The sequence below is a fragment of the Anastrepha ludens genome, chromosome 3 (assembly GCF_028408465.1).
Source record: "Anastrepha ludens isolate Willacy chromosome 3, idAnaLude1.1, whole genome shotgun sequence".
Lineage (NCBI taxonomy): Eukaryota > Metazoa > Arthropoda > Insecta > Diptera > Tephritidae > Anastrepha > Anastrepha ludens.
This window is the reverse complement of record NC_071499.1, coordinates 45,467,568-45,611,746: the sequence shown is the minus strand read 5'-3', so window position 1 is coordinate 45,611,746 and position 144,179 is coordinate 45,467,568. Positions and strand designations below refer to the sequence as shown.

The following is a 144,179-nucleotide window of genomic DNA, read 5'->3' as shown; positions in this document are numbered from 1 at the left end:
ACACAAAATTCCAGAAACAAAATACAATGTTGGGTTATTCTATGTTGGGTTATTCTATTCCATAAGGGTTAGCTTTTGATTGGCATCCTCTACATGAGAAGAAATATGTATGGAATTGTGCAAAAATGGGCATTCTAGAATTTTTTGACTTTTAATATAAAAGAAAAACTTATCTGGTTGCGGTTGCAGTAAACGTGGGATAAGATAGAAGTATTAGGGTTAAAATGCCGCGTTAAATTTTTGGCAATTTTGATGAAATTATCCACACGTACAATTCAATTCTTAGCTGAGATCAAAATTTTGAGCCCTCTCAAATTTGAGTTTTCCATTGCAATATTGTATCGTGATTATATGAATGAAAAACTCTCTCAGGAAAAAATCTTGTAAGCTTTCACACATCGAGGTGAAAGTTGATCACCAAAAGAAAAAAATGTATGTGAAAGCAACAAGCAGTTCAGTGATGCTCAAGTAATTTTGTTCATAGTCGTCTAACTCACAAGCGACATGCTTAGGACAGTGCTTCTAAGTATATGTAGGTATGTATGTATAAGTCGGGTGAGTTTTCGTTTATATTTTTTACTAATCAAAAGGCCGATGCTACGACGGCATGAAACTAATTTGCATACGTTTTCCAAGATGTTTTGAAAAGCAATGGAATTACATGGCAGTTTGTCAAAACGAAAATATTTCGGTGCCGCCAAATCATATGCAACGTTGGATTCTTCTAAGTAATAGGTTTCTCATTGCCTTAAGCAAAAAAAAAAAAAAAATATATATATACCATGGTGAAAAGACTTGGGAGGGTGTGACCAATAACATACCGTTATCCGGCTCTTAGCGAATTTTACAGAATCAGCTGACGTAATTGGGGTCACGAAGCGATTTGTTAACGAAAAAACTCAGATTTGTTGTGATTGGATATCAAAAATCAAATAATGTTACTTCGTTACCATTTGAATAACGTTTGATTGGACGAGTGACGTGGCAGCCGAAGTTTCCTTCACAATTTTCTTTTTCATCATAGTTATTGGCGAAATCTTGTAAACTTATCATCCTTGTTTCCATAATAACTTAAATTTCCATACTTCATATCTCTGGAAATATTAGTGGTAGTCAACTGAAATTTAGTACGGAGATATACATCTGTTATCAAGCTCAATAAACTCGTAGGTGGAGGCTTTCACTCTGAGGAGAAGAGTGCCAGCACTTCCTTCCGTCTAACGGAACATTGTAGCATATTTCAACCTGAAATTCTGGCCATTAGCGACAGCCTGTTGGTCTTAAAAAAACAAGTGTTCTCATCACAAGAGAATTAAATATATACTCAGATAGCCAATCGGCTCTGAAATTACTGCAATCCCCTAATATTACCTCGAAGACAGTAAAAGAATGTGTCGACGTTTTGACAGAACTAACACAACACTTTGCAATAAATGTGCTCTGGCTAGCGGTTCACAGAGGCATAGAAGGTAACTGCAAAGCCACATTACCGATCCAACCAGATAAAGCGAACATACCGATACCTCTAGCTTGTAAGCTCCTAATAGAAAGACATACCATCAAGTCTGCTAAGGTGCTGACCTATGCAACAAGTAGGATGACTTGGCCCAAAATGGCCTAAAGAAAATAATCCATCAGATTCGCGTCTGGTGAATTTGAGAGCCATTGTGGGGACTTTATGAAGTTCGGAATGTTGTTTTTTAGCCATTCTTGGTTCGCTCGAGCTTTGTGAGACAGTGCCGATTCCGATTGAAACGTCCATGGTCTGCCACCGAAATGTTTGTCTGCCCACGGCTTCAAAGCAACTTCCAGAATACTTTCTCGATAATATTTCGCATTCATCTTGACGCCAGGCTCGATGAAAACGATTGGAGAGCGCCCATCGGCGATTACAGCGACTCAAATCATTACCTTTGGCAGGTGCTGCCTCCTGGTAGCCAATCGAAGTCTCAAATTCTTGTTTGAGAGTTTACGAATTGCTCAATTTGAAAAATTTTCCCGTCAGAAATGTTCGGAAATTGACCGCTTTCGGCCAAGCGAAGCAAATTCTTCGCTCTCTCAAGCCTGACTTGTTGCTGCTTTGCTGTAAGATCATGCGCCTTTTGAATCTTGAAAGGCTTGACTTTGAGATCAGATATTTTCAGTTCATTCGCCATTTGATTGGCATTCCGGCAGGGATTTCGCTACAGTCGTTTCTTCACTTTTTGAACCATTTCACCTGACGTTGCAGTTTTTTGATGATCACCTCCATGACGTTTCGCGATGCTACCAGTATCATTGTAACGAGTAATGGTGCGATAATCAAAAGCTTCAATCACAGTTTTAGATATGAAATCCATTACTGATTTTTTTCTCGCGTGTACTCTCGGAAAAATGCTTCCGGGTGCTTGTAAACAATACTCTGGAATGTCATTTAGCCAACTAACAGACAGCTGATACCTGTGCATCAGCTGCGCGAGCGCCACTTCGAGTGCCGGACCTGTAGATATATTAAAGCCACAGGCTGGTTCAATGCGGACAGTGTAGAGTGAGGAAGAGGAACAGCCCTGGTGGTATCACAATGGGCCTACAACAGGCCTATGTAGGTGCGTCAATTGGTGACCACTATACCCACCTACCTATATGTTGTCAATCCCATAACGATGGATAATGGGACATGCCCGTTTCAATACAAATTGGAATTTTCATACTGCACATTCCGCATCTGAGATGTGGAGTGAAGGAATATTTCATCAAAAACACGTTACTGAATCATGGTCGGCAATATGGGAGTGGCACCTTCTTTGATAAGAAATACAGAATATATTAAAATTTCAGCGTCATCATATACCCAAAACCGCATAACAAAAATACAACAACTGTCAACATTAGAGCTTTCGAATTTACTTGGTCATACCCAATTATGACAATTCTTACAAAAATCGTTATTTCGGTGATTTTTTTTTATTACATAGGAATATAAGGATAGTTAATCTAACCGGTGGCATGCACTGCCGCAATATCATGAATTTCGTCGATGGCTGTTACAGGCAGCCCTTATGTGAACGAAATTGTTATACCTACTCCAGCACCCGAGCAGGTATTGCGCCGGGTATAAAACCATTTGCTGCATTTTATATAGTAGATAATGCCGGTTTTTGCAAAGTCATGAATTCAGTATAAGGAGGCTAAGGTATTCATATAAAATCATTGCTTTGTTTATATTTTGAAAGAGTACCTCATTACCTCATTACAAATATAAGTACGTACCCTGTAGGGAAAATCACATGTACAGAATGGACTCTGGTGAATGTAGAACCACTTATCTTTCTTCTTCGATACAAAAAAGTGGGCAATTTTATGATATCCTGTGTATCCCTTTTTGAATAGTTGAATTAGTTGAGAATTCAACAGATGAGATCTGGTTGGTGCTGACACCGTTATTGCAATTGTCGAGAGGCAGGACTTTGGCATATCATCCATGAGATCCTGCTCTCGTTTTGAGAGATTGAAATGAATTTGTGATTTTTATTGAATCTATGTTTCATAATCTATGTGGATACAGTAGCTCATATTCAGTAACTAATGGCAATCAGAAACTAGTGGCCACTAAAACAATCTCTGCTCTCCTTCTGGGGAGACACACTTCCCGAGAATACTTTCTGCATTACTTCGGGAGGGACCAATTCTATTCACCCACATCAGTGTCCACCGTATTTCTAGTCCGCTTTCATGCTATAGGCTCGTCTTCTTGTGTCTCTGTCTGTAAGGCTTTGCTTTGTTGCACACTGCCGAGCGAGGTCCATCTTTTTTTGACGTAGTACGTCCTTGATGTATCTCTTTACCACGTTCAAGTTGTCCTTGCGTTAGAGCATTTTGCTGGCTCGTAGAAAGAGATGTTCTCAGGAAGCAATTTGCCCATGCGGTATAGGTGTCTCCGGAAGTATCGGTGGCCTGAGATGAACTTAGTTAAGCACTCATTTGCCTATTGATGTAATGAGTTTCGTCGTCCATCTGCCATTCGGCTCAGTGTCCCATCGACTTTGTTCCCGCAACAATCGAAGTCTCAAATTCTTGTTTGAGAGTTTACGAATTGCTCAATTTGAAAAATTTTCCCGTCAGAAATGTTCGGAAATTGACCGCTTTCGGCCAAGCGAAGCAAATTCTTCGCTCTCTCAAGCCTGACTTGTTGCTGCTTTGCTGTAAGATCATGCGCCTTTTGAATCTTGAAAGGCTTGACTTTGAGATCAGATATTTTCAGTTCATTCGCCATTTGATTGGCATTCCGGCAGGGATTTCGCTACAGTCGTTTCTTCACTTTTTGAACCATTTCACCTGACGTTGCAGTTTTTTGATGATCACCTCCATGACGTTTCGCGATGCTACCAGTATCATTGTAACGAGTAATGGTGCGATAATCACCATTACTGATTTTTTTCTCGCGTGTACTCTCGGAAAAATGCTTCCGGGTGCTTGTAAACAATACTCTGGAATGTCATTTAGCCAACTAACAGACAGCTGATACCTGTGCATCAGCTGCGCGAGCGCCACTTCGAGTGCCGGACCTGTAGATATATTAAAGCCACAGGCTGGTTCAATGCGGACAGTGTAGAGTGAGGAAGAGGAACAGCCCTGGTGGTATCACAATGGGCCTACAACAGGCCTATGTAGGTGCGTCAATTGGTGACCACTATACCCACCTACCTATATGTTGTCAATCCCATAACGATGGATAATGGGACATGCCCGTTTCAATACAAATTGGAATTTTCATACTGCACATTCCGCATCTGAGATGTGGAGTGAAGGAATATTTCATCAAAAACACGTTACTGAATCATGGTCGGCAATATGGGAGTGGCACCTTCTTTGATAAGAAATACAGAATATATTAAAATTTCAGCGTCATCATATACCCAAAACCGCATAACAAAAATACAACAACTGTCAACATTAGAGCTTTCGAATTTACTTGGTCATACCCAATTATGACAATTCTTACAAAAATCGTTATTTCGGTGATTTTTTTTTATTACATAGGAATATAAGGATAGTTAATCTAACCGGTGGCATGCACTGCCGCAATATCATGAATTTCGTCGATGGCTGTTACAGGCAGCCCTTATGTGAACGAAATTGTTATACCTACTCCAGCACCCGAGCAGGTATTGCGCCGGGTATAAAACCATTTGCTGCATTTTATATAGTAGATAATGCCGGTTTTTGCAAAGTCATGAATTCAGTATAAGGAGGCTAAGGTATTCATATAAAATCATTGCTTTGTTTATATTTTGAAAGAGTACCTCATTACCTCATTACAAATATAAGTACGTACCCTGTAGGGAAAATCACATGTACAGAATGGACTCTGGTGAATGTAGAACCACTTATCTTTCTTCTTCGATACAAAAAAGTGGGCAATTTTATGATATCCTGTGTATCCCTTTTTGAATAGTTGAATTAGTTGAGAATTCAACAGATGAGATCTGGTTGGTGCTGACACCGTTATTGCAATTGTCGAGAGGCAGGACTTTGGCATATCATCCATGAGATCCTGCTCTCGTTTTGAGAGATTGAAATGAATTTGTGATTTTTATTGAATCTATGTTTCATAATCTATGTGGATACAGTAGCTCATATTCAGTAACTAATGGCAATCAGAAACTAGTGGCCACTAAAACAATCTCTGCTCTCCTTCTGGGGAGACACACTTCCCGAGAATACTTTCTGCATTACTTCGGGAGGGACCAATTCTATTCACCCACATCAGTGTCCACCGTATTTCTAGTCCGCTTTCATGCTATAGGCTCGTCTTCTTGTGTCTCTGTCTGTAAGGCTTTGCTTTGTTGCACACTGCCGAGCGAGGTCCATCTTTTTTTGACGTAGTACGTCCTTGATGTATCTCTTTACCACGTTCAAGTTGTCCTTGCGTTAGAGCATTTTGCTGGCTCGTAGAAAGAGATGTTCTCAGGAAGCAATTTGCCCATGCGGTATAGGTGTCTCCGGAAGTATCGGTGGCCTGAGATGAACTTAGTTAAGCACTCATTTGCCTATTGATGTAATGAGTTTCGTCGTCCATCTGCCATTCGGCTCAGTGTCCCATCGACTTTGTTCCCGCAACATGGTTTGGCATCTTCGTTCGGCGACGCCAGTGATGTCTTGTTTCCTCTTAAAGTTCCACGCATCCATCCGCTTCCGGGCCATGAGGTCGACGGGTATCTCCCCGCTGATTGCAAAAGCTGCAGCGCCAGAGACAGCGCCGCAGGCTGAGGCAACCCTGAGTGCCGCTGTTCATTGCACGGCCTCTAGTGTTTTGCGTCTGGCTTTGCATTTTAGCGCCCTTAGCCCATATTTCCCAGGAGAATTGAGTTTGTGGCCGTCATGATTAGCCCCCTTTGAAATACCACGGGCTTAATTAAAATATATTTAAGATTTACTGAGCCATAAAATTAGCTCGGACTGCAACAAACTCTTTCTTTTACTTCTCATTTGCATTTGTGGCACGTTTTTTTCATCAACACCGGCCAAACAGGCAAATTTCTTCACAGCTCTCGCAGCGACGCTTTGTGGTAAAACTCCTACAGTTGATGACAGAGTTGCCGCAAGAGTAGCAAAATGGTTCGCAATTGGTGAAACATTACTTGTGCTGAACCGCAAACTTGTTTTATCAGCTTATGATTTCCCTGCAGGGTATGCGGGTATGAATAGGATTGCCTTTGAATTGCTGTCGGCACGTCTGCCGAATTGAAATTAAACGATTGCGTGACTTACTTCTTTGTATAAATTATTTTTTTTGCCGACTTTTTGGTAATTCAGAAAATAATATTAGAAAAAAATCACATTTGCAATTGACATAAATATATACTTACATGTAAGGCAATCAAATCAAAGTCACCTTGCTGTATAGCCACTTAAGACCGTACATAGTAGGCAATTTACATACTTGTTTGTGCGTGTGTGTGCAAATGAAGGGGTTAAATTGTGAATTGAGGCGGGGAGATGGAACGAAAGTGGCGTACGAATCCAAAAACTCCATCATTTGAGTGGATAAAGATTTTATTTGTATGAATAAATTCGGCTTATTTAGTTTACTTTTTCCATATTTCATTTTGGTATTTCAAAAAATCCCCATTTTGATTGTTAATGTGGGGAATGCTGAGGTAGCAGGCGTTAATTGTTTCTCTCCAAGCCACTTGGATGTGCACTACCGCAACCTTGACCGTTTGCTACTTCGTTTTTATTTGAAAATTTTGAAATATTCAAATAAGTCCCATGCATATCTACGTTCACATATGTATATGCATGTATGCACATACATAGGGACATATTTAGCTGTTTATTTTTATTCCCAATAGACACGCATTATATAGAAATTTAATTTTGCGTAGCGGTTTTATACTGACAAAATGAAAGTTTTAAAGCTTAGTTACAGTACGAGTACCCTGCCGGAAAGTACAAAATGTGGAACGGTAAATGGTTTTTTATGAGGAGCTTTTCCATGGCAGAAATATACTCAGAGGTTTGCCATTACCTGCCGAGAGGCGACCGCCATTAGAAAAAACTTTTTGACGTGATAACGTCTTATAATTCGATTTAACAGGCTGCACGCACGAAAAAATGTGTCGTTACCTTGCTCATTAGTGTTACCTTGCTCATTAGTGTTACCTTGCTCTTTAGTGTTACCTTGCTCATATGTAGTTACCTTGCTCAGTAGTGTTCTCTTTAGTGTTACCTTGCTCATTAGTGTTACCTTGCTCTTTAGTGTTACCTTGCTCATTAGTGTTACCTTGCTCATTAGTGTTACCTTGCTCATATGTAGTTACCTTGCTCATTGCATTGAATGAACTGCAAATTCTTTCACCATTCGAAAGCTACATCCTCCACGAGTAACATGGATTATATTTTATTTTGGAAATAGGGCTCGAGATATAGGTCAAAACGTGGACCCGGGTAACCTTCGGATGTGTATGTACAACATGGGTATCAAATGGAAGCTGTTGGTGAATGCTTTAGTCCAGAGTATTTTTCATGCCGCTCCGTGACTAGGGTCTCGAGATAGAGACCAAAACGTGGACCCTAGAATGTGTTTGTACAATATGGATATCAAATTGAAGCTGTTGGTGAATGCTTTAGTACAGAGTATTTTTGATGCCGCTCCGTGACTGGGGTCTCGAGATATAGGTCAAAACGTGGACCCGGGTAACCTTTGGCTGTGTATGTACAATATGGGTATCAAATGAAAGCTGTTGATAAGTGCTTTAATACGGGGTAATTTTCATACCTATTGATGACTAGGGTCTGGAAATATATGCCAAAACGTGGACCCGCCGTGTCTTTGCACCGAATTAAACCAAACTTCCACACATTGTTAAGGAGGTATTGAAGATGGTTTCCGTATAGTTTGGATACCTATTGGTAGACAGGGTCTCGAGATATAGGTCAAAACGTGGACCCGGGTAACCTTCGGATGTGTATGTACAATATGGGTATCAAATGGAAGCTGTTGGTGAATGCTTTAGTTCAGAGTATTTCCATCCGCTCCGTGACTAGGGTCTCGAGATATAGGTCAAAACGTGGACCCGGGTAACCTTTGGTTGTGTATGTACAATATGGGTATCAAATGAAAGCTGTTGATAAGTGCTTTAATACGGGGTAATTTGTTATGTTATGTTATGTTATGTCATGCTATGTTATGTTATGTTATGTTATGTTATGTTATGTTATGTTATGTTATGTTATGTTATGTTATGTTATGTTATGTTATGTTATGTTATGTTATGTTATGTTATGTTATGTTATGTTATGTTATGTTATGTTATGTTATGTTATGTTATGTTATGTTATGTTATGTTATGTTATGTTAATTATGTTATGTTATGTTATGTTATGTTATGTTATGTTATGTTATGTTATGTTATGTTATGTTATGTTATGTTATGTTATGTTATGTTTTGTTATGTTATGTTATGTTATGTTATGTTGTGTTATGTTGTGTTATGTTGTGTTATGTTATGTTATGTTATGTTATGTTATGTTATGTTAAAGTATATTATGTTATGTTAATGTTAACTCATTCTCTATATCCATACAAAATATCTATCAAACAAATAAAATTAAAATTTTCTTTTGAAAAATGCAACCATTCAATCAGTATTTTCTTATGACGTTATCACGTTAAACTATCGTCAGTAAACCGACTTTACAGACCACCTCTTTTTTTATTATTTTGCGCACTCCCGAATGGTAGTCACGCACCAACCTATTCGGCTACGGCGACCGCACAAATTATTTCCCACGTTTTGTAAGCTGTCGTGTGAGTTTAGAAGGTTGATTACCAACAAATACTAAATAAAAATGTGATTTGTACATCATAAACAGATTAGAGAGTAAAATCCCTGAGAGTTGGCCTGAATATATTTGACGTTAGCTGCCCTTGAAATAACTGCCTCCCACTGTCAATCATGTATTTGGACCGTTTTTTATTTTTGTCTTTATGAAGGTAAACAAAATTTAATTACTTAGTCGAATGGATTTACTTTCCATTTCTTTTTCTCGTGAATTTGCGCAAAGAGCAAAAAAATGATAAGGAAATATTATTTGTCATATTTTTAGGTGTGTAAGTACTGGGTTGGCCATATTCGACGGACCGGACGGATTTCGATGACTCTTTGGGCCCATTCCAATCGACGAGGCTTGTTCGCAGGCAATAATCTTTGCGTCAATTGAATCTTATACGGGAATAAATGCAAATCAATGCAGATAATTCGTTGTATAGTGGTCCGAGCAATGCCCAACTGCTAAGAACGGCGATTTTGGGATGTCCTTGGTGACGTCTCAACACTGGCCCGTACAAAAGCAATATTCTCAACCGATCGCCTTGGTAGGTTTTGATTTGGCCTCTTTAGATTAGAAAGAGTATCACCAGTCGAAAACCTTTCGTACAAACGTTTAATGGTGGTCTTAGAAATTTTCACATTATTTAATTTTTTATACGCACGTTGAGTTTTCACAATTGACTTCTTTTGTTGAATGTATATTAAATTTCAACAATTTGGGAGCGCTTGCGTGGCATGTACTGTTCCATGGTAAAAATCTGCTGGGACTGACGCTTCCAACGCGGTATGTCATTAAGCGATCTGACGTCTCTGCCAAAAGATACAGGGTTGCCAGATGGGTCCGTCGAATATGGGCAACCCTGTATGTATGTACGGAAGATGGTCCCGTGTGTAAAAGTCCACCCAAAGTGGAAAGTGAGTAAAGTACCTCATTGCCATTCACTTGGGAGTGGCCAGGACGATTCTTCTGCAGGATATCTGATTGTGCGTAAAAATCCTTTTTCAATGAGAAACACCAGAGAGGCTCGATGAGAACTGCTTACTTTGATGACGGCTCCTTCATCACGGCTGACTTCATCGCCAAGTACTGTCGTTCACTCCGGCGACATGGCGAGCGTCTCGCAATAATCCGCATCAAAGCGAGATTTTTGAACATCTCGCTCATTTGCGCCTACGCCGTGATAGACGAGAAGGACGATGCGACCACAGATTCCTTCTATGAGCGCCTGGAACGTTCCTATGAGCGCTGTCCCTGCCACGACATAAAAATCGAGTTTGGCGACTTTAATGTCAGGGTGAGGAATTTTTGATCCCACAATCGGACAATTTAGCCTGCACAAAGAAACATCCGGTAACGGACAGACGCTGATCGACTTCGCCGAGCCTGCTCGAAAAACGCGAAACCACATCGATCATGGAAGACACGCTTCTAGTGTTTTAGATGTACATACATACGTACGATCCGGGGACCCAACATCGACTCGGATCATTACCTTGTTGCAGCCAAACTACACACACGCCTCTTTGCAGCAAAATATGCACATCTACCTACGCAAATAATGTTCGACATCGGAAAGCTGCAATCACAACAGACAGCCAGAAGATTCGCCACTCGACTTTCACTCCTGTTTTCAGATAATTCTGCCCAATAAAGAATGCTGCCTATACAGTCACGCTGTGATTGGGTGCAACGCTACCTGGAAAAGAAAAAACAGAAGACATCCCTATAAAAAATTGTTTAAATTTCTCTTTTTAAATAAAGCATAGAGAATAGTTTTTTTTTTTTAATTAAAAGAGAAGACTAAGTAGTATCGGCTTATAAATATTTTATACAAAATTGATGGAGAAGTACATTTTTCCCATGAAAATTCAATGGTAATTTTCAAAGCCACGTGCTACTAAATATTAAATAAGAAAAAAGGTGGTGTCTAATTGTTTTGGTCACAGAATTAATTCTGGAGTTGAAATAAAAATTTGTTTATACCGCCCTAATATATATCAGCATCAGCATTCTTGCCGATTGAAATTTTGCTGTGTTCTGCCGAATTTACAAGAGGGGTGATCCTGCAATCTGTGCCAATTATTGCGGGATTAGTCTTTTAAATATCGCCTATAAGGTTCTAGCAAGCGTATTGTGTGAAAGACTGAAGCCCACCATCAACCAACTGATTGGACCTTATCAGAGTGGTTTCAGACATGGAAAGTCCACCATCGACTAGATATTTACAATACAACAATTCTTGGAAAAGACCCATGAAAGGCGAATCGACACACATCATCTTTTCGTCGATATCAAAGCTGCATTCGGCAGTACGAAAAGGAATTACCTATATGCCGCGATGTCTGAATTTGGTATCCCCACAAAACTAATACGGCTATTCAAGGTGACCTTGCGCTATCAGAATTGGGAAGTATCTCTCCGAGCCGTTTGATGCTAAACGAGGTTTCAGACAGGGTAACTCGCTGTCGTGTGACTTCTTTAACCTCCTTTAATAGTTTAGGCACAATATTTTATAAGAGCGTACAATTTTTGGATATTGACATCATCGGCCTTAACAACTGCGCTGTTAGTTCTGCTTTTTCCAAACTGGATAAAGAGGCAAATCGAATGGATCTGGTGGTGAACGAGAACAAAACAAAATGCCTCCTGTCATCCAACAAACAATCGGCGCACTCGCGTATTGGCACCCACGTCACTGATGGCAGTTATAATTTTGAAGTTGTAATAGACTTCGTTTATTTAGGAACCAGCATTAACACCGATAACAATGTCAGCCTGGAAATCCTACGTAGAATCTCTCTTGCCAACAAGTGCTACTTGGGACTAAGTAGACAACTGAGTAGTAAAGTCCTCTCTTGGAAAACAAAACTAACACTCTACAGGGCGCTCATCATGCTTGTCCTAACGTATGGCGCAGAAGCGTGGACGATAACAACATCCGATAGAGCGTCGCTTGGAGTCTTTGAGAGGAAGATTCTGCGGAAGATTTTTGGACCTTTGCTGGTTGGTGTCGGCGAATATCGCAGGCGATGGAACGATGAGCTGTATGAGCTTTACGACGACATAGACATAGCGAATAAAGATTCAGCGGCTACGTTGTCGGCGGCTGGGCCATGTCGTCCGAATGGATACAAACGCTCCAGCTCTTAAAGTATTAAATGCGGTACCAGCTGGTTGGAGAAGAGAAAGAACCCCTCTACATTGAAAAGATCAGGTGGAGAAGGACTTAGCTTCACTTGGTGTTTCCAACTGGCGCCGATTAGCACGAGAAAGAAACTACTGGCGCGCTTTGTTAAACTCGGCCAAAATTGCATAAGTGGTTATTTCGCCAATTAAGAAGAAGAAGAATATATATATACATACATATATATATATATATATATATATAAGTATATGTATATATATATATATATAGGTATATACAGGGTTGCCTATATTCGACGGACCCATCTGGCAACCCTGTATCTTTTGGCAGAGACGTCAGATCGCTTAATGACATACCGCGTTGGAAGCGTCAGTGCAAGCAGATTTTTACCATGGAACAGTACATGCCACGCGAGCGCTCCCAAATTGTTGAAATTTACATTCAACAAAAGAAATCAATTGTGAAAACTCAACGTGCGTATAAAAAATTAAATGGTGATGCGACCAAGGCGATGGGGCCAGTGTTTAGACGTCGATAAGGACATCCCAAAATCGCCATTCTCAGCAGTTGGGCATTGCTCGGACCACTATACAACGAATTATCTGCATTGATTTGCATTTATTCCCGTATAAGATTCAATTGACGCAAAGATTGTTGCCTGCGGACAAGCCTCGTCGATTGGAATGGGCCCAAAAAACACATGGGTCCGTCGAATATGGGCAACCGTGTATATAATTGGCATGCACATCTTTTTTGGGAGTTTGGTCGAGCTCCTTCTCTTATTTGTGGTGTGATTGATTTTGATTTTGTTCCACAAATGGATTGACTTACAGTTTCAAGCCGACTCCGAACGGCAGATATTATTTTTTTTTATGAGGAACTTTTTCATGGAAGAAATACAATTGGAGGTTTGCCATTGCCAAATGGTAGTCACGCACCAAGCCATTCGGCTACGGCGGACGAATACATACATACATATATTATTCTTATTCCAAGAATTATTGGATGTCCAACGTATGACTAGTCCCATTTTGTACGCAAATGAATCCCTCCTTATTATGCCTTTCAAACCTTCTTAAGTCCTAGGTGGATAAATTGTACCATTAGGCTTTAATATCTTACTGAGCCATAGTGCAATGCGGTCTCTGATGTGGTCTAAGGTGCTTAATGCATTAATCGACATCTATTAGTGGCTCAAACTACTGGTGACCTATTTTTGGAATATACTCGTGAAGAAATCAGTCCTCACTCTATTGCAGTCCGACGCTTTTGGCTTTCCATTGAACGAGCTCAACAACTAAGCAATGTTTTAGTTACTTTCACCAATTTTGATGGTGGTGTAGATATAACCCAAAGTCCAATTGGAAATATTTTTTTTACTTTCTTCATTAAAATGCTTCATTTTCAAAAAATGGTTGACGCTAATGCAAAATATTTCGTTAATTTTCGCGATTCATTTCATTGACAATAGCGAACGGGAAGTCGCTCATCAGATTAAACGTAATGATTTCCTTAAAATGCGACCCGTTGGATATGATTGGCGAATTAGTTAAGCAACGAAAGAGCGGCTCTTCAGAGCTGGTGCGCTAAAATGTAATCAAAAATAGCAGCATGCGAAATGATGTGTAAAAGAGAGTGATTGTGATAAAATAAAAATGAAAAAAGAAAGAAAAAAATTAAAACGAGATGTCTCAACTCAAGTGCAGCATAACTCTACCTGTGTTTATGGAGGAAGGAGTAGGGGCGTCAATGTGCGCGACTAGGAAATTCACGATTGAAACAATTCAATTCTTTAAAATTCAAACTACATTTCAAATGATTAAAAACTATTGCGAAAATGAGATGTGTAGCATAAACAGCTGCATAGAATTGCATGTGAGTTGTAAAATTTTTGACTGTGGTTCATCTGGCAAAGCTCGCAAATAATTACTTTTCCTACGGTTTAAATAGCTCCCCATATATAGCAATTCTGACCAAGTATTCTTATAAACCCTCTTTAGAAGTGGAAAATTCTCACATGGCAAATCCCGCTGGCTATTCCATCAACTCGTTTGGATAAATGCCAGGGCCAGGGTTTGCAACTTAGGCCGTAACAAGCGGGGGATTGTCTTGGAGCAAGCGACTCGCTACATACGTAGTCTTTAATAACAAAAATCTATGTAGGGCAAAGTGGGGCACCTGTGACACCTTTTTTGCGAAGCCATATTTCTCGCATATTTTTCGAGAAAAACGTAGATTTTAAAAATTAATCGTAACTATTACAAATTAACCTTAATATTTAACTGGCCAAGGAGTTCCAAAAAACAGCGACTAGGCTTCCACGCTCTGCTGAGGTGGCTTGAGACACTGTTCTCTGACCTTTTTGAGCAAGAATCTATTTAAAAAAAACAGGAAACCGATATATAATAAATTTTCTAGGTAGGTATGATACTATGTGTCTTGTCTCAGATGAACTAAAATACTTACCTTAGGAGGTTCTAAGACCGTAGTTACTCCAGTTTCATCTAAGTTATTGTATATATTATATATCCTTTGGCTAGAAGGAGTATTTTTCATAAATTGCCCTGAGGTTTGAGTAAAATTCTTCTACAGCTGATTTTGTAAAGCCCGAAAGACTGGCCAGGCTTACTTTCTCTGGTTTTCGCAATGAAATAGTTGGATTTCTTTTGAGAAAAGCATAAAGCCAGTCCTTACGTGCTTCCTTAGTAACATTCCATCCAACTGGAACGGTGATCTGATTTATTTTAGCATAATCATAAACAAACTTTCTGAATATCTGGTATGACAAGCCGTATGCGTAAAACGCAAATTTCATTATATAATATAGTCAGCAAGCTGCTCTTCGAGTTTCTTTGTGAAGAGTTGACGCGATGAATATGCAGTGTTGTACAATAATTCATCGTTAGAATGACTATTACTAGAGTCCACCGTAAGTTTAAGTAGGCCTTAACGTTTCATCCGCATTATTAACGTCGTTCTTTTGATGCCGTATTTTTTTGCTGCCGAAGTTTTCGTCTCATCTCCATTTTTTACATCATTCATGGCTTTTTTAATATTTTCTTCATTTATTTCTTTTCCAGATGAATTTTTCTTATAGTTTCGCACCATTGCTGTACAAAAGTCATATATGTATAAATAAGCCAAGTTACTTACAGTTACCAAACATATTAACATAATCATAACATGGGGCGCATTTGACATTCGTCAAAAGTACCCCACACTCAAAAGCCAAATGTGCCCCAAATTACTTTATCCACTTCATTGTTTTGATTATTTTATTCTTAAAAAATTATTGTTACTTACCGATTTTTTCTCAAAATTGAAATCTCGAAGCACCATTTAATAACTTTAGCCTTTGAAAACAATTGATTTTAAAATCAATCACCCAATCACCCAATCGAAAATCACTTTAACACGTGTTACTCCGCTAAGCATTTAAGGAGAACTTCCAAACTGCATATAATCACGTGTTATTATATTAGGCTGCGTACAGTTCGGTATTTGCGAAGTTTTTGAATCATTTTGACGCCGAAAACGTTAAATTCAATGCTGTTCCATAGCCACAGATACCACTTTACCCTATAGATAACGGTAGAAATCCCCATCATTTGCTGAAGATGAAGTGTGCGGGTAAAATACCCACCACTAACGAGATTAGTGGCTTTGCTTGACTTTGAAGCATCTGAGAGTGGTTGCGTCTATTAACTTTATATGAGGCTAACCTTCCCAAGAGCACATCACAGGTAACTGAAGGAATCCCTATCCTCTCTTTGTACGGGAATACTACCTCTCGGACTGCGTCCCTCGCCAGTTTATCGGACATGCACTTGATACACTCATAAGCCTTATAGCGATTAGGGAATGTCTGACACATTTCCTGGTAGTTTCTATGGCGTCTGGCTTCTAGAACAAATGTCTATCTCTTTAAATCTTTTGCTGAAGATAGTTTCAGTTTCTCACTAAAACAAAGCTGTAATCGCCATCTGCTCATAGATGCGACAGACCGGCTATTTTTTGTGCGTTGCTGATGTTCTAAAAATTGAGTGCCTCACGATTTAAAGCCACTTTCGAGAATTATATTCATGGCGGTAAAGCAATAGGTGGCTATTGACTGCCAAGTAGTGGCTGCTCCTCTAAGAAATAAAAACTTTTTCTATTGAATATTCGATGCCTCTTGTATATACACACTTTAAAAGCCCTTCTATCAACAACCATCACCTCTAAATTGGTAAACGATTGCCTAAACCTCCTAAACACGTTAGGAAACCTCAACACAGTAACACTATGTTGGATTCCGGGACATGAAGGACATGAGGGAAATGAAATGGCTGACGACCTTGCAAAACAAGGAGCAAATATGCAACTTACTGGTCCTGAGCCTTTCTGTGGACTGACAAAAGGCCACATTAATGAATTCCTTAGGAAATGGGAGGAAAGAAAACTTGCCGCACACTGGCTAAACTGTGCCGGTCAGCGTCAAGCCAAACTATTCCTAAGTCCCAACAAAGGAATATCTGACAAATTTCTCTCACTAAACAGAGTAGATCTGCGTCTTTTAACCGGATACCTTACAGGTCACTGCAGCCTGAGGTACCATCTAAACAATATTGGTCTATCCGAGACCAATGTCTGCCGCTTTTGCGAAATGGACATAGAAAGCTCAGAACATTTGCTTTGTGAATGTCCTGCGTTGGGCAGACAAAGACTTCACCACCTTGGTGGTATCGTAGTATCTCCATGCAATCTTTGGAACAACAAACCCAAAACTGTGCTAAAATTTCTAAAAAGCCTAAAACTCTAGGGTTACAAAATAGGCCTTTCACAATAGATCAGCTCTGGTCGCAGTGCGTAATGGCCTTCTAATAATAATAATAATATACACACTCGACATCCAGCTGGAGCCCAGTCACGCAAAGATCCCCGCCGCTGTCATCGTCTAGCTCATCTAACGGTAGGCCCAGGAAACGTGCTGTTTCGACAGGCTGGGTTCAGAAGGAGTGGATTTAAGAGGGCGTGTGAATAGGTAGTGCGTATCGTGCGGTGTACAATATTTTCATATCCCGGACATATATTGCGTATGTCGGGATCGATTCTGGCTAAGTAGGAGTATAACCTGCTACAATATCTAGTACACGATTGGGCCAAAGTTATGCTGGTCTCACGAGGCAGCTGAAGCTCTTCATCTATAATGGGTGGTAGTTGGACTTCGATAACGACATTCGGTGGTCAGAGTGTAGGAGGAAGTTTCTCGGCGAATGTCGTTAATGTCTGTCTATATACTGCCCAATCCAGTAGTTACAGTTGTGCTTGGTCCTAGATCTCGTCGGTGTAGTCGAATTGGTCTTATGCAGCGGTCTGCTAAACAGCGATATGTCTTATTTGAGGCTGGAGCAAACCGTGGTTGCCTAAGTTTGTATACTAGTTCCGGTAGACGAGGTGGAACAAAATTTCTCTAATAGCGGTCGCTCAACGGCAGATGATGACAAACTTCCGAGTGTATTTCTGCCATGAAAAAGCTTCTCATAAAAAGGTCTCTCGATTTGTGGGAAAAACATCAAGACGCCCGCCACAAATAGGAGGAGGAGCTCGGCCAATTACTCCAAAAAGGGTGTAAGTGCCAATTCTATATATATAAATATGTATACATTATTTGTGTTATGTTTTCTATCAGCTTTAAAAAGAAGAAGTTTATCCGGCTCCGTCATTCGTAATTCATGCGACTGCCCAGTTTTTTCTGGATGTTCAAAACATCACTACAAATCTATTTATTTTCTCTGTCATAGAAGGTATACATATTTATAGTATATCCAAGTTATCTGCGCATAACAGAAAATAAAATAAAAGCCAGACAATTTATTTTGGGTTAGAGGAAAAAAAGTCCAAGGGACGATAACCTGTCGATGGTGGATTTTTTATTTTACCTGATCGAAAGTGTTTGTGTTCACTGCTGCGGAATCACCAAAGATTTAGCGAACATAAATAAATTTGTGTGAATGTATATGTGCATAAATGTGTCTGTGATTGACCGAGTAACCGACTGATCAACTGATCGTTTTTTATACCCGCGCGTACCAGTTAACTGCGGTATTATATATTAGCTTTGCTTATGTTTAACGGTGGTTTGTAACAGACTAAAGAAATCGAGATTGGCATAGATTTACATACTCTTTATTAAAATGCTCAGCATTTTATAAATATTATAAAGATTCAGTAAAGTTGGTTTGAGTCTTGATTTTAAAAATAAAATATAAAATTTAAATATAAAATAAAAATATATATAAAATATAATATATCAAAAAACAAAAAATATGGACAATGCCACTTTGTATAAGTTAGATTAGAGTAGGCTAGATGGTTGTCCACGAGGAAGCAGGACTCACTTTGGGCGTGACTTCAATCCGTCGTTGGTTATACCACTTAAAATGCGGAGAGCAAGAGGGATGGGTATGCATTAGGTAACGCTGAGTGCTGATAAGTAAATTTTGATGGCTCATCAGCCGTCGTTAAAAGTGAAGAGTAAAGAGCTCAGCTTATTCTAAAGGCTCAGATTATTCAGATTATTCCAAAGGGAGGTGTTAATTTGATAAAATAATAATGGTTTTGTTGCTTGTGTGGCACGTAGTGCCGTCTTGTTGAAAATAAACGTTGTCCAGATCTATACCATCCAATTCCGACCATAACAAATCGTTAATAATCTCTCGATAGCGCAATCCATTCACCGTAACTGTTGCTTCAGCTTCATTTTCGAAAAAGTAAGGTCCAATGACTCTGCCGGACCATAAATCGCACCAAACAGTCACACGTTGAGGATAGATAGGCTTTTCAACAATAATTCTTGGATTTTCTGAGCCCCAGATCCGACAATTTTGCTTGTTGACGAAGCTACCGGCGGGGTAATGACGTACGTGGAACGTCGAGGAATGGACAAATCTGGGGTTTCTTCAACACTTTCGGCTACAACAGCAATATTTTCGGCTGTTCTTGAGTGACATGCACGGGTTTTATTCTTCACATCACTAACTTGTCCTAACAGCTCGAATTTTTTCACCAAATTTCTGTATTGCGGACCGACAAGGTGCTTCACGATGACCCAAAAATGTTCGAGTTTTACGAACTGCCACATCTTCACCATTTTTATAGGGAATTTTAATAAGTTCAATGCGTTGTTTAAGCGTGCATCGTTCCATTTTTATTAATGGCGTAGTTTCTGCTTGTCAAATATCATAAAATGACAGCTTCAACTTCCTCCAAAGAGCCACCACAAAAAGGGACTTGAAGGTAATGGTGAGTCCAATCAGACAGTGTGCGGTTAAGACACCCACCACTATCGAGATTAGCGGCTTTGTTTTACTTAGAAGCTTCGTGGAGTGGCTTTGACTCAAAAGACTTAAACAAATAAATAAATAATTGGCGCGTACACTTTTTTTAGGTGTTTGGCCGAGCTCCGCTTCCTACTTGTGGTGTGCGTCTTAATGTTGTTCCACAAATAGAGGATTTTTTTCTTCGCTTTAAGCCGACTCCGAACGGCAAATGGTTTTTTATGAGGAGCTTTTCATGGCAGTAATACCCTCGGAGGTTTGCCATTACCTGTCGGGAGGCGACCACTATTAGAAAAAAACTTTTTTCTCTCCCTTTGGTGTTTCATCCACGGAACGTTCGTTCTCTCTGAGTTCCGAATGGTAGTCAAACACCAACCCATTCGGCTACGACGGCCGCCGAAATAAATTGAACAATTTTCTACGTAAAGTCGTGTATTTTCATCTGGATAGAGCAGGCGAGTGGCACAGAAAATGTAGAATTGTCTCTTTCGCTCGTTTACCTATACAACTATTGCAGAATGAGCGGGCGATTCTGCAGGGAAGGTCACTACGCCATCTTTCTTTTGCTCTCTCTCTCTCTGGGTCAGGCTAGGTTATGAAGTGGTTGTCTTACGACGCACTTAGACCAAAGAGAGGCCCCTTGCGATACCACTGGAACTATCCTATCCTTACTCCTTAGTCTTCTTTAAACCATCCTGTGGGCTTTATAAATCTAGTTAGTCTAGCTGATTCTACATACTTATATATGCAACGTGGCGATGCTGTCAGAAAAGCGATTCCGAGTAAATTCAACCTTCTTCCATGCACAGTCTCTTCTACATCCTGATAGTCTCTGCAACATATGTGCCTCAATTCTACTGGCACGATTTTCTATAAGACAGTGCCCAGATAGGACTCCTATTAATAATATTCTTAAGCCTTTGCTCTTTCTATGAATTTCTCAATTGCCTTCTAAGAATTTCTTTCTTAAATTTTTCTTCCCAACAATTTCTTATAAGTAGCTTGCTCGACTGGAAAGGTACATAGGTTAGGTTAGGTTGAAGCGGTTGTCCTGTGGGACACACTCAGGCTCATAGCCCTTTGTGATGCCGCGTGGGGAGCTTGACCCTATCTCTCCTAAAACCAGTGTATGTTTTTCAAAAATTTTAAAATATCTCTGATTTCTATAGAACTGAGGTCTTCTAACTCATTAAAAAATTGTCTACCCAGAATAGTAAACCTGCGTCTGGATAGAGCAGAGCAGTGGCACAGTAGGTGCGAGATTGTCTCTTCCTCATCCTCATCTAGACAACTTCTACAGAAGTCATGTGTTTGCACACCCATCCTTTGGGCGTGTCTACCTATTAGGCAGTGCCCCGTTATGACTGAAATCAATGTGCTAAGACTGTATTTATTTTGGCTTGGCAGAGATTCTGCGCGCTTAGCACTAAGAGTCTGCCACAGTTGATGGGCGATTTTGCAGGTGGCTTCATTGCGCCATCTTTCGTTTGATTTTTTTTAAATTTCTTCAAGGATGAGTAGCTTACATGTTTGTAAGGGTATCCCTATGTCATTATCTATGTGCTCGTCAGACAATTAAGTGCCGAGTCTTGCTAGTTCATCGGCTCTACAGTTACCCTGAATGTCGCGATGGCCAGGAACCCATGTTACCTTTAGGTGAAATGACTCAACCATCTCGTTAAGAGATGTGCGGCATTTCATGGCTACCTTGGAGGTTGTCGACTGTTTTGTGAGGGATTTTATCGCCGCTTGGCTATCAGTGAAAATGTAGATATCATTTCCGGATATCGCATCACACTGTATCATTGTCGTGGCTTTTATTATTGCCATCAGTTCAGCCTGAAAGACACTATAGTAGTCGGGGAGCCGAAAACTGAAGGAGATCCCCAGATGTTCGGAATATACACCTCCGCCCACCCTGCCCTCGAGCTTTGATCCGTCTGTGTATACATGGATGGACTCGCCCTGTCTCACGTCGTCCCGTTCCCACTCTTCCCTTGAGGGTAAGAGGGTCGTAAACGATGTAATGGCAAGTATAGGCGGGAGTGCATAGCCCACCAGTCCGGGAAGCCCCAAAGTGCCAGCCAGGATTTTATCGTGACCATAATCCGTGTTTGACCACTTGTTTAGAGTGTTCAGCCTTATTGCCGCACTGGGTACATATAGTCGTTAGGCAGTTTGGCGTCCAGTCTCGCTAAATCAGCGGCCCAAGAATTCGCCTCGGTGCCGCATTGACCAGGAATCCATATCACATTTGGGCGAAATGACTCAGGTGTCTCGTTAACAGATGCACTGGGTATATTGTAATTTCGATTCCGGCTGTATTTAGACACTTCTTTACTTGATGAGAAAAAATCTACAAATAATCGTACAAATTGAGCCACAATAAAATTTAAAATGAAAACGAAATGAAATAAAATCTCCTCTATGCACTATTTATTACATCATCCGTATGTGTGTATGTATGTATGTATCTATGCACACAGATGGAACGATTTTATTGAACGTCGGCGGCATTGTTGAGCTTTATTGCCTTTTACATACATATTTAAATTAGCGCTGGATTTTTTTTATGTGGAATTCATGTAAATCTATGGGGTTTCGGTTTTATTAGTTCAGTCATATTGTAGTCCATAATCTGAATTTTATTTGCCCTATTTGGGGGAAAAACTATTGGCACACACGCCGCTGTGTTTGAGGTAGCGCCACAGCAGCAGACATGCGTACACATACATACATGCATACATATTTACTTGTGTACATATTTACTGGTGTGAAATTACCAGCAGCATCGCAAATGTTTGAAATGTTGTGTATTTAGACACGTACAGATGTAGAAAGATTTGTAGGTGCTCCATTAATTACAGTATTCTTATAATTAATTATATTTAATTTTTGTTGTGTGTGTTTGATGTTTTTTTTATTTAACTTGAAGTTTACTCAATATTTCTGAATTCTCCGTAAGGGCCTTAAACGCTTGTCTAATGAGAGATTTTATTTAATCTGCTAAAAATGCAAAGGTTATATTTATTAAAGCAAAATTTGTTGCAAAACTAAAAAAGCCCCACATACCTATTAACAAGTTTAGATAATTATTTTGTTTTTTAATTTCAATTTTTTTCTTATATAAAAATGTATTTCATTCTGTAACAAAGGCGAGAAGTTTCAAACTTTGTACAAGATTTATATAAATTCGACGAATTTTAAACATTTTATTAAAAATTTCTGGAAAAATTGGGGTATGCAATGTACAGGGTCCGGCACTCGAAGTGCAACTAATTAAAAAGGCCATTCAATTCAAAGAAAAAAATGTGTGAAAATAATACAAAATTAAAAATCAATTCACTTTTGTTCAATATAACCACCTTTTGCCTTGACTATGGCCTTGACACTGTTCAGAAACGAATTGCAAGGTGCCCGAATGTGACTTGCAGGTATTTTGGCCAATCGCGGAGAATCGCTTTTTTCAGCGCCTCGAACTGGTGAATCTTTTAGTTCGGACCTTAGTCTCCAAAATGGCCCAAAAGAATAATTCATCAGATTCGCGTCTGGTGAATGTGAAAGCCATTGTGTGGACGCTATGAAGTTCGGAAAGTTCTTTTTTAGCCATTCTTGGTTCTCGCGAGCTTTGTGAGACGGTGTCGAGTCCTGTTGAAACGTCCATGGACTGCCACCGAAATGTTTGTCTGCCCACGGTTCCAAAGCAACCTCCAGAATATCTTTTCCACTAATATTTCGCATTTACCTTGATGCCAGACTCGATGAAAACGATTGGAGAGCGCCCATCTGCGGTTACAGCGGCCCAAACCATTACCTGTGGCGGGTGTTGCCCCCTGGTGGCCATTCGATGACTCAAATTCTCGTATGAACGGTCGACCAAATAAACTCTATCGTTTTGGGAGTTTTCGAATTGCTAAATTTGAATAAAACACAATGTTCAGAAATTGACCGCTTTTGGCCAAGCGAAGCAATTCGTTCGCTCTCTCAAGTCTGACTTGTTGCTGCTTTGGTGTGAGATCATGCGCCTTTTGGGCCTTGTAAGAGTTGACTATGAGATAATTTATCAGTATGCGTCGGTCAGATATTTTCAGTTTTTTCGCCATTTGATTGGCACTTCGTGCGGGATTTCGCTCAAGTCGCTTCTACACTTTCTCAACCATTTCACGTGACGTTGCAGTCTTTTGATGACCACCTCCATGACGTTTCGCGATGCTACCAGTAGCATTGTAACGAGTAATGGTGCGATAAACAAAAACTTTATTTACTTCAAGGTGCTCGAGCCGACGAACAATCGGTGGTTGTGATTTTCCAGCCAAATATATTGCAATCAAATTATTACGTTTGAAATCCATTACTTTTTTTCACGTTTATTCTCGGCAAAATGCTTCCGCGCGCTTGTATACAATACTCTGGACTGGCATTTAGCCAACTAACAGACATCTGATTTCAGTGCATCAAGTGCGCGCGCGGTCTGACATTGGTTACACTTGGACTGCCGGGCATAGATGCTGCCGGGCCCTGTAGCACTGCATCCAGTTTTTCTTGTTTTTCTATTTAAAAGTTTCATTATATTATATTTCATTCACAATAGATATTAAATGTCATCATTCGGCAATGCTGCCATCGAAAATTCCACTAATCCGTTTAAAAGATGAGAATTAAGTTAAGTTGTCAATTCCGAATTAAAAAGTTAATCCCGATTAGCGCCAACGTCTGTCTTGGTTATTATAGACTGAGCTATATTTTTATAAGAAATAAAAAAAAATCTAATTAAATCAGTAGTCTAAAATTGTCAAGATGCTTACAATCCAGTGATTGGTACCGGCGCTAAGTTTTAGGTTCCGAAGATAGAACCATAAATAAGAAAAGGGGCTTGAACTAAACCGCGTTATTGGAGCAGACTCTGTAATTCACTTCCGAGTGAGATTCAGTGAAATTTTTCTGGCAACGACATTGAAATTCACACGGAAGTGAATTATATAAAACTGGGTCATGCCGGAATTCAGACTGGACTGTGTGGCAACGAATCAACTTACTCTGGGCTATTAAGATCCAGTAAATAAAATGTTCGCTACATAGAAGGCTTCTAAATGGCATCAGTTTGCCCGACAAATTAAGATAAATTTAAGTTGCACCTTTTAAGAAGGTAATACGAGGGCTGCCTTTTATACCTATTTTCTAGAATAAACTTGGTATTTTCTAGAATAAACTTACTCCCACCTTTTTCACTTATAAGCTCCATTTGCTCTTTTTTTAGTGAGTTGAAAAAATCATCTTGCCCAAAAGATGGAATTAACTGGTGAAAATTTGCGTGCAATGATTTATTACGATTTTCGACGTGGATTATCGAGACATGGGTGTATTGATCAACTTACTTCGACTTTTGGCGTGGAAGCACCTAACTTAGATTCCGTGAAATGCTGGTACAACGAGTTCCAAGTCAATCCTTGGACTATGAATTTTGTAAAGGCCGTCTTGTGAACGTTCTTGTTGTGCTAGAAACAATCGATGCTGTGCGTCAAGTGTTAACGCAAGATCGTCATGTGACATATCGCGAAATAAAGACGTCCTTCGGCATTAGAGGGATCACAGTACATTCAATATTCTATGAAGATTTGGTCGTCAAAAACATTTTTTCTCGTTGGATACCGCATAATTTGACAATGGCCCAAAAAAGAATTCGTGTCGATTTGTGTACCTGTAAGTAAATGTTGAATGAATTCACTCGGGGTGGTTCGAAACACGTCTATTTTATCGTTACAGTTAACGAATCTTGAATATATATATATCTATGAGCCGGAAAAACGGCAATCGACGGCATTGGTGTTCCAAGACGAGCTTAATCCAACAAAAGTTGTTCGCAGAAGAAGCACCTCAAAGCAGATGATCGGCTATATTTTCGGAAAATCGGGTCATGTCGAAACTGTGCCAGAAGAAAAACTCGAAACAATCAATTCTGAGTGGTACGCAACTATTTGTTTACCAAAAGTTTTCGGAGATTTGAGGAACACCAATCGCCGAAGACGAGTCAATCTTCACCAAGGCAATGCGCGCTTTCACGTATCGGCTCACACAAGAGACTTCTTGAGTACGCAAAAGATCGATTTAATTGGTCATCCGCTTTACAGCCCTCATTTGGTACTTAACGCTTTATTTTTGTTCCCGTACATCAAAAATAAAATGCGTGCGCGGTCATCGTTTTTCAACACCTGAATTAGCTATTGAAGCCTTTAAACAGCTCGCTTTGGAGGTATGCACTTCTGAGTGGCAAAAGTGCTTTGAAAATTTGTGCAAGCGAATGCAGAATTGTATTGACTTTCAAGTAGAATATTTTGAAAAACAATAAAACCATTTTTATTATTATATTACTGTGTTATTATATAGAAGGCAAAGGGCGCAAAATATAGAAGGCAAACCTCGTATTTCTGACTGGACTAGGAATGAATTTATGTCTTCAATCGAATAATCTTCTTCTGAGAGCTAAACTCGAAAGGTCGCTGAATATTATTCTTATAGATAAGTTCTATATTCTCTATAAATTCGTAAATTTCATGAATGTATGTTCACGCATATGCGAAATGTAAAAATTTGGCCTATATCTCTTTTCTGGTATTGCGGTGGGCAAGCTGGAGATGATCGACATATGAATATTCATTTAATTGCTTATTAAAAGCTGGAGCTATTACACAAGAGCACTCATTTAATCTATCACAAATTAGTTGCCACATTCATACATTATGATTGTATGCCCATTTATGATATGCAACATATTTCCTTTTGAATAGCGGCAAATATAAAGTACGACGATGAGACAATATGTGCTGTGATGGTTGCTTGCGTGTAGTTTTACGGAGTTTTTATTACTTAGATGTAGTCACAGTTCAAACTAGATTTTTGCATTATGCACTTATGCCCGTGTCTGTACATTGTAACGGGCCTTGTTTTGCAGACGTACAAGTTTTTCTTGAGAGCGAATACTGATGCACGTTCCATTAGAAATTAGTGAGGTCGGCGCACAAAATAGTTTAGAGAATAGAGAAAGTAGATTGTCCATAAAGAGGTACCACTACTCTATTCTCAATAAATTTGAAAGAATAGTTGTAGAGTTATGTTCATTTGTATTGGGTTGGGGTTCATAGCGTTTTTATACTTTCTTTTATTTTACAACGATTTGTTGGCTTTTTGACAAAGGGCCAGTATTCGATAGAACTCTTTCTGCTCCACAAAACTATGTTTATTGTATTTTTGAGCTGTGTAATTTTTATTAGTTTGGAGGCTTGTAAATTTTTGACACCTGCTCTTCTTTGCATTTCATCGACGTCAAAAAGCTGCCGAAGTAGCCTGGGACATTTGCGAGAAGGCACATGAAGAAGGTGTCATAGGCGAGTATACATCACGTCGATTACACGTCCTGCAGCGGAACGCCTTCTGAATTCGATGAAGAACATCTCAAATCACTTTTGAAGGAGAACCGTCGGCAAACTAGTCGTGTATTGACGGAAAAAATTAACTGCGAACTTAAAACGATTCTCAATCACCTTCACTCAATGGGATTTACGGAAAAATGGGGAGCCTGGGTGCCTCACGGGCTCAAAGAAAAAACAAAGAAAGCCGCCTTCAACTTGCTTCTCGGCATCTCACCCGCCATCGAGAAACACGCGGTCCTAAACAGCGCTTTTTGTACCGAATTGTCACGGGAGATGAGAAATGCTGCCTATACATCAATATAAAGCAAAGAAAGGAGTGGGTGGCTCCAGGAGATACGTCAAAGCTGAGAGTCAAGCCGGATCTTTATCCAATAAAAATCATGATATGTGTTTGGTGGGACTGGGAGGGCATGGTGCACTAGAAAATGCTCGAATAGAATGCCGCGGTCAACAAGGAGCTCTACATTGCTCAGCTACACCGCGTGAATGAGGACATTCGACTGAAAAGACCTGATCGACATGGTCAAACTATACCTCTTCACGACAACGCCACGTCCCATGTTGCACAAGTCGTCAAAGTCGCACTCCGAGAGCTCGAATGGGAGGTTCTTTAGCATCCGCCGTATTCTCTGGATCTTGCGCGGCCGATTACCATCTTGCCCGCTCCCTGTTAAACCAAATGAATGGCGTTACCTTCGATAACAAAGAGATCCTTAAGAACTGGCTCAACATCTTCATTGACACCTGACCAGGTGTTTGTGGATGCCGCGCCAAAAAAATTGGCCGTCTTTGGCCGCAAACCAATCATCGAGCCATTTTTTGGCTTCTTCATGACAATTGAAGCGCTGCTCGGAAAGTGCGTGGCGCATCGATGCAAACAAACGATAATCGGAAGGCGCCAAGTCTGGTGCGTAAGCCGCATGCACCAGCGGTTCCCAATTGTACGTCTCCACCAATTCCTGGGTCGCTCTTGATCGATGTGGCGGTGCATTGTCATCAAGAAAAATTACTTTGTGACACCGATCGGCATATTCTGGGCGTTTTCGGTGTATAGCGCTGTTCAAATCGGCCAATTGTCGTTGGTAGCGTGCACCGTCAACTGTTTCATCTGGTTTTAATAGCACGTATCAAATCATACCACGCTGATCCCAACACAGCATTGCCTTACGGCCGAAGCGATTTGGTTTGGCCGTTGTTTTTGGCTTGTGGCCGGGCGGACCATACGATCGTTTACGCTTGGGATTGGAGAAATACACCCATTTTTCATCACCCGTAACGATTCGATGCAAAAAAGACTTGCTTTTGAATCGCGAGAGCAGCATTTCACAAGTGATTTTTCGATGTCCGCAAATCGTAGTTTGAAGGCACGAAATTCGACTTTTTTAAGAGCGACAAAAATGCATTGTTGTATGAAACGTAACAAACAATGAACTGAATATTGTTGACAGATGACAGACGAAAAAACAAGACATTTGGGGAGGTTCAAAAATACGCCTAGGGACATCTATGGATTAATAGCTGAAAGTGTCATTTCATAGTCCTCTCAAGAGACTTTCAGCAGGGCATTTTGCTCTACCACTAATTTTTTTTTGCGCCACTACCAAAAAATTAGTGGTAGTCAAAATAAGGGTTTCATTAACACTAAATCTTCAGTTTTTCAGTGTTTTAACTATCCGCTTATTGCATTAATTATTTAATGCACTGTGCCCTACACTGATCTCCAGCCTCACTAACGAATGTTAACCAACATTTGGAGGTTTAAATCTTTGTCTGGTCAATGTCAAAAATTTACAAAACTTTTTTTTGAATCTCAGCGTCCTCCTTTATCTCAAAAGAGAAGCCTAACAGGTTCAAGTGAAAACGCAGTCGATTTTGATCAATTAAGTAAGAAGTGTGCAGTCTAACATTTGTCCTATCTAAGATCTAACGTCATTTTTACTGAACAGAAACCCAAAATGTTTCACCTGCCTGAGACTTGAGGCCTGTATTGTTTCTCTTTACCTTCCTCTGAGTTTTCATGTTTACCGATTGTTCTCTTGGCTATTCGTCGGCAAGTTCATTGCCTTCAACCACACAGCGACCAGGTACCCAGTACTGCAGTGCTTTTTTCCTGCCGCTAGAAGCTGAAGAGTATTATCTCACCCCTTAACTTTCTTGACTCTTATACATTTTTGAGCCATATTCACATATTTCGGCCTTCCATATCGATTTTAAGTTTTTGTTTCTAAGGGCTAGAATTTTTTGAAGCCTTGAAGGGGTTACATCTGACATACCATTACAAAGTTGGTGCGTTATTATCATTTAAAAGTACCCGGGTTCCAGTCTCCAAATGATAGAAACAATTATTTCTAACGTTGCAGGCCCTTCTTTGAAGTGCAGGACATTCACACGGACATTCTTGTACCGACTCAATTTCTTCTTCATCTCCACAACTCCTGCAGAGGTAGGGTGGCAATAATAAAAAGACGCTGGTAGTTGATCTGTTGAATACAAGCAGTCATTTTTTCCTTTTAAAATTCAGCTTTAGCCAGATCGCTTTAGAGACCCTGCAGTTAGTAATCAGATACTACCTCCTATTGGTTTCCGCGATTACGCTCACATAAATCGCAGTACACAGCTCGCAAAGGAATGCTGATGTCCTCTACCACTTTCTAAAGGTCAAGCTCAGAGCCTTTCCTTGCACACGCATTCGTTCTGTCATTTCCCTCTACTCTAGAGAGACCGGGGGCCCGCTGAGGCCAGTGCCTCAATATCAGCTTGATTATCGACAAAAATGGTAAGGTTTGCCGGGGGTAAGTCCATTAGTCTTATCATCTTTGCTGTTTTGTAAGTAGATGTCAGCTTGTAAGATGCTACACTGGTTTGGGAGTCTTAAAAAGCTATTTTAGATAAATGTTCCGAGCATACTCCCGTTCTAATGCCATTGTCTGCCTTTGAGCCGTCAATATAAATATGGTGAGCACTATCATCTGATTTGACTTTGGTGGGCCAATCCTTTCTGCGAATATTTCATAGTCAATGGGTGGAATATGTAGAATCACTTTCAGCGCCGGCTGAGGCGTATATCGGAATGCACCTGTTGTTCCTATACAACTAATCGTTGGACATTTATGAGATTCTTTAGGTAGGAGTGTGTCTGCACCGCGATGCACCACAAGAAAACTCCATAAGCTAAAATGGGTCTGGTGCGGTGGCTTATCCACCGTTTCAGAACCCATTTTTTTGCCAAATCTCTTCTTACACATAAAGGGAGCATTACATGCTTTCTTCATCCTTTACTCCGTGTTCCTTTTCAGCTTTGAGCCCAGATTGTATATTAATATCAAGACAAGTTTATTGAGACTGGACTCCTCGTAAGTTATGATTGATTCCGTGACCGGTAAACAACGGTTTCTTGTAAGGGTTTTGGCCGGCAAACTGCGGAAGTCGGATGAATGATCATAATGTGAAGCTACTCTATTATCTTTGAACACAGACACAACGCCAGATTAAATAATTTTGTACAGGTGCTATGAGTCTCTACTTGGAGCCTTATCAAGCTTTCCAACTAGGTCTTCTCTGGAACGCAATACCTGTGGTATTTGCCCTCATCAGAGGTAGTGTTCAAAATGCTTTCGCACTTACAGCGACAACCGTCTACTGAGTCGAGTGGTGTGGCTACTAAAACAATCCCTTCTCCTCTTCTGGGGAGACTCCCTCGAGTAACCGCACGAAGGTTCCGTTTATATCACCCGTTACTTTAGCTAAATCGTTTCTTTAAGTTTTGATTTGGATTAAAAGCCTCTACAGCTGTGACTTCGCATCTTCAAATTCAATTTCATCTCAAATGGTGTATTTCCTCTTGTAAAACAAGTATGTTATGAGGCTGTTGCAATTCGTTCGATGCTGCACCTTCACTACTGACATAATCTACCATAATTTGAACCAGTTTTGCTCCAAGTTAACTTCACAAAGTTCATCGAAAGATACACATCGAAAGACGCCAAAAACGCCCAAAGAGTCAAATGGGAATGAAAAAAGTCATAGAGTGTGGCTTTGCCGGCTGATTATATTTGACCATAGCTTGTATTTATTTTTTCTTTATTTTCTATTACACATAAGCTTTTGGTCACCTCTGCGTCTATGCATATCAAACGGTGTCTATTGCTGCGAATTTGTTGTTAACGATGGCGGGTCGATTGCAACAAACACTTTCGTTTTCTTTTTTCTTTTTACCGTCATTGGAGAGCGCAGCTACGGGCATCACTCCACATCACATCGTACGTTGATGGTATATAAAGTTGGTGGATGACACTGGAAAGCCATCAGTAACTCAGTTCTCTTCACTACTACTGGTGTTTGGTTAACTTCGTCTACCTACTTGCACGTAGCATATTTAAGCTTAGCCTACAACAAAATGAAGGTAGAAACATCAATACGCATCCTGCTTTGACGGCCTAAGTGCGGAGGATTATCGATTACTAAACGCTTTTTTCGTTTTCTCTTTTGTAGATTTTCGTTTGCGTTTTAGCTGTGGTGGCCACAGCCCAAGCAGGTTTGCTGGGAATTGGTGGCGGCGGCGGTGGCGGCGGCTATTCATATGGAGGTGGCGGTCATGGCGATCATGGCGGTCATGGCGGACACGGTGGCGGCGGCGGTGGTCACGGCGGTGAGGTCAAAATCATCAAGGTTATCAGTGACGGTGGAGATGGCGGTCATGGCGGTCATGGTGGTCATGGTGGTCATGGTGGCTTTGATGGTGGCTACGGCGGCGGCGGCCATGGCGGACACGGTGGCGGCGACGGTGAAGTCAAAATCATTAAGGTTATCAGTGACGGTGGAGATGGCGGTCATGGTGGTCATGGTGGCTTTGATGGTGGTTACGGCGGCGGCGGCCATGGCGGTTTTGATGGCGGGCTTGGCGCTTACGGCTCTAGCGGCGAATTGAAAATCGTCAAAGTCATCAACGGCGGCAGCGGCGGCGGCGGCGGTGGCGGTCATGGTGGTCACGGTGGATACAGCGGCGGTGGCGGTCATGGTGGACACGGTGGATATAGCGGCGGTGGCGGTCATGGCGGCCATGGCGGTGATGTCAAAATCATTAAAGTTGTTCACGAGGATGGCGGTTTTGGCGGTATCGGTGGCGGTTATGGCGGCGGTGGCTTTGATGGTGGATATGGCGGTGGTCATGGAGGTCATGGAGGTCATGGCGGTCATGGTCATGGCGATGGCGGTGCTGGTGGAGAAGTTAAAATTATCAAGGTCATCAGTGATGGCGGAGCGGGCGGCTTTGATGGCGGCTACGGCGGCGGCGGCTATGGCGGCGGCTATGGTGGCGGTGCAGGAGGTTGGGCCGCTGGCGGCGGTGGCTGGGATTAAGCGCTTTAATTGCCTTAAGGCATTTGTATATAATTAAGTGACAGCGCGCAGCCTTTTGCCAATGCCATAGACTGATACTGATAAACGCATATCTTGGTTGCGCTCTGCACAATTCTCCTATACCTCACCACTTCTACTACTTCTCCACATCTGTACGAGTATCAGCAGCTGATATGGACACTAATGCTGTTCTGTTAGTTGCGTGTGAGGTGCCATTCACTGCCTTTTCATAAGCACCTACATAACTACCAAAACTACTCAAAATGTGATATACAAACAAACATACAAACTCACATCTTTCTAGCCGTCTAAGTGTAAATGTTTAATCGAAGTTTTGTTGTAATGTACCTGTTGAGCAACATCGTGAGTTCGTAGACGTTGTTAATGTTGTTATTGTTTTTATTGTTACCAAGAATATAACAAGATGAAAATAAAAATTACAAAAAAAAATATATAAATCACTTTGCTATCGTTAATTTTTGATTATGCTTAGCCAAAAAAACCAAAAAACCTTAATAAAGCTTTCGTTTGCGGAAGTGCTTTCGTTCATAGATAAATACATTCAACGACCGCAAATCATTTTTAGGCACTCTTATCTTAAAATATACAAATCTCCAAATCTTCAGAAGATGCTGAACCTTTCACTTTTTACGAGAAATTTCACCAAAAACGAATTGAGACTGGCTGAGGTTGAACTCTTATTATGTCATAGAGCCATAAACCAAACAAAGGCCGTATACAGTTGCGTGCAAATAAATGGAAATGCGACATGGCAAGCTACTTTATTTTTAAATTTTAAATTTTTTTGGAAAAATTAGTGAGGTTTCTGTTTTGGAAGTGTAATTAAATGAAAAGTTAAGCCAACTATCCACACAATTTTTGAGTACATTCTGTCAAAAAAATATCGGGAACTGTTCATTTAAAAAGTGCGCGTTACATACTGTGGGCAAAAAGTAAGGTGAATTTATTTGTCAAACTTCGCGGGATTAAAATTTCGCTCTAGTTATTTTTTTCATGAGCACTGTTAATAACATCTGGGCCAACTTTCATGTGGATGCCATTATCAGTCATCTATTTACGCTTGTGTTTACCAAATGACCAAGAGCGCATTTTTCGATTTTTACAATGTCTGATTTGATTGAGCAGAGAAGTGCCATCAAATTTTGTTTGCGGAATGAAATTTCGGCTGCGGAAACGTTTAGAATGTTGCAGAAGGCATTTGGTGATTCGACGATGTCGCAGAAAAATGTTTATAAGTGGTACAAAGACTTCAAAGAGGGTCGAGAACGTGTTGATGACTTGGAGCGCTCCGGACGACCATCGACGTCAACAGATGACCAACACGTCAATAAAGTGCTCAAAAATCGTCGGTTGACTGTTAAAGACCTTACTGATATGATCGGAATATCAGAAGGATCTGTGAAAACCAATTTGAAAGACCATTTGGGCCTACGAAAAGTCAAATCTCGTTTGGTACCGAAAAAAAAGTCGTCGCGTTGATGCGTGTGAAACAATGCTTTCAGACTATCATGACAAACTCAAATCTATCATTACGGGAGATGAGACTTGGATTTATTCTTACTACCCTGAAACAACCGACCAATCAAGCGAATATCGTGCTAAAGGCGAGGCCAGACCGAAAAGATCACGTCAAAGTCCTTCAAAAATAAAGGTCATGATGACAGTTTTTTTTCGATTTTCGTGGTGTGGTGCACTATGAATTCCTTCCACCTGGCCAAACTGTTAATAAGGAATATTATTTGAGCGTTATGCGTCGTTTACGTGAAGCAATTCGTCTAAAAAGACCAGAATTATGGGCCAACAACTCTTGGTTTTTGCATCACGATAATGCACCGTCTCACACTGCACTCGTTCTTCGTAACCATTTCGCCAAAAATTCCACGCATATCGTTCTGCAACCACTGTATTCGCCTAATTTGGCTCCGTGTTACTTCTAGCTATTCCCAAAACTCAAGAGACCACCCCGGGGAACGCGTTTCGAGTCGATTGAGGAGATAAAAGCTGAATCGAAGAAGGTGCTGATGGTTATACCGGAAATGGACTATTTGGAATGTTTCGGGGATTGGAAAGTCGTTGGATAAGTTTTTTTCATCGAGAGGGGATTATTTTGAAGGGGATGAAATTGATTTACAAGAATAAATAAAGATTTTTCATTTTATAACCAAATTCACCTTACTTTTTGCCCACAGTATGTCTAAATTTTTTTTGCTGGAATGTAGGTACCACTGTTCTCTATAGTGCGTGTGTTTGAGCGTGATTTGTCAATTAGCTTGTTTTGGCATTTGATTATTCACTATGGATAAAAATATCAAGCAAAGAATTTGTCTTAAATTTTGGGTATTTGAAAAGGATTTCGCGTGCCGAATCGTTGAAAATTTTCCAGAAAGCCTATGGCGAGTGTGCTTTATCAAAAATACGGGTCTACGAGTGATATAAGGTTCTTGCAGACGGCCGAGAAGTCGTGAAAGATTTGCTCCGATATGGTCGCCCATCAACGTCTTCAACGGATGAAAACATCGACAAAGTTAAGGAATAGATGCTGGAAAACCATCATTTAAGTTCGAGGGAGGTAGCTCGTGAACTTAGCGTGTCTCACGAATCAATTCGCAACATTTTACACCATCAATTGGGCATGACATGCGTGAGAGATGAATTTCTTTAAAAAATTTCATCGGAAGAAGGTGGCTGAAGACATGCTTGAGCAAGTGAATTCGGACCCATGAATTTATTCAGCTCATCATCGCATCATAACAGGTGATGAGACGTGGGCATATGAGTTTGACATGCAAACCAGTCAACAGGCGGCTGAATGGCGCTATTCACATGAGTCGAGACCCAGAAAACCACGTCAAAGTCGGTCATAAGTGAAAGTCATGTGGCTCATTTTCTTTCTACGATAAATATAGAATATTATTTGAAAGTAATGCGACGTTTGAGAGAAGATGTGCGTATGAAATGGCCCAACTTGTGGAAAGAAAACTCATGGAACTTGCACCATGATAACGCACCGTGTCACAAGGCTCAAATTGTGAACAATTTTTTGACTAAAAACTCGACAAATATCATCGAACAACCACCGTATTCACCGGGCTCCCCGTGACTTTTTCCTTTTCCCAAAACATAAATTGCCACTCCGCAGGCGCCGCTTTGAGTCGGTAGAGGCCATTAAGGAGAATTTGCTAAAGTAGCTGAAGAAGATCTCTTCGCGTTTCAAAGGTGTTTTGGTGACTATTAGTCCAGTTGGCATACGTGTTTGCTTCCAATGGACTCTATTTTGAAGGCGACAAAATACATTTTTATGATGAAACGATTATTTTGCGTTTTATTCAACAATTCCCGTGACTGATTTCACAGCATGTGCATATGAGCATAATCGACTCCGGGACTGCTGAATCTATGGTATTTTGCTAAGATTTTTGTAAAATACGTATTGTGGATGTGCCCAGATTAGGTTAGCCAGGTTGTTTGTCCAAGACAAGACAGGCCCCTTGTGATACCTGCATTTGATTTCCATCCCCTAACTAAGTTGCATAAGCCACTTAGATCTTTTTAAGAAGGTAACGAGTAGCTCCACTGCGACATTTTTCAAATTTTCCAGGCCTTCAAAATAATCGCCAAGATATTTGGCTTGGCTTCTTTGAAGTGCAGAACATTCACAGAGGAGTTGTGGTTCCGACTCAATTTCTTCTTCATCTCCACAACTCTTGCAGAAGTCATTGTGAGATACATCCATTCTACTGGCTGGGGCGCCAATAGTGCTGTGAACTGTTATAACACTTATGAGGACGGTGACGGTTGATCCATTGAATCCAAGAAGTCTCATTTTCTTTTTAAAATTTAGTTTTGGCCAGAGCGTTTTGGAGAACCTACAGTTAGTAGTCAGAGATCACCTTCTATTAATTTCTGCGATTTGTTTTTTACCAAAATTTGTTATTATTATGTAATATTAGTGTAAAAAAATTATTATATTTCTCCTTTCCTTTCTTTTTAGTTTGTCTTTTTCGTACATGAAAACCACTAAGTTTATTATCTCAACTCTAATGATTGGCACGTCGGCGGCTGCTGTAGTCGAATGGGTAGGTGGGTGACTACTATCCGGTAGTTTTCGGCTGGGAGGCCTCGGGCATGACACACCAAATTATAGGAAATTTTTTTTCTGATAGAGGTTCTCTCAACCATGAAAAAGCCCCTTCATAAAAACCATCTGCCGTCTGGAGGCGGCTTAAAACATAGGGCCCTCCATTTTTCTAGAAAGCATCAAGATGCACATTGAGGAAAGAGTTCGGACGGCATCAAATAAAGGGAGATAAACGCCAATTATATAATATATGTAAATATAATGATTGAAATTTAATGACCGCGGCTCAAGATTAAGATAAATAACTAAAATAATAGTTTGTCTAGCTTAAACGGCCATATTTCTAATATTTTAGATTTTTTCGAAGATATAGTAGAAGTTTATGATGTTTATAATATTAAGCATAATGGTTTAATATTCTTCTTCTTGATTGGCGCGCCAGTAGTTTCTTAACGAAGCCAGTTGGAAACACCAAACTCTTCCTCTACTACCACCATCTGGTAGCACATCGAATGCTTTCAGAGCCGGAGCGTTTGTATCCATTCGGACGACATGAGCCAGCCAACATAGCCGCTGGATCTTCAATCGCTGCACTATGTCTATGTCCGTCGTAAGCTCATGTTCATATAGCTCATCGTTCCACCGCCTGCGATATTCGCCGACGCCAAACAGCAAAGGTCCAAAAATCGTCCGCAGAATTTTTCTCTCAAACACTGCAAGGGACGCCTCATCGGATGTTGTCATCGTCCAAGCTTCTGTGCCATATTGTTAGGACGAGCATGATGAGAGCATTGTAGAGTGTTAGTTTTGTTCATCGGCAGAGGTCTTTACTGGTGAACTGCTTACTTATTTCGAAGTAGCACTTGTTGGCAAGAGAGATTGTCCGTTGGATTTCAAGACTGGTATTATTATCGGTATTAATGCTAGTTCCTAGATAAACAAAGTCTCTTACTGCTGTAAACAGGAAGAATGCGTGCTGTGAAAATCCGTTTTACTTCGAGTCATTTTTGCATCAGCTGTGTAGAAGATGAAGTAGAATCATCTCAGCACCTTCTCCTTAGTTGCCTTGTATTCGCGGGGCTAAGATTTAAGCATCTTGGCTCTCATTTCTTTATTACGCCTACCGACCGAAGCAGACCTTGATATTAAAAACCTGATGACCTCGACCATGAAGTAGTTAATGCCAACGTAACTTAGTCATCGTTCGGTCGTCAACCACAAATACATAAACAACACCCCTCCATTCTCCTTCCGCCCTATTAGTTTCCTTTTCTCCATTATTTCTTTGGCAATGTCATCGCAAATCACGTATTTGCCCTCTCTCAGGGCAACCATTTCAACCTAACCCGTCGATAAACGAGTGCGCCCGGTGTTTGTTTGATGACAGGAGGTCTTGTCCTAGTTCACCACCAGATCCATTCATTTTGGTTCTTTATCCAGCTTAGCGCAGATAAATTAAAGTAAAGCTTTACACATTTTAATGCTGCTTATTGGATCTACATAAATTAAAAGTTTTGCTAAATTAAGCACTTAATATTTAGATTTTCCCTCCATATTTGCTTCACTTATTTATGTGCTATTATTATATAAAATTTAACTAAAGAAGATTTGCATTATATAAGACTTGTGGTTATCGCAGCAGCATCAGCAGTTGTTAATGTGTCCACGCATTCATTTGCATAAAAACAGGTTTTAATATTAAAGCTACTTATCACCGTGATTATACTAAAAATTATGGTATTAATTTTTTGACCAGCTTTTTTAGATTTCGAGCTACTGTGAGACGGAAGTTGATATTTGACCAACAGCAGTGAATTAGTCGGTTTTATGTTTTTACCAGCAGAAATCGTTAAAGATTAAACTACGAGTTTGAGGATAAGAAATACCAACCGTAATTTTTTGCCACTTTAATTTATGATAAATTTCTCCTGCACGTTTGGCGTGATTTAAAGTATTTATTTGTAGTTATAATCTCCAGGCCGTCTTTTCATCAATAATTGGCCGAGGTCCTCCTTTTATTTGTGGCGTGCGGTTTGATGTTGTTCCACAAATGGAGGGACCTACAGTTTCAAGCCGACTCTGAAAGGCAGACATTTTTTATGAGGAGCTTTTGAGGCGGCGACCGCTATTAGAAAAAACTTTTTTCATTTTGGCCTTTCACGTTCTCTCTGAATTCCGAATGGTAGTCACCCACCAACCCACTCGGCTACGACCGTAAAGAAAATACCAAAATAAAAAATATTAAATTATGTGCAACTTCTTTTATGAGAACTTTTCCTGCCGCCGCCTTAGCCGAAAGGGCATGTGAGTGGCTATGGTTCAAAATTCACTGTGGCTATGAAGCACCAAAAAGTGTGCCCGCTTTTGTTGTTCGCCAGGCAACAGCAAGACTTCGTGTATGTTTCTGGCACAGAGGAAGCTTCACATAAAATCGTCTGCTTTCGGGTTCGTAAATCCATCCATGTGCAGGATAATAGCAAGACGCATGGTGAAAAGATTTTTAGAGATATGATATCGGCTCTGAGCGAATTTGACAGAATCAGCTGAAAAAAATGAAATTGAATTGGTGGTATACGAAAAAATCAGCCAATGTCACTTCGTTGCCATCTGAACAACGACTGATTGGTCGAGTGTGTGAATACATGTGAAATGATAGTGCCGTATTCGGCTCTGGTTTTCTTTTCAGTTCAGTTTTCTTTTCCACCATAGTTAAAGAGTAAATCTATCATTCTTGTAAATCTATCACCTTTGACCAAGACGCATACAACAAATTGGAGAAGAAGTTCGGCCATTAACCTAAGAAATGATGAACAATTTCTAAAAAGTACCCACAATTTGTCTATAAAATGATAATTAATTATTCATTGATGTGTACCTCAATTCTGTCAAAGTTATCCCCAGGGTAACTAATACAAATATTAACAGGCAGATATTGAAACTTGTAGAAAAAGTACATATTAACGGGGAAGGCCACTAAGAAGGTGGGCAGATGATATGAAAGGCGATCTGCGTAGCATGAATGCACCAACCATAGCTAATGATGTAATGGAGAAGATTGATGGGATTAAGGTTAAAGCACTTCCCCAGGCTGCCGAAGAAGGAAACACCCAGTGACATTAATCGTCTAGCTGACAAATCCGGGCAGTTCCCTTCTCTGAAAGACCCCCCTAGTTTCTACAACGGGGTTAAATGGTGAACTCAGCTTTTCCGCGTATGTGCCGATCATCCAAAGCTCAGCACAAAGCACAGCTACGAACTTGGAAATGGAATGGCGAGGCGTCCAGGGATCTTTCTGCGTCCTACGTTTATTGTACTGGCGGCCAAAAGGTTTTCGAAATAGCACACGAAAGAATGGAGCTCCAACTATTGCGCCAATTTTAGAAATCAGTTGTGCAATTCCTCTTTAACAACAGTCGGAGGGATACCGATGACCGGGTAGAATAACTTTGAAAACATTCTGTTACTAATTCAGTCCCTCCTTGGCAAGTTCATTAGCAATGTCATTTCCCTATGCCTTTCTTTGTCCTGGAAATTAAAATAGAGAAATGTTACCTACACACCCAGGATATTTCATCTCTACCTTACAGAAGTAGCTTGAATATCGGAAAAAATGTTAATATCACCCTCGTTCCCGCGTTCCCTAAGCATTTTGCATGTCTGCAAGATCGCAAGCGCTTCTACCTCAAAAACACTAGCAGTATTCGGCTATTTTAAGGAAATAGATAAATTCGCTGATTTAGAGAAAACCCCTGCTCCGACTCCCGATTTCATTTAGGAACCGTCAGTGAACACAAAGATATCAGCTTCGGTAGATATGTTCCTCTAGCTGCAATTCTGCCTACTTGGAAAGATTATTCTGGCTTGACACTCAAACTCCTGTTTGCGGATAGGAAGAAATGTACGAGGTGCAGGTTTAACTGCCTAAAAATGCTACCATATCCCTTGATAGTGTTATAGCTCTTCTGAAGAGCTTCGCACCAAACCAGGCTTCCGTACTTTAAAACTGGCAGAACCACTAAGTTTTACATCCTAAGCATGACCTGTGGCTTGAGTCCCCATTTTTTGCCGAACATAGACTTGCAGGATAGAAAGCTATGCTGGACTTCTGTAAGGGTGACCATATAAAAAAATTCGAGCATTACTTTGTATGGAAGCAATTAGTTATTAAGCTGCACACTTGAAATTGAACGTAGTGTATGATATACTTGCAACACTTTTTCATGCTTGTCTCTAATTGCATAAGCGAACCTTCATCAGTCCCCCCGTATATACACCCAAGTACATATATAGCAGGTTAATATGATTCATATGCATGTGTGTGTAGATCCATATGCTCTTAGTTATTTTATTCTTTTTAGCCCAAAAGCGTTTACTGATTGTTTTGGTCTTCATCACACATCTGAAATCAAGTTCAATAGCGCTTCCTTCTAAGCTTCGAATTAAAATTCATATATGCATATACTTAAGTATATAATAAAATTATCAACTACATTTTATTTTTCTTTAGAGTTATTTTTTCTTTATAAAATAACAAAAAGAAAGAACCGGCGTGATGCCAAGAAGTCCATTCGCCAGTGTTCTTTTGTTGTTGCTTATTCAATGTTTAGTATGTTTTGCATTAAAGTTTGTTTTTATATAATAAAAATCTTCTGATTTCGGCAGAGTCTTGCTGGTTTATAAAACAGAGAGCTCTGACGCGTACGACCATTAGTGTGCTAAATTCGTTCTTAGCGGCGTGTTTTACCATTACCGAAATGAAAGTGAGTCTAATAGCGCGAAAGGATTACGTAACAGCACCTGCATACATTTATATTATTTAATTTTTTTCTCCATTTCAGTTATTCGTATGCTTATTGGCACTTAGTGCCTTAACGGCATCCGCCCATGCGGGATTACTTGGATTATTAGGTGGCATTAAAGGAGGCGGCGGCTACAGCGGTGGCGGCGGCTACAGTGGTGGTGGTGGCTACAGCGGTGGCGGCGGCTACAGTGGTGGTGGCGGCGGTGTCCAAGTCGTCAAAGTCATTTCAACCGGCGGCGGCGGTGGCGGCTACAGTGGAGGTGGTGGCTATGGTGGAGGCGGCTATGGTCATGGTGGTGGCGGCTACGGAGGTGGCGGCTATGGCGGTGGTGGCTATGGCGGTGGCAGCTATGGAGGCGGTCACTCCGGTGGCGGTGTTCAAGTCATCAAAGTCATCTCAAGCGGAGGTTATGGCGGCGGCGGTTATGGTCATGGTGGTGGTGGCTACGGAGACGGTGGCTACGGTCATGGTGGTGGTGGCTACGGAGGTGGCGGCTATGGCCATGGCGGTGGTAGCTACGGAGGCGGCAGTTACGGCGGTGGACACTCTGGTGGCCAAGTTCAAGTCTACAAGGTCATAACATCATCTGCTGGAGGCGGCAGCTATGGCGGCGGTAGCTACGGCGGCGGTAGCTACGGTGGCGGCTGGGGCGGTAGCGGCGGCAGCGGAGGCTGGGGCGGTTGGGATCGGAAGAAGTAAGTTATGGAGTCTCATTGCCGGACAATAACTACCATTTGCTTTTCCTGGATGCCATAAATTCGATTTGCATCTAAAGGATTTGAATCACTGCCACGTTTTTTTGTTCTTTGAATGTTCAAATCGAAACGCTAAGAACGTTTTTATGTACAATACAACCTTTTCTTAAATAAGCTGTTAACGATTAAGCATAGAATAATAATTCAAAATAGACAAAATTTATCTATAAAATGTATTTATTTTAAATGTCCTTGCAATAACTAGAACCAGATATGTGGGGTGTAACCAGTTTTGGAAAATTTAGACTGAGTAAGGCACATCAAGCAGGTGGCAGCAGTAGAGTTGCAATTTTGATTTTTTTCTATTTATTTGGACCTTAAATTTTCAAATTTTGTTTAGGCTCCTTTGAACTGTCAACCTTTGTTTATGGATTCTAACATTCTGGGAACCGAAAGCAAAAACAAAATGCATTGCTCCTGCTCCTTTTGCTGAGCTTCTTTGCTGATTTCTGGTTACATCACAATGATATCCAATGACCGTTGGCTTTTAAATTTCAGCCTTTGGAGATCATTGAGTGTTCATTTTTATTAGAAGAAAACTTCTCTCCAACATTTTTATGTTTCATGTTCGCATGCGATTTTTAATTCAATACCTCCAGCCATTATATCACCTATACGCGCACGCACACTCGCTTAAGGCGACCGGATTACGTCCGGGTGTGCACGAAACGCATGCATCTGCATTATTTATTAAATTTGAAGAAGCGCTAATTGATTGCAAGTTCTGGTTTCTTTTCCGAGGTCGTCTTCTTTTAGATGGAATAATTTAAAACGCCAGCCGGCTCTGCAAAACGAGTTCGAAATTATATTTTCGTTTTTAAAGAGAGATAGTTGTTGGAAATTTACTCAAAGTAGGTAAAAAACAGCGAAATGCTAATAAAGAGATTTGATTCCATCGCCCATCTGAGTCATATCATTATTGCTATATCGGGGTATCCTCAAAACTTAAGCAATAACTAGGCTTCGATATTTCGCCGCAACTTAATTGTGAATTCAAATCATAGCAACCAGTTGTTCAAGTGCAATATTATTAGCAAATTCATTTCGAAACTTGTCCGACCACTTAAAACTCCATCATTTTAGTTAAACAAATAAAATTAGCATTTTGAAAGGTAACCCACAAGAAAAGAAAAAGAGTCGCTAATAAAAGCTTAGTGGAATTTGCAAATAACGAAGCGGTTTAACCTATAATGGGGTGTTCCAATAAGTTCGAATTTTTTCGATTTAGCGCCAATTTTATACCTTCTGCTCAAATATGAACGAGACTTTATCAATAAAACGGTCCGCGGATGACATATGGCAAAAAAAATTTTTTTGTTGGATGGTAGGACTGTTATAAGCTTACATGCTAAATTTCAGCGTGATATGTCACATAGTTTGTTTTCTGTGTTACTGTAAATAAGTCAAGCTCGAGTGTGTTTTCCGAATTTAACGATGGAAATTCAAGTTGAACAAAGAATTTGTTTGAAATTTTGTTATTCCAACAAAATTTCGGCTTCAGACGCCTTAAAAATGTTGCAGACAACCTATGGGGACTCTGCTCTATCGCGTGCACGTGTTTTTCAGTGGCTCCCCGGAGGAGCCGAAACCCAAAAAACCACGCCAAAGTCGCTCAAAAATTACGAAGGTGTGGTGCACTCGGAGTTCCTTCCGCCAGGCCGATCGGTTAACGCTGAATATTATTTAGACGTTTTAAAGCGTTTGCGCGAGAACATTCGTCTTAAAAGGACGGAATTGTGTGTTATGTCGGTCATTTAGTTTTGCTGTATGATGGCTTTCACGTGCTTCCATCTACTGCTGACATATTGAGAGTTTTTCGGAGAGGACCTGAAAATGTTATAGATTTATTGAGACGCCATATTGCATCTACTTGTCGTACAATTGTCGGATTAATTGGAAAAATTTAGGCGATTTGAACCAAACATTTTGCCGATTAAGCCCTAAATTCGGCCGCCGTAGCCGAATGGATTTGTGCGTGACTACCGGAAGTACATAGGTTCGAATATCCGTGCATGAAATATCAAAATGAAGAAAAAGGTTTTCTCTAATAGCGGTCGCCTCTCGACAGGCTATAGCAAACCTCAGATGAAAAAGCTGCTCAGCAAAAAAATATCTGCCGTTCGGCTTAAAACTGTAGGCCCCTCCATTTGTGGAACAATATCAAGGTTCACGCCACAAATAGGAGGAAGAGCTCGGTCGAACACCCAATAACACAAAACATTCGTCGTAAATGTTTGGATAACGCTGCTGAAGTGTTAGTTTTTGGCTGGATATAAATCCGGGTCGTTCCGGTAACGTAGTCTCACTGTCTGTGTGAATGTGAAATCCACGAGCTCGTATTATTGTAAGGGTTCATTGCACGGCAATGATAAGAACGATCCCTTTCCACATAATAATGTGGCAAACACTAAGAAAATGTAAGAGATCCAGTGATTAGCTTTCATGCCAATAATATGAAGGATGGGAACTTCAGTCACTAAAGCACCAATTACGAAATATACTTCTTATAGACCTTTATGCAAAAAAGGATGCATGAAATACTGCCATAAGCTTGAACACAATAAAAAATAGACTACGACTGGGTTGATGGGACCAATTTACATCCCTATAGATACCGACTATTACCTTTCAAACTTCAACGAAAACCATGACTTGGCTATCCGCGTACTCAGAGGAGGGTATGTAAAACTTGCCCCAGTGCTGCCGTGAATGTCGTTTTGCACTTGCTTCCTATCGACTTTTACGTTATTTCCATTGCTGCTCTAAGTGCAATCAGGTTAAAAGTGGTTCGCCCCTGGAGGCAATCTCTCAAGGACATGGTAGCATTTTTAGGCAGTTAACACCGCATGTTTCTGAGCTTCGTATAGATCTTTCTATCCGCTAAGTGGAGTTGGAGGGGCAAGCTGGGGCAATCTTTTCAAGTAGGCAGGATTGGAACGAGGGGAAAATATTTACCAGTGCTGGTACATCTGTCTTCAGTGACGGTACCATGATGGAATCGGGAGTCGGAGCAGGAGTATTCTCTAAATCAGTCAATTTATTTATTTCTTTAAAACTGCCAAATACTGCTAGTGTTTTTGCGGTAGAAGTGCTTGCGATCCTGCAGACATGCAAAATGCTTAGGGAATGTGGTAGCGAGGGATCAAAGCTCTGACGACGCCATGGTGAAGATTCAAACAAGTCAATTCCTGTTTCTGATTCCAGGTTAGAGGAACATAGAGGGAAATAAAATTGCTGATGAGCCTACCAGGAAGAGGACTGAATTGGTCTCAGATCATCGGCATCCTCCTGACTGTTGTTGAAGGGGAATTGCCGAACTTGTTTCTCAGGAAAGCGCAGAGGAGGTGGGGCTCAATTTCTGAGCTGATGTAATTCCGAGCAATGACATCTGCAGAAACTGCCGTTATGTGGTGGAGCAGGAGGCTACATAAAATATTTTATGCCATTGGTGAAAAGTTAAAATTCTCGGTAGTTACATCTTGGAGAAACTCGAAGATATCAGTTCCATGAATATCAAATAACAGACGAAATTTATTTTGATTACAATAAAGTTGTGAATGCTATGCGGTGCCCCCAAGGGTCAGCTATGTATGTTCTTCGAACTTAATGACTGTGTTAATAAGCGGAATTGTCTCATTTGGGAAACTGAGAATCAATACGTGATTATTCAACGTCTTTTCCATTCCAAAAAAGCCATTGTTGGGCACGAAAAATGCGTTGCTTGTATCACTCAAATTTCGGGAAAATAGCTTGTAATACAGTTACTTCTAACGGAGTTCAATATAGGAGGATGATCAAAAACCATTTCTAGCTTAAAATTACAGTACATAAATTACATAGTAAATGAAACAATGACACAGTTTAAGGTAAGAGTTTGAAGAAATACTTATCTCACGCTAGGCGACGTAGATTCATCTCGAGCACACGTGATTTGACGTCACTGAATTTATTTATTTGAAGTCTTGTGAAAGGGAAAGTTCTTATATATTTTAATAGGTTAGGCCAGGTTTTTGCTGTTGTCCAACACTCGCAGCCTCATAGCCAATTAGAACACCGCATGGAGAACTTGCGCCGATCGCCCGTAAAACTAATTTGTACTGAACAAAAACTTTAGAAGATCTCTGATTTCCACAGTGCTGATATTATTAAATAATTGTCTACCTGAAGTGGTGAATCTTTTTCTGGATAGATCAGAACAATGGCACAGTAGGTGACTCGTTTTTTCCTCTTTTTCATCCAGACAACCTTTAACCTTAATATCCGAATTTTCAAAATAGATAGTCTCATTGGAACATCCCATACTTTGCATATCCATATTTATGAGATGTAATTTTTATGCTGGGGGATTTACCCTGAAGAATACATATTTTGGCAGATTTGTCAAAAACAAAAAAATATTAAAAAGTTTCCGTTGAGCGTTTAGTTATGCTAATCTGGTTCCTAGTAAATATTTATAAAATCTGAAATTATTGTACTATTAGTGCTTACATAACGTGATGAATATTTAATTAAAAAAAAAAAGAGAAAACTCTAAACGGTAACCTTTCACTGTATTCAAGATGCTCTGATGACGCCTGGGGGGTCAACCAGGGAAACCTCACCAGAGTCAGGGGGAAAGATGAAACAAAACAAATCGATATGAAAAACCAGCGAAATAGTATTGGATCGATGACATGATCACATTTTTATTGTAATGTGGGCTGCAAAACTTATCTAAGTAAATGTTCGTGTTGTGCGTTATTAAATAAGGGAAATAATAATGAAAATAAATTTCATATTTAGACAAATATTACCTGCTCCTCTTGTTTCGCGGACAAAGGAAGAACTGAGATATTCACGAATTGTCGCATCGAAGTCTCGGTGAGGTCACCCATCTCTGACCACTATTATATGAAATTTTTAATTGCTAATGAACTATTTCCACTTTTAAGCCAATAAAACGTTAAAATGACTGATGAGTTCGTTAAAGAATGGCGGCATGCCATCTAACCGCAGTTGTATAATAGTTTTTTTTTGTAAATTTATAAATCAACGTGCGTGTAGATGTTGACCATGTAACTAATTGACACGATTATTTTCCATAACTGTTAACTGTTTATTATTTAATAATTTATGGCTACTTAGCAAGCGAAAGTACAACGACCTCCTCTGACGTAAGGGCTAAATTAAGGGAATATCAACTTGAAGAAAAAGGGGGCAACAAACTGAACACACCCTTAAGATAAATAAAGATAAACAAGCTAAAGATAAAAAACTATTAATTGCTCGAAATAAATTTGAATAATGAAACCTGAGAATTCATTTGAAAAAACAAAAAAATAATAAAACTTAACAAAATTGTCCTACAGCGTCATCTGGCGTAGAGCTAGTAAACACAAACCTCCGAAATAAATTCTTCGTACCAAACACCGTGTACAAGGTGGCGCAAAATTAATCAGACTATCGAAATTTTGAAGTATTGGGTATGAGAATAAATTTTCGTCCTTTCTTAGCCACAGTTACGCATTATTTAAACAAATAAATAATACATGATATTATATTATGTGAAGTATGTGCCATTGGAAGCTACTAGCCTGAAAGATCATACGGATTGCTATGACGAAAAATTCGAGTCCTTTTGACTTGATCCATTCACTGAGCCAGTTTGCAATGCTCTCGTAAGAAGTGAAACGCTCTCCAATAAGGTCTGACTGTATTGATCGAAATAAATAGTAATCCGAAGACGCAATGTTTGGGGAATACGGCGGGTGGGGCAATATTTCCCAATTCAGTCGCTATAAATATTTCTGGACAGATTTAGCAACGTGTGGCCTGGCGTTGTCATGCAGCAAAATTAGTTTGTCATGTCTACCGTCCCATTCCGGCCGCTTTTCTTTGAGAGCTCGATTCAAACGCATCAGCTGCAGTCAGTAACGATCGCCAGTGATGGTTTCAGATGGTTTAAGGAGTTCATAATAGATGACACCCTTCTGATACAGACGCACAACATAGCCTTTGAAGCATGCATATTTTTTTTCGCTGTTGATGGACCTGGTTCACCGGCAGGCTCTAACATTTTCGACGCTTAGGGTTATCACAATAGATCCATTATTCATCGCCAGTGACGATGCGATGCAGAAAACCTAGCGACTTTGGAAGTGCCGAAACCACTCTTTGTAAGTTGTATTTGATGGAGCGTGATTACCGTAAATATTGATCAATATACGATACGTTTCAACTGCACTTTTCTTTAAAAGTTAATAACGAAGCATGACTTCCCGCAAATGCTATTTTTTCGGGACGAATGTAGACGTTTTTGTCGTCAGATAAATGCTTCAAACGAATGTCAACTACTGCGATCGCGACCTCACATATACACCTTCAAATCACCAGTAGAGCGAACACAAAAATAGTATCAGCAGCGACACCTCCTTTTACGAGGGCGGAATCTCATTCCCATATCCAATAATTAAACAATAAGTAAGGATATCTTCCTTATTTAAGCTAAACTCGAAAAAAGTCATTAATCTATGTAGTGGCACACTAGCAACTGATTTCACTCAATACCGAGCCAGAAGTTTGATTTTGTCGCCTAGTGTAATTGGCGTATACGATAGAGCATATAGAGATGTATGAAAATAACAAACAACCGAATTTTTTCGATCCCCACTTTTGCGGATAGCTTGGAGAAATGAAAATAAGGCAGGCCCTCAGTATCTGAAGCCAAAGAATTGTGGCCTGTCATGTTCATCATTCTCGATGCACTCATGATTTCTACTGAAACATTCATGCCACTCGTAAACGACTGATTTCTTTATACTAACATTTCCGAAACAGACTTCCAACATTTCCAAGGTTTTCGCACCATTGAATCTGTTTTTAACGCAAAGTTTAATAGAAACTCGTTGTTCGAAATTCAAATCCATTTTTGAAACTGTAAAAAATCGAAGTCACGTGCAGAGGTAGATTTATTCAAGTCGGCGTAATTTTCTCAAATGTCAACCAATGGTAATACAATATTAGTAGGAATGTCAATGTGGCAACCTTCTTCTTCTTCTTAATTGGCGCGATAACCACTTACACGATTTTAGTTTAACAAAGCGCGCCAGTCGTTTCTTTCTCGTGCTAGTTAGACACACCAAGAGAAGCCAAGATCCCCCCACCTGATCTTTCCAACACAGAGGATGCCTTCCTGTTCCTGTACTACCACCAGCTGGTACCGCATCGAATACTTTCAGAGCCGGAGCGTTTGTATCCATGCGGATAACATGACCCTTGCTTGCAGTTCATTCAATGCAATGAGCAAGGTAACGACAAATGAGCAAGGTAACGGCAATGAGTAAGGTAACGACATATGAACAAGGTAACACTAATGAGCAAGGTAACGACACATTTTTTCGTGTGTGCAGCCTGTTAAATCGAATTATAAGACGTTATCACGTCAAAAAATCTTCTGATAAGGTCATCAATTTTGCGTCCCCTAAGGCCTAACACTGTTAGTGCATAAGGCCTAACATTACGAAGGTTCTAATCCACACCTGACATCTGAGCTGACTTCCCACTGAAACAGCGAAAAATATCTTTCACAGACCACTACCAGATATCGCATCCAGAGTACTGAGCAATACGCTGATGTTAATACCAAAAATTATGCACTGCAAGAGCAAACTTCTAATCAACGTCACAGCACGAAAGATCGTCACAGCTTACAATACAAAGCAAAACTCACTCGGCTCTGTCGCGATGTATCACACTCGCCAAAGAATTGAACATCATATCGACTCCGATGCTTATGAGAACACCAACATACCCTCAGTGTGTTTCCCTTAAATCCTGCTCCTATAATAAATTATTATTCCTTAAAAAAATTGAAACAGCATCGCTCGCATACATACAGCACTACAGCGAAGCTACTGAACCTTTTCGAGCAGAATGGGATTTTATATTCACTGACGGATCCAAATCAGACATCAGCACAACATTTGCTGTGACAAATAGCGACGGTGCCACAGTTTTTGTCGGTGCACTGCCTACATACAAATCCGTCATTGAAGCTTTGCAGAACCCAAAAAACGATATGTTACTCATCAATATGATAAGAAATATAGGGTGGGCCATGTAAAATTTGCTTTTTGCATCGGCTATAAAAAAAAGTAATCAATATTTTTTCAAACTTTTTTTTTATTTTGAAGATTGCACATTGTCATTTATGAATAAAAAATAATATCGTTCAAATGACTGCCACTACTGGCTTTACAGTAGGCCATTCAATCAACCCAATTTTTAAGCACATTTTCGATTGCTTGGGCTCCAATTTCATGAATGGTAACTTCGATTTCGTGTTTTAAAGCATCAATCGTCTCTGGATGGTTCGCAGAGCATTTGTCCTTAACGGCTCTCCAACGGGCTTAAATCACAGCTCCGAGACGGCCAACTGATATCGGCTGATTATTCGGTTTTCAAAAACGGTAGCCAAAAGTTTGAGTGTAACTTTGGCAGTGTGACAAGTTGTACCGTCCTGTTGAAACCAAATGTCGTCCATGTCATCCTCTTCAATTTTTGGAAAAAACTCGTTGAGTATGTCACGGTCACGCTCGCCATTTACTGTAACCGCGGCTCCTCGCTCATTTTCGCAAAAAATGGCCCGATGATGCCGCCAGACCAAAAACCGCACCAAACAGTGACTCGTTGTGGATGCATTTGCTTCTCTACAGTAACGTGTGGATTTTCTGAGCCCCAAATCCGACAATTTTGCCTATTGACGTAGCCACCGATGTGAAAGTCAGAAAAGAAGAAGAAGACTCACCACTTTGGAAATAGGTTTTTAATATTTCCCAACTTTGTTCAAGCGTATAGGGTCCCATTTCGTAAATGTCAAACCTTTAAGTAAATTATGAACACATTTTACATGTCATTTGTGTTATCATTCTCAAAAAAATAGGTGGTTCAAAAAGCAAACGCTATATGGCCCACCCGTATTATTTATGAAAAAGGACGCAATAAAAATATTGTGGGCTCCTGGTTATGCTGGAATCAGAGGCAACGAAGTCGCCGATGAACGTGCAAATAAAGCACGGATGCAGCCATTACATTTCTTTAACCACCTCACGCCTAAAGACTTATGGATGCATGAGTCAAATTACTTAGCCGGAAAGCTCAAGCATGATTGGGCCACATATTAACACTAACAAAAAGCGAAATAAAAAAAAAACTATTCACAGCAATTATTATGTGACAAATTCTCTATCCAAAAATGCATTTGATTTTAAAATCGAGAATTTGATGGAAAATTCGGGGCCCACTTGACGTGGTTTGACTCTACTACAAATTAAATAATCCCCGTTTAACTAAACCGGTCTCTGACTCTCCTTGCAGAGGTATGAGAACTTTTGTGCGTCTACGAATTGGACATTCAATTCCCACTCATAGTCATTTACTAAATGGAGCCTTGAAGCCGCCATGCTCATGCTGCAATATACCAGATTTATCAGTACAACATCTCCTCGCCGAATGCAGCAGCAAACCCTTTGACCATCTGAAATTAGCAAACTCGTATAATATTAACGCTTTCCTTAAATTTCAAATATTAGCTAAACTAAATATATAAAATTATTGTTAATTTCATCCGACATAACACTATTTTTTTATTTTAATACTTAATGTAAATTATCTCTAAATTATCTAAAATAGTCTTATAAGTATAAATCACGAGCCGAAGGCCTTAGTAGCCAGAGTTCTTGTTAAATTTTCGTGTATTGGTTATTTATAACTATTACTCTTACATATAAATAAATAAATAAATAAAATAATCTTTCACAGATTATGCAAGTTTAGCGTTTATACAAAAAATTTTGAGCCATTAGTGGCACCCCATAAATTCCGTTAAAATTGTATTATGGTGTACACAAAAGTTGCTAAATGTGCAACTACAAAAAAAAAAAAAACTGAGCCTCAATCAAAATTAGATAAAAAAAGCGATAAATAAAAGGCCGATTCATTGATCAAATATAATGATAACATCTGGTTAGTCGAGCCTAATAAACATTAAAAACTTTTTCATACATACATAGGTACATTTGTACAACACATTCATGCATATGGACACACATATATACATAGATACTACACAATAGCAAAATTAAGAGAGGGCGAAATAATGCAACATTGCATGTCAAGTTCAGCTTTCCACATCAACAACTTTAACACTCTACAGCAATGCTTTCAGCAGCTGCTTTTCGATTTGATGTTGTTTTTGCATGGACAAAAGAAGTATGATAAATAGTTGTGTATTAAGTAGCTCGGGATAGGCTAAAATAACCAAACAACCAAAAATTATGTTAAGTTGCTGCAAATGATGGTTTTGTGTTGGAGTAAAACCCGAAAATTTGAATAAAAAGTAATCAAAGACAAGAAATATTATTAAACAAAAAAACAAAAAACCATTCCTAATGAAGTAAAAACTACAAAACATAGAGTGGATAAAAAATCCAACAAGACAGCCGGTTTGGAAATTATGATGTTTGTGTTAATGTTGATGACGCGACTTTTGTTTTTATCTGAGCAAGAGATTTTCTACCATTAAATAATTTACTTTCTGTTTTTGTTTTTTACTTACCTATATGTGTGTATGTTTGTTACGGTTGAAACAATAAAACTTGTGTAATAATCGACTTGTTGAATACGTGTAAATTGCTGTTAAAATTATATTTCTTGCTTACTTTTTTATATTTTGGGCATGAAGATTCTCATACAGGGGGATCCAAGTGTAAGTTAATTTGGGATTTATAGTTTGTTTTGACACGAATAGCGTCCATCGAGTGGGTTTGTTGCATTATACAACACTTTGGCGCATAATCATAGTCGTGCGCTAAATACAGGCTTAATACAACTGGGCCTAAGTATTTAGAACTGGGTTTATTTTCTTTACCACCCAAGTTAATTTAGTGCTATGCTTTCGTAAGGACCAGCTTTGATACAAATCTGTTATATTCTAATGTCGTCTGGAAAATTAAAAACTATAAATTTACATTCAGATATTTTTGTTTGAGGAAAAAGTAAGAAATTTCGAGTAAAGTAATATTTAATAATACACCTGTGATCATAATAATAGCAGCGCAACATATTGTAAAGTTTGGACTATTCATTTACTTTTTATTTAAGGGATCCCGGTGGTCTACAGCTCGAAAATGTAGGGTATTTTCAGGAATTTTTTTACAATAAAAAAATGAAAAACGATATATAAATTTTGTAAGCTTTTTATATAACTTCTTTCACATATAAAAATGAAAAAAACATTTATTTTACAATAATAATTTAAAAAGTGGCGCTGAAGTTGACCCACCCGAATAATGACAGTGATGTCTATTTTGGCTCTTCTATTTATCTGAAACGCAAACACCAAAAAAATTATTAATCAGCATGACTGTAGCTATGCCCCGCTACTAAAATAAAAACAAAATAAAAATTGAAAAAATGGCGCGGTTTTGAATTTGACACTCTAAAAGTCGGGGTTTTTTCAGTTTTTTAATAAAAACAAAATAAGACGATTCGGTTGAATAGATTTTTTTTGACAACACCAGGCCGAAAAAAGTCGTTTCGAGATAAATGAGTTTAAAGTTTGAGGTACAAGACCGCGCGGACCGCTCTTTACCTCATTAAATTGCAGTAGAAGCTAAAATATTAGGAATTTTAGCATGAAAATTCCAATGTATATTCTTAAGATGCCATACTTTCGAAATATTGAAAAAACAAAAAATCGATTTTGTGAAATTTCTATTCCACCAGGTCCCCTTAAATTTTTATGAATATACCATAACCGGCCGGATTGGATTTTGCATGAAGATAACTCACCATCTCACCGAGCCCAAATTGTGCTGGATTATTTGACCAAACACCAAGTAAATACCATCGTACAAGCACCGTATTCACCTGATATGGCCCCGTGCGACTTATTTTTGTTTCCCCACGATGAAGTTACCACTTCATAGAAGGAGATTTCAGTCGATAGAGGAGATTAAAAATAATGCGATGAAGGACGGGAAAACATTTCCTGTACTTTCTGGTCATAGGGTATGTATAGGTCACATAAGGTGGTGCAAAATTAATCACTTCATCGGAAGAATTATAATTTTTGCAAATAACGTCATACGCCAATCATATTTGGCACTTGTGAACTGGGTATAAACATACAAACAACGGAGCCTATCATTCAAAATCATTTTTTTGTTGTATTTAGTAAAAACGCTACAGGAGAACAACATTGGATGATTAATTTTGCGCCACCTAGTATTGCAGCATACCTTTGAATTTATTCTTATTGTGTTTTTATTTATTATTATTTTATTTTTATTTCGTAAAAAAGTACATTCATACTTTCTTGCGAGCTATGTTGAGCCATCTTGGCGATATAAATTGATTGCTTTGGTGTTGTAATTTCATCAGGTATACCCATTCGGGGAGTGTTTCGAAACATAGAAATTATGCAGACCATCCTGAAATGATCCAGATACTTGAAATAAATAACCTACGAGCCAATTTCTCATGACACGTGCCGGAAATCGTTAACAAGGTCAAGCTACATTGAGAGAATTGAATGCGCTACTGCGACAGCTAACGTTTTCCACACAGACTAACGTTGGTGGAATGGGTTTGTGCCGTGATGAAGCAAAGGTTATCCCAAAGGACCTGGACTTGATGCAATCATTATTGGAGACTACACGTGGGCTTATGAGTACGATATGCAATACCTACACAAGTGAGTGGAGAGAGCTCCGACTGAACCAGGACCAAAAAAAAACAACACAATTTTTAATGAAAAAAGAAAGCGATCCTCACGTTTTTTATGGACTACACCGGTATTGTACACCACGAATTTTTTGCCAGAAGATCAGACAGTTAACAAGGGCGTTATGAGACATTTACTTGAAGAGATTGACCAAAAAAGAAAGGATTTGAGCAAAAATCACTTGTGGATTTTCCACCATAAAAATGTACCGTCGCATAGTGCCTTTATTATCCGTAAATTTTTGACCAAGAACAAAACGAATCAGAACATCCAACAGCCATTGAATTCATCTGATATGGTTCTCTGCGATTTTTATCTGTTTAATGGAGCCGAAAAGAGGTAGGTAGGTAGGTAGGTAAGATGGCAAGAGTGGAAAGAGAAAACATTCTACAGCCAACCAGTGCTTTTGATGTGGTGGAGGAGAGAAAAGGCATCTAGGCTGGAGAATTTCTTCAAGTCATCCCCAAAGGGCAGAGAAAGTGTTCCACAGTCTCTTTCTCTGCAGGATCCCCACAACTTCTGCAATAGGGATTGTACAAGCTTCTCCGCATGAGTACCCATCACCCAGTGACCAGTGAACACCGCAATGAGTTTGGAAATTGAATGGCGGGGGATTCCCATCACCATCTGTTTCTATCGTATTGAGGCCATAGTGTTTTTGACATAGCACACGAAGAGACAGACCTATCTTTTTTAGAAAGAAATTGTGTAGCTTCCCTTTAACGATGGTCAATGTCCGACGACCGATGTCTGAGAAGGGGACAGCTGGAACCGGTTCTGCCGACCCCTTCCTGGCAAGCTCATCGGCAATTTCATTTCCCTCTATATTCCTGTGCCCAGGAACCCAGATAAGGGTCCTGCACGTTCGAGACGTTTCAGTTCCTCCTTACAGGAGTTTACGAGAAGAGAGCTGCAATACGGCGATGACAGGGCCTTGATTGCAGCTTGACTATCGGAAAAAATATTAAAGTCTCCCTCCCAACAGCGATCCCGAAGTATTTTGTAAGCCTGCAGGATCGCGAAGACGTTTGCTTGAAAAACGCTGCTTGTTTCCGGCAGTTTGAAGGAGACCGAAATGCTGGCTGATTTAGAGTAAGCCCCCGCTCCCACTCCAGACTTCATATTGGATCCGTCAGGGAAAACAGAGGCATCTATGGTATATCCGTACCGACTCTCCCCTCATTCCAATCTTGCCTGCTCGGAAAGATAGCCCTAGCACAACCCTCAAAGCAAAGTTTGCGGATGGAGAAGTCAGTGCGAGTAACAGAGAAGGAAGGGGAGATCTTCTTCAAGATGCTACTATGTCCTACAATAAGTTGGAAGCCGAAAAGAAGTAACGGAAAAATTGAAAACGGCTCTGTTGGTTGTACCGAAAATAGAGTTTCAGTAATACTTCGAGAGCTGGATCAAACGCTAGCATAAGTGCGTTAAGTTGATGGGCAGTACTTTGAGGGCGATAATATCACTTTTGAGGCAACTTCTTGATCAAGGTTGTATACATTCGTTCTAATAATGCCAATGACATAATGTCGTCATAACATAATTTTTTTTTTTCATTTAAATAATTTATTTTTTAATCGGCATTTTTTTTACGATTTTGTAGTTAAACTCTTACTTGAACCACCCTGTATGCCATTTACAAAATTTTAAAGCCACCCAAATTTGATATTCCAAACATGCATTATTCACGCCAGTAATTCATGTTCCTTTTTTTTGATTGTGTACACTTTTTTTTGGCTAAAGCCATTAAGTAATGTTGTCATTGTAAATATTTGATTTAATCAGTCAAACAATCATTAAACATTTCGCTGGCACAGTGAGTCTTGTTTCTGATGTTTTAATGCCAATTTTAAGCAACCGCAAAGATGTAAGCCGATAAGCTTTAACGACTTTGAATGTATTTAAAAAAATAATAATTAATTGAAAATGTTCACCAAATATTTACTTTTTCCTCAAGCAGTTAATATTCAATTAAATTGAGAGTTTTTCGTTTGCAACATATTCGTAATACTGGAATACTCTTTATAACACTGGTTAACAAAATTTAAACTTTTTTGTCACACAAAAACGCATATCAAATTTTGAATATATTGGAGTCACCAAACAATAATATGTTAAGGAAAAAAAATTGGCACATAAGGTATCCTTGTTATATCGAAACATATATTTTTGTAAAAAGTAGGAAAATTAATTACACTTAACGCATTTTTATTTAATGTACAATGAAAAATGATCAATTTCGTTAATATTTAGCTTCTGGCAGGTCCCTTTTAAGTTTCCAACAATAAACCTGGACTCCATTTCCCTTGGTAGCGCTTTTTCATTCAGGAAATGTTCTGATGAAATCTCTCGCTCGTTCATCACTCACAGCACCTAAATTTGCTGGAAAGAAGTCCAAATGAGAGTCCAGCACATATATTTTTAAAGACATATTACACCCTAAAGCTTTATATGATATTAAAAGCTCATATATTAATTCTTTGTAATTTTCCGCTTTATAGTTTCCTAGAAAATTGTGAGCAACGTTCCCAAAAATTTTCCAGGCAAGTTTTCCTTGATCATTCAAGTTTTCTTCAAAATCCTTATCTTTTAACAGTTCCCGCATTTGTGGACTTACAAACACTCCCTCTTTAATTTTTGCTTCGCTAAGCTTGGGGAATTTGTCTTTGAGGTATAAAAATCCATTGCTATCTTTGAGCATAGCCCTTACAACATTTTTTATCAAGCCGAGTTTTATATGCAACGGTGGTAAAAATATGTCATTAGGGTTCACTAAAGGATCATTCTTAACATTTTTACGGCCTGGAGTAAGTGATTCACGTTTGGGCCACACTTTCTTTATGTAGCGATTTTTTCAGTCTCTACTGTCCCATTCGCAAATAAAACATCAAAACTTTGTATAACCTAGTTGTAGCCCATGAAAAAGAGAAGTGACTTTAAAATCTCCACAAATTTTCCAAACTGTATTTCATTTTTTTAAGAAAAAATCTCATATTTTCATAGGTCTCTTTCATATTAGAGCCATGAGCATAAGAGTGGGCCGAAAAAAATTTTTTTTTAGGATCGAATTCTTATATTGCGGAAAAGTTGCACTGTTAGACTAAAAAAGTGTGTGCCAAATTTCAGCCCCATCGAACGATATCTTCTGTCGCCAGCATAGGCCTCAAATTTTGAAATGGTTGTCCAGAGAGAGTGCGCACTTGAACGAAAATCAAAAATTCGCCCATTACAAAGAAAATAAGAAGACTAGGAAGAAAGGAAAAAGATGGGAGGTGGATGCGTATTTGTTGGTGACGATCGAACGATGACTGAGTTACAGTGGTGTCAGCCACTTCGTACTGCTGATGAAGGTCATCAGGTTTTTAAATATCAAGGCCTGCTATATCGTGGCCAGCGCTCGCTGAATGGACGCGAATCCCATCTCTCCCAGAGCAGACCGCAGGCAGTCAACGAGATCCCAATCTTCTCATTTCGCGGGGCAACTACATCACAGCTCATCTGCCTCGGGGTTTCCCGCAATGTTGCCATGACCAGGTACCCAAATGAGCCTTATACCGAAGAACTCGGATGCGATCGACAGTGAAGTCAGACATTCCCCAACTAGCTTCGAGTGCATCATCATCGAGTCCAGGACGCTGATTGACGCTTGGCTGTCGGAATAGATATTAACCTCCGCTACAGTTGTTACCTAAGTAGGCTGCCAATCAGCTGCTTCTTTAATAGGCGCAACTTCTTCCATCCAACTACGAGCCATTCGGCAATAGGTTTCATCAGGCCATGTCTCCAAATGCCTCGTCCCGCCCATTCTTTCCTTTGAAAGAATGTAAGTATAGAATGTGCCGCTTGGAATAAGCAAGGTACACCCATTGATCAGTCGCCAAGGGGATGAACCCAAAGTTTCTAAGGATACGTGAGTGTTCGTAATTGAGCCCGAGTGTCCCAGCTTTGCCCTGGGATGTATACAGGAATCACATTTAACATTGCATACAGCGCTAGAGTAGGATTCGCTTTGACAGACAACGACTTCATACAACATAATTGGCTTTATAATGGTATTAGAGAGCCAAACGGTAACCCATATTTTACCAATAGTCCCCAAATTGCGTCCATACAAGGTGGCTGTTGCGTTCTTTATTCTCTCCTTAATGTTGGGCTTCTACCTTGGCCACCTAAATATTCCACCTTGTCCGACAGCACCAACGGAGTGCCCCCTAATGAATGGAGAAGAACTCTGGGTATTTCGTAGATTAAGATGATTAACGCCTTGAGAGAATTCAGTGATAGGCTACAGTCCGCCGCCCAAAAGTCCATGTCATTCGTGTGCGCAATCACCCTACATCCCCTTCTCGGCAGCTCCTTCAGCAAGTCATTGGCAAATTAAAAAAAAAAAAAAAAAAACTACTCCACTTATTACTTATTATCACGTCACTCAAGAATATTAAAATTCCCAAAATATCTTTCTAAGAAGCAGTCGCGTTTTTAATTTTTACTTATGCTTTCTAAAATTTTTAATTATTCTTAAACTCGTAATTTCACGATTTTTTATGAAATCGAAATGTATACATGCATACATACTTGCCCAATTAACTGCTTTGATTTGCTCATTACAATAGGGTTTTCCGCTTAGCTACATTTACACAAACACACCCTGCAAGAAAAATTGGACTAAGCTAATGAGTTTTCGGTTTATGTTGGAACATTTACGATAACTTGGAACACATTTGCTATTCAAGTAGCGACTATATTTCGAAGACACAGTTGCTCTTCTTGTATATTATGACCGTAATCTCGTGATTTTTGAAAGTTCCACTTTGAATTTTTGTAAAGTATGAATTATTAACTTAACTTCAGTTAATATTAAATAAAATAAAGGTGAATGTCTGTACCTTGTCCGCGCATCACTACGAAACGACAACACCAAATGGCTTAAACATTTTTATACATTCATATTTTCACCCAATGAAGGTTATAGGCATGTTTTTATGATGGAACTCCCTTCTCACAGCCCACAGACCGCGCCACCACTCTCATTCGTCACTAATAATCGAATATTTGTAATATTATGGTTATTAATAAAAAATTTATATTCTATGAAATTATTGTTTGTAATTCCTTTATATACATATCCTAAATCCCTCAAAACTACTCCTACGCGAGCGGGGCCGCGGGTTGAAGCTAGTATTAAATAAAATGACACATCTAAGAATTCAATTACAATGGGTGCCAGAGCATAGCGACATACCAAGGAATTGTAAGGCAGACAAATTAGCGAGAGAGGTCACTAGCACTCGCCACCCTCTTTATATAGAGATTATATTTAGGTATATCCCGCTTAACCTACAAACTGCGTGGGGCATGCGGCATTGTCACTTCAGCTAACACGGGATGGATTGATAGTATGACATACAAAGCTACGAAAAGAATTTGGCGAGAAACGGACGTCAGGCGCTTAAAGGCGCTATTAGTACTCCAGTTATACGTGAATCTTAAAATACTCTCCAACTTCTAGGCACCAACCCAAAGCTCAAATATTACGATCTGCTCCTTTCTATCAACTTCGGAAATAGCTCCTTTAGTGTAAGTTGAGATGGAATAGAATTGTGGATGGCCGGCATTTTTTTCGAGCAGTCTGGCAATATTGCCATTGTACTCAAGGCCAAGATATAGGATTTAAAGGATATAGGAACAGATGGGGTGAGGATTCATTACTCATCAACAAACTTTCCAGATGTTTTTATGAATCTCGGTAGTTTGTTGATGAAAAGAAAATGGTACTCGTCCATTCTCAATACATTCAACTCAAGAATGCTCCATATAAGTCTTGCGAAAGCCGGATAGTCGCAAACAAAATGCTCTGTAGCATCCGCATCCTCCAAACAAGATCATCGATACTGCCTATGGTGACTATATGTCGTCCTCATTGTTGGATTGCAAGTACCAGTACTGCACCTCAAGAGAAAGCTTCTGAAAGCCTTGCTCTACCCAACAGTTCCCGCTATACTTTTTCTTAAAATTGGCTGCTGCTCAATTGGACACTCCAAGGAACCGCAGGTTACCAATTTATCAGCTATTTCGTTGCCTGGACCGTTACAATGTCCCGGCACTGACAAATTTCAAGCTCATTCCGCCTTGCAACAGAGTCAAGTCTCAATTCACATTCCTGCACAGTTTTTAAAAAGGAGTGAGATCTTTTCAAGGCCTTTGGAGGGCTCAATGTTAATGCATTTCCTGATTTTATGTCCCCATCATCTTTCGTCAATTATCCAGTCTGCTTCTTAAAGTCTTCGCGCTTAAACCTTTCATTTGGTGCTTGGCCGACCCCCTCTTCGGCTTGTGGTGTGCGTCTTGATGTCTTTCCATAATTAATTGAACGGACCTACAATTTTCCGCAGCCTCCGAACGGGAGATGGTTTTTTATGAGGAGCTTTTTCATGGCAGAAATACACTGCCCGGTTTGTATTGCCTGGCGAGGGGCAATCGCCAGTAGAAAAATCTGGTTCAGTCATTTGGTGTTTTATTCCCGTAGATTTGAGCCTCTGCTTTTCCGAATGGCAACCGCCCAAGATAATATCTGAATCTCTTCATTGTTCCCTGGTAGGAAAACTAACGTCATACTTGCCTCTAAGATAGACTCCATGTATCAGTTTATCGTTAGCAGTGCTCTGCTAGCCTTTAAATAACTCTCTGTGTGCGGAACTCCGATCGTCTTGTCACAATCCATAAGAATTCAAGTTGGATTACCGTTTGACTTATTTTTCTACGGAATAAAACTTAACTTTAGCACTACTTCGGAAATATTGAATAAGCGATGAAAAGCGTATCAGTTCTCATTTAGTATTGGTTCTGAATTTTAGAAGAAGAAATGCAGCGAGACGTAAATCCACTCTTTTGAGAATATCGCAGTATGAAATCCCCCTTTTTCCTCTATAGAAAAGATAATAAATAAAGTCATGGTTCCAACTTAGCTACAATCGTACCAGTTCTGAACTGTTCTGGATATCTCTGCAGGGGCTTGTGAGCACCAAAATACGTATCTGCGAATTTAATAAATAAAAAAAAAACATTGGCAAACGTTTGCGGCAAGGGATGAGCCGTGTTTAATGTGTCAGCAATCAGCAATGAATGAATAACGATCGATGATCGATTGATGACTACGAAATAAGTGGAGCCAAATGAAAGCAAATGTGAGGTATCATTCTGGTATAAACAATACCAATAATTAAGTGAAATAAAAAGTATATTGCAAAATTACTTTAAAGAAGAAAACAAAAAAAAAAAGACCTCGATTAAAAATAAATACTAGCAAAGTCACTCAAACGTTTGAAGTAAGGAAATTGAGAACTGCAAGAAGTACAAGACGCTTCTATAGTATATAAACATATATACATATATATTGTATATAGTATTGCTATCTATTTTCAGAAATGATTACTTCAGCAGCCATTTTTGGTTTTCCCTTTTTGGGTAGCATTTTTGATCTGTTTGTGTGCACCTGAAATTCTGTAGAACATCATTAGTGCGTTTAGGAACAAATCTTCCTCTATAAAAACCAATCACATTCGGCTATTTGGCAACAATTTCACATCTGGTTTTCAATAGTGAAGTCTTTGAAGTATCAGCGCCATGAAGGTGAGTTCTGGATAAAACAAATTTGAAACCTCCTCAAAATAAGGATTAACTTAGATACGTTTTGCATTCACCCAGGTTTTCGTCTGTATCTTAGCGTATTTGGCGGTCGCCAGTGCAGGAGGAGGTGGTTATATACCACACGGTGGTGGTGGTGGTGGTTATGGCGGCTACGGTGGCAGTAGCTCTGCTGGATCCTCTAGTTATGCCAGTTCTGGTGGACTAACGCATTCAGCAGGCGGCGGTGGTGGTTATGGTGGCGGTGCTGGTTATGGTGGCGGTGCTGGTTATGGTGGCGGCGGTGGTTATGGTGGCGGTAGAAAGTATGCTGGTGGTTTTGGAAAAGGAGGTGGTGGAGGCGGTGGTGTTTCCCATGTCTATCGCAAAAGTGGTACTTTATTATTGAATACTGGTTCAGGATTGGCAGGTGCATCGCATTCGGCAGTTGTATCCGGTGGTGCACCATCGGCGGCCTATGTCGGCGGCAGTATTAGTTTAGGCCGTGGCCTCGGCAGCAGTGGTTGGAAAAGTGGTGTTTCATCAATCGGTGCTGGCGGCTATGGTGGCGGCAGGGGTAGTGGCTTTGGTGGCGGATATGGCGGCGGGCGAAAAGTTGGTTTGTATGGCGGTGGTATTGGCGGCGGTACTTCGTATGGCAGTGGTGGAGGCGGTGCTGGTTTTGGCGTCCCTCAAGGCGGTTATGGTAGCGGTGGTTCTTCATATGGTGGTGGCGCAAGTGCCGTTGCCAGCGCTAGTGCCAGTTCTTCTGCTAACTCATATGGCTCGTCAGGTGCTGGTCTCTACGGCGGTGGTTCAAGTGGATATGGTGGTGCTGCCGGATTGGGAGGCTATGGCGGCTCCAGTGGAAGTGGTGGATATGGTGGATACGGGGGATCGCATGGAGGCTTGGGAGGCTATGGTGGATCCATTGGAAATGGTGGATATGGTGGATATGCTGCTGGTAGTTCTTCGGCTAGTAGCAGCTCTGGCGGTTGGTGGAAAGATTAAAGGAACTCGACCGTGAAATATGAGAAAGGATTTAAAAAAATGTGAAAGTTCATAAGTTTACGAAATAAAAGTTTGCAATGTTGATAATTTTGTCAAAATAATCAACGAATATTTCATAAATAATACTTTTACAATCTGGCAGAAAGATAGTGCCTTATTTTGGTAGCTGTCTTACAATGTGACCAAGTTTTAGGCCTCTTTTCTTCTTTACGAAAGGAATCTCGGGGTATGATTTTCAACTTTTTTAATTCTACTGCTGATGAAGGCAAGACAAAAATAATGATATTTACTGAGAGTAAAACAAGTTGTACAGAGTGCTCCAACGCCTCTTCGCAAGATGAAAAGAGAGAGAGAGAGAGAGAGAGAGAGAGGGAGAGAAGCATTCCAAAGTGTGAGGATCTTGATATATGGGCTGGTAGTGAAATTTTGAGAGCAATTCTACAGCTAGCAAGAACAAAGTTTTTAGTTGGAATTATAGTTCTCTAATATGAAAATAGCGTCTTTGAGAACTCTTGTTCTCATCAAGGATATCTAATCTACCCTTCTGATCAGGATATTACATTGAGAGAAAGGCAAAGGGAGAGGCGCTGTGTCTCTGAGTTACAAAGATTAAGTAGGAAAGAATTGGATATCATTTGGTACTTTCTATGATGAAAATTTCCCTAAAAAGGAAAAATAGCTCTAAATGCGCTCGTTCATTCGTGAATGGGAAGCATTAGGTGGCGATACGCTTGAGATGTTATGGTTTGTTTTTCATCCTAAAAATGTTCACCAAGGCGAAATGATTTTTTATTTGGTACAAAAGTGGAACAATCCTGTTGAACCAAAATGCGAGCCTTCGGCAGAGAATATTGAAGCAGTGAATGGTTGTTCTTTGCCACATTTACTATACAAGTTGAAGTCCAAAATAAACAAGACTGGTCTGAAATAGAAATGACAGAAGCTTTGTTCTGATACCCTCGAGTTTATTTATTCCAAATAGTCTCCTCTGGTCTCGATGTACTGTTTTGCGCGATCTAAAAGTTTTTCGAAAGAGTGTTTCAAGTCATTGTCCGGAATGACCTTCATGATATCGGTACAAATCTTTTGGATGACCTCTACGGACGCAAAACGTTTTCCTTTCATGGTCAAATGCGATTTTTCGAATAGGTAGAAGTCACAGGGAGCCATATCAGGCGAATATGGTGAATGATTGATGGTTAAAATGCGATTTATAGTATAGTAAAAAAATCAGTCACAAGAGTGGATCTATGAGATGGTGAAATATCATGCAAGCTTCGCGGTATTCAAGGCGAATTCGACGAATGCGGTGCAACAAAAGCTTTAAAACGCCAAGATAGAAAATTACTTTGACCGTTTGGCCCGTTGGCACGAACTTCTTGTGAACAATTCCTTTGGAATCGTAGAAACAAATGAGCATCGACTTGATTTTTGACTTCTTCAAACGCGATTTTTTGGGTGGTGGCTCGTCTGGGGCCTTCCATTCGGCACTTTACCGCTTAGTTTCAGGTTCATGTTGGAAACACCACTTTTTATCACCAGCTACAATGTTGTAGAGGATGTTCTCGTCTTTTCTCACCACTTTAATGAGCTCTTTCGAATGTTGAATTCTGAGCAATTTTTGGTCCTCAGTTAACTAAATTTTATCATAGCAAAAAATAGCATCAACCACCATTTCTTTCCACAAAAAGTTTAAAGCTCAACTTTCGTGCTTGTGAGATTTACCGATAAGCGCCGCTGCAGTCGGCGGTTAAATTTAAAGCTTATTTTGCCTGCTTTTTTTACTAAGTTCCACTAGTCCAAAGCTTATTAAACTAAAAGGCTTTTGTTTATATCAACATCAACAACTACAAATTAATGCACGTACATATTTACATATGTGTGTATGTATCAGGAATTGCTGGCTTTCCAAAGCATTAACTTCAAGACTGGTTTTGCCTACTTGCAAATGTAGCTCCATCATTCTCATTCATACGTATGCACGCAAGTCTTTAAGGGTCGCTGAAGTTCAATGCCACAAAGTGAAGACGAAAGTTGTAAATTTTACAACAAAGCGTAGCTGGCCATGAGTAATGTCAATGCGATTAGCGTGCGACATGCGTTGAATGCGTCAGGCATTATAATACTCGGGAAATGCTGCGTGGATATACCGAAGCGTTGAAGTTGCCTATGCGCATTTAATTTCAAAATGTTGGTATATTTTTTTTAAGGTAGTAAGTTGATGCAGATCGAGTATTTTTGAGTATTTAAACAACATTCGAAATGTTGTGAAATTGAAATTTTTTAGTTGAAGTATTTTGTTTTATTTATGTACGACAAAAAACATTAATACATACAAACCTATTTACATGTATGGGAAAATCAATGCTTTTGCACAATTTGTTGACGTTTTCTAATGTTTTTACACCCACGCTTGTGGTGCCCAAAGGTAATATGATTTTGCGCTACAGCAACAATTTTCTCAACAGCACGCCCAGATTTTGGTCTACCAGCTTTTTTTTCTTTTCTCGACGGAACCAATTTGGTGAAATTTTTTCACCAACTTTTGAATTGTTGACTCATTCGGAAGATTATTTCCACGATTGATCATTCTTGAAGATCGAGTATTTTCATAATTTTGGGGTGTTGTTTATCATGAAAAATTGTGCATCTGTCTACTTGACAAATGTGAAAGACGGAATCGAAAAGGTATCGCCTAGGAATTGTTCACTATTGACATCTAGACGTCACTTTTTGAAAGACTTTTTTCACATAATTTTAGTGAAACTTGGTACACATACAAGGTGGCGCAAAATTATTCACTATATCGGAAGATTTATAATTTTTGCAATTGACAAATTTTGTTTTTACAAAGAAAAATATTTTTGACTAACGAAAAATTTGTTTTGAATTTATCATTTGGGGTACATACAACACTTAAGGGGTCCCGGTGGTCTAGAGCTCGAAAATTTAGGGTATTTTCAGGAATTTTTTTACAATAACAAAAATGAAAAACGATATTTAAATTGTGTAGGCTTTTTATTTAATTTCCTTTATATACAAAAATGGAAAAAAATGTTTTGTGTTAATTTTAATAATTTAAAAAATGGCACTGAAGTTGGCCCTCTCGAAAAATTGGACCTGGACGGTGTTGTCCATTTTGGCTCTTCCATTTATCTGAAACACAAAAACCAAAAAAATTATTAATCAGTATGGCTGCAGCGATGTCCCGTACTAGAAAAATTGGACAAAGTGGCGTGGTTTTGAATTTGACATTCTAAAAATCGGTTTTTTTTCAGTTTTTTTATAATAAAAAAAGCGAAACAATTGAAATACTAATAATATGCTTCTACTACAGGCGATAGCCATTGATGTTGTGAACGACACATTAAAATTTCAGACGATTCGGTTGAATAGTTTTTTTTTTACAACACCAGACCGAAAAAAGTCGTTTCGAGATAAATGAGTTTAAAGTTTGAGGAGCGCGCGTACCGCTCTCTACCTAGTTAATGGACTGTAGAAGCTATAATATTGGGATTTTCCGCGTGAAAATTTCACAGTACATTCTTAAGATACTTTCTTATGTACTTTCAAAATATCGAAAAAAGAAAAAATCAATTTTTTTAAATTTCTAGACCACCGGGTCCCTTAATCTATCTTCTTCCCCAAATAGTTGGATTAATAAGAATAGAGGCCTCCATATTGACGCGGTTTCCTTTATCGTGGACTTTTGCTGCCTTTTTTATTGTGTCTGCTGCTGAGCTGCGGATAACCCAAGGAGCACTGACAAAAATTTTAGAATTTTTATTCGGGAACCTATGTATAAGTTGAATGCCATTTTATCTGGATCAGCCCATTTGCAGCGGCATTTGACACTTGTGAACCACGCTTAATGGGCACTATAATGATTTCCATCACTCAAAATATTTTATATTTAGTAAAAAATGTAATATATTTATTTTATTCAAATAAAATTAGAAGATTAATTTTGCGCCACCTTGTATAAGTTATTGTCCTAGTAGATACTTTCGTATTGAAAATAGGCCATATTGGTTGCTTCAAAAACGAAAAACGCTTATTAACTCTTTTATAAACGGAGCAAAAGTATTAAAATTTTTTACAAATGATGAACCCTAGAAAATAAATAGGACGCTCTAAGACAAGAGTAACTCCAACTTTCAGGTAAGTGCGTGTATCCCGATAACGACTCCAATAAATTGACTCCATCGCATTTAGGTCCTACATAATTATCATTGGAATTGAATACAACCACGACCTTTTGTCTTAGATATTAGGACCAAACTTTCGGTTTCTCTCCGGTATTACAAGCTTTGACTCGCATTGTCTATGAGTTTGCTTGATTCCGAATTAAAACAGCCAGCCCAAATTAAATTTTACTCAAATGTGCGCGGGTATATCGTCCCCTTAGTATTAAAATAGCCTATACATTTTTTGATGTTTTGAGACAATGAATTTCAAACTTTTTGTCGAAAGTAGCTCTCACTCAAATCTCGTTATGTCTGTAAATATTTATTATTTTTTGACTGACGTTTTGACCCACTTTGTGGAACTAGAATTTGACAAAATTTTGACCACATATAAAATCGACGATGGAGAATCCAAAAATTCAATAAAAAAATAATAGCCTATGAGCACATAGGCTATTGTTATACTAAGGGGACGATATAAGAGTAAAGCTCAGCCAAGATTTAGCTTTCCTTAATTGTTCCTTAATTACATTAAACGATTATACAGAGATAAGTGTACATATGTACACCAACAACATATAATTATTCTAATTTAATTTCCTAACATCCATCAGCACGATAGAAGTTCCAATCAAGTGACTGTAGGCGTATTCCACGGGTTTGTGTGGGAGATTTAGGTTTAGATACTTCGGCTCATCGATTTTGAATGATATCGATGACCTTAGGAGTAAAAGTATCAGCCAAATGGTTTAACGAGGAGTAGCACGTAAACTGCTATTGTAGTATCACAATGGGTCATCACGGTCTAAGACCGACTGCCACTTTCACCTTCACCTACCCACCTAACTTATGTGCGTAGATTCTGTGGCTCGATCCCCGCTGCGAACCTAATACATCATAAGCAACCAATTGCCAAGCCAGCATTGAGACCCAAGTAACTCGCCCTCCTAAAAACATTGAAGAAAGGTTATTCGTCTATGTTCGAAAAGTTTTCTACTATTCCAGCTACTACAGATTTCTATAACAGTATAGAGCTTCATTTTAATAAACCCTTTACAAATTTCTTTAGCTTGCCTAGTCACTGAAGACATTCAGGCAGAAGTTATCGCCATAAGACAGAACTTATTGCTCTTAAAAAAGAGATCCCTAACTACAAGGGAAGTATATCGCACCCTAAATACAAAAGGGTCACAACTCAAAATGTACTTTCTGCTCAAATATGAACGAGACGTTATCAATAAAACGGTCCGCGGATGACATATGGCAAAATTAAATTTTTTGTTTTTTGGTAGGACAGTTATAAACTTACATGACAAATTTCAGCGTGATATGTCACATAGTTTGTTTTCTGTGCTACTGTAAACAAGTCAAGCTCGAGTGTGGAAAATTTTGAGTTGTGACCCTTTTGTATTTAGGGTGCGATATGTCTACACGGATAGTCAGGCAGCTCTGAAATGGTTAGATCTGGGTGCCAGGCCACAGAAATATAGAAGGTAATTGCAAAGCAGACGAGCATGAACGATAATAATGTACTAATACCGACTCCCTTAGTTATGTGCAAATTTTTAATAGACAAACATTATCATCAATGCTGCTATAGCCTATTGGAGGCAATCACTTTTTTGCCAAATAATCAGCCAGAATGGAACGGCTCCAAAAAATCGGTCCTGAATCTTAGAAGACCTGGGGTACCACATAATGCCTTTTATCGAAGCTGTGAAGATATTGAAGAAGAGGAAACTTTGGAATATCTTCTTTGTACATGTATTGCTCTATACAGAAAGAAGGTTTCTATGCTCGGATTCAGATTTCTCAAGTAGGATTGCCGAAATTAACAAAATTCATTAAATCAACAGGTTGGTTTAGAGAAGACTTAGGAGTGTAAAGGACGAGTTCCAATGTATTACCACTGGCACTATTTAGGCCTAAGTGTGTCGGATGACAGCCAATCAACCTAACCTAACACATCTAAAAAAGGTTTTTCTCAAGTCAGCCATAAGCAAAGCTCTAAATGGATCTGTGCCATGAAGAGGGTTCTTTCAAAAAACCATCTACCGAACGCAGACGAAGTAAAACTGTAGGTCGTCCCATTTTATTGGTGCGGTAGTCCGTTGAAAGATTTTCGGCGAGCTTAAGAGAAGGAGCCAGTCGTTTCTGTTTTCTGTTAACCATTGCCAAGTGGAAACCCCAAATCAAGCTATGTTCTTCCGACCTGGTCTTTCCGACACTTTTGGGTTTTTTATTTATTACCAGTATTATCTCTATTAAAAGTTATTTATTTACTTATACACAGGGTTAAGTGAATCAAAGTAAGAGCAAAGTTCTCACCGACTACTTTAACTAGTGATAAAAATTAGTACATTTAAATTGAGAAAATACTCTTTAAATAGTGAGAAATCAAGAAAGTTAATGTTCGAGATTTTATCGAAAGCCCGAGGCGCACGCGCTAAAGAAGTATTTATAGATTAAGTAGTCCTACCATTCTCTGAATAGGAGGAATTGTAACTACGTAATGCACTCAGCTGAACGAGAAGAAGAATGCATTGCAACCAAGGCAAATAATCAACAGTGCCATTAATAACACCTCAAACCAAGGAGAGAGAAGGAATTGTTCTTCCCTTTTCAAGAGGTTGAAGGCAAATTACGAGAACACTCGAGTTGTAGGAAGGTATGAGATCAGAAAATCTGGAAATCAATGGTTTCGAAATAAATGCAGTGTAAGAGCGAACAAAAGAAGAAACTAGCAGTTTACAGCAGAGTACGTATGAGGGTTTGAGAAACGTCCCGGTAAAGCTGATATGGCTGATCTTCTCATTTCCTGAGTTATTCACCATTTCCGGTCCATACATCTCTAGCAGCATCTTTTTTCTTGAAATTTCCAAGGTCTTGTGCTAAGCAAGGACGGTTTTGATGAGTGGCTTTTAAAAAGTGTTTATGGTTTCTAGCAATGACTTCTTATTTGCTTACTTAGTCAAAAGTAGCACTTACTGGCAAGCGATTTTACCCGTTGCATTTCAATTAGTAGCGATGTTAATGCTGGCTGCCGAGGAAGCGAGATCTCAACCACTTCAAAATTAACAGCTGTTAAGAGTGACTTTGGTGCCGAAACACGAGTGCGTTGATTGTTTATTTTGCGGCCCCAGATACCTTATCACTTTCAGACACATCGTTTCGAAACTTTAGTTTTTTTAATTTAAGAAACGCAGACCAAACGATGTGATGGTTGATGTCACAGAAAAAGTTTTAGTTCTCTATTTCATACATTTTTTTCAGCGTCAATTTAATCGAATTTGTCAAAAGATTTTGTGGAGAAAATTAGGTATCTCAGCAAAATAATGCTGCAATTCATGTGCCACAACTGACTCTTGGCTCCTTCGATTTAAACCCCATTGAGAATGTTCGGGGACTACTATCTAATAATGTTTACCAAAACAGAAGAGAATTTGAACGTTTGATTGATTAAAAAAAAACAATTGTGGAGGAATGCTACATTTAGAATTCACAAGATAAGGAGCCACTCTCCAGAAACCTCGTTTGACATCAAACGGCTCGGAAAGAACTTTTCGAGTTTTGAGGGATAAGTTCGGCCTAAACACCTTTCGAGGGTGACAGCATTTGTAGTCTCTGTTAAATTAACTTCTAATTACGAATTCTTAATAGCTTTAACAAAAACGTGTGAAGTTTCAATGAAAAAACGTGGGTGCATGCAATAGATAATTGATGTCTAGGTATAAAAGCCACTAAAAATCTTATTGCACTTCCCATAATAAACTTATAAAACAGAATTATGAGTGTTCTTGACGAATGCTGCATTCTACGCGATTTAGAACTGCATGCGTTCAAGTTTTTTTATATTGCAATTTTATAACTATTCTTATAGCTATTAAAAGTTCACAATCATTATATTTTAAAGTTGCTTCTATGTGGCTAAGAACACACAAGTACGAGGGTTGCCTTTTATTTTTTGTGCATTTGCAACACTATGTATGAATAATCTTGAGTGAGTTTCCATCATGTGAGTATCCCATTTCCCCTGGCGCCTTTCCTCCATAATTCTGCTACCATGGTGGAACCGTTCTCTTCGCTCTTCACTTTTTTTGTATCCCAGTGTAATAACTACATAATCGACACTGTATTTCGAGGGCAGGATCGGGTCAGAAAAGTTAAGGGAACACAGATCAAAATGGAGAAAGATCTCTGCACTCTTTTCAATCGGTTTATGTGGCTTGCCTAAAAGGGCAAGTTTGAGATGAACTAAAGAAGAATGCAATGTTGAAAATAGATGAAATGAGAAGTGTGACGTCTAATAAATGCAAACCTGACTAATGAATTCATAGTCATGCAATTTAAATGCGTGCCCAGATTACTTTTTCTTTTTTCTTCTTTTAGCATAAAACGAAGGTACAGGTAGCTTTCAAATAATTTTCAAATAAAAAAACAATTAAATTAAAATTGAAATGCATAGTCAAACTCGATCTATTACTTTATTATTACTACTTATTACTATTATCTTTCTTGGGAACTTGGTCTTCCCGCCTATTTGTGGTATGCCTCTTTGTGTTTTGCCACAAATGCATGGGCTTACAGTTGTAAGCCACCTCCGAATGACAGAAATCAGTCATACACCATTTTTAAAGCTTAAATCTCATTTTTTTAGGAGGGAATGGGGATAAAAGTTTATGTCTTTTTGAATGAAACGGCAATCGAAATAGTTGAATAAAATCTACTTATTTATTTAAGGGCTTACATACGTCCAGATTTTTTCAAAAATCTTTTTTTTTCAATATTTCAAAATTTTAGTATCTTAAGAACATACTGTGAAATTTTCATGCGGAAATTCCCAATATTATAGCTTCTACAGCCCATTAACTAGGTAGAGAGCGACCGCGCGCTCCTGGTCCTCAAACTTTAAACTCGCTTTTCTCGAAACTGCATTTTCTGGCACAGTCTGCATGATAGCTCATACAGTTTTTAATACTTTTTGATTCGTTTTTTTTTTAAATATTCGAAAGTATTATCTCTATAGTCTGCCGGATTTCAGATATATTTTTTTGAAAAATTTTATAAACATAATTAAAGTGTGACATTTACGGCGTAAAAGGCATACTTTTTTTTGATTCAAAAATCCGGCTCGACAGACATATCTAAACCTTTATTGTACAAGATTTTTTTTACTTTTTACAGATCCATCAACATTGAAATGATGCAGACCGTGGATCAACTTTTTTTCATTGTACTTTGGATCACGCGATTTTTTATATACTAATTTTTGTAATGAAAAATTAAAATCAGTTTTTTTATAAAGTTTAAGTATTAATAAACAATATCAATAACATTTTTTTATATTTATTTCTATTGCTATCCCTTCTAAAAACAGTTTTTCTTTTAGCGTATGTTGAGTCCAATTTAGTGTTAGTTTAAAATACTTTAATGTTTTTCAACTCATGTTATTCGTTATAATTTTCTGTGAAAATAAGTAGGTTTTGTTTGAAATAATTGTGAATATATAGGGAATGGTTTGTAATAAATTGTTGTTATAAATTGTAATTTCGAAACGGAGCCAGCAGACTTTCTTATTTGAATTGGAAACAGGAATTTTCCCGCAAATACTTTTAATCTCGCAACATATTTAGGATTCTCCCCGCAACAGCGTATTTTTGGCGCTGCTGGACGTATGTAACCCCTTAACAATGACGCATGTCCATTTGGCATCGCACTGCAAGTTGGCATGTCATTATCATTTTTCACTTTTCCTTTTGCTTTGTTTACTTTATTGTACACATTTTTTTCTCTTCATTTAAAACACTCAATCTTTTGCACAGAACGTGGCTGTTTTATTTAATTAACACATTGTGCGAGCAGGCGCTATCTTAACAAGATCAGAGTATAAAATATTTGCAACAATTTTACTTCGAATATGAGATGGGAATGAATGCCGAAGAGGTAAACTGTGCTCCTCAAAAAAACAAAAAAAAAAAAAAAAAAATTAATAAATAAAAAAAATTAAATTAAAAGAAATAAAAAAAACTATAAAAAAACAAAGACATTTTTTCTTTTTTTTATTAGATTTAGTCCCATAACATTTTTTTTTTAATTCAGTAGTAAATTTCAAACATATTTTTTCTATAAAATTCCTTTATCATAAGCTGATGTTAAAATCTTGCTGTTTTTGGGTGTTGCACAGTGTTTAGTATCAAATTTTTATTAGTTTTATTAATTATCAAACTAAAAACATTCTGTTTTCTATATATAATACCTTTTTTCAGTTTTTTTCTAGGCGGCGCAAAATTAATCATCCAATTTTGTTTTTGAATAACTTTTTTACTAAATAAAAACAAATAATTTTGTGCGAAGTAAATCTGTACTTTGAACTTTGAAAGAAATCCCTTATTACTTTTATGGCTTAAAACTGTTTTATGGTCGATCTTTATTTAGCTCTTGGACGATGCTGCGCCTACTAACATGCCGGGCAACTTCGATTAGTTATGTGATTTTATCGACATTTTCGACATCTTTCACCATTTTCGGCATCTTTCACCATTTTCGGTGCATCTCGTACATCAGAACTGCTTGAACGGAATCGACGAAACCAAATTTACACGTAATTAGCTGTTACAGCATCGGCACCATAAACACCATTCACAATTTCAGCGGCCTGGAAATTCAGAATTCCAGCGGCCTGGCTTGCCATTTGGCCTTTATCAAAGAAAAGCTGTAAAGCTTACCGAATTTTCTCTTTGTTGACTTCCATTGTTAGCCCCCTGTAACTCACAACTGAATGGAACAAACGAGAAACAGCAAATGAATTTTGTAATGGGAAATATCAGTTTAAGCATAAACTTTAAATTGTTTGATATATACTTTACGAGATATCGATCACTACAGTCATCTACCGCGTAAATAATGTATTTCTTTTTCCCCAAACTAATATTTTTTATTCTTCGAAGTTTCTTAATGTTTTTCTAGCCAAATCTTGAAACGATTTTTATTGAAATTTCGCGTTAATGTCAATGTGCACATTTTCTGCTCACCCCATTCATTTCAAATTTGTTAGTCTTTGGCCTCCGTTAAATTAATCGTTACTACAGATATTTAAAATTTTAATAAAAAAACTGCTTTATTTCCACAAAATATGTCACACTCACTTACAAAAAAACTATTCAAATATTTAGTTAAAAATTCATATAAGTAAATTCGTAAATTTTCATAACAAGTCCTACATATTCAATATAAAATTCTTGGCACTTTTCTCTCATCACCATGAACCAGCGTGGGCACTAGCCGACGATTGCGCACTGGCGTAGGAACCACTACCGCCATAACCACCACCGCCACCACCACCACCACCACAGGTGTTACAAAAGCCACCACCGCCACCACCTGGATGACCACCATAGCCTCCATTGCCACCACTGCCCCCATAACCACCGCTGTAGCTGTTCGCACTGCTGGATGAGTATGCGTTACTGCCGCCATAACCACCACCACCGCCGCCACCGCCATAGCTAGGCTTGAAACCACCGCCGCCGCCGCCGCCGCCATAGTTGGGTCTATAACCGCCACCGCCGCAACCACCACTACCACAACCACCACCACCGCTATAGCCACCACCGCTATAGCCACCGCCGCCATATGAAGGTAACTGTTTCACTACCACTATACTGGGAGAGGTATAGCCGCCATGTCCGCCACCGCCATATCCACCGCCACCTCCACCATAACCTCCAAAGCCCCCGCCGCCACAGCCACCACCGCAACCGCCACCGCCACCTCCACCGAACAACAAAGACTTCTTAAATGCGTGCAATGTGGGTGTGACTTGAGACACACCCAACAGTAGCAAACAGATCACCAAACGTTTCATTGCGCGCACGTCGACCGAATGCACAAAGTCCTTTTACTCAACTTCCAATTTCTTTCAATTCAATGCCTCTGCAATTTCGTTAGCGTTCTATCGCTTTTAGGTACTTAACACTTGTCAATTTTTTGTACAACTGATTTGTCTGGATGCGAGTTCCAGCACATTTATACTTAGCCATTTTATTCTAAGCGAGTATGCGCGGACAAGTACAATCACATTTCGGAGTGCTCAATTCGTAAGCGGGATACTCAGATAGTTCATTCATTGCTCGGGGCGAGCGGATGATGGGGAGCTAGCTGACAGAATCGTGAGCTTCTGATTTTGAATCAAAATCAAAACAAAAACATTAAAAAAAATTAAATAAATAAATAAAGTGAGGGTGTTGTTCGCTAAATATATGTCGTCGTTGCTCACAGTCATTTTGTCTCTGATTTTCGTCACCAACACCGTTTTCATCCTAGTGCCATCTTTACTGGTCTATTGCTCAGTGACGTGAATCGAATTAATGAGGGTACATCGAAATGAACGGTGGAGTTGAGCTACCTACAGGCCGTAGATATTAGATCAGGCTTGGCGTGAGTTCAAAATTTTTAGCAGATGCAAAGTGAATTTTATTCTACATTTTTTTGTTTTTAATTAGTAATGCCTATAAAATATTTATAAATTTATATAAAAATGTCAAACCAAGTTTGCTTATACCAACAAAGAATCAATAAAAATCAATGTAATTAATGGCCTTTGCCGAATGCTAGGGCCCGAATTCGAACTCCACTGTGAGCAAGACACCCCAAATTATAGAGAAAGGGGTTTCCTCAACTCTCTGAGTGTGTTTCTGCCATGAAAAAGCTTCTCACACAAGTCTATCTGCCTTCCCGAGGCGGAATAAAGCTGTGGGTCCTTCCATTTGTGGAAAATACCAACACCTACAACCGCGAGGACGATTGTAGCGGTTGATCCCAATTTTTCACCACTTTGCCACACATTACAGTCAGAATATTTTGTGTGTAGTATTGCTGCTGAACTGCCCCAACGTTTTTGGTTTGTGGGAAAAAATTCTCAATAAAAAGATATTCATGACATTAAATTGGTTTGGCGAGGTGGCCATTCTGTCTGACCATTTCTGAGATTACGCGATTATCGAACTTCCACTCCAATAGAGCGATTGCTTGATTGGATGTGTGGCAAGTGGCTTCATCTTGTGAATCCGCTTATTACTTTTGTTAATTCCATCAAATATCAAAATCCTTAATAATAAATTAATTAATTTTTAATTAATAATTAATTGGCGCGTACACTTCTGTTAGGTGTTTGGTCGAGCTCCTCCTCTTATTTGTGGTGTGCGTCTTGATGTTGTTCCACAAAATCCTTAATCCAACTAGCAAAATGGCGTCCTACATAAAAGATAATATGGCGATCATTTTTTTTCAACGAAAGAATAAGGTCTAGAGAAATTCTGAGCATAAAATCCACATCACATCACAATATCGTGCGGGTCCACGCTCCCTAGGGATCGGTCGATCTAGGTTCGTTGATAGCCTGAAAAACTGTATTAGCAGGTCAGTTGCGAAATGAGCCTAAACGAATAAGCAATCCCGGACAATTGAGCAGCCAGGAGCGGAGGATTTGGTATAAATGCCAGCACAGATCCGATGAAGTTCTTGTGACTGTGGCGAAAAGGCATCGCCGCTTAGAAATACATATGTGTCCCCTCATCATGTATAGACATAATGAGTTATATAAATATCCAGGCGAGACGGCTCCATAAAGGACGGTTTCTTGGTCAGTGTCCTTGTTAGGTGTGTCTGTTAACTAACCGGCATACACTGCGGCGCAGTTAGCCGCAGGGTGTACCAGTGACCAGCCCCTTTGGGCCTTAGTCCAGGAGGGTGAATTGGACGCAGAGGTATTAGCCTGAATTGCTGCGGGCGGGCTCCGGTTCGTCCGTGTTTTCTGGGATCGGTAAAGTGAAGGAAAGGGCTCAGGGAACTTGGGCATTGTCTTCGAGGATATACCCGTCCCTGTTTATTTCGACCCGCCTCCCCTACAAACGATGCGCTGGTAAAAAAAAAGAAAGTATGGAAATAAAATGATAATAAAAAAAACAGCAGTAATAATTCGTATGGGTCATTATGAGTAGCAGCGCCGATAGCCGAAATATTGATTCCAGAAGAAAGCCCATTATAGTTGGTCGAATTATTTGCCTTTCCTAAATATTCTGAACAGAACAATCATCATCAGGATTCTAGAATAAATTATAGAAAAGGTATTTAATTGAAAATAACTTGGACTCTATACTCTGCTCTACCTAGTAGTCTATATGACTTAAAAAAACCGGTAGTGAATACTATTTCTCTATTCATTTGTGGTCTCTGCTTTGAAAAAGATTTTCCGGCCTCTTCAAGCTGGTGAAATTGGGCGGTGCTTATGGTAAAACACCAAGCTGTATTAGCTCTAAGATACACTGAAATCCAAGTATTTGATTTGATAGCTAGAAGGAAAGCAGCTTAAACACAAATTCTGGTATATTAGAAAGATTTTGTCCATTGAGTGCTAGAAAAACGTATCATACCATCTATGTATCCACCTATATTAGGTTAGATTTGGAGGTGTATATATGGAGACAAATGTAGAGCGGATACACAGTTTTCAGTTACGAGTGCCCTCATTGCGTACCAGAGGAATCCACAAGCAACTATAATTGAAAATAAATAATTAAAATAAAAACAAATTTTATATTATTTTAATATTGTATATAAAAAAACTGTATGCCAATATTGAAACAAAAATATATTGACTTCTTCATTTTAAATAATTTTGATGAAAATCAGGGAAAATATGTCCGTTTACCGGTATCTGTCCCCTTAACCTTTTACTGCACAAATTAAGAAAGCCGCCGTAGCCGAATGGGTTGGTGCGTGATCACCATTCGGAATTCACTGAGAGGTCGTTGGTTCGAATCTCGGTGAAAGCAAAATTAATAAAAACATTTTTCTAATAGCGGTCGCCCCTCGGCAGGCAATGGCAAACCTCCGAGTGTATTTCTGCCATGAAAAAGCTCCTCATAAAAATATCTGCCGTTCGGAGTCGGCTTGAAACTGTAGGTCCCTCCATTTGTGGAACAACATCAAGACGCACACCACAAATAGGAGGAGGAGCTCGGCCAAACACCTAACAGAAGTGTACGCGCCAATTATTTATTTATTTTTTTATTTTTATGAAAAAAATTGTTTCACTGTGGAAATAGTTTTATTTAATTATCAATAAGACAAATTAAAAAAAAAAAAAATGAAAAGGCTTTATATTTTGATTTTTGTTAAAGAACCATAAATAAAAACTGTTGCAAAGATTAGAAAATAGTGGATCAGAGGAAAAATTATTATTCGTCGAGAAAGATGAGTATATCGACTCCATGAAAGTATTTTTTTTTGTCAAAAAGAACTTACGTTTACTCTATTATCCTTTTCTGAAAATGAGTCAACAGCACTTTAATTCTGTTTTTTCACCCACTTGCACAAAAGTGAGATTATTTTAAAATGTTATAAAATCAGAGAATATTTTTTTGCGTTTTTTTATTGCTTAATATATATTTTCATAGATTAAATTAGTTTGAATTATATTATATTATAATATTTAATTTGGAAATAAAATTGAATCAAAACAGCAATATGGTATTAACCTATATGCGGAAATTATTTTTTTGGACATTTCTGAAGATGATATAAAAGAGGTGTATGAATAATATCGATTTGTAGAAACTTTCTACCAAATTTACAGAAAAATTGATTTTTTTCATGCAAATTCAATGATAATTTTCTAATTCTTGGCCGCGCTGATAAATAGTGAAAATAAAAAAAAAAAATACGTGTCTAGTTTTTTTTGGCTGTAGCGCAAATTTAGAGGAAAATATCAAGAAAAAAAGGTTTTTGGCCATCCTTATATCCTTATACCAATTTTTGACTGGCCTGCACATGTGTTTCATTTTATGACTTCCACGAACGAAGGTTTAGTGGATCGTGAAGTATTCATTCAATTATAAAAGAAAGTTTTTTTTTTAATTAATTTTCTAGGTAGACATGAAGTATGCAGAAAGGAACTTTCTGCATTTAAATATTGAAAAAGGTGTAATGTTCCACATGCCAAAATTTAGTTTTTATGAAAACCGATCGCAAATGCTGACTGTAGCGCACACATCGTAAAATTTTGCATCTAATTGTGAGTACCTATCTTTGAAATATAATCAAACAATCGCGTATACAGCTGTGCTCAAAATAATAGGAGTGCGACGAGTTGCCAAATTTTGAATTTTTTGTATTCAATTTTTTTATGTTCCTGTAAAAGTTGAATAAAACTTTAGTGCATTCAACGTCATATAAATCATATAACTCAAATCTGCAACTTTTGTACAAATTTCACCAAACTTATGTCACAAAATTTTAACTGTTTAATCTGAAACTGGAAAACTTCAAAGATTGTCGGGGGAAAACCGTACCTTCTTACTTAAAATCTTTCTTTCTACGCCAACATCAAGACGCACACCACTAATTGAAGGAGGAACACTGCCAAATACGCAACAAAAGATGTACACACGAATTATATGTATGTATGGATGTATGTATGTATAATACTTTTCTAAGGAACTATTTTTGTTATATTTTAAATTTTTGGTAAATTTTGCTTAGCTTCGGTAGGGCAACACTAGTGCCGCACCTACACCAACTTCAAAATCGTTCGCAGGAGGCCACATAAAGCAGGGAAACAAGTGCGCATAGCAAAGTAAATCTTTTATATGAAGGGATAGAGTTTTACTAAAGTCGGGATTTAAAAAGCCAAGTACAGTAGGTTCTGTTTTTATGCGGTAGATACGTTCCGCAAGAAACAGCATAAAAAAAAACAGCATAAAAAAAGCTACTAGTTCTATAGTAAAACTATAGATACGTTTCAAAAGTGCTAAAACCGAATAAATCTGAAATAATGTAATAAAATCGTATAAAAAAGGGCACTAGTCCCATATTATAACTATAGATACGTTACATAGACCGAATGAATCTGAAATAATTAAATAAAATCGCATTAACAAAATATTGTATTTTTGAAAATTATATCTTTATTTAAGAAACGTCAGAATCGAAAAATAAATTTAAGTCAGAAATAGAATCAGATAATACCCACATGTTGCGCGTTCGTTTAGGATTTGGCGTAAAATCACTTTCGTCACTTTAGGAAATGTACACGTCTGATCTAGATAGTTATGCAGGCGGTTCCATACTTGTAGGGTTAGCATTTCTGATGTAATCTGTGATGAGTTTTTACTTAGCTGGTTTAGAATCTTGTTTATATGTACAATTCCCGATAGGTCGACATACATTTTGTAATTTAAAAAAAAACCGCACTATTTCAAAACCGCATAAAAAAAAGTCGCATAAAAACAGAACCTACTGTATTCTTCTTCTTAATTGGCGCGATAACCGCTTACGCGATTTTGGCCGAGATTAACAAACCTACTGTATACGAGAATAAAATACCGTGGGCTAATAAATATATGTCTATGCATAGAGAAGCAAGGTGTTTCGCTTCCTTCTAAGTACAAATGAAAGTAGAATTTAAGGCAACTAAAAAGTACTATGATTTGCGAAAAATGTTCGTTTTATTAATTTGAAATTAGAAAACTTCAAAGTATGCAGGTTTATAGGCCTTTAAATTTTAATACAAGAAAGTGTAGGCTTGTAGTCGCTCAAAAATCGCTTGATTTTTGACAATATTTTGGCATCGATATAGACATTTTTCTTCTTTCATAAGGAAAAAAATATGCGATTGCAACGCGAAAACAATTTGTCAAAAATCAATGGGAATTTGGAGCCACTTGAATGTGAACCCCACCTAAGCGTCGACGACACCGTTGGACTTCTTTCTTTGAGGTTATTTGAAAGAAAAGGTGTACGTCGATAAGCCAGCAACAATTCAAGAGCTAAAGAATGAGATAATTCGGCACATTAACGGCATAGAACCTTACTTGTGCCTCAGAGTCATCGAAAATTTGGACCATCGGATAGAGGTGTGCCGCCTAGGCCGCAGCGGCCATTTGGCCGATATTTTGTTCCATACGTAATTGAGCTATACCAATATTATTATAATAAAGAGAAATGACAATAATTTCGTAAAAAAATTGTATTTTATTTAAAATCAACACCGGCCCTTAAAACCACCCTTTACAATAAATTAGCATTTAAGGCTACTAAAAAGTACTATGATTTGCGAAAAATTTTCATTTTATTAATTTGAAATTAGAAAACTTCAAATTTGTCAAAAATCAATGAGAATTTTGAGCCACTTCAAGCTTACATTTTGCTTACTAATAATGAATGGACTATAAAACTGCGTTCACAGAATTTTCTTTGAAATTATCAGTAAAAATTTAGAAATTTTGTTTAATATTTTCTTTGAAATTAGTTAAATTTTAGGAACTTTGAGTAAAACATACCTTCATAAAAAAAAAAACAAAAAAAACAAAAATTAAGTACCAAAAAAAAGTTAAAACTTGTTAACTCGATCCGCTTCTATTAGCTTGAACACAGCTGTAAATTCATGCCCGCAAAAAATTGACAAGTGCGCAACATATCTGCTCATATTACCGCTTCAATTGTTCAACATTCAATTACGTTTGTGTTGGTACTAACACTATAAAATAAATCAGTTTTACATACACACTTACATTTTTGACTGGGGAAATCCGTTTATATTGATGAGGCGTCATCAGAGTGGTTCAAAATAGCTTTTCTAATATTCCCGCGGAAAACACACACCAACGCAGTTCATAACTAGCAGGCCAGTAGATGCATACATACAGATGTATACATGTGGAATAACCTAGCCCTGCAGGGAAAGTTTGAAGTAGTGAAATTCATTTGTAATTCAACATTATTACGCATGCTCGTATGTATTAGTACAACTACAAAGCAATTCGGTGCTTTCTCTTCCGAAAATAATTAAGTTTCTGGAAATTCCGAGCGGGAATTAATGCATTTTTTCTTTAATTACGCAAGTTTGCTATTATCTAAAAATTTGTATTATGTAAGTTATTATTTTATTCATTAAAATCATGAATAAACAATTAGATTAAATTAAGTCTACTAAATTAGTATCAGCAGAAATTTAATCGATGCTTCTACTACGAGTAATCATTCAATTTAGCCATCTGGTCGTTTGTGTCACCAAACAGATTACAACAAAGTAGATTACACTGACGCGTACAAAATTTAATCAAACGGCTGATAACAAATCAGTGCATATTTTTGAAAAACAGGGTTGCACTAATCCCTGTTGCCTATCTAAGTATGAAATCATCGTTTCTTTTAGAAGTGAATTACTTAAAAAAAATTTCTTTTGTAAACATTTTGTTTTCTACGAATTTTTCTAAAATGCAGTGATGATCTCAAACCCTCTAAAGGGTTTTCGAATAAGAGGTGTTTTTTTGATATGCAAAGAAAAATGTTTTTTTTTAATATAAATGATCGGATGTTTATTTCATTATAAAGAGGAAGGTATGTCGTCAATAGTGGAAAATAACATCAGGCAAATTACCACCACGACCACGCTACGCTTACAGGACAATATACTTTTCATAAAATTTTCCATAAACGAATTGCAAAGTGGCTGCCCCATGTCCTCGATAGTCTTACGAATTCCATCTTTGAGGTCTTGAATCGACCCTGGGCTGTTGGCGTAGACCTTCCCTTTGAAGTGGCTCCAAAGAAAAAAGTTATAAGGTGTTAAATCACAAGATCTCGGTGGCCAATTGAGATCACCTCTTCGAGAGATAACACGGTCCGGAAACTTTTCCCGTAAAGATCGTTGCTTGTATGGCACGTTGCGCCGTCTTGTTGAAAATAAACGTTGTCCAGATCAATACCATTCAATTCCGGCCATAAAAAATCGTTATTGGAAAACCCTTTATTATATGACTCTGGGACTTAGTTTGCGCACACGAATACGTATATGTATGAGCACATACATATTTCTAGGCTGCTATTTGGTTTGATAATTTGAATTGAAATTTTGAAAAAACTATATCATTATTATGATTAGGTTACTCCGACCAAAAAAAAAACGTTGTTTTGTGTAAAACCTGGTGAAGTAGCCCATATTTTAAAGGTTTTTGCAAACTTTATCACTTTCTAGGGTTCACTGATCCATAACTTATATAAATGGTGGTGTAATCCTTTATTTTCCTAATACAGGACAGTCACAAAGAATGCCGGAATTTTCAGCGCCCATTTCACAGAATCGACTGATGATGGTCTCAGAGAGACCAATTCGCCGATAGAGTTTTGCCAGTGTTCAACGAATTTTCTGAGAAGTTGATTAATGTGGCCTTTTTTAAGTCCACAGAAAGTTTCAGGAACAACTGGAGACATTTTTGCCCCTTGTTTAGCGAGATGATCAGCCATTTTATTTCCCTCATGAGGGATTCATGTCCAGAAACCTAACCCAATAATACTGTGTTGAAGTAATCTAGGCTTGGTTAGCTTAGCTGAAGTCGCTGTCCTTCGACGCGCTTGGCCAGTTAGAGGCCACTTGTGATAATACCGGAACTATTCTATCCTTACTCTATTTGGTTTTGTTTAAATCACTGTGTGGTCTTTCAAAAGCTAGCTATACTGAAGGGTGGTTAAGTTTTAAGGGCCGCTGTTGATTTTGAATAAAATACAATTTTTTTTAGGAAATTATTATCGTTTCTTTTTATTATGATAATATTAGTATGGCTCAATTACGCATGGAACAAAATATTGAGGCTGAGGCATAATTGAGGTTCTATGCCGTTAATGTGCCGAATCATCTCATCCTTTAGCTCTTGAATTGTTGCTGGCTTATCGACGTACACCTTTTCTTTCACATAACCCCAAAGAAAGAAGCCCAACGGTGTCGTTGACGTTTAGGTGTGGTTCACATTCAACATCGGCTCTCGAAATTTAACCACCCTTTATATAAATTCGAAATGTTGACCAGAAAAGCGAGACCGAGCAGTCTACACAGAACTATGCACCCGCATAGAAGATGTTCGATTGTCTCCTCCTCTTCTATATCCTGACAGCTTCTGCAATAGTCATTGGATGTTGCCCCTATTCTTCTGGTATGTGTTCCCTAGCGTGGAAGTTTCCTAACCAGTTAAGAAGATGCAGACAGTCACATATTATTTTTGGAGTAACTACAGTTGATAGAAGCACTTTCAAAGCCGCCTGAGTAGCTGAAAGTAGGTAAATATAGATTCCTCTTATTTTCCTACGGAGACAAACACGCAAGACGCACACCATTAATTGAAGGAGGAACACTGCCAATTCCACTAATATCATTTTGGGCTACCCGGCATTCCTGTGCAACCTTTGATGAAAATAGCATAGCCGCATTCGTTGATTTAATGGCCGCCTGGCTATCCGAGAATAAATTTGTAGTAGTTTTTGTTAAGGCATGCGTATTTAGGTATCTATCCACTTTATTTGCGGCCGCCGTAGCCGAATGGGTTGCTGGATGACGACCATTCGGAGCTCATAGAGAGAACGTAGGTTCGAATTTCGGTGAAACACCAAAATTAAGAAAAACATTTTTCTAATAGCGGTCGCCCCTCGGCAGGCAATGGCAATCCTCCGAGTATATTTCTGAAAAAGCTCCTCGTAAAAATATCTGCCGCTCGGAGTCGGCTTGAACTGGTAGGCACCTCCATTTGTGGAATAACATTAAGACGTACGTCACAACTAGAAGGAGTAGCTCGGCCAAACAACCAAAAAAGTGTGTACGTGCCAATTATATTCTTTATTCTTTTATAGCTCAAACTTCTGCCTGAGAGACACTGCAGAAGTCTTGTAGTCGAACGGATAGTGCAAGTAATAATTCCGAAATATTTAATATCATCTAGATTGAAACCATCTGCATCGAAATCTATTTAACCTCTTCTTCATGACCTTGGCGTTTTTCAATCTTTTCTTGACGGTATGCTAGTCTTGAAGAGTCTGTCGAAGGTGGGTCTAGGAATAGAGTAGTTCATTTCTTGTTTGTGACTATTCAGAGTATGCAAGATAGCATTAAAGGCGTGACCAAACCTCCACCTAGCAAAAGATATACGCACTAATTATACTAAATATATAGGTGACTATCATTCGGAGTACGTAGGTTTGAATCTTCGTGCATAAAACTACAAAATGATAGAACAAGTTCCTTCTAATAACGATAGGAAAAGGAGCTCGATCAAACACCTCATAGAAGTGTACGCGCCATTATTTATTTATTTTTAATGTCATTTGCAGTGCTCGAGGTCTTAAAGAATACCTGACCTAAGAAGGCATACAGTCGGGAACAATTCACACTTCTTTGCTCCTTTTATGGAAAAGAAAATGAGCGCGAAATAGTTATGACCACCAATTCACTGGAAGCATATCAGTTCGCTTTATATTTTCCTACAGGGGAATAAGTGCCACATACCTGTTTTTTTAAATAAATCTATCATTTTATTATGAAGCCACTAGTAAGTAACTAGAATTTTGAATTATTGCCCACTCGATGTGGTCATTTGTGCTGGGGATGATGCCTGTTCTTTGATATCAGTCATAGAGCTTTACATATTTGAGCGGATTTGCAGCAGTTCCAGTCAACTATTGCAGTCAGAAATTTAACAATCAAAGCATTTGAAATTCAAGCGATGGGAAAGTTGTTGAGTCTCCAATTATGAATTGCAGTGTCACAGTTACATCCCGTTTGATTGACTTTAACCCATATAATTATCGATTAATTGCATACATATTAGCAGCCCTTTAGCAACTGAGCTATTAATCTTCATAGACTATTTAGTTTTCCCAAGATCAAGGATTTCCTGTCTTGATTCATTCATTGATTTAAAATCGACAAGGTGCCACATTCTAAATGTCAAATGAATGAATACTAAGAAAACCATTGTTCTGTTTGGGGATTCACTTGAACCCGTTTGAAATTTTGTTGTAATTAAACAAGGTTTTAGAGAGAGATTGTGTAAATGCATACGAATGCTAGAATACCGTAGTTACAGTAATTAAATGCAGATTTGCTTGCAAATGTAAATCTAGAAGCAGAAGTTCATTTGCTCGGAAATAACAGAGATTCATAATTTTTAGTTATTGATTCAGCTAATTGTTTTTAATATCGTAATGTTCGCGGGGGAGCCCATCTTCATACAGATGTGAGTTTTTTTAATTTATGTTTTTTTTGTGTGGTTTATATGTATGTGTGCATATATGTGTCGGTAGCAGAAATAACAATACTTTCCCTTAGTTGAAGCCAGGCTGCATTTTACGAGTATAAAAGTATGCGATAGCTGTTATTTATATTACTGGGCCTGGGCCTGGGCACTTCTAGTGTTGTAAGGGTCATCTGACGTTTCTATTAGAAAGTTTAACATCTTTTACTATAAGCGTATTTTTTTGTGTATTTTATCGAGCTCTTGCTCCTATTTGTGGCTTGCATCTTGATGTTGTTTCACAAATGGATGGACCTTCAGTTTCAAGCCGATTCCGAACGGCAGATATTTTTTATGAGAAGCTTTTTCATTGTAGAAATACACTACAGGTTTGCCATTGCCTGCCGAGGGGCGACCGCTATTAGGAAAAACTTTTTCTTAGTTTTGATGTTTCACCGAGATTTGAACCTACGTTTTCTCTGTGAATTCCGAATGGTAGTCACGCACCAATCCATTCGGCTACTGCGGCCGCCATTCTTACCATTCTTTAGTAACGTAAAAAACTGGTACAATGAATTTTTTCATGGTCGCTTCTCGCTCACCAACGAATTCCGGCTGAAACGGCAGTTGTTGTACCGGAAAATATTGATTGAAAATGTTACATAAAGTGAAATTGAGGCATCTTATCATATAAAAAAAATTATCGAGCATGCGTTAAATGGAGAAAATGCGCAAGAACGTCAGGAAAAAATTCCCAAAAGTCAAAGTGATTTTTGACCCACTTGAAACTTTCACTTAGATTAGGTTAGGCGATGCCGGCAGTCGACTTGTACGACCAACTCACTTAGACCTTACAGGTCCGTTGTGTCCACTGTGCGACACGATAATCTCATTTAAATTTCTTCATGAAACTATTTTGTAACTCTTATGAAGCGCAGACTTGGTCCAATCCTCACGCCGGACAGTTCCGTAAGACAATTGAAAAAGTATCGACCTAGAAGAACTGCTCTGATTTTAGTTAAGGCTGGTCAATGGCAAAGGAAGTGCTCAACTGTTTCTTCCTCTTCACCATCTCGGAAACTTCTACAATAATCATGGGAGAAAACTCCTAGTCTGAAGGAATGCCTGCCAAAAAGCCAATGACCGGTTACACAAGCCACGACCTTCGAGATATCTTCTTGTGAAAGGCTAAGCAGTTGCTCTAGTTTCTTTGTCCTTTTCTTATTTATTTGCAGGCACAGTTGACTAGATGTTACGCGTGTGCTTTCGTCTCTCCATAACCTATTGGCCTCTTGGATAATGTTGATTTTAATTATTAATTTGCTCGTGACCATAGGTAAATATCTATCAATGAGCAGTTGAAGAGTAGTACCCTTTCCTGGCTAGCTCATCGGTTTTACAATTTCCTGCAATATCTCTGTGCTCCAGAACACAAATAAGGCTGATCTTGAATACGACACTTATATCATTTAAGGCCGCCCGGAATTCCTGTGCAATATTTGATCTTAGTATAGCCGCATTCGTTGATTTAATGGCCGTCTGGCTATCCGATAATATGTTTGTAGTAGTTTTTGTTATGGCACTTCTTTTATAGCTCGAACTTCTGCCTGATAGACGCTACAGTAGTCCATAGCCTACTTTATTTTCTAGCTTGGATACATCCGTGTAAAAATATATTTACCCTCTTCTCCATGGTCTTTGAGCCTTCCACTCTCCTTTTGACGGTATGCTCGTCTTCAAGAGTCTGTCGAAGGTGAGTCTAGGAATAGAGTAGTCCGTCCATTCCTTGTTTGTGACTATTCAGAGTATGCAAGATAGCAATAGAGGCGTGACCAAACCTCAGGTCTTTCCATAGCACCATACTTTTAAGTTTAAGCGCCGAGGTGGCGCCCACGTGCATTCCTACAAGATTTAGTGCAACCCTACAAGTATTGCCTATATTAAGATTATCCTAACTACAGAAGTATAGAGACAACGTGTGATGCGAGGTGTTGACCCCCATTTTATACCGACTGCGTTTTTGCAAGTGTATAATGCAACGTTGGCGTACTTAACTTTTTTCCTCAGTATTAAGTTTCCACGTGAATTTTTCATCTAATATATAATAGGACTATGAATAAGTTCGTGCGGTTTTACAACAGATGGCGTAACTTGATTATTATTCCATCGATCCACATTTCCAAACATTCATTGGAGAGCTACTGTCGTAAGGCACAAACGTCAGTATAAGTTTTTTATTTGAAGCGTAAACAACAATATTTTTACCACACTTGAAAATGTCGAATTTCGTGCCAAATAATGTGTTTTTGCGGGGAATTCTTCTTCATTATTTTAATATGAAGAAAAAAGCAGCCGAAAGTCATCGTATCTTGGTGGAAGTTTATGGTGAGCATGCTCTATCTGAGCGAACGTGCCAGAAGTGGTTTGCACGCTTTAAAAGTGGTGATTTTGGCTTGGAAGACGAAGAACGCGAGGGTGCGCCGCCAAAGTTCATGGATACCGAATTGGAGGAATTGCTCGATCAAGATCCGGCTCAAACGCAAGAAGAGGTTGCAAAAACTTTGGGAGTTGATCAATCAACCATTTCCAAACGTTTAAAAGCCATGGGAATGATCCGAAAGGTAGGCCATTGGGTGCCGTATGAATTGAAGCCAAGAGACGTTGAACGCCGTTTTATGGCATGCGAACAACTGCTTCAACGGCACAAAAGAAAGGGTTTTTTGCATCGAATTGTGACTGGCGATGAAAAGTGGGTCCATTACGACAATCCAAAACGTCGGGCAACGTATGGATACCCTGGCCATGCTTCAACATCGACGTCGGCGCAGAATATTCATGGCCTGAAGGTTATGCTGTGTTTCTGGTGGGACCAGCTGGGTGTTGTGTATTATGAGCTACTGAAACCGAATGAAACGATTACGGGGGATGTCTACCGACGACAATTGATGCGTTTGAGCCGAGCACTGCGAGAAAAACGACCGCAATACGCCGATAGACACGACAAAGTTATTTTGCAACATGACAATGCTCGGCCACATGTTGCACAAGTGGTCAAAACATACTTAGAAACGCTCAAATGGGATGTCCTACCCCACCCGCCGTATAGTCCAGACCTTGCGCCATCCGATTACTATCTCTTCCGATCGATGCAACATGGCCTGGCTGACCAGCACTTCCGTAATTACGATGAAGTCAAAAAATGGATCGATTCGTGGATTGCGGCAAAACCGACCGAATTTTTCACAAAGGGAATCCGTGAATTGCCAGAAAGATGGGAAAAAGTAGTAGTAAGCGATGGACAATATTTTGAATATTAAATTTGTAACCATTTTACGTCAATAAGGTTTCAAATTTCGAAAAAAACCGCACGAACTTATTCATAGTCCTATTATAATTGGCGAATACACTCTTTTTGGGTGTTTGACCGATGTTTGATGTTGTTCTACAAATGGAGGGACCTACAGTTTCAAGCCGACTCCGAACGGTAGATATTTTTGATGAGGCGTTTTTTCATGGCAGAAATACATTCGGAGGTTTGCCATTGCTGCCGAGGGGCGACCGCAATTAGAAAACACTTTTCCTTCATTTTGGTCTTTCACTAACATTCAAACCAACGTTCTCTCTGAACTCCGAATGGTAGTCACTTACCAACCGATTCGGCCAGTATGATATGGGCCCTAAATACTTGACATTCTCCGTCAAAGGAGTCTCCATACCATTTAAAACTAGCGGGGCGAGTATAGGAGGTCTATATTTCTTTGTAAAGAGAATTAGTTCAGTTTTTGCTTTGTATACCCTATAAAATGATTCTGAGTAAAAAATTGATGTTTTGATTATAATTTTTAATACCTATTTTACAAAGTTTAAAAATTGTTTTTTTTTTGTCGGTGAGGTTGGGTGAAAAAGTTCTTCGCACCATATACTTATAGTAACCGTCGCTACTACGTGTGTGGTGATTCCACTAAAAACAACCCTCCTCGTCTCTTGGATTTTTCCCTCAACCCCGGGACTGTTTCCGCATTGCTTCGAGGTAGAGTTCTAAGACGGCATCCTAAGAAGAACACATTCTTATTTACACTGCTTCCTGGGTCACCTGTTTTGGAAAACCTGTACTTAATGCTCTTGAGCATAAATTTCCATTTCACGTCTTTTTTTCGGATAATATCTTCCACGAAATTTGCGACGGCATTCCATTTGTCTACGCCTATCATCATTTTCTCGATTATTTCTTCTCAATAGCTCGTTGCATAGCTATTCTCTCTGTGTTCCACTTCTCGCATTTCAAAAGGTATGCTCCATATCATCAATATCTACATAAATGCAGTTTTGGTTCACCCTTCCCATTCGCCACAAATACTTGCGAAAGGACCCATGTCCGGAAAAAATTGTGTGAGGCAATACATAACCTCACTGTTCTTTCTTTCCAGCCACTTTTTTAGGTCGGGTATTAGTCTCGCTGTCCATCTACCGTACCGTTCAGAGTTCCATCTTGCCAAAGTGTGAGCGTTTGCTTTCTAATGTCGGAGAATCATGATCCAGGGATTCCTGAAAAGTTTAAAACTTTGCGTTTGGTTTTTGTTGTAGTACGAACTATATTTTTATAAAAGAATTATTGAAATTAAAAAATATATAAATTAAGAGTCAAAACATGTCAATATGTGGCGTACTTACTTACTGTATATTGATCGTCATAGAGAATCTTTCGAACAACAATGAAACCATATTCAACCGCTAATGGTAATTTCAGATTTATAAATAGCAACCCTCTTATATGTATAGTATAGTATTTAGTAGTAATTATTTGTACGTAATGACTAAACACTTTTGTAACTTTAATTTTATTACGAGCATTACAAGCTAAATAGTTGCAAATTTGCATAATGATTTTTCTACTTAATCTAATGTACTTGCTTCACGACTTTTTTATGCAAACAACTCTGCTTTATGATTTGGAAAAGTTTAGTTAGCTAGATGAGGTTGACCCAGTGATGGTAAATGGTTTCTTGAAAAATCCCTACACAGCCCAAAAAAATTCCCTACTTTTCCCTACGCTTACAACAAATTTTCCCTACGAAATTCCCTACATTTTTTTCTCCTGTGTTTACACTGTAATGAAGCAATTTCAACGTCAAAATTGAATTGTTGGTTTAAGATTTTTTAAAAATTCCGTACAGAGCTTCTGCAGTGCAATCAGTTCTTATTGGAATTAGATCCAGCAGCTTAACCACAAGCCGCTCGCTTTCCTCGTCGAAAAATCTCACCAAAATGCACATATGCTTATTGAGTCCGATGTCTCTTATCGATCGTTATGGAAAATTTGTTTACTTTTAATTCTTTTAACTAAATTGTATTTTTCCTCTTTTGCAAATTCATTTTTTATTATGCTGGTGCACTTCTTTCTTCCGAGTTCAGAGTTTTTTATTATTTCAGAATCAGGCACGATTTCTTTTAAGAGTGGAATTAAATGGTCCACCACTTGCAGCGCAACATTATGCTCAGCGAAGAACATGCTAAGTCTTATTTCGAAATTTCTGGGACTATTTAGTTTACTCGCTTTATTTTAGATGTATTTTTAATCGCCTTCATATTTTTTGGTGCATTTTTGTTTCGGCGTGCTTCGGTAAATCAGACTTGGCACAGTTCAAAACTTTGTTGCACGCAGAGCATTTGCATTTGAATGGATCGTTAGCCAGAGCTTCAAACTAGCCACTAAAATTTCGCCGTCAAGCCACTTGTTATTGAACTTTTGTTTCCGATACTTGCATTGTTTTTCCTGGTGTTCCTCTGAAGAGTCAGTCGAAGAGGAGGAGCTCATTTCTGTAAAATATATGCATTTTAAATATAAAAAAGCTAAAACTAAAATAATTGCAAACTTACTTCAAAAGTGCAAAGCACCAGAAAACGTGGGACAACTAACAATTTTCGCGCAAAGAAAAGATCGTGCTAGCGTTAACAAAGAAAAAAACAGGCAATGTTGCCGTATTAACGCTTTTAAAAGTATGCTGCCATAAGGAAAAGAAGTCTGGCATGAAATCTTACCGCAGATTTTTATTTTAAATGCACTTTTTTAATTTTACCCCACTATTTTAAATTTTTTTTTGTCCTTCTTGAAAATTCCCTACATTTACAGAATTTAAAAAAATCCGTCCCTCTTTTCCCTACACCCACATTTTTCGACAAAAACCCCTACATGTAGGGAATTTTCCCTACATTTACCATCACTGGGTTGACCTGTTGCCGTATAAAGACTCATTTCGTGGATAAAAAGATGTCATTAGGGGGAGGCTTTTTTCTGAAAGTGGAACTTTTGCACTGAGCTTCGCAACAGCATGCAACCATGTACCGTTCATGGTAACTTCTTTACCGCGGTGATGTGAGATTTCACATCTTTTGAGGTCAATCAGCGATTGAATAGAGGAACTTCCTCGTAGAAAGCGAGAGCCCGGATATTCCAGGTGTATAAACGTAAATCGACGTTGGTTACTGTTTGCAAAGGTCGTCAATATTAGTACACATTTTTCTTTTATTTTGTGTTTTCGAGGAGGAAGCGTCGAAAGCCTATGCCCTATCAGTGTGGGATTTTAACGTGAACTAAACCTCTTACCGTCACGGGACGATCCCCTCTCGGTACTACCACTAAGTAAATCGTTGGGAGGTGGTTGAGCACTAGGCTCCACATCAGTTGCTATTCTCATGCAGTTCGTCAAAAGTTACATGTACTTTAATCTTCCCACAGTTTTGTCTATTTTTCACAACCACCTCAGTTGGGCCTATAGGTCAACATACTTGTATCACGTCTTTGTATGTTTTTTTTATCAAGTATCGACTGGTTAGCTGCTGGTCATCTTGTAGGTGTCTGTGTGCCTTACAGCGTGATGCACATCACTGATTGCTGACGAAATCTTGTGCCACGCATAACCATTTCAGTAGTAGTGATTCTTATAAAGAGCTGCAGCAAGCCGCTTTTACTCCAGAACACAGAACCACTTGAAATTGCACCCAACTATAATAGTTGTTGCCTTTAACTCGAGTTCAAAAAGTGTTTCGTAGTTACTCAAAGAATACTTGACTAACTTGGCGATTACATCGGACAGTTCGCAAAGCCAATGCATTCACAGTTTTTTACTAATAAAAAAATAAAATAAATAATTGGCTCGAACACTTCTGGTATTTGTCCGAGCTCCTCCTCCTCTTATTTGTGCTAAGTCTTGTGTTGTTCAAATGGAGGGACCTACAGTGTTAAGCCTGACTTTGAACGGCAAATGGTTTTTAGAGCAGGTTTTGCATGATAGAAATATAATCTTAAGTTTGCCATTCCCTGTCGAGGGGCGACCGCTATTAGAAAAAACTGTTTCTATTATTTAAAATTCATACCCGGGGATTCGAATCAATGAACTCCCGAATAGATGTCACGTACCAACCCATTTGTGCTTGAGAACTTAAAATTTTAATGAAAAACAGAAATTTTGTTGGAAAGAATTTTCTTTTTATTATAATCTGGTAGATAATTTCATTGCATTCACTTGAATATGATATCCGGCTTATGTTCGCCACGGCTACCAGTTAGTTACCTGGCCTATTCGATCAGTCTAATTTGGTATTACTTTTTCCAATAAATCGGAATAATAATCTAAGTTAGTCCAATCCGCAAAAATGCGACGCAAACGATGGTCAGTTGGCTTCAATTCTTGCACGAGCTGATTTTTATATGCAACGAAGTCAAGATCCTTACGCAAAATTTTCCACGTAGTCAAAGGCCAACAAGTTGAGAAAGTCGATGAATCGACATTCCGGCGTCTTTTTCAACACTTCGCGCTACAGTAGCAACATTCTCTTCGGTACTCAATATTCTCTGGGTAGGCAATTGTATCTTCTTGTCTTAGTGATGGTTTTGAGTCGAAAAGAGTAAAATTAGTGCGAAAACGATAAGTAACTGAACGAATTGCCTTTTCACTGAGCCAATTATGTAGACAGTACAGCACTTCGCGATGAGATTCATTATTTTTAAAGTGAATTTCCATAAGTTGGAAGCGGTATTCTAGTGTAAAACGATTCATGATGACTTGCCAAACTTTATTGAGCAGAAATATCAATACAGTTTGCTATTCTCAGCACTCAAACCATAGTTATCGATATCGATAGTACTCTCTCTCAAACAATGTTCTCCTTTTTGACTGTTAATACTTATTTTCAATTGCCTTCAGAGCCTTGTTTTGTGTAACCCAAGATAAAGTGCGATCAAAGTTGGCAGCTGCTGGAAGAATTTGCAAAAACGTCATTTCCTGCTAGGCGCAGGTGAATGACAGCTCGGCTGCTAAGTTGAGCTCATTTCATTTCGATTTACTTAACGCTAATCTTTCCGATGATAAATATTTGTTTGATGGAAAAGGCGACGGTTGGAAAGAATATTAAATGAAATTTTATAAGTATTTTTAGATTATTGCATAACTGCTAAGCTCTGCAAACACACACACAAAATTACTATTGAATTTAAACAAATCAAGTTGAAATATGTCAAGTCCGTTTGAAATGACTAACTCGACAATTAACTTTGTGAATTCATATAGTTTTCAATTGTGGGCGATATTTGTTAAAAATAGTGATTTTTCTTTGTTGAAAAATATTTATTCACTCATTAGCTGAGATATATTTTTTTCAGAGCAGAGAAGTAGTAGAAAGGTTGGCAGCGAATCGTAAGCTACATTTCTATTGGATTCCAGATCATAAGGGCATTGAAAGGAACGAGATAGTAGACGATTTAGCTAAAAGCAGGGTTTCTCTATCCTCGCACTTTGTCAACGAAATACCAAAGTCAATACGAATATTATGCAACAAACTAGACGAAAACATGATCAGAAAATTCAGGACAAGATGGGAGAGCTTCTCCACTTGCAGGAATGATAAGATTACGAGTATGTGCTAAAAAGACGATTACAGTTGTACTCGATTAATATTATCACCAACACGAAGAGAGTGTAGAACGATAATAGGCGTCCTGATGGGACATAGCCCAGTAGCAAAAGATAGGAATCTCGGACAGCGAAGAATGCAGGAAATGTAGGGAGCAGGGTTCAAGTCAGACTGCATAGCATCTACTTTGCGGATATCCCGCGTTATTAAAAAAAAACTCTTAAAATATCTCAGACCACCACAGTCTGATGGATTGGAAGATATCTCAGCAGCAAGTTGGAAGTTTCTCCTTAAATTCGCAGTAGAAATAGGCACCATACGGATGAGTTACTTCAAAACACAAAACTAATAAATTCCATCTGGTATCGCTATGGACCGAACCGGTTTTTGCGTGACTACAAGTCAACCAGTTCAAACCTGTTTTTTTTTAAGAGTACTACGTGAAAGGTGGTGCAAATTTGCTAACTTCATTGTTGTTGTGTTACAGCTCAAAATGGCCAAAAAGGAGCATGGATAGAAATGGATATTTTACTTCAAACTCTCTCTAATCTTGTAAAAAAATTTGATATATGAAAATAAGAAAATTCTTCCACTACTAAGCTCGTCGTATTTTTTGGTTTAATATCAATATCCGAAAAATAGTTCTTCATCCAGATATAGTACACTTGTGCCTGAACTTTTCTGTTCCAGAAACATCTGAAAAACATTTTTTTCTATAGTTTTGAGCTCTTTAAAAATCAGCGTGGTCCATTTTATCTCCTCAACTATGGCAAATCTCCATCCGTTCATCCTTTCGGTTTGAAAACAGGAAATAGCCGCAGGTAGTCAAGTCCGGTGAATACCGCGGCAGAGGTATGATTAGAGTCTTCGTTTTATTATTAAATTGAGAGATGAGTTTGCTTAAAAATTTAACAAATTTTATTATTTTTCCCAATTCTCAATAGAAAAGAAAATTTGTAATTTCTAAAATTCAGGGCAACGTCTCACTTTTTGTCGATACTAATTAACTTTGAAGCTGATGCCTTTGATACTCGTATGCGCTGAAAAATAATTAAGTAGACCGTTAGAGTTAAAAAAAAAGGTTAACAGCTAAAGGGTTAAAGGCCTGTAATAAGAAAGTTGGCATAAATGAGTTAAAAATCTCATAATATACTTAAGAAACATCTTTAATTCATCTATTAGACTAAAATATTTTCCCCTTCCATGGAAAGTTTCAGAAATAATAGCATTGCCGAAACCAAATAAAGTCGCCAGTAAGCCATCGTCATATAGACCTATAAGCCTCTTAGCAATTCTTTCAAAACTATTTGAAAACTTGATCCATTATCATCTTGATCCCATCATACAAGCAAAGAACATAATTCCCTCCCACCAGTTTGGATTCCGACATAAGCATTCGACCATTCAATAAGTGCACCGAATAACTAATAAAATCATAAATGAAATTGACAAGAAAAACTACTGTGTCATAACTTATCTCTACGTAGCGGAGGCTTTTGACAGCGTATGGTACTCTGGACTACTATATAAGTTAAAACAAATATTCCCACTTGACTACTATCTATTACTGCGAAGTTACCTAAGTGACTGGTACTTCTATGTTAAACATCAGGGTGAATGCTCGGAGGTATTAAAAATGGATACCGGAGTACCAAAAGGCAGCGTATTGGGACCATTGTTGTATATAATTTACACATATGACATTCCATATCCAAATGACGACACCTTCGCCGACGACACAGTATTAATTACGTCTGATAGGAATATAAATGTCGCTTCATCAAAGTTACAAAATCTAATTGACCCAATGTTGACTTGGCTTGCAAAATGGGGAATCCAAGTAAACGCAGACAAAACGGTCCAAGTAATATATACCAATCGCAAGCATGGCCATCGTACGCTAACAATTAATAACACAGTCTTCACTCAAAACGCAAAAGCTTAAAACTAAATACCTGGGCATGATCATTGACGCAAAACTGGCCTAGAAGGACCATATAATCCAAAAAAGGAATGAAGTGAAAAACAGATTCAGATAACTGTATTGGCTACTCAACAAGGACTCAAAACTGTCAGTATACAACAAACTACTAATATATAATACCCATCTGGAGATACGGCATATAACTATGGGGAACAGCAAGCAAATCAAATATACAAATAATTCAACGACTGCTCCCTGGTATATAACAAATGAAGACTTACACCGCGACCTAAAAATTGATCCCATAAAAGGCGTAATCCAGAAATACAGCACGAAAGACACGCAAAAATTACTAACCCATTCGAAAAAAGCGGTACAAAAAATACCGCCCATGGAGCTGACGCAGAAATTAAGACTAAAGCGAATTACGCCAACAGCATTAGTAGATACAAAAACTATTTTGACAAACTAAAACTAAGTATATTACTGTTGCTAACGCATTAAATGTAAGCTATGTAATTATTCATTGAAACATTTCATTTAAATGCTGATTTCAAGTAATAGTTAATCTCCCACCGAAGCTATTACTAGCTGTAGCTATGTACTTAGCTGTAAAAAAAAAAGAGTTCCGAATGGTAATCGCGCACCAACCCATTCGGCTACGGCGGACGCAAACCTTTTTAGTTTCTTCAAATTTTAACTTGATTCGTTTTTCTTTGATAGATAAGATATTTATGTTATCGCACAATTTACAGAATATGATATAAATCTTAATTCTACACCATTATATTTATGTATATATTTATCACAGGTTTCGGTTTTTTAAACGATTTTTTCTTTTTTTCTTTGTAATTTAAAATATTTATGTAAGTTTTATCATGAAAATTGTAACTTGTTGTGACCAGCACTAATACCTATAAGGTTGAGTCTTGATGAATAAGAATTGGAGCACTAAATAAATAAATAAATAAATAAATAAATAAATAAATTAATAAATACATAAATAAATGAATATATAATATAAATAAATAAATACATAAATAAATTAATTAATAAATAAAATATCATCTGTTAGGTGCTTTGGCCAAATTTTACTTCTACTTTGTGGGATGCGTCTTGTTATTGTGCTACAAATGGAGCCATCTACAGTTATATACCGCTTCCAAACGCCGTATATGGGAAATCGTTTCATATTCGGTGGCTTGTCATTGGCTACCGAGGCGTGCCCGCTATTAACACCAAACATATTTTCGCTCATTAAAAGTTTCATGTATACAGTGGGCTTTGCACCCGGAGCTAATGAAATGGTCACGCACAAAACCACACGGCTGTGGCGGTCACCTCGTAATCGTTTAAGCTTTTAAAATATTGTTGCTCGTTTAGTATTCCGTAAGTGTGTAAACGGTATGCGCCAAAGGCAGAACAAACCCATGCGTCGCCACACTGCACCTCTAATTCAAAACGCCATGTATTTTTGCCTGCTGCCAATGCTTGGGCGGATGTGACCAAAATATTTACCAAACATGGCCCAAAATTTGGCACAAAAATTCTTAACTTAGTTACGCGTTCGCAATGTTGTAATGATAAAATCTTCTGCTCACATAGCTCAAGTAGTACAATGCACGCAGTGATTACTCACTTACCTATCTATCTAAGTATGCAATTGTAAGTACTTACGATATACTTATATTACACAAACATACACTTATACATATACATACACATCGCGTGCTATTAATTGCCTTATTTAATTTCTTCCCGCTGAGAGCGTTGGGCGACCCGCACGTAAATTCTGAAGTGAAGTTTTTGACTAAACATTTTTTTAGTGTTTGCTTTTTTTGTTTATAATAAATTAAGATATTTTTATACTGAGATAAAAGTTGTAAATTGTTGAGGATTTCCCATTTGTTGCCGTTGTCATTCCCCATACAAGTTTTTGTGTGCGTTACTTTTTGATGTTAATTATAAATTAGATTTGCTTGGGGTTTTCGGACAATTTTTTCTCAAGCGCTATCGGAGTTACTTATTTTGTGCACGTACTCGAGAAATTAATATCAGTGATGACTTGCCTTGTTTTATGTTTTTGTTATGGTTTTTTAACTGGATTTGGCAAATGTGAGATTCACAATTTTCTGATTGTTATTTTTTTTCACCTGCCGTTTACGGAAGTTATGGAAATTCTAAGTGATTTAAGAGCGGTTGGTTTAAACTTCGCAAATTTATTGATAGACATACATATATACTTATGTACATTTTGTTTGTTAGGCATATGCTAAATGATGAAATACTTGATTTTGAGCGCAAAGTTATTTCTTTACAACAACGTTTAGCTTTTGAGGAAGTAGAATTATAGAAAACTGCTTAGAAGACGTATTTGAAAATCGCGCGCGGATGCTTGCGTTGCTACGTATCAGACTTGTAAAATTACTCAATCAATGCAGGTTTAAATCACAAATACATAATTCATTTCGAAAACGTGTTATCAGAAAATAATTATAAAGCCACTTTTCGAGTAGATTTTAAGATTTAAATTTAACTTTGGGGTATTTTCAGGAATTTTTTTTACAATAAGAAAATGAAAAAGGATATTTAAATTTCTTGGGCTTTTTATTTAACTTCTTTTACATACAAAAATATTATTTTTTTGTTTTTGTCAATTTTAATAATTTAAAAAATGGCGCTGAAGTTGATTCTCCTGAAAAATTGAGCCTGGAGCCATTTTGGTTCTTCTACTTATGTATCTGAAACACAAAAACTAAAAATATTTTAATCAGTATGACTGTAGTTATGTCCTATACTAGAATGAAAAAAAATGATAAAATGGCGCGGTTTTGAATTTGACACTCTAAAATTAGGGGTTTTTTCAGTTTTTTAATCAAAAAAATACGAAATATTTGAAATAATAATATGACTCTAGTACGGGCAATAGCAAGGCGCATTCATTAAAGGTAGTTTTACTAGACCAACAATATTATTGTGTACGTTTGGGTGTCAAAAAAACCAGTGGAAGACTAGAAAACAAATAATGAATTCGCCTTTTTTTCATTCTGAGCCGACAGCCACATAGAAACGGCGAAAGGGAGGAAAAAAACAAATCAGCTGATTTACCAACGCCACCTTTACTAGGTTCGCCTTGGGTGACAGCCATTGATGTTGTGAAAAACATAAATTTCAGACAATTGGTTGATTAGTTTTTGTGTTTTTTTTTTTTACAACACCAGGCTGAAAAAAGTAGTTTTGAGATAATTGAGTTTAAAGTTTTGGGACCACTGGGACCCCTTAATCCTACATGTAGCAGCATATTTTCTTATTTCCCTGAAGGTATACAATTTATTGTCAAAGAAATACCAGAAACGACTGTTGCTCGTCCAAAATGGCTGCGGCGGTTATTGCAGCAGATAAGAAGAAAAGGTTTCATATATCATAAAATCAATTTTGACTCATCGTCTTGGCCAAGTGGTGGTAAGAAATCACAGTTGTTCATATTTATATTTTCCGTTTCCTAATCCGTTGCTAATCTATTGTAGTTAGACAGGACTGCAAACATTTTACCAGACTTGCAGCCTTCGTTCGCTTCTTGAATGGCGTCATTCCGCTGCTATCATCTCCCAGCTCCCAGCTTTATGCATCTTCCTTCACGCTCGATTCACTTCTTTCGCCTCTGTAGCTGCGCATATATCAAGTAAATAATGAGCGATATTTCCCTACCGCCCGCCTGTACCCTCATGCTGAGAAGTCTATTTATAGCATATTCATTATTGCTTAAAAATACCTAGTAATTAAAACTAATTTGTTAGTATAAATGCTGACTTAATTGCTTGCTGTCTACTTTTTTAATATTTTACACTTAGTAAAAAGTTATAATCTAGAAATATACACAAAACATATGGATAAGTACCATACGATTGTTGTCGGAACTGGTCAAACAAATAAAAAAGTGTAATAGACCAACAGAAAAAAAGAAAAACACCAGAAGATGACTTTTAAACCAACGAACGTAGCGCGTAAGCAAATAAATGTTTTGGTGACATAAAGTCTCCCATTAATATTATTTTTACACACAAATGCTGGTATGAGTATGTAAATATATTTATGATTAAAACCTTGTTGGCAAATGGTAATTATAAGCAAAGAGATCCGCTTGGCAAGCTAACAAAAGATTTGCTAAGACATCCGTTTTGGCGTCGCGCTTGAGGGTCAAAAGTGCCACGCAGAGGTCAGTGGTTGCATGCAAAGCGAACGATATGTAAATAATATTCACCATTGTATGCATTTAAGCAACAGATGTTCAAAAATGAAAAATAAATAATTAGCCATAAATTTGTATTTACTCGCATAGGAAGTTTTTAGCCAAAATGAAATAAAAGAGCAGAGAATCAAAAAGCGCCAAGAGGCATCACAAATCAATCAGTTAATGATAAGAATTAATAATTTATGCTACTCATCTACGATATGCAAATGATGCAATAGCGAATTAAACAATCAGCGATTTGTTTGAACATGAGCTCATAGAAAACTAAACTCGATATGCGGTTTATTTCAAGCTTAAGTTGTCAGCAAACATCAGACATTTTGAATGAAGGGCAGACGGCGGGCTTTGTGATGCTTTGTGTACACACTTGCATATATACAGGGTGATTTTTTCAGAGAAGATGAAGATTTGAAATACGATGGACATTAATGTTCTAGTTCTATTGAACTTCTATTCAGCATTCAGAGCTATTTTTACGAGTACCTGTATTAGAAATGCAGATACCATTTAAAAAAAAAATTTATTTTTCAACATAGTCCACTTTTAGAAAGATACACTTCTCCCAACGCTTCGGCCATTTTCTTAACACCTCCAAGAAATAGGATTTATTGAACTCTCCAAAATACGCCTCTCTCTCGGCGATGACTTCCTCGTTTGAGTTACATTTTTTTCCCGCAAGTCATGAGTGTCATGTTAAGGAACAAGAAAAATTCGCATGAAGCCAGATAGGGTGAATACGCGGGTGCGACAGCAATTCATAAAACAATTCATACAGTTTGGTGGCGACAACTCCGGATGAATGTGCTGGTGCATTATCGCGGCACAGCACCTTCTTCTTCGCCAAATGCGTAATCGTTCTTGCTTTTTCTAAAAATTCCATGAGGATGACGCTGCTCATATCCCAAAAAATCGCCGCCCTGAACTTTCCGGCCGATGGGACTGTCTTCGCCTTCTTTGGAGCAGTTTCACCGGAAGAATTGCTTCGATTGCTGCTTATTTTCTGGTGTGTAATGATGAATCCAGGTTTCATCAAGGGTGACAATTCGACGAAAAAATTCCTTCGAATATCGCTTAAATTGTTCCAATCACTGCTTCGAAGTTAACAGCCGCATCCGCTTGTTGCCCACCGTGAGCACTCGCGGCACTAGGTTAGGTTAGGTTAGCCTGGTTGGCAATAAGCCACGCATAGACCTTTTGGTCCCTAGCGATACCAGATGGAGACCGACCTCTATGAATACCTAAAGCAGACATCATGTAGGATGTCAGCGCTTTTGGCGAATCTAAGTAGGGCTGGGAGCTCCGCTTTTGAGACGTCTTCCAGATCATCAAACAGTGGGGCTCCCAGGCATCTTAGTCGCATTTTTAATAATGCCGGACAAACGCACAGAAGGTGTTCTAAAGTCTCCTCAACATCCTCTCGGCATTTTCTGCATTTGTCCGTGTTAGCAATCCCTATCTCGCGGCACTGATCGGCCCACCATTTTTTCATCGCCTACTCATCATGTAAAATATTAACTGCCGTTATGGTCGACACACCTAAGGCCTCTGTTACTTCGCGCACTTTCGGTCGTCGATCAGCGGTAGTTATGTCGTGGAATTTTTGAATGATATTCCCGGTAACCACGTCTGCCAGCGGTCCTGGTCGCTCCTCATCAAAATTGGACGTTCGCTCACGTTTAAATTCGTTGAACCAATATCTAACTGTGGTCATAGATGCCGGAGCATCCCCATAGACAGCATCCCATTCAAAAACAAAAAGCGAATCACCGAACGATATTGCTCTTTTCTCGTCTTAACGAATCTTACTCGAATAGGTGCCAAATCCAAACTAACTAATTTCAATCAGTCTGAAATTTGTTTTGCCGTCGTTCGATAGATGGCGGCACACGATGTTAACACCAACTTGCCTCAGGAACGCCCTCTGTCATCAAACACGGGTACTTATTGAACCGCTTTTGTAGTAGTCACTCGGTGGCCGCCGTACCCGATTGGGTTGGTGCGTAACTACCATTCGGAAGGGCACAGAAGGGCTCAAATAGAATACATCTAAATTAGATGTCAGATTGAAAAATGCATAAAAAAAGTTGAAATGAATGGAAAAAGATAAAAACTACAGCGATCATATAGAAAATTCGAATTATGTTTTGCAAACTCAAATGCCAACGAAATCCGCTTCGTCCTCGGTTGCCATAAAATTGTCGCACAGTGTTTTCATCGGAGAGTCAAATAGCAGATGGGACTGTGGAGCCTACCAATAAGTTAGATAACAGGGTAAATCTAGCCAAAAGTCGGTTTGAAAAGGCTTAAGAGACTTATATAAATCTATAGTTTCTGCGTAAATTTGGTAGTCGGCGTAATAACAGAATTCTGACTGAAGCGACAAGAGAATGGATTTTCAATCGCAGCTGCAATGTTAAGGAAGAGAGTGTAGAGTGTTGCACAATAACTCTGCCACAACACGCGATATCGATAATTCCATAAGTTCTTTTTTGAAGGCTTAGTAAACCCGGATTCGGCAAGTATTTAGCACCTCTTTGCTTACAACCACAATTATACAAGTATATGTAATTCGAATTATAAATTCGAGGCCCCGACCTTATTTGAAAAAAAAAAATTTGATTCGATAAATTTCTTATTTAAATATTAATATTTACTAAATATTCAAAAATATCGCCTTTTCTTCCAGATTTTCAAAGTAAAACGCACTCTGATATTTTGACTGTCGTATTGCCCATAGATGCTTATGGAAGGAGAAAAGGGCAGGGGTAAACACAGTCTCATTATTATCTGTCCCGGTATTTAGGAAAATTTTAAATGAAATATCGAGATCCCGAAATCGTTGATTCCGTTCCGGCGTGTTTGATGTTAAATAAAATATCGATTCCTCATACGTCATACGTCTGACCTCTTCTGGTTCGACTGAAAAACTATCAGTCTACCGTCTAATTTTGAATGGCTTTTACGAGTAAATCTGTACTTATAACTCGAATAACTAATTGATGAAGGCATAAACTACAAAGTGGCACAAAATTAATCATCCAATGTCGTTTTTCAATTACTTGTTTACTAAATAAGTGAAAGAGAATTGCTTCTGATTGCTAGAAATCGTTTTTTTTTTTGGCAGCTGTCAAATGTGATTGACGTACAACACCAAATTTTGCAAAAATTATAAATCTCCGAGGGGATGATTAATTTTGCGCCACCTTGTATTATGAATAAAACTGACTGCCTATTGTAATAGTTGACAGCTGCTTTAGCAGTTATTGTTGCATGAAGTGCTTGCATTACAAAAAAAAACACCCTGTATTTACAAAAATCTTATTTTGCGTAAAAAAAGAGGTTGTCTGTAAAGTCGGTTTACTGACGATAGTTTAACGTGATAACGTCATAAGAAAATACTGATTGAATGGTTGCATTTTCAAAAGAAAATTTTAATTTTATTTTTTTTGATAGATATTTTGTATGGATATAGAGAATGAGTTAACATTAACATAACATAATATACTTTAACATAACATAACATAACATAACATAACATAACATAACATAACATAACATAACATAACATAACATAACATAACATAACATAACATAACATAACATAACATAACATAACATAACATAACATAACATAACATAACATAACATAACATAACATAACATAACATAACATAACATAACATAACATAACATAACATAACATAACATAACATAACATAACATAACATAACATAACATAACATAACATAACATAACATAACATAACATAACATAACATAACATAACATAACATAACATAACATAACATAACATAACATTAGATTACATTACATAACATTACATTACATAACATAACAAATTACCCCGTATTAAAGCACTTATCAACAGCTTTCATTTGATACCCATATTGTACATACACAACCAAAGGTTAGCCGGGTCCACGTTTTGACCTATACCTCGAGACCCCAGTCACGGAGCGGCATGAAAAATACTCTGTACTAAAGCATTCACCAACAGCTTCAATTTGATATCCATATTGTACAAACCCATTCTAGGGTCCACGTTTTGGTCTCTATCTCGAGACCCCAGTCACGGAGCAGCATGAAAAATACTCTGGACTAAAGCATTCACCAACAGCTTCCATTTGATACCCATATTGTACATACACATCCGAAGGTTACCCGGGTCCACGTTTTGACCTACATCTCGAGCCCTATTTCCAAAATAAAATATAATCCATGTTACTCGTGGAGGATGTAGCTTTCGAATGGTGAAAGAATTTTTAAAATCGGTCCAGTAGTTTTGAGCCTATTCATTACAAACAAACAAAGTTTTCCTCTTTATAATATTAGTATAGACAACATATCTTATAAGGTATATGGTAAATATTAAAATACATTTTTTCCTCCATATATAATAAAAAAATTAATAATTATAACATTAAAACAACAGGTATTATTAACAAACTTGGTTTTATTTTAAATTCTTCAAGTGAATCAAATTAATAATAATCAATAAGAAGGCATATGCAAATACAAATACGTGAATTTATATATGTACATATGCGCATATACATACATATATACGCTCACTTAAGTAGGAGAGAGCAAGATGTTGAACGTTGCCGTTCGTTTGCTTTGTTTGCTTTGTCGTTCGTTCCGCCCTTTCGCTTGCAGTTCATTCAATGCAATGAGCAAGGTAACGGCAATGAGCAAGGTAACACTAATATGAGCAAGGTAACACTAATGAGCAAGGTAACTACATATGAGCAAGGTAACGACACATTTTTTCGTGCGTGCAGCCTGTTAAATCGAATTATAAGACGTTATCACGTCAATAACCCAGTATGTCCATACCTTCTTGTCACAAAATTTATTTAAAATTAACTAAAAATTCGCATATTTAAAAAGTATACAAAATTCGACGCATTTCTTATTCACTGCCTGCTGCTCTGGTCCACATGAGAATTTTCCTAACCGGTAGTTGCATTGCGGCTTCAAAACAATGCACAACTTACTGACACACTTCGGCTTTATTCGAATTCATTCATTAAATGAATAGGCTCGTCACTTTCCGGTTGCTTTTTGTTGCATTTCTTGCAGTCGCCTCTTCACCTTCTGCTAGCCGCGCGTGTTTTTGTTTTTTTTTTTATTTTTGTTTGAAAAAATAAGCGTTAATAATTTAACATTTATTTGTTTTTAACGGCCGATGTGTATTAGAAACAGGTTTTCTCTTCAGACTAAATATTTACCTATTGAGCTTGATTGCCTATCAATCCGGAAATGTTTGGTTTTTGAATGTATTTGTCTGGTCTTGGTTATTAAGTAACATTTAACCAGCTAGAGTTAGAATTATATATTTTGATTACTTTTTATTTTTGTCCGCTTCTTAATTATTTTTACAATAGTGCAATGCTCTTTACTAGCTTTGTTTTGATTGCTGTTTTCCTACCTTTTTTACTTTTTACCCTTTTCTATACAATCACGTTTGGACTCACCATTCACCAGGCCACTGCATTCCAAACGATACTCACAAATCTCTCACGATTTCCATCTGATTAAGATAACGTCGTTGCTTGGCGTGAAAGAAATAAGTTAAATTTCACTATAAGCAAGAGTTTTTCCTTCTTATTTTAAATCTCTTGCGCTGACACTTACAGACGGATTATCTAGTGAAATTATTGACCTTGATGTGGTATTTGACTTGAGCTTCTCTTTCACCAAAAAATTTAAATTACACCCTTGCAAAGTAATATTTCGTACTTGCATTTGTTCGACATTTTAGCTCAGACTTTGTTTACGTATGGGTAAAGCTGTTATACCTCTCTTGTGTGTACGAAGCTGGAGTACGCTGTCTTTATTTGGAGACCACAGTACGCACGCCATATTAGTAGACTTGAACGTGTCCTTTGTCCGTTACCCATTGCGTTTTTTTGCTTTTCACTGTCTCAATTCCATCCTATAAAGGTGCGTGCTTATCAACGTAAAACCAGGGCTAGAAGGAGAATTATCTCCAGAAGGTCAATTAATAAAAATTATCACTGAAATTTGCACAAAGCGTGACAGTTAAAAATGGCTACTTGATAAAATTGTATTTTGAATTAAAGATTCTTCACTTAGTGTTTCATATTTCACTTAATGCAAATTATTAGGTTGGGGAATAAGTTAGTAGCGTTTTTATTGAATAATTTTATTTAAGGACTAGAAATTTCAAGAATTCGAGTTTTTATTTTTTAGACATTTCGAAAGTATAGTATCTTAAGAAAACGCTGTGAAATTTTCATGCGGAAACTCCCAATATTATAGCTTCTACAGCCCATTAACTAATATAGGTAGAGAGCGGTCCGCGCGCTCCTGTACCTCAAACTTTAAACTTAAAACAAAAACTGGTGTTGTCAAAAAAAAAAGCTATTCAACCACATCGAACGAAATTTTCGTATGTTATTCACAATATCAATAGCTATCGCCCGTAGTAGAATCATATTATTATGTCAATTAATTCGTATTTTTAATTAAAAAACTGAAAAAAACTTGATTTTTAGAATGTCAAATTCAAAACCGTTCCATTTTGACACATTTTTTTTTTTATTCCAGTACAGGACATAGCTACAGTCATACTGAATAATAATTTTTTTGGTTTTTATGTTTCAGAAAAATAGAAGAGAGAAAATGGAGAACACCGTCCAGGTCCAATTTTTCCGGAAGGTCAACTTCAGTGCCACTTTTTAAATTATTAAAATTAAAAATACATTTTTTTTCATCTTTGTATGTAAAAGAAGTTAAAGGAAAACGATAAAAAAATTAAATATCGTGTTTTATTTTTTTATTGTTAAAAAAAATCTTGAAAATTCCCTAAATTCTCGACCTCTGGACCACCTGGACTCTTTAAACAAGAAACAATAATTAAATCGAAAAGATAATCAATTATATATTTGTCGTTGCTGTTTAATACCCCTTCTCATCTCTTTACGAATTTGTTAAAGCCGTTCCGCCAAAAATCGCCTGGTCTAGTGTCAAAAAATTTGTTGATCCAGTTTTTAAGGATCGAAGGTAATGCCCTTCATATGGTTTGACACGGAGCGGAAAAGATGGTAATCGGCCGCGCAAGGTCCGGAGAATACTGCGGATGCTGAAGTACCTCCCATTCGAGCTCTTGGAATGTGGCTTTGGCGAATTGTGCCACATGGGCCAGGCACCATATTGTGAAGGAGTATGGTTTGCGGCCAGGTCTTTTCAGTCGAATAGCCTCATTCACGCGGTGTAGCTGGGCAACGTAGAGCTTTTTGTTGACCGTGGCATTCTTTTCGAGCATTTCCCAGTGCACCATGCCCTCCCAGTCCCACCAAACACATATCATGATCTTCTTCGGATGAAGATCCGGCTTGATTCTCGGTAATGGCGTATATCCTGGATGCACTCACTCCTTTATTTACTTCATATAGATATACTATATAGATACCATTTCTCATCTCCCGCGATAATTCGGTATGTGACCCCGTGTTGTTCGATGGCAGGTGAGATGCTGAGAAGCAATTTGAAGTCGACTTTCTTTGCTTTTTTCATTGAGTTCGTAAGGCACTCAGGTTCTCAAGTTTTCCGTAAATCCCATTAAATGAAGGTGATTGGGAATCGTTTTATGATCGGAGTTCATATTTTCCACCACTTCAAGACTGGTTTGGCGACCGGTCGCCTTTAAAAGTGATTTGAGACGTTTTTCATCGAATTCAGAAGGTCTTCCGCTGCAGGACGTGTAATCGACGTGATGTAGACTCCCCCATGGCACCTTCTGCATACACGAGGCAAATGTCCCGTGCTACTTCGGCAACTTTTTGACATCGATGAAGAGCAAAGAAGAGCAGGTGCCAAAAATGTTGTCTTTATGTATTATACAATAATTTATTATTTTTGGTATAATTGTGAAATAAATTTTGAAAAGAAAATAATATACCAATCGTTCGAGCACTAGTAAGTTTCATCATGAAAACTATCGGCTCATAATATATTGAGAAATAATGAACCCCTGATTGAAGTTTGTATGGCTCCATCACCAAAACTAGTATTATAAGTAACTTAAAACTTTGGACGAATATTTTAGAAATACAGTATAATTCCTCTTAACCGGCTTCGCATTAACCGGTCGACGGATTAACCGGCCTGTTTACAACAGCCGAGCGCAATGCAATATTTTCCAAGAAATTCACCGGCGAGGCGATGCGGCTGGGATTCCCCCGATATTACGGGGAGATCCCGGCGAAGTAAACTATAAACGATGTTAGATAGGATTTTGTCGTTTTGATCAATTTGGTTTGTTTTTGCTGTGGGTACGGACATATCATAATTCTTTCCTTAACAATGAGTGCAAAGCGCAAACGAATTGTGGTTTCGATGGATATACGATTAAAAGTGCTAAGGCGGATTGATAATGGTGAATCCGTAGTGAAAATATGTGCAGAATTTAATGTTGGAAAAAGCACTGTAAATGACTGGCGAAGAGATAGGCGTTCCATTGAGGAGTTTTGCTCGAAAATGGAATTTGATAGAAATCTGGGTAGCCGTTGTACGAGAAAAAAACCGATTTGCGAGGTCGTCGATGAAGCTTTGTGGATCTGGTTTCTTCAGGAACGTCGAAGAGGTACACCGATTGGCGGCCCAATTTTGAAAGAAAAGGCTTTGACTATCCACCAGAAGAATAATATTGAAGGTGACTTTGTGGCAAGTGATGGTTGGCTTAATCGATGGAAGAAGCGACACGGAATTCATTTCGCACATGTAAGTGGAGAAAAAATGTCTGCTGATACTTCTGGTGCGACAGAATTCAAGGCTAAGTTTGGTGAAATGGTTAAAACAGAGGAATTATCTCCAGAACAAGTCTATAATATGGACGAGACCGGGCTAAACATTAAAATGTTACCAGAAACAACTTTTCTAGGCAGCCATGAAGAGTCTGCCTCTGGCTTCAAAAAGAACAAAGAACGTATTACAGTGGCCGTTTGTTCGAATGCAGCAGGGACTCATAAAATTCCTCTTTTCGTTATTGGCAAGTCTGCTAAGCCACGGGCATTCAAAAACTTGAATCCATCTTCCCTTCCGGTTTATTATAAGTCACAAAAATCAGCGTGATGAATTCAGACTTGTTTAAAGAGCGGTTTAATTTGGAGTTTGTTCTAAAAGTTAAAAAAACTTTAAAAAGTGTAAACTTGCCTATTAAAGCAATTCTTGTGTTAGATAATGCTCCAACCCATCCTTATGAGTACGCTGTAGATGACATAAAATTAGTTTATCTTCCTCCTAATGTGACAAGCTTAGTGCAACCAATGGACCAAGGAGTGATCGAAAGCTTAAAAAGACGATACAGGCGTAAACTTGTTTCTGAAATTCTGCAACATTCGGAGAGTGAAGGCAAAGGTATTTTAGAAGTCATCAAAAAGATCAATATCAAGGACGTTATCTATATGTTAGCTACAGCATTTCAAGAAATGCCCTCTTCAACGTTTGTTAAGTCTTGGAGAAAACTTTGGCCAGATGTTGAGAATATAATTGTGATCTCGAATATTGCAGGGACTGAAGAAGAAGAAAACAAATCTACTTTACAAGACCTTCAAAAGTTATCGGGTAACGAATCATTACAGGCAGAAGATGTGGAAAATCGGATGACAAACTGTGACGAACATGAATTTTTGAATGATGACGAAATCATAGATTTAGCAAGCAAAGAACAAGAGGAAGATGATGAGAGTAGTGACGTTGAAGAGGAGAAAATAGTTTCTCATGAAGAAGCCGAAAATGTGATGGAAATTGCATTGAAATACATTGAGCAGCAACATGAGCCAACAGCATTCGACGTTTTGGTGATTAGAAAATGGAGGGATGTCGCATTCAGAAATTCACTGAAGGTTAAAAAACAGAAGAAAATCACAGACTTTTTCAAAAAATAATTATTACACTTATATTTTATTGATGTAACACATTAACATATGTAAATATGTAAAAAATGCTTCTCCATTTTTTTAATATGTTATATATATTATACAAGTACACTTCGGATTAACCGACCAAAACGGCAACCGGCCAGGTATGCAGTCCCGAGGTGACCGGTTAAGAGGAGTTGTACTGTATTGAGAATTTTAACATTTACAGGGTGGTCCATATTGTGTTTTTTATCATGTGTTATTTTGACAGTGACAGTTTTTTCTCGCTGGAAATTTTGACAGAAAGTTAGTTTCATATCACCGCAGGACGAAATGAGTTCCCTTATGCTTGAAAGCAGTTTAGAAATATTGCAAAATTACTCCCAAAGTCAATGTTATATAGCCCAATGAGTGCGTTTATTGAAAAGAGTTTAAAATTATCTTTTCTGGCAAAGTCCATTTCCCTCACATCTGGGTTTCAGAAAGCCGGCACGAACGTTGATAAGCAAATGCATCCTCAGAGTGTAACAGTTTGGTGTGGATTTTGGAGCGATGGCATCATTGACCAATTTTTCTTTGAAAATTCTGATGGAAATGACATTTCGGTTAACTGTGAGCGCAATCGCAGCATGATAAATTAATTTCTGTAGTGATTTTGTCGAGTGATATAGAGTCCGAAACCATCACCAAAGCATTGGAAAACTGGGCTAACAGTTGACATGCACTTTGGGTTGCACTACTGCAAATCCAGCCGATACAACTAGATGAATGAAATTTTGTTCCATAAATAATGGAAAGATTTGCTCTTTCAAATACGCCAAGAATATACCTAACAAATATTAATTTTTATTCGTGTTTTTGGATTTTAAAAAAGAAACTTTTAATACGGACCTGCACGAGCTACATAACCTTTATACATCTTTATCTATTCCAGTTATCATTTCTATGATGGTGGTGTTCAGAGCGTCCGAGCTTAGTGATTTGTTTCAAATACGTCCCGTACACTATAGTCGAGGGTCATAAATCTATCGAGCAGTGGTAGGAAATGTTGCTGTGAAACCAAGTTTGAGTCTTCCTTATTTTATGAGCAGGTGCAGAGGCTTGGGGAAACTAGTGGAGCGTAAAATTTCCTAAGCATTTAATTGCACCTACCTCATTTGTGTGTCTGTTTTTTTGTTTTGCTTTGTTTTGTATGCTTATTAATATATAAAGTGCGATAGCTAGTCAAGAGCCATTCAATTACATAAAGACTTGCAAAGTCTTTGCCAATTTCATTTCCTTCTAAATAATAACCTTTTTTTTATTCCAACATCCGTCAATTGCTATTTACCATTTAAGATTGAGCGAAGAAAATTAGCCGCGCTTATGTGTAGCTTCTTAACAAATCGCATATAAAATTTAGCCTTGATCTTCATCTTCAAACATCTGGTTGTTTTATACGTTTCGTATTGTATGTATGTATTGTATTTATATATATATGTGTATGTACGTATGTGTGTGCATATTCATTTCCGATATAATTTCTTTGAGACAAAGTCAATCGCAAATAATATAAGCTGTTGTTGTTATACCTCAGTGCTGCCAAGTTGCTGCCACTGAAAGTGAGCTCTTCAAATGCTAAGTGAGTTATTCTCACCAGACGCCGCTGGGTCGCGCTCGCACAGCATCGCTGTTCTATTGTTTGCATAACTGATTTACCTTTTGATTATAAAAATTGTTGTTGCATCGTTCAGAGGACTTAATATAACTACATACAAACATATTTAAAAAATATGTCTAATTAGTACCTATTGCTATCTCACTTTTGTCTCTGTTATCAAACGATTTGGTTGAGTGGTTCTATTTGCACCACTTTGGCTTCTTCTTCGTTTTTTTATCGAATATTGACTTTTAAATATTTTTTGCTTTTTTTGTCGCCTATAAAGGCTTACACACCCCAAGCGGTCTCATCAGTCTTGATCTAGTCTTGCTTTTGGATATTTCGGAATTGGCTTGAGTTCATCATGAAATCGTTCACTTGTATTGTGGTCGTTACGACCGCATTGATTGCCTGTGGTCAGGCGCATACCCTGCAAAAACGTTCTTTGGGAGCCTTACTAGGAGGAGGAGGCGGCGGCGGCGGTGGTGGCGGCTGGAATAGTGGCGGTGGCGGCGGTGGCGGCGGCGGCATTGGCTCTTTGATCCAACAAAAACTGGGTGGTTTACTTGGTGGTGGTGGCGGAGGCGGCGGCGGTGGTGGTGGCGGTCAGAGAGGTTGGAGTGGCGGCAGCGGCGGTGGTGGTGGTGGTGGTTGGAATGGCGGCGGCGGCGGCGGTGGTGGTGGTGGCGTCAGTAAGGTCTATGTCGTTCATGTTTCGAATGGAGGCGGTGGTTACGGCGGTGGCGGCGGTCACGGCGGCTGGAACGGCGGCGGCGGTGGTTATGGCGGTGGTAATGGTGGCTGGAGCGGCGGTGGTGGCAACGGCGGCTGGGGCGGCGGTTGGTAAATTATCAACCTTATCAAGTCATTTCGAAAGCACTACACCACAAAGTACATAATTAGTTTAATTATAAGAATATGCAGGTATAAGCAACATTTCTAGTAAGGGTTCATTTCAAAGATGAAACAAAGCAAATTAAGGAATTCGAATAAATTAAAAATAAAATATCTAAAAACTTGCCTTTTCAATACACAATTTGCTGATTCTCGCTAAACGAAAACTGTGCTTGGTTTAATTAATTATAACGGGTTTTCTGCATAACGCGCTTCCTGGATGCCAGCTCTAACGAATCTAAGTGTGTAAAAATGGGCAGCGAAGAGCCGAATAACTCGTTGCTTAATTTGTGTGTAATGCGCGATTTGCATAGATTAGAATACCAAAAAAAAAAAAAACTAAAAAAATTATAAATAGTTGGCATTAGATTACCATCAATAGATGCTGAGAATTTTTATGGTTCCCAATTGGTTCTCACTCAAGCGGTTGGAATTTGCATGGCGACTAGTCTTGTAAATGATCGTAAAAAGGGGATTTTTATGGCTGAGACTTTACATAAATGCGATGGTAAAATATAATGTTTGTTGGAGCATCTATATTAAACACATTTTTATATTAAAAAGTTATTATTAAATTACGGAACTTTTTATGTGTTTCGTGCTGCTGTGATCAGGTTTTTAAGTACAACAAATCAACGCCTTATCAATGAATTTTGCAAAACCAATGATTTGCCAGATGTTTTCAAGGCCATTACTATTCTTGACGTAACGATCGGAGGTCTATGTGAAATAGACAGTTTTTATAATTTCCTAAAAAATTATTATTTCTTTAATATGCCCATAATTCTTCTTCTTTATTTGCCAATTCGATTCGGAATATAGGCGCTCATACAATTTACACAATAGGTATATATTACAATTAAATATCGAATTACAAAAATATTTTACGTTTAATATAAATTTGTTATAAAGGGGTTTTCAATTGGCGCGGGTCGATTTTGGCGCCCTGGGTCAGCCATTTTGTTTTGGTGACATCTGTCAAATCTTTTGTTTATTATTCAGTTGTTTATGCCAAATCACCATGGCAAGTTACACGATTGAACAGCACGTTCAAATGAAAAAACTTTATTATGAAAATGAGTGTTCATTAACGCAAACGTTGCGCGCATTGCGCCCATTTTTCGGTAGACGTGGTGGCCCTTCAAAGTCGACTCCTCAACGTTTGGTGGCCAAATTTGAGACGACTGGGTCAGTAAATAATCAGCCGTTCAAGGAACGCAAGATCAGCCGAGAACATAGCCGCGGTCCGTGAAAGTGTACAGCAGAACCCGAGGCAGTCTATTCCTCGCCGTGCACAAGAACTTGGCCTTTCGCAGATTTCAACTTGGCGAATTTTGCGTCGGAACTTGGGCCTACACCCGTACAAGATTCAACTGACCCAGGACCTCAAAGTTGATGATGACTGGGATTCGAATCGTTTGGAAGAGAACCCCAGTTTTGGGCGAAAAATCATCTTTAGTGACGAGGCGCATTTTTGGATGAATGGCTGTGTTAACAAAGAAAATTGTCGTATATGAGACGACACCAATCCACACGAGGTTCACCAGGTGATAATGCCAAAAAGTTAAAAATTAAAGTGTGGATTTTGGGCCGGCGGCGTCATTAGTCCGTACTTTTTTGAACACGACGTTGGTGAGGCGGTCACCGTCAACAGCGAGCGCTACACAACGATGATAACCAATTTCTTATGGCCCATTTTGAACCATATGGACCTAGCAGGTTCCAGCAGGACGGCGCTACGTGCCACACAGCAAACGCCATGATTGACTATCTGCATGAACGATTTGAGGGTAAGGTTATCTCTCGCAGGGGTGATGTGAATTGGCCACCAAGGTCATGCGATTTGACCCCGCTAGACTTTTTCCTGTGGGGTTTCTTGAAGTCTCAGGTCTATGCAAATAAACCACAATCGATCGATGCTCTAAAGGTGAACATAACACAGGCCATCGCTCAAATTCAGCCGGATCTATGCGGAAGAGTCATTGAAAATTGGACCACTCGGATCCGTTCCACCGTAAGAAGCCGAGGCTGGCATTTGAATGATGTTATATTCCACACTTCATGGCATATATGCGCCTTTCAAATAAAAAAATAATTTTGTCCATAACTCACACACAGCTTGTTTTATTTCATTTCAACATCTACCCGCCCTTAATGAAAAACCCTTTAATTTCATGATAAAGGTCTCGATTTCTCGCTGTCTCCAATAAAGTTCCTACATTGCCGGTTCCAGTCCAATCTCTTATATTTCTCAGCCAGTATAGTTGTTTTCTGCCTATGCCTCGTTTGCCTTCTATTTTTCCTTGCAGGATTAGTTGAAGTACATACATGATATTTGTCGTTTCTTATAATATGACCCAAATACGCAGCTTTTCTTCTTTTTATGGTGCTTAGTAATTGTCGATCATGCTGAATTTTACGCAATACTTCAGCATTTGTTACTCTATCTGCCCAGGGTATTCTTAGAATTCTTCTATATATCCACATTTCAAATGCTTCTATTTTATTCATTTCAGTGGTTTTAATGGCCCATATCTCCATAACATACAGAAGTACAGACAGCACGTAACATTTAACGAACCGAATTTTTAATTTAATATTGAAGTCATGATTATAAAGAACCTGTTTGAACTTATGGAATGCAGCCCTAGAAATTTCAATTCGAGATTTTATTTGTTTTGAAGAATTGCAATTTTCGTTAATCCAGCAACCTAAGTATTTGCCATTTTTTACTCTTTCTATGAGCATATCATTAATTGTTAAGCTTGCGTCAACATAGGTGTTTTTTCTGCTGACAATCATATATTGTATTTAGTTTTATTAATATTGATTTTTAAGCCGAAGTTTTTACTGCAACGCGTTACAACATTGACTAGCTCCTGTATTACATTTAGACTGTCTGATAAGAGAGTTGTGTGGTCAGCATATCTGATGTTGTTAATGTTTGTCCCATTTACTTTAATGCCAGTTTCTAATCCTTGGAGTGCTTCTTGAAAGATTCTTTCGGAGTAGATGCTAAATAGTAAGGGTGAGAAAATACACCCTTGTCTAACCCCTTTTAGTATAGATATAGCGTCTGTAGTTTCGTTATTTTTGTTAACTACTGCAGTTTGCTGCCAATAAAGATTGCGTATACATTGAATTTCTTTTGTATCGATATCCATGTTTTGTTGAATCTCAATGAGCTTATCATGCTGAACAGTGTCAAACGCTTTTTCATAATGTATGAAACACCTAAACACATCTTTTTGGACGTCTCTGCAATTTTCATCTAATACTTGAATACAAAATAGCGCTTCACGTCTGCCCATGCCTTCTTTAAATCCGAATTGTGTTCCTCCCATTGCTGATTCGCACTTCTTGTAAATTCTTTTATGAATAATTTTCAAAAAATTTTTTAATGAATGACTCATCAAGCTTATAAGTCTGTGATCGCAACATTTCTTTGCACATTTCTTCTTTGGTAGCGCAATAAAAGTTGATCTAAGCCAGTCTTGTGGGTATTTTCCCGTGTCGTAAATATAGTTGAAAATTATTTCTAAGATTTCTATATTTTCGTCATTTATTAATTTCAGCATTTCAGAAGGAAGCTCATCTGGACCTGTTGCCTTATTATCCTTGGATCTTTTTATGGCATTTTTTATTTCGTCCTTTGTTATAACAGGTCCTGATAAATTTTCAATAGGTGCTGACTGATACACAGATCTATTAGTGCCCGAGAAAAGGGAATAAATGTATTCTTGCCAGACTTTTTTCTTCTTACAAAGATCTAACACAACTTCATTATTGTCATCCAATTAAAAATTAGACATAGTTTTGCAATAAATTCCGGCAGTTTCTTTAAGTTTCTTGTGAAAATTAAAATCGTCATGTAGTTTTTGTAGTCTTTCAATTTCTTTACACTGGCTGTTCATCCAGTCAATCTGTGCATCCCGTATTTTGTGCCTAATCTCATAGTTAAGTTCTCTGTATCTATTTTGATTTTTATTTTTGTAAGTACGTCGTACTTGCATTGCCCACAATTATGTGTGTTAATACTTCTTTATGTTGCTTCCCTACTAATGAGGATGCGACAGAACTAATTAGAATACAAAGGTCAAAAGCACAGAGCTCCACTTTTTCAACTCAATTCACTTCAGTTAAATTTTTCCATGACATTAAGTGATGTTACAGACCTGGTGCACCAAGTAATATAATATAATAGATCAAGGTTTCATAGCGACACAAACTCTCGAGAGGCTGTACGAATATGACATTGACGTCTACTGCTTATTTGTGGACTTTAAACGAGTATTTGATAGCTTAGACATAAGGCATATTCAATTTTTGCTACAGTCTATAGGCATACCACTAAAGCTATTGAGCTGTTATGACGCTTATAAATACCCGAAATGGCGAAGGCCATTCTGCAAAGAGAGTGTTTTGAATCATTTCCCATTATTTCCATATGCTTTATCAGCAACGATGTTCAACCTGGTCCTGCACGCAGTAGTTACCGAACTAAATCCAAATGGGACTATATAAAGGGTTTTCCAATAACAGGTGTTCAGGTGCATGGATTGCGCTATCGAGAGATGATTAACTGTTTTTTATGGCCGGAATTGGATGGTATTGACATGGACAACGTTTATTTTCAAAAAGACGGTGCTACGTGCCACACAAGCAACGAAACCATTGATATTTTACGGGAAAAGTTTCCGGACCGTGTTATCTCTCGAAGAGGTAACCACAATTGGCCACCGAGATCTTGTGACTTAGCACCTTGTGACTTTTTTCTTTGGGACCACGTGAAAGAGAAGGTCTACGCCAACAGCTCAGGGTCGATTCAAGACCTCAAAGATAGAATTCGTGAGGCTATCGAGGACATAGGGCAGCCACTTTGCAATTCGGTTATGGAAAATTTCATGAAAAGGATATTGGCCTGTAAGCGTGGTCGTGGTGGTCATTTGCCTGATGTTATTTTCCACTATTAACGGCATACCCTCTTCTTTATAATGAAATAAACATCCGATCATTATTTTAAAAAATAATACTTTTCTTTGAATATCAAAATAACACCTCTTATTAATAACCCCTATACAACATGTCGTTCCAGCTTTGTGCATATGCAGACGATATACTTATCATGGCGAAAAGCAGGAGTGAACTACAGAGTGCGTTTAAAAAACTAGAAAAAATAATACAAACTATTGGGCTAAGAATGAATACAGAAAAAACGAAGTTTATGGTCCGGTCCAGCTCCAGTTTAAGGCATGATGACACTTTGATCGAAGACTATGCACTCGAGAGTGTGAAATAATTTACCTATTTGGGTATCAAAATAGCATCCAAATTTTGATTCTGCAGCGGTAGTAGTCATTGCCATATCTGACAGTTCCCTTCAGGTTGCTCATAGACAGGAATGATAAACTGAAACCCCCAACATAATTATTTCAAAAGAAAAATAAAAATTGAGGATACATTTCTTACATCCATTGTCTTTGTTGTAGGTCATTACAACTTAGAAGGTAATTACAGTTAGTTCGACTTGGTACTGTGATCAGGGAAATATATTCCAACCTACTACAGATTGAGCGGCTTTGGCAGTGGTTCTTGCGATGTTGAGTAGTAGGAGACTACACAACACCTTCCCTGCTCTTGTTCGCCACTCTCTAACTGAAGGGCTGAGACGACTGGTAGAACTAGAGAACTTCATTTCGCCGAATGTCAAAAAGCTAAAGAATTTTATTTTGAGTAGTTACGAAATTGTTTTAGGGAACAGGGGTAAAAAGTTTCACAAAGCGCCAGCAGCTTAAGTGCTACCCATCTTAGCCCGAAGTTACCTATCCCAGTAGGGGTAACCATCAGATTAAGAGACTAATAAAAATTGGATTATCAAAAGTTAAATATCATTTTTATATATTTTATATCTATCTAATGCCCCTTTGTTGCTACACTTTACTTCAACTTGAATTCAATATCATATTGATGCGCCGATGTCGTTTGGCCTGATACACTTCATCAGCACTTGGCTCTCTTCGGAGAGATGTGTGAACATTACTGCTTGTGGACAATCCAAAGACGGATCTACTGTAAGCGCCTTCCTGTTGCTTCTGTGGTATTCTACTTCGTAGTGTGCTGGGTAAAAACTGATTGTTTTGCTCAAATTCCACAAAAGATTCTTGAAAATTTGGCTGCAATGTCAAACGTTGTTGGCCTGTCGCAGTCTTCAGAGCTTCATGTTCAGAAATTAAGCCAATTTTAAAGAGATTATTAACACTTGGCCAATTGGCCACGGAATGGGCGCGTGCTGTCAGCATGACTGCAATGAGTAGCGTGATGATGAATTGTGAACTGAGCTGCAGTGCACACAACATTTTCCAATCTACTGGTGAATCGATTTTCGTTTGCAGCGTTTTTTATGCCTTCGTCAGTTCACTTCGCTTTATTTTATTTTGCATGGCATTACAAGTAGTTCGTGTCTTGGTTTTCTTTTTGCACACAATTTTTGGTAAGCTTACGGTTTTTGCATTCGCCAATGATTGACAGTTTTGGGATTTGGATGTTGCAAGTCATGTCGAAAATTTGTTTACAATTTTTTATATCTTTAAATTAAAACTCAATTCTAATTTAATTTTCAATGAAGTCTGTGACAATTGTGTTTTGGCAATGCAATCAAAATGTCATGATTTAAAATGAAATGCCGTTAAATTTAATTCAATGTAAGTGCTTGTATGCAACATAGATGATACAAAAAAAATTTACTAAATTTATTAAATGAGTTTGGGTGCATGGCAGACTTCAGAGCAATGCAGTTAAGCTGCCTAAAATGTGAATATATATATACTTATGTGGTATGGAATTTTGATTTCAAATTAATTTGAATTTGAAATTCTTTGAGGGGGGCCTCTTATCAGTGGCTTCAAAAAAAGGTGTTTCTTCACAATTTTTCTTCAAGGCGAAAAAAGCGACACACCGGAATAATCTTTTGCATTTATTTGAAGGCTTGATTGAAGAGTAATAAACAATTTTTTAACATAAATAAAAAAATAAAATGGCGGACATATGAGGGATCTCGCACAGCTTCTCGTTGCGCGTTAGTAAAACGGCGTGTGAGATTGCGGTCGTAGTTTTCTCCTGAAACACAAAAGAAAAATATTGTCTTATTCAGAAAGCTTTGCCGCATATAATAGACTACTCTTGTATAAAAATATGAGAAAATGAACACACAATTAATTATTGACAAAAAGTGATTTTTTTCAATTTTTTTCAAAAAAGGTGATAAATAGCATTAAAAAACGGCTTTTTTTGTATTTTGTTAGTTAATTAGTTGCGAATTTTAATTATAGTTTTCTTAAAGATTTCAGAAGGTAGACAGTATACTCACACGAGGGACGGTACACAGGCCTGTTACTCCGAAATCACTTTGAATTCCAGTATAGAATTTTGAGGGCATATTCTCCTATAATATATCTATCGATTGCAGTGAAAAAAAATGTTGGAAAAACGTGATGATAATAAAGATAATAGTTTTAGCCAGCCGATTAATGAGAGTGTGAAGGTAATTAAAAAAAAAACGAGAACATTTTCAAAACTTAATGAAATTATGCATTCTACCGGGCAAATCAATTTTTTTTGTCTAACAAAAGTTTTCTATGCTCATGAAATTACAGATTTTATATTGTAATTTTATATAATCAATTTTAAATTTTTTCATATTTTAATTATTATTTTTTAATTTTAAAGCTTTGAAGAACTAATTTCTCCAAAAATTGTTTTAAATAAATTGTCGTAAATAAAAAAAACGAAAATTCAAATTGATTGGGCAATTTTTATTATTTTTGTGTGAAACTATTAATGACACTTATTTTTTAAAGATAATCCCACATGTTGGTTCAAATGTTGGCCGCAACTGCGCCGTAATTCGGCCATTCGTAAACACCAATTTTGAATGACTCACTTAAGTACCTCGGTCGGCATCTCGCGAATAACTTTAGTGATGTTGGCTTCCAATACCTCAATTGAAGGTGGTTTATCCGCAAAGTATTTAGACTTTACTTACCCCCACAAACAAAAGTCCAAAGGTGTGATATCCCACGATCTTAGTGGCCAATCCACTGGTCCGAGACGAGAGATGATTTCTCCAGCACATAAGCCACACTAAGCAGTTGTTTTCAATGGTTCTTGAATGGCTTCGCATTGTTCTTCGGCCCAAATACCGCACTTTTTCTTATTGACGTAGCCATTAGGCCAAAAATGGGCCTTATCACCATACACCATCAGTTGACTTGGCCGTGCGATGAAGGCTCTTCACAGAACGTCGATTTTCGTAACATTATTGTACGATTTGTAAACGTTGTCGAGGCGTAAGTCTTTTCATGATGAAATGTCAATTAATACTAAAAACAATTACGTATTTAGTTTGACAGTAGTCACGTGTGGTTAGGCAAAAACACCTATTGAAAAAGTACCTCCAATCTGATCACCCTTTACTTATACTCACTCTATGATATTAATGCGGATACCAAATGAAAGTGGAAATATGCAACTTTTAAAAAAAATTTTGTTTACTTTTCGCTAGAGAAAATATAGATTTTTTATAGTATGCTCTTTGGCTCATTATTCCTTCCAGGAACCATGGAAATAGTTATAATAATAATATCCTCCATTACTACTTTATACTTTATTTCATATTTCTCTCAGCTCCGTTTCAAATGGATTTTCCGACTTTATGATTTACCTGGAAAGACGTTAAATACGCAGCAACCAAAAAGGCACCAGGTTACGATCTAATAACTAGTAAGGTTTTAAAAGAACTGCCCATATGTGGATACAAATTCCTCAATATTATATTTAACGCGATGATCAGACAAGAGTATTTCCCAACTCAGTGGAAAGTTGCTGAAATCATCCTTTTACAAAAGCCAGGGAAGGCTCTGAGCGCGGTCTCCAACTACAGGTCAATAAGTCTATTGGCTGTTGTCTCTAAACTTTTTGAAAAACTGCTTTTAAAAAGGATAAATACAATAACTGCGCAAAAGAGTCTCATTCGAGCCCGCCAATTTGGTTTTCGCAAGTATCACTCCACCATAGAGCAAGTTAATTGTATGTATGATTCACTTGGCAAGCACTTGAAAAGAAGCAATACTGTATAGCGGCATTTTGAAATATAACGCAAGCCATCGATAAAGTCTGGCATGAAGGCCTCCTATACAAGCTTAGGCAGGGTTGACCGCACAACTGTTATATGCCCATAAAATCATACTTGGAAAATATGCATTTTCTTGTTAAAGTAAATAACGAAACCACTAACCGTCTTGTACACTTTGTTCTCGGCAGACCTGCCACCATCAAAGAACACATATACAGCCACGTATGCAGATGATACTGTCGTCATGATCAGGAGTACCCTTGCCTCAATTACTTTTGATTATCTACGAGAAAAGCTTAATAGTGTTAGCAACTGGATGAAAAAATGATGCTTAAAAGCTAAAGAAAGCAAATCGAAAGCAATCACACTTCGAACGGCTCATTTCCTGCCGTATCTTTTAAAAGCGTTCCAATACCTCAAACAGCCGATACCAAATATTTAGGTACTCTATTAGACTGGCGTCTTACTTGGCGATTGCATATACATATATATATATATATAAACAGAATCTACTGTACTTTTAAAGCGAAAGCAGCTTGGACTGAAACTACGATCACTACACTGGTTAATCGGCTACAATTCAACACAGAGCACTAGACAATAAGGTGCTTATCTGCGAATTCATTCAGAGTTCAAATACGGATTCCGCATGTATGCCAATGCGCCATGGTTCGTACGGAACGAGATATTGAGCCATAACCTAAAAGTTAAGTCAATTTTTGAAGAAATAAAAATTCTTTGCCAGAGTTATAACAACCGACTTTCCACTCACCCGAATAACCGAGCAAATAATCTTTCTAAGATAAACTACTCTCCAAGGTTCGAAAAATGTCAGCCTAACGATTTAATGCAAAGATTTAAAACGTAAAATACGTAAATGTAAAAGTTGTAAAATTTTATAATATAAAGGGTGGTTAAATTTCAAGGGCCGATGTTGAATGTGAACCACACCACGACACAGTTGGACTTCTTTCTTTGGGGTTATTTGAAAGAAAAGGTGTACGTCGATAAGCCAGCAACAATTCAAGAGCTAAAGGATGAGATAATTCGACACATTAACGGCATAGAACGTCAATTATGCCTCAGAGTCATCGAAAATTTGGAGCACCGGATGGAGCTGTGTCGCCGAGGCCACGACGGCCCTTTGGTCGATATTTTGTTTCATACGTAATTGAATAATAAAGAGACATGACAATAATTTCCTAAAAAAATTGTATCTTATTCAAAATCAACACCGGTTCTTGAAACTTAACCACCTTATATGTGCTATATGGTGTTTATTATCAAGTAACGAATTCTACTGGGAGTTCCTACTCCAAGTTGTTCTCCTTTAAATTGTAGGTAAAAATAATACTTATTGTTATTGTTATGACAGATTGTATGAAATAAATGGAGATCTAAAAACAAAAGCAAACATTTCATCGATGAAAACCTCAACAATTTTTTTCACGGTTTTATAAAACATCAAGAAAAAAAGAAAGTTGGTTTAATTTAATTTCCATTTCATTCATACATTCATTGTTAGCTGATTGACTGAGCTTTTCCTCCCAATTCATGGTGTTCAGCTTGATCCTGATTTACAAGTGAAGATGGTTTCAGTTTTCAGAGGTTTTTGAAGTCAACGACCGGTAAATGGTTTTTATGGGAAGGAAGGATAAACAAAGGCTCGATAAGCAAATATTTATTGTATATTTCTTTTGAATACCAAAAATCATATAAAGGGTTCTTCAAAAGTGACATCTAGATGACAGTAGTGAATAATTCATAGACGATACTTTTTTATGTCATCTTCGACTTTTGTTACGCAGGCAGATATACAATTTTACATGATAGAAATCCGCAATAAAATTATTGAAGCTTATTATGAAAATTGTCGGTCTTTAAGAATAATAAATCGCAAAAAACCTCCTTTTTTTGTGGAAATAAATAATTGCGAAAATGAGTCGACAATTTAAAGGTTGATGAAGAAATGTAAAGAATAACCAGTTTCAGTCAAGGATAGAAAAACATCAAAGGTGTTTTTTCTTCAATTTTTATGCTTCAGATGTGCCGCTTTTAGAATAGTCTTCGAACGAAGCATTCGCTGGCTTCAACATTTTCCATTTCTTTAATTTTTGCTGTTGGAAGGTCGGAATTCGATGCAATCCTAAGGATTTTGCGGGTGTCCGTCAGTAGCAAAGCCATCACTGTGCTGTTCTTACCATAGGGGCACCTTGTTTCACACAACATTTGGACTTCGACCAATATTTTTGGCCATTTGGTAATTCAAAAGCCCCTCTGAGGTCTAGATATTGATTTGTTTTTTTTTGCGATCTGTTAAACCTTTCTGCTCTCCCATTTTATTGAAATTAAGAAGTTTTCGACCAAGCATAATGAGTATTTAAAAAAACGATGCCTTTCCACAGGTTTAATGCGCACATACTGGTTATGTAGGCATACAAGTAAAAGTATCTAAAAATTAATAAAAAGAAAACAAACTCACGATGGGAGAAAATATTAAGGTAGCGCATATCGTGTTATTTTGTTCTCAGTGAATTTGACAATATAAGCTGATTTTAATGACGTCAGCAGATTTTAATTTTCATGACGGGTATTTCCAGAGATGCACTTAAAATTGTCTAAAAATTAAAAAAATAAAAGCGTACAAGTTTTAGTTCCTTCTTCCTGACATTTTTCGAGCGCCTTTTAATTAAAATATGATGCTTATAATTATATAAAATACATGCAAATTTTTTTAAATTTAGTTCAATAGTTCACGCAGCTCTATTTTTTCTTGTTTTTTATTATCTTGTTCCATTGTTGCCGATTGTCACTATTTTTTGCTGTTGTTGATTATTTGTGCGTGACATTTCATTGATTTATCGATTTTTTCGTTCTTCCTCTTCTTCTTCGAAAAGTCAAGCCTTTCTCTCGCAACTGCAGTATTGCTTAGTTTTGGATGTAACAAAAAACTAAAATGCCCATTTAAAGAAAAGAAAATACCAAATTTTTATTGATATACTTAAAGGACTTTGCATGCGTGACAACTTTTCCGTACTGTGTGCGTTTTTTAAAATAAATTTATATGGAAAAAGCCCAGTTTTTATGTTCCTTGTACTTATGTTAATAGAATTTCTTTTAAGAAAGGTCGAGAAACACGTTTTTACTTTATTTAAGGTTATGTAACAAGGTTAAAGTTAGGTAGTTAAAGGTGGTCAAGGTTTCTTCAGTATTATCTGCTATTTTTTGTTCGTTTATTTTTGCTATGAATGCACTTCAATGGGTTTAATTTGTATTCAGATTCAAAAAGATTTTTAAAATTTATAAAATGGTTTTAAATGTTAAAAAGAGTTGATATCCAAAAATCCAATATTCTTGCATAACATCAAAAGGAGCAAAAATGATATTTGCACTTTGAAAACATCAAAGTTTAAGTGTGAGTGTCTTTGTTTAGCGTTTTTTTAATTATTGATACATTTTATTTAAGTTACAATTATGGTAACTTTAAATTAGAAAGAAAGAAAGTAACAAATGAACACCAAAAACAACAAAGAAACACAAACGACAAAATCGAATCCACCCTTACCATTAAAAACTGCTGGTGGTTACCAAATGACACGCAACACTAACTCACACCACCTTTCTAGTCTGACTACCTTCTTTTACTACTTTTAAGCCTTTTATTATAAACAATAATCTATGCATCGTTTTTGTTCCCTTTTTTCCTGCATCAAAGATATAAAATATTTTAATAACTTCTAAGTTAAAACAAAATTAATTTCAATACTAAGGAAAAGTTACTCGAATCAGATAATATATGCACTTGAGAGCTCGTCTGGAGACATTGTACGACACATCATTGCTATACTAATACTATTGTTTATTGTAGTACTTAATATTATTAGTTGAAAATAAATAAACAAATATAAAAAAAAGGCACTACATTTATTGCGAAGAGCAAAGATCTGGCAACACTGCACTACTACACTCTCTAATGGGTTACGAAGGAATAACAGTCAAGCTCAATTTTAGCAAATTTTTTTTGTTGGCACAAAATTATGTGGTAATAATCTGGCGTCCTTTCCACTAGTGCCATATTCATAGCAGAGCGCGGTTCCAGAAAGAGTTCCCCAAATTTGTCTTATGTGCATGCCACTACTCTAATCCTGTAACTTCACATAGCGCTGCCATTAGAGCTGCCCAATTTGAAATCACTAATTTGATAAAAGAAGGCCAATATTATTTTTATTATTTTTAACTTTTGTTTTGGCATTACCCAAGGCGAAGCAGGTCGGGCATTGGTTAGTTAAATAATAGAGGTAAGAGTGGACTAGACATATTTTATTAGAAGTTCACATTTTAAAGTTTATTTTTTACATAAAAAGCTTTTATTTTAGAAAGCGTTGCTTTGTGGCTTTGTCTTTTCTATGCTAACTAATGAATAAAACAATAAGCTTCTCTATAGCGGCAAAATCGAAAGCTAAGCTTAGTCGGCAAAGCTAAGCTGAATTAATTACCACTCAACAATTTAGTAAGAGAAGCTTTTGAAGAAGCTTGCAAATGTCGCACAGGTCACATATCACAAAGGTACTGCACCTCTTCTCAGCAAGCAAATACTGCCAAACTTGGCAACTTAGCTTTTAAAAGCAACTGAATTAATACGAAAGTGCAGCTGCGAAAATTGTATTTTCTGAAATTGCAAAACTCATCACTTTACAGACAATGATTTGCCAAATATGGCATGTTTTCATATTATTTTTGTTTTCTTTTTACTCAGCAAGCATCAAATTTACAAAATATTACAAATCCAATGTGAAAATAATGGTAACAAAATAACAAAGCAACCGAAAGCATTGCCGCACTGGTGAGGTGTATAATTTAATTTTTAATTCATTATAGCTGACTTTTGTTGTCGTCTCATTTCAGTCGCAGTCTTCTGTCATCTACCAAACACGCAGCTTGGTGCTTTGTCAGCTGTCAGAGGTAATAAAACCAAACCGAAGCGATCGCCTTCGCTACTTAGGCTCTCGCTGTACGTCGACGGTAATTGTCGTTCTGCGCCAGTGCAGCCGCGCCAAATACAAATTTACGATTCACTTTGTGTGTATGTAGCTGACAATTGAATTTTCATTAAATTTTATACTTGAATTTATTTTTAGTTGCATTATGAAGATTGTTGTTGTTCGCTTACACTCGTATTTTCGTTTTGTTGCTGGTTACGATGGAACTATGAAAACTTCAACTTAATTAAAGCGAAAATTGCTGGCGTTCAATTTGACGACAAGCAACCGAAACCCAACAGCAATAATCAGCAGTGGTGTGGCTCGTTGCATGCCCCCGCACCTACCATTCAAGGCTCGAGTGTTGCGCCTATTGCTACTGCTTACATATTTGCCTTCCTTTTTACCCTACTATGCATTTAGGCTGCTGCCTAACCTTTGGCCCCCATTCGCTCAGTGGGCGGTTGTGATAGAACCATTTTGAATTCGTAATGATAGGGAAGTCAGCCAAGTATGGCAGGTTGTGGCTTGCGCAACTAAACTGCAACGTAGATCTGAAGGCTTATTGGGCACGCGCGGCTGCCGCTAGATGGCCAAGTAGTTGGCTACTGCATAATTAGACTCAAATGTAATGAATGAAATGAAATGCATTTTTGTAATAAATTTCAAAAATCGATTATTTTGAGGGGTCATTAGGTGTTGAATTGGGTATTGATTAAGTTGAGATAAAACTGCAGGAAATTGAAAAAAATATTTACAGTTTCAAATATAATTTTTGTTTTCCTTTTTTCGAAAGAAATGCTGGAAATGGTTTGTGTACAATAAAATTGCAGAAAATCAGCTTCAATTTCTCAACCATGTGACTATTATCTGGCTACCGAGAGGAGGAAAAAAGGGGTGGGTGTGTAAAATCAAATATGTAGCTATTTTTTCTTTCAATATATTCTTTTTTATTATTACAGGATGTCCGGTGTAATAATCGAGAATCAAATTATGAAATAATCACTAATGATAAGACTTCATTTCAAAAACTACCACAAAGAAGAACTGTGCGGATTTTGTTTTTAAAAAGTAATTTCCTAACTTTTCTAACTTTTGAAATCTGGCCTCCTTACTCCGTGTCACACGCTGGAGAAGTGCTGGCGGAATGCTACTGATCTCGTGAGCGATATTTTTATGGTGCTGAGCTGATCGCTGGGTTTGTTTCATAGACTTTACTTTTGAGGTACTTCAACAGAAAAAAGTTGGATGACCAAGATATACCGCAAAAATGGCTTTTAAGTTTATTAGGGAAGAAATCACGCAATATTGGCTTGGTCTCTTTGGTCGTGTGCAACATGGCGCCACCTTGCTGAAACCATGTGTATGTACTGAACAAAATATATTCTGTCATAAAAATAAATACATATTTTGCTCGTATACTTCTTTTAATTGTTTCACCTCCTATTTTAGCTCCGAGAAAGCAGGTAAGCTAGGGAGATGGTTCTGAGATGATTCCACCTCATCCTCCATACAACTGAGGCAAAAAAGACTCGTAATGCCGAGTCTCACATCATACATATCTCGAGCTCAATGTCTTATAAGGGCACCCAAGAAATTCGAGAGCTGACATTTTGTTAACCTCAGAAAATCCTCGAATGCCTCTGAGTCACACGTGGCCAGAAGTATTTCGCGATCTTACAGCTTTGTGTACTTGTCCAGCACTTGCTAAGTTGATGCTAAGCCCACCTCAACAGAAGCAGACCGCAGGCAGTCAACGGGATGCCAGTACTCTCACTTCACAGGTAAACAACCTCACAGGCCTGATGTCTAGTCAGCCCATTTGTCTCGCAGTTTCCTGCAATGCCGCTATGAACAGTTTCGAGTGTACCATCATTCAGTCCGATACCCTGATTGCCGCTTGGCTGTCGGAGTAGATATTAATCTCCGTGACAGTTGCTACGCAAGTTTGCATCCAATCAGCAGCTTTTTTACTTGCCGCTACCTCTGCTTGGAATACACTGCAGTGGTTCGGTAACTTGAACTTGAGTCTGATGGGGGGCTCCTCCAAGTATACTCCTCTGTCAACTTTTCAATCTAACTTCGAATCACCCCAAAAAAAACTTTATAAAAGTGATTTCTGAGAACATTTTTCGAACACTTACGAACATACGAGGCTCCTTCAAAAAGTTGTCCGCCTTCAAAAAATGGTATTCCAAAAAAATCAAATCTTCCAAATCTGAAATCAAAAAGACAAAAAGTTCTTCTTCAGTTCGAATGTCGATACCATGCGAAATTCGATATTTAAAAAAAAATTGACAAAATGGCGAAATTCAAAGATAAAAACCCGTTTTATGACGCTTTTTGTTGACTTTAAAGGCTCGAAAAAAATACAAAAAAAATTGTTTCCAAATGATCGCCGTTCATATTTTTTGAAGGCTGACAACTTTTTGAACGAACCTCGTGCGGCCAAACCAAATTTTTTGTTTTTTAATAATGTATTAGAAAATAAAATACTTAAAACAAAAATAAAAAAATCTTTTGTTTGTTTCCGTTGTACACGTCTTCAAAGACACACCCAAAAACACCATTTTAAATGAGGCTAGCGTCCTAACTTAATTAAGGGGTAACACCACTCTACACGCGTAAAATAAACACGATTTTTAAAGAATTTTTTTGTGTAGAAAGAAAAGGAAAACAATCACTCTGATTTGGGAAGTTATTACTTATATACTAAAATACAAAACTACAAAGTTTGATCGAAAAATTTTACAAAATGGCGGCATTGGAGACATTTTTGTAATGTGGTTTCTCTTGAAGGAGCTCCGCGGCACGCAGCACAGAGGGTGCAAATTTTAATCTGGAACAAGGAAATTTTTTTTTCTTAATCTAGATAAGAATAGCTAGAGAAACACGTAGGTGATTTAAAAAATATTTATTTTTGTGGAATTAGCAAGCATTTGAAGGAAAATACTCTATTTTGGACTAAAAAAACGGCACTTAAATAATTATAACAATCGTTTAAATTAATCTATCGAAAATCCCCTACGCTCTTCTCTTAAGAAGGTTATTATACAGACGTAGTGAAAAACCTGATTAAAAATATTTAAAATTGTTTGAGTTATGCTGCGTGCCAATTTCAGAAAACGTGTTTTGAGAAAAACGCGTTTAAAGTTTGGAAATTTGAAGAAATCGTTAGGTAGCAGTCACTAACGCTTGGTTAAAAGCTTAAAATATTTATGAAATAAACTTCGGTAACGTATAAAACTTTTTGTTCTGTATTTTAAAAGGTTCAAAGAATTTTTTAAGCTTATAAAAAAAAATCAATCTTTTGAAATTTCTACAGTGGTGTTACCCCTTAAGCCAAAGGTAGTGTGACTGAATGCAGTTAAGAGTATCTTCCTTAACTGAGCTAAACTCAAAATGAAAATTACTAACCTAGTAGGAATTATTGACAGCTAAAACTTCATTCAATACCGATTGGTGCTGCCGCACGCATTATCGGTACATATCTTTCCACAACCCGTATTCCATGGTTCCTTCCTTGCTTCCCAATTCCTTTGTAGGATCAGCGGATTGCGATTAAAATCAAATTTTCTATGTTCCAACCGTATTTCGTTTGAGTTTGCGACATGGCATTCATCGAACATCTACTTAAACAGCATATTAAATGCTCTTCTCAATACTTGTACAGCCTTTCTATATGAGGCATCCATTAGCAAGTTCGTTTCTTAAGTCTTTTATATGTAATGCGCAAGTTTGTGCTCTCAGATACAATAAATAAAATAATTAGATTATATTTAAATCAATAAATCTGTATAATTATGTTTTTTTTTACGCTCACTAATTCGCAAACCTTGATATCTTCAGGCTTACAAGTCATGTAGATTTTAACAAGTATGGATTTTGAATGCTCGAAAGCTAGTACAACAGCAATTCAAAAAGGCGAGATAGTGTACAAGAATTACATAAAATTTCCGTCCATTTTTACACAACATATATTTCAGTGCTTAAATAAACAAACTCATGTATGTTTTTGTACTCGTAGGCAATTAAGACACATTCATTTTTCATTCATTGCGCGCATATGAAGAGGTTAAAATATTTATGGGCAGAGCTTCGCTGGTACTCACGTATTAAGTGACTAGTTAGCATGCAGTACCCAGTAAGAGATAATTCTTCTTTTAAACATTAGTATGTATGATGAGCATTCATATGTAATCTTGAAAATTGTTTACATGCCGCAATGAGTAAATATTAGAACACCAATTGCATATGAAGTTAATACGAGTGTTTAACTAGTAAAGTTTCAGGGTCAACGCAATGAGAATTGTGGTCAGTCAAGATTAATTACGTTTTTACGACTATGTAGTAACTCTCATCAGACTTTTATTAATAACGATGAGGCTTTGTAAATTATTTTTTGCAATTTTTGCAGCTATCTGAACTTTTTCTACTTTGCTTGGTAGAGACTCTTTTGAATAAGACATAAACTTAATTGAAATGATGTGGGAAACGGTGTTGGAATTCGGAACAAAGATGTAGTATCAGATAACTTGAAGCTATAAAATTAGATTTAATTCGATTGGCAATTGATAATAAAATGTAAACAAAGATATGCTGCAGGGTAAGTATACGTACTAAAATTTTAAATTATATGCTTGTGGATTTTTATAAGAAATATAAAAGCAGGCATTTGTAAGAAAATTAAATTCAGGAAATTGATCTCTGAACTTAATCTATTAGAGGAGCAAAATAAACTGCTCAGCAAACAGTTTCTGCTTGGGTGCTACCACAGGTTTCACCTTTGCAGATACCTACTTGAGCCAGAGCCGTCTCCCAGGCACGTCAAGAGACACACCCTCAATTACGCCGATGAGATCCAGGACAAAACGAGCAGGCATCTACTGGACCAGACAGTGTTTAGAAAGACATTAAACGACATTTTTCGGGAGACCGTTACCACCTTCTTAAGCTCCCGTCCACCGAATGCCGTAATCGGAGTCCAACCACCACCTACTGCAGATGAAGAGCTCCAGCTTCCCCGTGAGACCCGCGTAACACTGGCACAACTACGTTCTGGATATTGACGCAGGTTAAACTACTACTTATCAGAAATTGACTCTGACATGCCAAAAATACCTATGTCCAGCATGCGAAGGCACCCCGCACGACACTAATCACCTTTCACATGTCCCATCAAACCCCCCCATATAACACCCCTTTCCCTCTGGAGCCAACCTGTCGAAACAGCAAGTTTCCTGGGCCTACCTTTAGATGAGTTAGACGAAGACGACCTACCCGTCGTCACATACACGTACTACACTGTACACTGGGTTTGTATTGTTGCTACAATAACAACAACAACAGATGACATACATCTCCGATTGGAAGCTGCTTGGGAAACTACCCGTCGGCACAAATCACTTGATTCTGGGGCCGTATATTCCATAGTCTATGCCTTGTAGGGTATTCATTAGGGCGGGTTGAACGAAAAATCCCACTTTGACCCATTTAGAGTGTTCCAATCGAGTCCAAATATATGGCCGACCCCCACTAACTTTGGACGGCCGATCCACCCATGCCAGTGGCCCACCCCCTGGAACTCCCCTGGGGGGTTCCCCATACAATCATTTCAAAATATCACCATTTTTTGCCTTTACATGAGAAAAGAAACTAAAAAGTTCGACCCAAATTGGGGGACATCAGAATTCGTTTTAGAGGTATGGTTCCTTCGGCAAAGTTTCTTATTTTGATCCCTAGAATATGATCTTCACAGAGCAATGGGCGATTTTTTTGCCTCCCCACAAAAGAAACTAAAAGTTCGACCCAAATTGGGGACATCAGAATTCGTTTTAGAGGTATGGTTCCTTCGGCAAAGTAGAATATGATTTTCACAGAGCAATGGGCGATTTTCTTGCCTCCCCACAAATCGACCCGGCCTAGTATTCCAACCATATGTGTACCAGTGCGGGGTACACTCCTAGAGTTTCCGTTCAAATGAGAGTTTACTACAGTTTAATTTGTCGTTCAGTTCAAGTTTGAACTTCTTTTCGAATTTTACATCATTTTTCCTAGATGCGAAGCGTTCACTATAACCGATGATGGATTGATAAACTTTTTGAACTGAATGCCCCATCCTTTAAAATATTTATTGCGTTTTAGCTTTTAGTGGTGGGCATAGAGATGAGTGACACTATTTTCTTTGTGTTGGAAATATAAAAAAAAAAAAACAATCTACCTAATTTGGAGCCACATAATTATGTATTAAAATTGGTCATAATAGTCTCGCATTGGATCCACGGTACGGCTTCCATTTAGGATATGAGTAATCAAAAAGCGTTCACTCTTTCTAACAGTGTTTGGCCAACGGCAGTTAACGGAAATCTGTTAAAATAGGGGTTGAACGCAGACTTTCTGGATTTTGCGCAAATTACAACTGTGGTCACGACCCCTTTTTATTTTTAAGTATTAAGAGTTATGCAAATGGATAAAGCGTGCAATTAGCAGAGTAATAATAATTAATAAAATATGCTCTTCACTTTTTATGTTTGTATTATTTCCATGTATTTGTTTGAAAGCGTGCAAATCAGTGTGTAATTAGAACTGTGTATTGCCGTAAAAGTAGGTGATTAATTATCTCCTGTAAGGTGTCATTAATCGCAAATAAATGTAATTAAATGCAGCTTAGCATAAATAAAAATTGCATGCATGTATACACATACATGCACACATAGATGCATATGTATACTAAAAAAGTTTATGTATCTTAATTTTTCATTAACAATTGCGGAGAACGTGAATGGGTGATGATTCCTTTTCTTTTTATTTTTGTGTATATTTTAAATGTTTTCGATTTTTTATTTTACCATTTTTCTCATTTAATTTACTATTTCCACTGCACTTGAGTTTATTCCACATATAAAACTCACAGTTTACAGTAAAACAAATAAATTTTAGCACACAGTTACCGCAAGCAAGCAAGCTTTGGCATCAAACACAAGTATTTTTATATGTTTGTATGTATTTATGTATGTATGTATGCATGTATGTATGTATGTATGTATGTATGTATGTATGCATGTATGTGTGTATATATATCTATGTATGCATGCATGTGCGTCTATTATGTACTCGAATGACATGGACAATTAGCAGAGCTTTGCAATGTTGAAGCTTTTAAAAATTACGCGCCAATAAATTTGTTTCAAAATTTCGGCTTGCACACTACAGCTGTAACTTAAACGGAAAGCAATAATGTGAGCGGCCAGTGCACGCACCACCTTGATCAAAAAGTTTCCGGAATATATTCAGAGAATTCAAAATGCAAATTGATTCCTCAAAAGTGGTATAATTGCCCTCAAAGTACTCACCATTAACTTTAACGCACTTATGCCATCGTTTGATTCAGCTATGAAACATTTCTGGAACTCTATTTTCGGTTAAGTCAACAGATCCGTCTTCGATTTTTCCATTACTTCTTTTCGGCTGTTCGCATACGCGTTTCTCGCAATGGTGTTTTGACTCGATCAAACAGAAAAAGTCGCAGTGAGGCATTTCAGATCAATTTGATGGGTACTGGATTCCTTTGGCTCTTGGCAAAAAATGCACGGATAATGATGGCGCTGTGGTCGAATAAGTTGGTGCATGACTACCATTTGGAATTCAAAGAGAGAGCGTCGGTTCGAATCTCAATGAAAGATCAAAATTATGAAAAAGTTTTTTCTAATAGCGGTCGCCCCTTGGCAGGCAACGGCAAACCTCTGATTGTATTTCTGCCAAGAAAAAGCTCCGCATAAAAAATATCTGCCGCTCGGAGTCGGCTTGAAACTGTAGGTCCCTCCATTTGTGGAACAACATCAAGACGCACTCCACAAATAGGAGGAGGAGCTCGGCCAAACACTCAAAGAGGGTGTACGCGCCAATTATATATATACAAAAAACTCACGAGTTGTTTTCCCACAAATCTTTTCTTTTTTGGCGAATTGCTTCATGTAAACGTCTCATAAAACCCCAGTAATGGTCCCTCTTAACTGTTTCACCTTCCAGCAGCAAAAAATCGTGGGGGACAGCACCGTTGCAATCCATAAAAATCGCGCTTTCTTTTTTGACTCAAAACGACGTGGCTTTTGTGGTCTTTGTTTATTCGGAACTCCCCACTCACTCGCCTGATGTCTGGACACATCTCGTCTCCAGTAACGATGATGCATGTTGGGTTGACTTTTGATGAATGTTGGGTAGGCGTCAGCCTTCGAAATCATGTATTTGGCTAAATCAACGAGGTCCCTTTTTAGCATGAAATTCAGGCCCAACTTTGCAGCAATGGCGGAAACCCAAATCATTACCTACAATGTCCTGGACTACACTATGTATATGGATCCATAAGGAATGTTGAAGTTCTCTGCCAGCTTTTTGAAGGCCAATTTACAGCTATTGACCAATTTTTCTTTCACTTTACTCATATTTTTATCAGTTTTCTCTGTCGATGGCCTGCCATTACGTTCGTCGTCCTTGGTAGACGACTCACTCTCTCTCTCACTCTTGTAAAGCATTCATGCCACTCGTAAGCGGCTGTTTTCTTTGGAGTATCATTACCGAAAAAGTTTCCTAACATTTCTAAGGTTTTTGCACCATTGACCCATTTTAACGCCAAATTCAATATAAATTCGTTGTTGAAAATTCAAATCGACTTTTAATACTGTAAAAAATTGAAAACACTTGATGGGGTAGATTTACTCAAGACGACGTAACTTTTACAAATGTCAAGCAATGGCGATAAAATGTTGGTAAAAATTTTACTCACCTACAACATGCAACCACAGAAAAAAACAAAACAGAAATAGAGCTCAAATCGCTTGACTTAGATCATTACTTAACCTCCATCACCTGACTGTTGTTCCGGGAACTTTTCGATCAAGGTAGTATGCCTTTGTGTTTCTGTATATGGCACTATGTAACAAGAAAAGAATGTAAATTCTAGAGTTTGATATTCAATACCTTTACTTTTCCTATTGTGTGTTCGTGATAGCAAGAGCTTAGGTTTTATTTGAATTTTTCGGTCTAATGATTTCTTGTATTTGATATTAGATCCAATAGAAGATGCATCAACTTTGATTGTCCAGCTTCTGATATTAAATAGCAAAGAAAGTTGTTCTTTAACCATATTGAAAATAAATATTTTATTATTGCCGGATTATCAAAATATGAAGTCCCTGAAGCTTCCCTTACTCATTGGAGGTTCATTATATTTGGTTCTTTTTAACATTTAAATATTGTTTTTTTTGGATACTTTAAAAAATTTTTTTATTATTTTGTTAAACATTTTGCTTAAAAAAATGTTAACATTTTGCTTTTGTTTCGGAGGGAGGTTTAAATCAAATTGTCAGAAATGTAATTAAAGGCGCCGCCTCACCAGTGGTATGTGAGGCATGATCCCTTTAACACTATAACAAACCTCCACCTTGACTAAATTTCACTTACATCAGACATAACAGGTACAGGTATTAGTGACAATTAAGTATCGTCGATAGCAGCTATTGTACCTTCGATTATTTGAAGGCTCTAATTATCAACTGGCCACCGTAGCCAAATGAGTTGGTGTGTGACTACCATTCGGGAGTGTGTAGGTTCGAATCTCCGTGATGAACATCAAATAATACAAATGGTTTTTTCTAATAGCGGTCGCTCCTCGGCAGGCAAAGGCAAACCTTCGAGTGTTTTTCTGCCATGAAAAATCTCCTCATAAAAACTATTTGCCATTCGAAGTCGACCTTAAACTGGGGCTCCCTCCATTTGTGGAATAACATGAAGATGCACGCCACAAATAGGAGAAGGAGCTTGGCCAAACACCTAACACAAGTGCACGCACAAATTTTATTTTTGTTACAATAGTACTGAACACTTTCGGAGCTAAACTGTGAATTTCAATTTATTTGATTCCCAATGCGCCAAATCTTGGGAAAGATCCATGAAAGGAGCATCGATACACACCGTGTTTTCGGCGATCTTAAAGCCGCATTCGATAGCACTAAAAGGAGTTGCCCGTATACCGCAATGTCTGAATTTGATATTCCTGAAAATTTAATACGACTGTGCAAATTGACGTTGACCAATACCAGCAGCGCCGTAAGAATTTGAAAAAACTTCTCCGAGCCATTTGTTACCAAACGAGGTTTCAGGAAGGGTGACTCGCTAACGTGTGACTTCTTTCATTTGATGCTAGAAAAAATTGTGGCAACCATAGAATTTAATCGCACAGGCACAATTTTTTATAGAAGCGCACAATTGTTGACGTGCGCCGACGGTATTGACATCATCGGTTTTAACAACCGTGCTGTTAATTCTGTCTGTGCTGAGCTGAGGTGAATAGAACCAAGACGAATGGGTCTGGTGATGAACGAGGACAAGACGAAGTACCTCCTGTCATCAAACAAACAGTGGGCGCACTCGCTTATCGGCAAGTTAGGGTGAAATGGTTGCATCTGGTGAAAACAACCGAATGGTGACTGACGTGGTGTTACCCATTTTATGCTGCTGATGGAGTTCATCAGGTTTTTAATATCAGGGTCTGCGTAACAAGGATATGAGAACCAAGGTGCTTGAATCTTAACTCCGCGTAAGTAGGGAAACTAATGAGAAGGTGATGTGATAGATTCTACCTCATCTTTCATACAGCTGACGCAAAAAGGACTCGAAGTAAAGCGGATTTTCACAGCACGCATTCTTCCCCTTGACAGCAAGAGGTTATGAGTTTGAAGTTGTAAAAATCTTCGTTTATTTAGGAACTAGGATTAACAACGATAATAATGCCACCCTTGCAATCCAACGGACAATCTCTCTTGCCAACAAGTGCTACTTTGGACTAAGTAGGCAATTAAGTAGTAAATTACTCCCTCGCCAAACAAAACTAACGCTCTAAAAGGCTCTCATCATGCCCCGTTGGAGTGTTTGAGAGAAAGATTCTGCGGAAGATTTTTGGATCGTTGAACGTTCGCAATGGCGAATATCGCAAGCGTAGACATGGTGCAGCGAATGAAGATCCAGCAGCTACGTTGGCTGGGTCATGTCGTCCGAATGGATACAAACGCTCCTGCTTTGAAAGCATTCGATGTGCTACCAGCTGGTGGTAGTAGAGGAAGAGTAGTAAAGATCAGGTAGAGAGGGACTTGGCTTCACTTGGTGAGTCGGACTGGTGCTGGTTAGCATGAGAAAGAAACGACTGGACGCTTGGTTAAACTCGGCAAAAATCGCTTAAGCGGTTATGGCGCCAATTAAGAAGAAAGAGAAGGAGAAGATACATTCGCTAATGGGAATTTATAAAGTGAAAGGAGAAGAAGAGGAAATGAAAAAAAAACATGTGTAATTTGACTCGAATATGAACAGGAAGCGGATGTAACTTAAACAGCAGGGAAATTTTTTGGAAACGGGGATTGCAAGAACCGGCAATGGACAGAAAAAGATGTGACCTAAGGCGGATATGGCAGGATGCGAATGTGCTTAAAACAAAGCTTCTTGGCGACTTAAGCCAATTGAGTTCAAAGAAGATCTGTAAAAGGGCTTGAATAGTTTGCAATTATATGCTAGGGTGTCATCGTTTCTCGTTGCTATAATCTTGATTACTCTTCCAGGTATTTTTTCTGAGGGAGGTATATCTCAGGCAGCTATTTAAATGAAAATGCTAAATCAATATGAAAATTAACTTCGTTAGAAATTAAAATCGCTGTTTCATGGTGTAATTAATCAAAAACTTAGCTGATGTTCTAGCTAATGGGGCGGAGATGCTTGCGACGCCATGTTGAGGGTCAATTGTGAGTGCGCATGGGCAACTAAGCAGCCATTGAATGATTGTGCACTAAAGCCGAGGACAGCTGCGGTGGTGGCTATGATGGTGGTGCCACTGCCACTGCCACTGGGAGGTGATACAGAAATGAACGGTTATGCCAATGTTGAGCGGCACATGCGGAGAAGCTGCAACAAAGCAAAGGTAAAAAAGAAAAACAAATAGTTTGGCAAAATTTGTTGGAGGTGGCAATGATGAGGTTTCGGCGCTCTTTGTGCAGCTGCTAAGTTTTGTGTAATACTGCTCCAGCTCTAACAAACAACAACGACAATGACTGCGGAGTTATCCATAACCGCAATAGAAGTCTTTGAAAATGAAGCGCGGTTAGTTGATTGTAAATTTGTTTCAGAATTTCTGTAAGTGTGTGCGTGCTAGTACGAGAGTCTGCGTGGAGAAACGTTTATAAGTAAGTGCATACGCCTGTGCGTTTCATATTGGGCGCGGAGCGGGGTGTACGAGTCCATGGCGGTGGTCATTAATTTGCGCGAGCAACATTGCATTCGTAGCAACTAAAGAGAATCCAGTAATCACTTTTTATTGTTGTTGCTAGCTGTAACCATATTAAGATTTGTTGTTGTTGGCGATGTTGCTTTTGGTTGGCTCAATTGTGCCATTTTGTAAGAATAGAATTTACATTTTCAAATTCAAACGCAACGAACTAAGCAACAGTGCACTAAAAGCAATAACAATAAAACAACAATAACAACACCTGCCTTTAGTAACAACAATAAGGAGTAATCATTTATTCGTTTCACTGCAGCGCATACATATAAATACTTGCGACCTAATGCATTGGAGGATTAGTTGAGTCAGAACTTCAAGCGGCAGCGGTTGTGCCACCCAATAATTTGTCCCAAAGTAAATCTAACAGACGAAACTATTTACGAAATGCAGCGCATTTGTCTGGTGTTGCTGAGTTTGTGCGCAGCCGCGATGGCTGGCTTTCTTGGTGGTGGCGGCAGTGGTTGGAACTCCGGTGGAGGCGGTCGTGGCTGGAGCTCAGGCGGTGGCGGCGGTGGCGGTTGGAGTGGTGGTGGTAGTGGTGGTATATCCTTATGGCCCAGCAAATCTTCCTACAGCAGCGGTGGTGGTGGTGGTAGCGGCTGGCGCTCTTCAGGCGGTTGGTCTGGCGGTGGTGGTGGCAGCGGAGGAGGCTGGAAATCGGGCGGTTCTGGTGGATATGGCGGCGGTGGCTCGAGTTGGGCGCAAGCACTCAGCGGTTGGAAATCGAGTTTAGGAGGCGGCGGCGGTGGTGGTGGTGGTGGCTGGAGATCAGGTGGTGGCGGTGGTGGCTGGAAATCTGGTGGCGGCAGCAGCGGTTGGTTACTTGGCGGTGGGAGCGGCGGTGGTGGCAGTGGTGGTATTTGGAAGCTTAGTAGTGGCGGTGGAAGCAGTGGTGGTTATGGAGGTGGTTGGCCTTCTGGCGGCAGCAGTGGATGGTCATCAGGTGGTGGTGGTGGTGGCAGTGGTTGGAAATGGTAAATTAGGTAGCCGATTTGAAAGAGTATCATAACAATCGAAGACGCTAAGTTGTGAAGAAGTATTTTTGAAAAGTTTTGAGTGGGGAGAAATAGGTTGAGTGAAGCTAGGGTGAGAAAAATTACGTAAATACATATAAGCATATACGATTGTCCACACATATACATACATATATACATTTTTGTAAATAAAGTCAAACGCATTAAAAAATATCGTTACTCTAAATAACTGAGCAACACTGCAGGCATCTACCGAATGAACATCTGGAATAAGTGACAAACGACAACAGGTAACCAATGGCATAATAACTGCATATTGGCAAAGCCTCTGAAGGTATCTCTGTAGCAGGTATGCGCAGCTCTTGAGCTTGCGAGTGAAAACAGCTTTCGTGCTTTTACATAAATACACAGGAGGAGAATACATCAAAGCTCCCAAATGGGGAAAATATTTTTTTTCTTCTTCTTTTTTTTTAAAGCCCGATAAAAATGGTCTCCACACATAAACATTTTCGTCGCAAAGCACAGAGGAGTACGGCGGCCCATGACCGAATGGTTTGTGCATGACTACCATTCAGGAGGGTGTAGATTCGAATCTCCGCACATGAAACGGCAAAATGATAGAAAACGTTTTTTCTAATAGCGGCCGCTCCTCGGCAGTCAATGGCAAACTTCCAAGTGTAAATCTGCCATGAAAGAGTTCCTCATAAAAAATCATTTGCCGTTCGCAGTCGACTGTTGGCCCCACCATTTATGGAAAACTATGAAGATGCACACCACAAACAAGAGAAGGAGCTCGTCCACACACCTAACAGAAGTGTAAGCTCCAAATATTTTTTTGTTTTACAAAGAATACTAAGATTAAATAAAATAAGCTTCTTATACCTTTCACGAAGATGAAATGGTATATTATTTTTAGTCAGATGTTTGTAAGTATTAGAAGTTGAAGAAGAAGAAGACGCATGCATATAGACCCACTGAAATATTTACCAATATGGTCAGGATGTTCTGCCCTGAATGTCGTTTTGCACTAACTTCCCATTGACTTTTACGTTATTCCCTTCGCCGCTAAAAGTGCAATCAGGTTAAAGGAGGGTCGGCTCTGGAGGCAATCTCTCACGTACGATACGAAAGTATTTTTAGGCAGTTAACAACGTATTTCTCTGAGCTTCGGACAGATCTTTCTATACGCAAATTGGAGTGCGAGGGTCGTGCCAGGGTAATTTCTCCAAGTAGGCAGGATTGGAACGAGGGGAAAATCTATGCCGAAGTTGGTACCTCTGTCTTCACTACCGGCTCCAAGATGGAACAGGTGTTTCCTCTAAATAAGCCAATTTATCTATTTCCTTAAAATCGCCGAGGTGGTGGGTTAGGCTAGATTATATGGTTGTCCATGGGAAGGCCCACTTTTACAAAAAAAACACACATTTCTTCTCTACTATTATGTCGATATAAAGGAGAAAGATAGAAAAGAAAGGAGAGGAGAGAAGGGTTATGTTTGTGAGGTATGCAGAAGACCGAGCGACAACTACTTACAGTTGTGTTAATTCACGAAATTCATTAGGTGTGCAATAGTTAAATATGTTTTATCTGAAGATGCAGCAAAGAAAGAGCTGTGAGGTCTAAATCTCAGCCCAGAGAGAGGAAGGCAACTGAGAAAAAGGTGTTGAGATGATTCCACTTCATCCTCTACTCAGCTATTGCGTAAATTACTACAAGTAATATCTAGCCTCACCCCGTTGATACCCAACGGGCAATGTCGGGAAAAGGCATGTAGAAAACTCGGGGGCTGCGGCTTTATTAGCTAAGCCGGGCTTCAAAAGCCAAATCTCGTGACTTTTGGTATTTGTTGAGCCGAAACTCACCTCACGCGGGAAATCAATGGCGATCATACTATTCCATCACGACAACGCACCACCTCACGCCTCAGCAGTTGTGGTCGCAAAATTAATGGATATAAGGTTCAAACTCGTTTCACATCCCCCCCTCCTCTCCCCCCCTATGCTCCAGGCCAGGTTGTCTCGGATACTTTGGACTACTATTTGTTCACCAATTTTTAGAAATGGCTGGCGGAAAAAAGATTTGATTCAAACGAGGAGGTGATTACAGAACCCAATGGTTATTGTTCAGACTTGGAAAAATACTATATTATTATTCAGAAGGGATCAACAAAATAGAACAGCTTTGGACGAAGTTTATACATTCTGTCAAAAAAGTACCAAGGATTGTTTAATAAAACGCGAAATCATTGTGGATAGCGCCACTTTGCCGCCTGTTGACTGGTTTGCATGTCAAACTCGTATAGCCACGTCTGATCACCTCTTATGATGCGCTGGGCAAACTTTGGGTCCGAAATCACTTGCTCAAGCATGTCTCCAGCCACCTTCTT

General features: G+C 38.3%; 7 protein-coding genes across 7 annotated transcripts; 6 read left to right on the top strand and 1 right to left on the bottom strand.

Moving 5' to 3' along the window:
• Positions 1-31,602: 31,602 nt before the first annotated feature.
• LOC128857477 (uncharacterized) lies at positions 31,603-32,994 on the top strand. The gene is made up of 2 exons (XM_054093233.1): positions 31,603-31,608; positions 31,698-32,994. The coding sequence occupies exons 1-2, from the start codon at positions 31,603-31,605 to the stop codon at positions 32,562-32,564; spliced, it is 873 nt and encodes a 290-aa protein (XP_053949208.1). The 3' UTR covers positions 32,565-32,994.
• An 8,357-nt stretch (positions 32,995-41,351) lies between these two features.
• Positions 41,352-42,369, top strand: LOC128856404 (acanthoscurrin-2-like). Its single transcript, XM_054091702.1, has 2 exons — positions 41,352-41,423; positions 41,502-42,369. Exons 1-2 carry the CDS (start codon positions 41,418-41,420, stop codon positions 42,162-42,164), a joined length of 669 nt encoding a protein of 222 aa, XP_053947677.1. The 5' UTR covers positions 41,352-41,417; the 3' UTR covers positions 42,165-42,369.
• A 20,237-nt stretch (positions 42,370-62,606) lies between these two features.
• LOC128857476 (uncharacterized) lies at positions 62,607-63,617 on the top strand. Its single transcript, XM_054093232.1, has 3 exons — positions 62,607-62,612; positions 62,688-63,405; positions 63,457-63,617. Exons 1-3 carry the CDS (start codon positions 62,607-62,609, stop codon positions 63,615-63,617), a joined length of 885 nt encoding a protein of 294 aa, XP_053949207.1.
• Positions 63,618-75,059: 11,442 nt separating this feature from the next.
• LOC128857475 (uncharacterized) lies at positions 75,060-75,668 on the bottom strand. Its single transcript, XM_054093231.1, has one exon. The coding sequence runs from the start codon at positions 75,666-75,668 to the stop codon at positions 75,060-75,062; it is 609 nt and encodes a 202-aa protein (XP_053949206.1).
• Positions 75,669-110,299: 34,631 nt separating this feature from the next.
• LOC128857474 (jerky protein homolog-like) lies at positions 110,300-112,496 on the top strand. The gene is made up of 3 exons (XM_054093229.1): positions 110,300-110,984; positions 111,173-111,795; positions 112,338-112,496. The coding sequence occupies exons 1-3, from the start codon at positions 110,300-110,302 to the stop codon at positions 112,494-112,496; spliced, it is 1,467 nt and encodes a 488-aa protein (XP_053949204.1).
• Positions 112,497-113,791: 1,295 nt separating this feature from the next.
• Positions 113,792-114,478, top strand: LOC128856403 (uncharacterized). The gene has a single exon (XM_054091701.1). The coding sequence runs from the start codon at positions 113,859-113,861 to the stop codon at positions 114,339-114,341; it is 483 nt and encodes a 160-aa protein (XP_053947676.1). The 5' UTR covers positions 113,792-113,858; the 3' UTR covers positions 114,342-114,478.
• A 26,725-nt stretch (positions 114,479-141,203) lies between these two features.
• Positions 141,204-141,797, top strand: LOC128857473 (loricrin-like). Its single transcript, XM_054093228.1, has one exon. It carries the CDS (start codon positions 141,204-141,206, stop codon positions 141,795-141,797), a length of 594 nt encoding a protein of 197 aa, XP_053949203.1.
• Positions 141,798-144,179: the final 2,382 nt, after the last annotated feature.

Coding starts and splice junctions, on each gene's coding strand:
- LOC128857476 (XM_054093232.1), top strand. Junction 63,406..63,456: donor ATATGGCTCGTCAGGTGCTG/GTCTCTACGGCG, acceptor CCGGATTGGGAG/GCTATGGCGGCTCCAGTGGA.
- LOC128857475 (XM_054093231.1), bottom strand. CDS start 75,668: ATGAAACGTTTGGTGATCTGTTTGCTACTGTTGGGTGTGTCTCAAGTC.
- LOC128857474 (XM_054093229.1), top strand. CDS start 110,300: ATGAGTGCAAAGCGCAAACGAATTGTGGTTTCGATGGATATACGATTA. Junction 110,985..111,172: donor AATTCCTCTTTTCGTTATTG/GCAAGTCTGCTA, acceptor TTCTTGTGTTAG/ATAATGCTCCAACCCATCCT. Junction 111,796..112,337: donor CAACAGCATTCGACGTTTTG/GTGATTAGAAAA, acceptor TCTGGGTTTCAG/AAAGCCGGCACGAACGTTGA.
- LOC128856403 (XM_054091701.1), top strand. CDS start 113,859: ATGAAATCGTTCACTTGTATTGTGGTCGTTACGACCGCATTGATTGCC.
- LOC128857473 (XM_054093228.1), top strand. CDS start 141,204: ATGCAGCGCATTTGTCTGGTGTTGCTGAGTTTGTGCGCAGCCGCGATG.